Below are 144,179 nucleotides of genomic sequence, written 5' to 3'. Positions count from 1 at the left end.
CCGCACTGACGTGAAGTCAAGCAGAAAGAGCTCAGCTTTTCCCATGTTTATGTTACAAGTATTTATTTAGCTGCAGATTAATCTTTTGCAACAAATGGCCAAGCGAATTCTAAAGGAATGTTATTACATTTTAGGCAAAATATGTTTTAATTAAAAAGGAATTTATTCGTTTATTTGCGCCTTTTAACATTGCACAAAAAAGATGGAAGTAGTTAAATGAAAAATTTGCAGAATGTGCCACAAATCGATTACTAAAATAATCAATTTAGCTTCAGCCCTAATAAAAATAGATGTAGAAATAAGTTATGTAATGGAAATCAAGAGGGAAAATGTGCATACAACAGTGCTAATTAGTATGTCAAGTGAAAAAAACAAAAACAAAGAAAAACTAAAACTCAATTCCAGTAGTGTACCTGCCAACAAACACCTTTTCATCCTTCTAAAGTCTGCCAGTAAATCCTTACAAAACCAACAATCTGATGTCCTTCATTCAATCCCAGGTGCACCTGAAAACAAAGTCTTTTGTTTTATCAGCTGCCATTTAACACAAACTCTACAAAATTCTCCCAGACTTCCTAGTAGTCCAAGAAAGGGTCTGTATTGTGGTAATCTAAAGGCCAAACAGTCATTATTGCTCAATTTAACTCATCTCGTTGTTTGCTTTACATACAAATTGAGCCAATTGAGGCTTTAAGTTGAAAAAATAATCACTGAAACATTGCTGCTTTTCCTGTAAATCAACTCGCTGGGACAGAACAGGAAGTGAAAGCAGCAAAGTGTGAATATAATCTCTGAAGAGGAAAAAGCATTTACTTCCACCGAACTGAAGGCTGCTTAGAGAAAATATAGATCTTCTGCTTCTGTCCAGCCAATACTTTCTAACAGCACCTTCTGGGTGTTCATATTTTCTCATATACTGAGAGGAACAGAAATTACCTTTTCTGCCTGGTTCCAGATCTCTGGCTCTCCCAGAAACTTCTCTGGTCTTGTAGAAAGGTTGAGTTTGAAAGTGAAGCCAAACACTTCATAAACTGTACGCAGGAAGTCCAGGCAGCCTTTAATCTCCTCTTCAATCTGGGGTCCACAATAACAGAACATTAATATTTGAAAACATAAATTTAGTAAAACATCATGTTTATACAAGCGTTAACAGTTTAATGTTTATATTCTTAGCTTTATTCTTTTTTACTTGCATGTCTTTTATGGTTACTAAGTTTTTATCTCTGTTTTTGTGTTTTGATCCCAATTTAGTGCAAACATGACAATGTTACTGTATACCAAGAACTACATAAATTTAAATTATTATCTAATTATGTAGGAAGCATAGATTCATCCTGTCTTTGTCGGTAATATATCTACGATACAAAGTCCAGTGCATTTTAATAGGTGCACATCCGGTATACCGGTTAAGCCATTAAGATACAACAGTTACATTTTTCTCAGTATCAAAGCAAAAAGAAGTTGGCTAAAATTCCCATTTTCAATAAAATTTGGTGTCCTAGATGGAAAAATTAAATTTTATTTTTTTTCCACTCATTATCTAGGGTCTGTTTGCAATGAACCCAAAGCAGAAACACATGTACACTTTTTAATGACTTGTTATATTATCACATATTTTCCTAAAATTGAGCACCCTGGGCCTAAAGGCTTTACGATCTTTGTGTCTTTTCCAGCCCTCTTTCACAATACACAATCACGACCAAACTGGCTGTGTATTGCTGCATCTTCATATATGAATCTGCTAATGAATAAAATTGCTTCACTTTTTGAACTTTTGGTCTCTTTAATTGATACTCGAATTGATTCGGGGCAATAACCTTGTTTCCAAACTGTTAACCATGGAGCAGAAGAATTTTGAGTTTTTCTATGTGAATATGACAAACAATTCATCATTAATAACACGTTTGCTGTGCCAGAAAGTGTTGTAATAAAAGTTTGACATCCTGCAAACAAACACTGTGTGCTTTTACACCCAGCGTTTTTATTGTGTTCCCCTGGAAAGCTGACTCATGTTGTAGTTTTACCAACTTAAAAACTAAATCTTTACCCACAAGAAGCAAATAAGATCTGAAATGCAGCAGTGTTGTGATGAAAGTACAACACTTAACACAACTGCAACACACTTGGCATCGCAGTTTTACTTCTGACAATTAAAACCAGGTTAAATATGAAGCAGCAGAACCAGGAATAAATTCATATTCCTTGTCCAAACGCTGCACATTCATTATTAACACAGCACAACCCGACACATGAGCTGTAGAAATTTAAAATTATTTCAGAACAGCATCATTTATTTTCCAACTTGTACTCTTTAACCTCAACAGACAGTGCCTCAGGTAACGTCACTCTGTCAAATTATTAGCCACAGACAGCTTTTCTTCCTCCAGAAATGAGTGTTTTTGTAAGAGAGTCCTAACCTGGTCTATTGAGCAGAAGATATGCGCGTCGTCCTGCTGGAAGCGGCGGACTCGCGTGAGGCCAGTCAGGGCTCCAGACAACTCGTTTCTGTGCAGGACGCCAAAGTCGGCCATGCGGAGAGGAAGCTCTCTCCAGGAGCGAGGACGGTGATCAAACATCAGGCTGGGTCCAAACAGAGACGGGGAAAAAAACATGTGAAAACACAATGCGACTTCAATCTAAAGTTACGACAAAAACACTGATTCAAAACAACATTGAGAGTAAATGCAAGATTTGATGCAACTGATAAAACAATGTAAAAGTTATTTTGGATGATGATGTGATTTACTAAGAAGCGATAAGAGACTGGAGCAGTAAATAAACATATGAAAGATATTAAAACAGAGATCCAAATTGTTACTTCTATTTATCCTGCAACTCAGCATTCAGCAAGAAACAGAAATGGGACATTTTCCATCTGAAAACACTACAAGGCCTTAAAGCCATTCCAATTTTAGTCGTGCTGGTTGAAAATCTGCTGCAGCGACAGTTTGTCACAATAAGATGCAGAGCTAAACATTGTATCACAGCTATTTTGCATGATGAAGGTACTTCATTTCATGCAGGAGGAAAACAAGATCATTTGTCTCATTTACAGGGTGTTTTCATTTACCATTAATGTTCATTTTTCCCCTGGCTGCCAGACAAAATTATACAATTTCTTGTAAGAAAATGCCTAGGTCTCACCAGTGCCCAGGGCAGTTCATTGGTTTGAGTGCAAAGGTCTCCTTCTCTGCCTCAAAAGAGAACATGTTCTCGCTGTAGTGCTGCCAGTGGCCCGAAGTCATCCACAGTTTGCTGTTGTAGATGTTGGGAGTCACTACTTCCTGGAAACCCCTCTTCCTATATTCGCTCTGCAAAGGACAAGTCAAAGTATTCCTTATAAGATACATGGCGCCTTTGAAGGACATTCAAAGGTGCAGATAGTGCAGAAAAAAATCTGCACTATAAATAAAGTCCTGAACAGTCTTCTGTCACAGGGAAGGACTTCTGCTAACAAATAGCACCTTCCACACCTGATAACAACAGATAGTGTAAAAAAATCAATAAACTCAACTCATATTTTATATTAGTTAGTAACATTATAGAAAATCTAATTTCTGTGGAAAAAAAGAGAAAATAGAGATTGTGAAAAAGGAAGAACAGGTCACTCCTGTAAATGAGACATCATCTCTCACTGAGATTTACCTGTACTAATAAAGGTGAAATAAAAAAAAACTCCAGTTTTACAGGAAAAAGTTAAAATAAGTACATTTAAATAAATTTTATAACATGCAAAAGATAAGGGTGGAACATTTCCTTAATTAAATTATATTTACTGCCCCAGTGTAAGTAAAAACCATTCTTATAAAACAAAAAACATTTTCCACAATATTTGTGACTCCTAAAAGATAAATGCTACGGGCTTTTTGTGCTTTATTTGGACTTTTCTTTTGATAGGAACCTCAAAATCTATAATCAGTAATCATTGACATCCTGTTTCCCTGGTGTGTAATTATGAGGTTAATTACACACCAGTTGGCCTTTCGTTTTCAAGATGGGAGAGCCAAGAGGACATATCATATAAATTAAGAAATGGTTACAATAAATGAGCTAAAACTGCACAGATCTACAATCATATCAGCATTTAGTCAAACTCTGACTAAATGCTTAAAAACAGTTTTTCTAGCATCTCACTAGAAAAACACAAGCTAAGAGCGGCATCTTGAATTAATCATAACACTACCTTAGGTTTTAGCAGAGTTGTAAATCATTGTGGAAGGAACTATACCTTCAATTTTGTTTATAAAGGAAATTAGAAACAATAAATTAAAAGTGCAATTGCTTTTTTGTTGCTTTAAAACTGCTTAACTCCTTGAAATCTGATCTGCCAAATTTACATGGGAGGATTTAAACTGATTATTGCATCTCATTTTTGTGTTAATACATCTTGGCTTGCTTTGTCTACTTGGGTGTTACACTTCAAAATCTAGCCATGAAAGAGCTTTCACAATAAAATCTTGGGCAACTGATGGGATTTTTTTCACCATTAAAGTATTTGACTGACTGATTACTATATTTGACAGAGGTGGAGTTTAAGCTTGTGCAGACAGGGCTTCTTTATGAAACCCAATTTCGTTTCTCGAAATCGCCTCTGTCAGAAATCCATTTTGTTACATTAAGGTGAAATTGCTTAAAGTGTTTTTTTCTTAGTGCGTGCACACTCTGAGAATCAAGATGTGAAAAGCAATTTCTCACCCTTTACAATATAGAGAAATAACTTTTCTTCAATGCCATCAAATGAATCTGATTTACATGTTTTGATTTATTTTACAAAGGGTTAGTTCACTTCTGGCAAGGGTATCTGACTTACAAACTTTAGTTTGATTTGCGGTTGTCTAACAAAGTCAAAAGCAGGAATTACTGTATATTTGGACTGAAACAGGAAGTTTGAAATGCACAATAGGAAAAAGCAAAATGTTTAATTTGAGGATTTTACAACTGTGCTTGTTATCTGAACAGAAGGTAATGTAAAACAGTTCAAGTAAAACTGCATGTTGATGATAAGGATGGCGGGGAAATGTCTTGACTTTATATTGAAGAATTAAGTCTTCAGGAGCTGTTCTAGTAGATGGTCCTGAGTTTTAAAACAGACATTTAAAACTTTTCACTACCAAATTAAAGAGTGTTTATGTAAAATTCTGAAGAATCCAACATTAGACTAATTAGCAGGCTAATCAATTTCCAGAGAGGTAGAAATAATTAAACCTGTTGTTCAAGAAAATTCATGAAATTAAAAAGTATACATGTATATAACTTTTTTTGTGTATTACCCGTACAACTTTGAGTGAAGCTGTTTTTGGTTATTTCATTTATTTCTGTTTTTGAATAGCATAACTTTTGCTATAATATCTGTATTACCTGAAAAATGTTGTACTCAAACAATGCACCGTTGTGTTTATTTCTGATTTCAACTTGTGTATTTTAACACTAAGAGTAATAACAAATGTATTTTCGAACAGAAAAGTTACACTCGACATAATCCGTTTGACAGTTTTCCAGCAGACAGTGGCTGCTGGAAAAGCAGCTTTTTACTTTTTACTGAATACTTTTTCAGCCACTAATTGCTGAAAAAGTATTGATGCACATTCATTGAATCTTGAGTGGGGAAAAAAATGTGTGGTTGGGTTGAAAAAAGGTGTACAAGTGACTGAGATAACCAGACCCTTGATTGAGAAGCAAAGCCTATTCATGAGTTTTGGGGACATTTACAAGGTATGGACTCCAGTTGAACACAGAGCTCCACGAGTAAACACACAACATATCAAGGCTGCACTACGTTCCTGTGTTAAGTAACTCGGCACAAATACAATATTTGGAGAGTTTTACTTGAGCTAAGAAAAAAAGGACTGAAAGGTTGTTTAGTTGTTAAAAGTCTCTTTTTGAAATTAAAGTGAATTTTGAATTACAGGTCCCAGAGTCTGGAAGAAAAGTGAAGAGGATGAAAATAAGTGTTAAGTTTCTACAGCCTGTGACAATTTAGGATGCCATCAGTTCATGTTGGTTCACTGTGAAAATGAAATATAGCATTTTGTGTTTAATTAACCAGCATAATATACAAGTCTATTTCTGAACCAAGTTTAATAATGTAATTTGTGAGGATGCATATTTATGTGAACAGCTGCACAATTAAAAGAGAAAAATATATTAGCATGGAAAAAACACTTGCCATATAGTAATGTATCAATTATTTAGAGAAATCAAAATTTATTAATTAGCCATCTATGACAAAAAAGAATGTCTTAAGTTACATATTTTTTTATGTTGCTTTTTATGTTGTTCTAAAAGAACAGCTTTGTAAACTGCATGTTTATTATCAAAGCATGTGTATGCAATATAAATAAGGCAGAAAATAGAGAAAATAATGTGTGTGTTAAATATTGAATCCTATTGTACTTCTGCGTTTTCTACTTTTGTAAAGAACAAGTGGAGCTTACTCTGATCATTTCATTCTCTTCAGGTTTTCCTGCGAAACTAAACTTTCTGCCTCAAACCTTGGACTTTTCCTCTCAAAGCTTGGAGCAAGATCAAAGCAATTATCCACTGTGGGCCTGTCGGCTCGAACTCACTCTGATGAACTCAATCAGCGCGTTGTAGATGAAGGCCCCTTTAGGCAGAAAGAAGCAGCTCCCTGGACTCAGTTCATGGAAGAAGAACAGTTCCTGCTCCTGAATTAAAAAAAAGAAAAGGTCTGTTAAAGTGATGGGAAATTTAAGTGGGTAATACCAAGGTCAAACTAGTTTTTCTTTCACATAATGCAACACCTCATTATATACCAATCCTGGTCGGCATTTGTGTTCCTGTTTGACTTGTTTTTCCATAAGCATGATTACATGGAGCAGACAGACATAAGAACACACGCCCTGTAGCTACAATTGCTTAAGAGATCTAAATATAACTCCTTTATTTCTTCTAGCATCAACATTGTCTCATCGGAAAAGTTACATCATAAATTTAGCAATTCATAGTCTGATACATAAATAAAAAATATGAAATCAGTTGTACTACCAGCAACAGCATAATCAACGCTATTTTTTTAAGCATTCACAAATACAACGAGGAAAATTGGATAATAATAACAAACAATTTCACAGTCATTTTTAAAGAAGGTTTGCCCAGTCAAATAAATTATTTTGTTAAAAAATGTTATTCAAGTAGACTGAATAGCAGTAGACCCATAAATAACCGTTTTTAACATATTCAACCCTTCAGAATACACAATGATTTTACTCTCTTTCTAGCCAAAACTGCTTTTGTATTTCAGCTCCTACCCGGCCCAGTTTGCGGTGATCTCTGTTCTTGGCTTCCTCCTGAAACTTCTCCCACTCTTTCAGCATTTTGGGGTCAGGAAAGGAGATACCGTAGATCCTCTGGAGGGTTTCCATGTCTGCTTTTCCCTCCCAGTAGGTAGAAGAATTCTAGCACAACAAAAAAACAGGGAGAGGATATAAAACTTCACCGTTCTCCAGAGTCCACCAAATCCCATGAGTGGTTCTGTTCCAGCAGTTGGAACAAACTAAATATAGTTGGTAGCAACAAATAGAGGCACACATAGTTTTTTATTCTTCTTTAAAAAAAATAAATAAAAAAAAGTAGACTAACTTTGTGGATTTTAAGGGCTTTGATCTTTCCAGTGTGTCTCACATGAGGACCCCGGCACAAATCAATTAGTGGACCACATCTGAAATGACAAGATATTTGTTAAAAAAAATACATATGAACATATCTTTTTCCTTTAAAATAAAAAAATTGCACGTATAAAAATGTCTAAAGTATCAGATATAAAGTATTGTATATATTACATGGGAAACCCATGAAGATTTCTTGTCTAATCTACAGAACCCAATATTCCCAATTCAGATGACAGATATCACCGGTTTAGGTCATGTAGGTCAACATTGTGTATGTTAAGTTCTGGTGCAAAAAAATGTTTACAACAATTAAAATTTGGCTAACAAAATTCATGCATTTGCAAAACAAATTTGCAAAAAATCTGAAAAAAAAAGAATATTTACGTCATCCAGCTTTGGACTCACCTGTAAACGGTGGTGGTGGGAGTGGTGACTTTCTCGTTCAGAATGCGGCACTTAAACTTGTTGTACTTTAAAAGAACATTATAGGGTTAATAATTATTTAGAATTTTTTTTGTATTTACATGTGTATCCATTGCCTTACCTTAAACATGTCCAGAAGAGTTTCTTTCTTTATCTCCAGCCTTTCAAACGGCTGCTTCTCCTTGATGATTTTCTTGCAAAGGCTCTCCAGACAGGGAAAGTCATTACTTGATACACCTCTGTTAAAAAACAATATCATTATAAATAAAGAAATGTTATATTCTACTTAGTTTTCCTAATTAAAAGTAATCTACCATGTAATCCAGTAAAATCTAATTAACTTTATGAGTATTTCCATGCACAACTTTTCAAATTTCCTAATTTTTATACCATTTTCAAGTTTGTAGCACACATTTCTAGACTGCACAGGCTTTAAATATATAAATAATAATTAGATAATGATTAATTGTTTTGTTTAAAAAGGAATAATGTTGGAAAATATAACCAGTTTGTAAGCTAAAAGCCCCAGACTCTATAAGAAGGTCAATGTCTCCACCAACAAAGTCATAACTTAGACAAAGCAAAAACAAACACTACAAGTCCTTGGCTTTAGCCCTTCAGCAATGTCAAAATATCCTTAGACCAACTGTCTCCAGTAGGGCCATTAGCATAAACTGACTTCATTATGCGGGTTGCAGAATTATTTGGAAAACATCATTGAAGCAGGAAGAAAAGCAGTTGTAACAAAAAATAAATAAATAAATAAATAAATAAAATAAAGTCAATGAAAAGATTATTCACCAGTAAACTGTTAACACATTAAAGCTAAACTGAAACACACCCAAGAAAATCCGGCTCAACTACCTGAACCATTCAGCAAACTACCTGTATTCTGAGGTATGTTAGTCACCAACCTCATCGAACCTGCTAGACACACGTTACACCCAAAAGACTCTCACTAAGACCAAAACTACTTGACAAAATTGAACCCAAAACCTGAGCAACTCACTCATTGTTATCCAGAAACATGTCGTAGTAGAAGCCGTTCTCAATCGGAGGTCCGTAGCAGAGGCAGCCTCCGTACACACGCTCCATGGCTTCTCCAAGGATGTGGGCACTGGAATGCCAGTAAACCTAAAATGTCATCATAAAATGTCAGCCAGTTAAATACTAAATGCAAAAAATATATATTTCTTATATTATTGATGAACATATGAAGGCAAATCAAACTGATGTGATAAAGAATGTGTATTTTTCTAATTTAATTTCTCAACATTATAAAATATGTTTTACAAACAGTTTATTGTAGGAAAAAATTCCTAAAGTTTTAAAAGTAGCTTTTGAATGATGTCGTTAATCTGACTGGATTGCCAAACTTCATGTTTGAACAATGTTATTCTGGTGCTTATTAAGATTGCAGTAAAGACATGTTGGATTATTAAAACTCTGAAAGAGCACAACTTCTTGCCAACAATTACAATACAAATATTTTTCAACAATGATCTGCATTGTTGCACCATTATGCAATTTTAGGGGAAATCACTGATCAAACAGTTTTGTTTGACATTAATGGACACTGTTAAAATTTAAATTCAATCATTAGCAAAGTAATTCATTTGAAAAATATTAAAATATTTACTTATTGTTACAACTATGATTTTATCCTTAGATACATCTAGCAAAGTAATTGCCAGAGAAGTCTTACTACATGTACAAGAAAAAAGAAAAAAAGAGTTTAGAAGATACCAACAAATAAGACTGTAAATATGTCCAAATTACTCCCACATAAATAATTCTGATTCAGACAGAATCAAGAAAACTGATGGGATTGTTGTACTCATAACCATATGCAGAAATTTGAAAGGCATCAGTTTCTACCAGTTCTCCAAAAACAGGACCATGGAAGATTTAAACTTACAGCTTGAGCTTCTTCATCATCAAACTTGAGCAACTGAAGGCTGCAGTCACCCTCCAAAGGTCTGTCAAGGTCCCACACACTGTTGTTTACTTTGGCAATCACTGTGTTGTCAGCAAGGCCTTGGCTGCACCGTAAAACATAAAATATTCCACATCAAAGTAAAGAACAGGAACATATCAACTGGGGAATGGCTCCTATAGAAATCCCTTTTAAACTCTGCTGATAATGGCAGGTAAAAAATGAAAGCTCCAGCTCCCTTGGTCACAGGGTGTTACTAATTACATTTTCTACTTAGAAATATCTACTGCAAGCAATTAAACTAATTAAACCATGAATTTTTTAATACACAAAATTATACTTAGAGACAATTTATGCACCATAAGCATTATAAATGATATTGTCAAGTTGGTGAGCTTTTGTTTTACAAAGCTATATTTTGGGGTATATTAACAAGCAGCTAGAGAAAACAAGCTTTCCCTTAGAGTCCATTGTGTGCTTCTTAATTTCCTATAAAAATACTGAATTTTAAAGTGTACCGTATATAAATACATCAGAGACACAATGTTTGGTTTGTGGAGATTTTTTGATATCTAGGAATATACTCTCTATCGAATTATTGATTAAGATAACCAAAGAATACCAAACACACAATATTTTTTTATCTAGTTTTTTTTTTTTTTTACTTTCTTGTGGCCAGATGATTTAAATAACTTATTAATAAAACAACCACAAGACTGGCTGGTGGCAACTTCTGCTTTTAATAATACAAGTGATGTGGATTACTTAAAGGAGAGCAACAATAATCACATGTTAAATAACACATCACAGTTCAGCTTTAGGCAATCAAATTTTGGCAGCCCCCTTTTTTATTTGCTTCATTTCAATTAACTGTAATACCACTATCATTACAGCAGAGCCATCATTACGCTGACCTGATTCCACATGCCACTTGGTACGGCGTGGTCTTCCAGGACTCCGCCTCCACCACCTTCCCATCAGGCAGGGTCACCTTGATAGGCTTGCTATCCGTCGCAGCTCTCTCTGCAATCAGAGCGTCGTGCTCGGCTTTCAGTTTTGCATACAAAGTGAGACGCTCGTCGATGTACTGGGGCGGTGGTGACAACTGTGGGGGAAACACAGGCTGTAAATACAAGGACTGGCAACAGTTAATAGGCTAGCAGTGTTTAATATATGCACTAGGTTAAACGGAACAGCCGACCTGCTTCCCTTCAAAACAAAAACTGGTGACCGTTTGGGTAAAGCACCACATAATAATAAATGAGGCTTTAAGGGATTTTACCAACAAAAAAAGGGGAAATTTTTTTTTTTTTTAAATCACAGAAATTAAAAATAGTCAATACTTAAAAGCTAAGTGTGGAAAATCTTTGACTTGCCATATATATATATATATATATATATATATATATATATATATATATATATATATATATATATATCTACCTATATACATTTCGCAATAAAGCCCTATGTAAAAAAAAAAATACAATATTGTATGATCTTTGCCAAGGAAGGTAGTTTTGTCTAGTAGACACACATATGGTTGTACATGAGGAATGTAAGGTTGTACATTTGTGAGTTATTATTTCACATTTGTGAAATAATATATGACATTTGAACAACAGTTGAGACCCATTCATTAAAATAATTTACTACTAATTTTCAAAACTGGTTTTAAACATGTTGCATATGATGTCCAATCCTGAAACAAGCAAAATTAAGAATCATTCTAAATTATTTCAACTGCATTTATCTAAACTGAAAGTTTTTGTAGAATAATTGTGAATGTATAGGTTTAAGAAAAATTTAAATAAATAAATAAATGTGTGGTTGTGTGGGATGGTTATGGGTACCATATTCTTTAGCACAGCCAGAACCAAAGCAAAACAATTATTGATTGAGCTAAAAGATAATCAGATAGGGGCTCAGGAGAAATTTTGTACTATCAACAATAATTTAAGACTTAAACTTCAACAAATTCAAATAAATGCTGAACTTTAGATTTCTTAAAATGAATCACTTTTCTATCAGGTAGTTATTTCCATCGAAGCTTGTTCATGTTGGGAGCCCGTTTTACAGTCTAGTCCAACCTGTTTTGTATTCAATGATTGTTTTGCAGATAGATCATCTTAAGCAAACCCAGGCCAAGATCCTGTTCAGATCTGGAGTTAAACATCCAGGCAGATTCCGATACAAGATGACAACTTTAAGCATAACTGTTCACACCCAGTATTAAAATTCTCTAACCTGAATGACCAGATCCCAGTTTGTAATTCCTCTGTGAAAATGCCAATCACCTAAGTTAGAGTACTATTCAGGGCAAAATGAATTTATTAGAGAAATCAACTGCTTTTCCACACAACGCTGGGCATATAACTTAAAGAAGTTGAATAATCCAGGTGAATATACAACACACTACTGCACAGTTAGAGATTTTCAAAAACAAATATTACATAGCCTAGAAAACCTACTCACACATCCTGCAACCTGTAATCCACCCACAAATATAATTCCCCAAAAAATCTCTCTCAGAAAACAGGATTTCAACAAAGAACTTATCTTATACATAATGGAAATCAATATTTCATTTCAATAACAGTGCTCATAAAATACAGTTTTTAACAAGAAGTCAATTTCGCTTCTTGAGAAGAGCAACATTGATTAGTGGTTATTCGTTGAACCTCAGCAGGTTCAACAAATCAGTGACTCAGTGATGTTAAGTGTCACCTTAAAACAATGAGTATTTCAAATAAATAAATACTTGTTAATCAACATTGTCTTATGCTGTCAGGTCAAGAAACCCATATGATGTTTAACTCACCTCAGTCTTGCCTTCGGAGTCCCCAGAAACATTTTTGTTTATTTTCTTCCCTCCATTCTTACTGGCTGTACTTGACTCCTGTCCAAATACCACAAGGATGAAAGTGATAATAATGACATGTGGTCACAACTGGGACAATATCTATTCTGTTTTTCTATCTATATTTAAAATGCATATGGAGGCCATAGACAAGTGCAATGTTAATATCGTAACAAATTCTATCTTTTGGTAGTTATTGACAACTGTGATATCTTCACGTCCAAGAAGTAGAGTCACTCTTAGCAGTTGTCTTTAACTTGTTTATTCCGTCTTGAACACAACTTAAGACACTACAGGCACTCACTTCTTCTACCCTAGTCTTGCTTGCTCAAAACTCTCCTTCAGGCTTTCCACTACTCCCTCTAGTGGTCTGGGGGTAATCCAACTAAACATAAATGAGGAACTAACTCAGTATACTACAACAACCATACGGAAATCAAACAAAAAAGTGTCAAATTAATTACAGAACACAATAATGCTCGGTTGTTTGTTATCCACAGGTCACCAAATCCTTGACGCGTATCAGTCTATAGTGAAACCTTTGTTAAATGAAATAAACATTTAGGTATTGGATGCAAACCGATTTATACTGTGAACCCAGAACAATCTCCACAAAACATTGAAAATTTATTACACACTAAATAATGTTTCAAATGACAGTGAAATAAACAATTATTCACATTTTTAACAGAGTTTGCCTGCTTTACGAAACCATGCAAACAGACGACCCACGAGTCCCCGAAAGTTACTTCTAGCAACTCACCATGAAACATTTAAACACAAACTAAACGTTTGTTAAAAAGTTAGTAGAAGACATTACCTTCTAGACATTATTCCAATGACATTATCACAAAGAATTCACTTACAAGTCAGCTAGCCGAAGCGTTAGCGCCACATTGCAAAGAGCTAAATGACAGCATGCATCTTACCACACGCTAGGCTAGCTTCTAGTTGGCTTTCAACAGTATATTTATCCCGATATAAAAATAAAATGATCACCTTTATGCTCCCGTCCACTTGCAATTCATTCATTTCCTCTACCAAAGTCTGCTCAGCCATAACAAATCAAGAACGAGCCCACATTCAGAGCTAAGTTATGCTATATGTGCAGCAGGAAAACCGGGTGATGACATTTCCGGGATATTCTGATGCAACATTACAGATTGGGCGGAGCTTATTTGACATGAAAATAAATTTGTCAGCCTCCTAAACAATTTTTGTCACGTTAAAGTCTCACGAAAACAATTAGATTTAAAATTAAACTAAAGTTTAAAGTGTGGCTGAAACAGATGGTTTACTGTGTCTCAGTAGTACACAACATAAAACTGGCTGTGGAGCTCCTTAGTGACATCTTCCATCTAGCACTAAAAGTCTGGGGTCAGGAAAAAGTCATCTAACATCGTTGCAAACCCCATAGACTCTACCAAAACTATTACCTTCAGAATGATGTTTCCTGGTGCTCTTTCCTACGGCTGTCTCACAATGAACAAATCCAGAATTCTAACTCTAATGTGAAGACACAAGCATTTTGTTTCTTTCACATCAACCTTCTTTATTTTCTAATCTATAAAAACGTGGCAGCAACATTTACATGTTCTTTTATCCTTATTTTACTCTGCCTAAAATGTATCTATTTGTACTGAATGTCTGTACAATGGAAGTACTTATAATCCAAAGTCAAATTTCTTGTTTGTGCACATTGTATTGGCCAATAGAGAAATGTGTATTGATTATATTATATTATATTATATTATATTATATTATATTATATTATATTATATTATATTATATTATATTATATTATATTATATTATATTATCAATCTTAATCACTGGAATTAGTTGGGCTTTGGGAAGCCCGCCCCATGGGAATTTGGTCACTTATCATCATAAAGCTTAAAACTTGTCAAGAGCTTGTTAAGAATTCCTTCAAGCAACAAATATACAAGCTGCCTTAAAAAAGCAGTTTTCTTCTTCAAAGTGAGTTTAAATCACTTATATAAATATATATACTTCATAATTGACATGAGAAGACCATCAAAAATGTAATAGTATTTCATGTTTTATAATTTTCAAAGGTGCATTGTGTTTAAAATTTCAACCACCTGAGCCAAACTGTCCTCTTCAGTAGAAAGCAATTGAGCTGAATGTTCAGGAATAACACATCAATTGCCAAGACTAAAGTCTATTATTTACTGGAAGATGCTGGGAAACCTGTTTTGATATTGAAGGTGTAGTCAGTTTAACATCAAAATGTATTGAGCAGATGCCAGAAATCTATAGAAGCCCTTATGAACAAGTAAATATTCCCTACTGAAAAGTTTGAGGGTGTGACAAGACAACAATTGGGGTACTTAACCAAAATTGGAAAATGTGTGTTTGTCTCAAGGTGGTACCAGGAAACCTAAAGAACAGCTGTACCAGATGTTAAGCATAGTTACACCAGGGGCGTTTCATGGCCAATAACACTGGAGTTTTACACAAAGTTGGTGAAATTATAAAGATGGAGGTGAATGTGGAAATAGTTAAAACTAACCTTAGATCAAGAATTAGAAAGTTACAACCCAGACACAATAACCACAAACACATATAAAATTGGTTTGGAGTAAGTAAAGCAGGGAAAGATTAAGTTTGTGGAATGAACCTGACCTGAACACTTATGAAAATCAATTCACTAGTCTTAAAAGCCAAATATATGCAAAGAAAGCCAATCAATAACTTGTAACTATTCTGCTAGAATATGGTGGTCTACTGAGATAGAAGCTTATCGATGGTATTAAAATCAAGCTTTCTCTACTCACTGCTGAGTTTCATTTAACCAAAAATTAATGTACAAATCAAATGTGTGTCTGTTTGTGGAAGAGTGTCTCTGTATGTGTAATTTTGATGTGATATGGACTGTGAAAATCAACAATATTCAAATTCAGGAGCATTTAAGGGAGGCAGGAGGTGTAAGGCACCCAAGTGTCACATCAGACCATATCAGAAACTGCCACTGCTCATAGAATACCTTTTAAGAAAAGTGGAATGCCTTGCTTCAGCAGACAATAGCTTGACTTGTGACTATCAAGGGACATTGTTAAGTTTTATTTGATGCTCAAAGCTGCAGCATTTAACTAAAAAAAATATATATTTTTTACATATTTGTTGAAACTGTCACTACATCATTACAGTTTGGCACGAGATAGGCAATCTGTGAAAAAATTGAACTGGAGAAGATTGATCTTATCATAGATTATTTGTTCCACAAGATAGTGTCACAAGATGGTGACACTATCTTGTGACAATATGTAAAGAAACATATTTTTTATTAAAGTTATAATCTGCACTGTCAAGCCTACAAGGCACGTTATTGAGACATTGACTTTTATAGCTGAGTTGTTTAATATATTAGGTGAGGAAATCACTATTGCATGCTTCAACTTATATGTGCTGTAAGTCCATGATAAAATCATTACAGCATGAACATTTTCCATTTTCCATAGAAGAGAGAAAACAATATTTATTATTAATGTCAATGTCAACAAATGACAAAAAACTCTTTTTTAAAAAGCCAATTTTCCTGTTAAATTGCACTAAATATTGACCTACATAAGATTTCTGCTGCCAACAAAACCCTTGAAGACATGACAATAGGAGCAGCATTATATCATTCTAAAATTAGACACAGAGTAAAGTCTGCTGCTGGTTCATTCTTTAGGGCAGCTGTTTTCCAAGTAGAATGTTGTTCAATCGATTCTCCCTGTAGCTATTTTTCATCTTACAAAATGAGTGGGTGTAACCTGGTGTAAACATGACCTGAAATATGGGAAATATGACATCTCACTGTGTGCAAATTGAGTCTCTGTCCTATTTTGAACTGAAAGTCTTTCTATACTGACATATGTTAAGTCCTTTTCACATACAAGCAAAAAGGCAGTGAAGAGAGCATATTTCATTTTTTTGACTGTTTTTTATTTATCGTGTGATTTGACATGAAAATGAAGATATTCATTCTGTAATTAGTCGAAAAACTCTAAAAGTAGGGAGAATTTAGGAGAGGTCAAAGAAGAACATTCACTGCATATTTTCTCTGCTAATGATGGAAAATGAAAAACATGTTATCATTGCAAAAATGGATTTGCCTTAATAGACTATTAAACAAATGTTTGCATTGTCTTCTATAGGTCATCTCTATATCCAGTTATTATGCTATGTTGTTATGTTATGTAAAAGCATTTCTTTCCAGCCAATTTGTGTTTTTAATTGCTTTTTAATATGATAGATACCTAATTATGTAAAACTTTAATTATACCAACATGCATTCATGTGTTGCTCATTTATTGTGGAGAGCAAGAGCACATTTTTAATCATTAAACAGATGTAGCAGTAAATAGTTCACACTCACAATTCATCATTATGAGACATTATTATTCTTTTTGCTGGATCAAATCATATCGTTGATTGCTTCACTGAGTATACAGAATAACTGAGGTCATGTCTGTCCTACATTTCCTTCTGCCGTGCTCGAAGGCGCCAGACTCCAGACAATATGTGCATCTCAATTAAAACAGAACGCTGGGTTTAAACTTGTGGCACTCTCCGAGGGAATAAAGAAGAAGCTCCTGCTGCTTGCCACGTTATCCTGCTGTTTCTTGGCTTGTTGTGAGGCGAGAAAAGTCTTGAATAATTAACCTTCAAGCGCTCAAAAAGTCATGCACCATATTTTATTTCTTGGCTGTGCTTAAAAGACTCCTGCTGTTGATATAGCTGATTTACACTGCTGAGTGCCTGTTTCTTCGGATAAACAAAACAAACACTAAATTACAAACAATATATAATAAATAAATGAATAATGAAGGGGTATGTATTTTTAAATGCTAAATACAGACTTAATAGTAGCTATATAAAATATACTAAAATTCTTCTTTACAAAGTTCCCAGCATCTGAACTTTTTCATATTTTTCACTGTGACAAACATCTGCATTTTGCCTTGACACTTTATACAAAAGACCAACATAAAGTTACATATAGCTCTGAGGTGAAAGACAGTGGATGAGTAAATAATTTCTAGTTAAGCCCTTTTAATCTTAAAATCCAGAGCAACCAGTATGTGCAGATCTTAAAATGCATAAAATCTATCTAAATATTAAAAAGGAATCGATCATAAATAAATAAAAAGTCAGAAAACAATTATGCCTAGTCAAAAGAAATCAAACATACCTTGCAAAACAAAATGTGTGGAAGATATCTTGCACAGTACATCACCTTGAATACAACATGGTGGTAGCAGTATCATGCTGTGGGGATGCAGCATGATACCAGGACAGGTGGTCAGATTTCAAACAGGGTTGAGGTTTACCTTCCATCAAAACAACAACCCTAAACATTATACCAAATCTGCAATGGAGTGATTTAGATCATCATATCAGCATATTTCTGTGTTACAAGGGCCTAATCAAAATCCTGATCTACATCAACTGAGAATCTGTGGCATAATTAAAATTGATTTTCACCAATGCCCTTTAACCCAACTGACTGAGCTTAAGGTATTTTGCAAGAAAAACTAGACAACAATCACCCTGACATAGAGAATAAATGTTAAAGTATACAGACATACTTCAAACACTTTCTGCTGAAATGGTACAAAATGTGGCAGTTTAGAACTATAACATTGGAGGAGAACATCTTCAACATACATATGAAAACTCTTTCGGAATTTTGCTTGTATAAAAAGATATAAAAGTGAACACAGTCCATTTCACAATAATGGACAATGCTAATAAAATACAGAGGTTTGTAACACAACATGACAAATTTAAAAGTTCAAAATATACAGTATCAGTAGTTGTCAAAGCACCAACACTGATACCAAGAATCAGGTCACATTTACAATGCTTTTGAAATTAATTAAAACAAAAAACTAAAGGAAATAAGACCTACTCAATAGAAAATAGGTCTCTGGCTTAAAGATATATATCATATATAACAGGTAAAATACCTTGAGTAGATAAATAAAGCAGCACTCAGAGAGGATAAAAGGCTGTGAGGAAATCTAAAATTGTTTATTCACACTGATAAAGCAGGAGTAGAAATAAGTAAATAACCAACTCAATAAAAGACTCCACAAAAGTGAATGTATTCCCACCCTTTGAGAATAAGTTTTATGTGCCTTGTCTTGCACAGTCCTTTCTGCTTTCTGTAGATATTTTTCTATATATTTGTGGCCATTAGGTGTCAGTAGTATAGCCTTAAAAAGCTGCAGACCAAACAACAGCAGGTCTCGAATAGTGTCCTCAGCCTTCAGTTTTCACTCCCCCACAATGCAGCACCTGACATTGTCACCTCCCTCACAGAAGTTTTGATAGCAGCAGAATTTGTCAACAGGCATCTCTGGAGACAACAGCCACCAGCTCCAGCTCTTCTCTCCTCGCTCAACAGTCAGAGGAAATTACAGAAGCAAATATATGATGGGATTTGGTCCAAATGCATCATGAATATTTTATGCAATGATCACATCCTTTTTCAAGTGCAGTCTGTGAAGCCATTGTTTGCAGTTATTGTGTGTATTACATGAAACAGTATTTCAAATGAAAGGGATTTGTAGATGTTAGGGAATTCCTTGTGCAACAACCTTTCTCATTTTTCACTCAAGGGTAGTCCGATCTGCAAAACAATGGATGGATGATGCAAGAAAGATGTAAAATCTGGAGATGAAGAGAATAAAAGGAAGTGATGAGATTGGCTGCTGGAGGAAGGAGCAGAGAGTGAAGGATATCTTGTTAGGATCACCAAATGCCTCAAAGCAATTTTGAAAGTAACAGAAGTCAGAAAATAATAGCATTCTTGCAGCCAAGACCAAAGAAGTAACTGTGTCTGTCTTCCTAGGGCAAACTACATTATGAAGAATCCCTGGCACTCAACTGGCCTCTGTGATGGGAAATGATGACACCAGGTCAAAGACAAGGGCGCATAGTTCACCCCAAACAGGCAGACAACCATCTGCTCCAAAATCCATGAGGAGATCTTGCTCCAAGCTTCTTGTCAGAGCTGCTATGTTTCTTTCAATGACTATCTAAACACTGTTGACTGTGTACACATTGGTGTTTACCCAGAACTTAAATTAAGTTGGTTCACCCTGTCCATAAGGTTCTGTTCACTTTGGATTAAAGAAACTGGATGCAAAGATTTCAAGGGCTGTAGGGGAATAGACAAGGGTTTTTAGAGAGTGGTATGCTGCTGTGTATTAGCCCTTACATATGAATTGTAGTCAATCCTATTAGTTTGGAAAATGTAATTTTTAATAATTCCAAAAAACATAAACTGCTTCTATGTTATCATATCATATTTAAACATTTTGATTAGAATGTCAACCATTTCTTAGTCATTGTGTGTATGAATAAATATTTGAACTAAAAACCAAATAACTATCAGAAGACTTTTGCTTAAAAAAGTGTATTTGAGCAAGGATTACAGTTTTGATCTGCTTTAGCTAGTTTAGCCAAATCAATAATGTTAATGTCAAACTTGCTAGCAGTGTGAGCTTCTTAATGAACACCAAAGGTTAACCTGTGTTGCCAGGGGAAATGCTTAAAGGGTGGTTAGAATGAATTGAATCCAATTTAGTGGTGGTTTGCGTCTTTTTCATAAACCCATTCCTTTTTTAGTTTCTTTTAAACATTATAAAATAAACCAGATGCTTTTATGAAAGATAAAGCTAAGGTGCTTTTCTTTCATGATTCTCTTGACTAGGAAGATGTGTTTGTTATGACAGAAGGGATCTGCAGGGTGTTTCTTATTTAGCTTTCTTTGCTATTTCTTGGTTTTTTAGTTTTGAACGGCTTCATTTTGTACCTAGTTTTTAGGGTAATCAAAGGAGCTGGGAAATGTAGTACACAATGGATTATTTGATTTGACAATCAAAAAATGAAAGTAATTTACAATAGAGAAATCATAATGTGCTTTGTAACAGGGCCAAGAAAAGGTCACATACAGTGCTGTGAAGAACTACTTTACCCCTGAGAACTTCTGTCGATTTTTTAAATGCATTTTAGTGTTTCAGATCATCAAACACATTTTAATATATAGGTATATATAGCAGCATCTTAAAAATTATAGCAGTTTCTTCCAGCTCATTGATCTGCATTTAACAAACTTAAATGTGCCTTAAGTGTCTTTAAGATATTTAATGTGTTGTGGAAAGTTTTTAACCTTGTTTTCCCTCTGTCTGGTCGTTTTCTCCGCACCCAGTGAGTCACCTACTTTGTGGTCTTAATAAAAATTGAAATGCTGTCCATGAAGGTATGAAATAATGTATTCTACAATGTTGCTCCTTGCTAAATTCAGAGAAGCATAATAAACAGTGCTGCAGAGCACAGTCTTGCCTTGCTTTGAATTTCAGAATCCCTTTAAGTCTGACATAAGTTAAAATGTTTTCTGCACACTTACAAGAAAATGTAAAACATTTAAACTGTGCTTTCCTTTTCATTTAAAACTGTCTATTGAGTGGCAAGTAATCTAAAGTTTCTGTACTTGGCAACCTCATGCTACTCAGAAATCTGGAAGTGGGAGTAAAACGTATGTGCATTCATGTGAACCTTATTTTTCTTCTTAAATCAAAGACATGCCATAACACAGAAAGAAAATTGAATTTGAAATATAAAAACAGATGCTTATAAGCTGACAAAAATGCATTTCATATTTAGCTATAGATCAATTAATTCAAGGTGACAGCTGTACATTATTATAAGAAAGTACTCTCATCTGTTCACTGTTTTAATTTCCTTCTGGATAATTATTGGGAGTTCTTCATTCGAGTATGAATGCAAGTAACACACTTAAAGACGGTTCATCTGATCTCCATCAACTTTATGTTGCTTACACATCAACACCAAGTGCATTGGATCCGCATTCACACATAGAGGTTTGTTTCTGGGTCGTCAGCCTCCCTGAGCTGAGCTTCCTGCGGAGCCTCTGGTTCACACAGAGGTTCTCGCTTTGAGTTGAAATTCAAATGCTGATGCACATGAAAGAGGTGTGACAGCAGTCAAATAAAGCACAATAAACAGGGGAAAAAATATTTTTTTCTCGGTAAGAAAAAAGAAAGAAATACTCTCATCTAGGTTCAAGTACTGAGCTCTATATTTTTTTTATTCAAATCATTTCCTGCTTTACGGTGATGTGAAATGAAGATATAAAATTGCTGGTGTAAAGCCAACCAAATCATTTGGATCTAAAGACTTGAAATGGTACCTGGTAATGTTGAACTAAAGTGCCTTGCAAGAAGGTTCATACTGCTTGAATAAATTTTTTTTGTTGCAACATTGTTCTGCTGGGGGACTTCAACGCTCACGTGGGCAATGACAGTGAGACCTGGAGGCGCGTGGTTGGGAGGAACGGCCCGCCCGACCTGAACTCGAGCGGTGTTCTGTTGCTGGACTTCTGTGCTCGCCATGGATTGTCCATAACGAACACCATGTTCAAGCATAAGGGTGTCCATATGTGCACTTGGCACCAGGACACCCTAGGCCGCAGTTCGATGATCGACTTTGTCATCGTTTCATCGGATCTGCGGCCGTATGTCTTGGACACTCGGGTGAAGAGAGGTGCGGAGCTGTCCACTGACCACTACCTGGTGGTGAGTTGGCTCCGGTGGTGGGGGCGAAAGCCGGTCAGACCTGGCAGGCCCAAACGTGTTGTGAGGGTCTGCTGGGAACGTCTGGCGGAATCCCCTGTGAGACGGAGCTTTAACTCCCATCTCCGGCAAAACTTCGAACACGTCCCGGGGGAGGTGGGGGACATGGAGTCTGAGTGGACCGTGTTCCGTGCCTCCATTGTCGAGGCGGCCGATCGGAGCTGTGGCCGCAAGGTTGTCGGTGCCTGTCGCGGCGGCAACCCTCGAACCCGCTGGTGGACACCTTCGGTGAGGGATGCCGTCAGGCTGAAGAAGGAGTCCTATCGGGCCTTTTTGGCCTGTGGGACTCCGGAAGCAGCTGATGGGTACCGGCGGGCGAAGCGGCATGCGGCTCGGGCGGTTGCTGAGGCAAAAACCCGGGCGTGGGAGGAGTTTGGAGAGGCCATGGAGAAAGACTTCCGTACGGCTTCGAGGCGATTCTGGTCCACCATCCGGCGTCTCAGGGGGGGGAAGCGGTGCAGCACCAACACTGTTTATAGTGGGGATGGTGTGCTGCTGACCTCTACTCGGGACGTTGTGGGCCGGTGGGCAGAGTACTTCGAAGACCTCCTCAATCCCACCAACATGCCTTCCACTGAGGAAGCGGAGCCTGGGGACTCTGGGTTGGGCTCTCCAATCTCTGGGGACGAGGTCGCCGAGGTGGTTAAAAAGCTCCTCGGTGGCAGGGCCCCGGGGGTGGATGAGATCCGCCCGGAGTTCCTTAAGGCTCTGGATGTTGTAGGGTTGTGTTGGTTGACGCGACTCTGCAATGTCGCATGGACATCGGGGGCAGTTCCCCTGGATTGGCAGACTGGGGTGGTGGTCCCCCTGTTCAAAAAGGGGGACCGGAGGGTGTGCTCCAATTATAGAGGGGTCACACTCTTAAGCCTCCCTGGCAAGGTCTATTCAGGGGTCCTGGAGAGGAGGGTCCGTCGGATAGTCGAACCTCGGATTCAGGAAGAGCAGTGTGGTTTTCGTCCTGGTCGTGGAACGCTGGACCAGCTCTACACCCTCGGCAGGGTCCTGGAGGGTGCATGGGAGTTCGCCCAACCAGTCTACATGTGTTTTGTGGACCTGGAGAAGGCGTTCGACCGTGTCCCTCGGGGAGCCCTGTGGGGGGTTCTCCGGGAGTATGGGGTACCGGGCCCTTTGATACGGGCTGTCAGGTCCCTGTATGACCGGTGTCAGAGTCTGGTCCGCATTGCCGGCAGTAAGTCGGGCTCGTTTCCGGTGAGAGTTGGACTCCGCCAGGGCTGCCCTTTGTCACCGATTCTGTTCATCACTTTCATGGACAGAATTTCTAGGCGCAGCCAAGGTGTTGAGGGGATCCGATTTGGTGGCCTTAGGATCTCATCTCTGCTTTTTGCAGACGATGTGGTCCTTTTGGCTTCATCAGATCGTGATCTGCAGCTCTCGCTGGAGCGGTTCGCAGCCGAGTGTGACGCGGCCGGGATGAGGATCAGTGCCTCCAAATCCGAGGCCATGGTCTTGAGCCGGAAAAGGGTAGAGTGCCTTCTCCGGGTCAGGGGGGGTGTCCTGCCCCAAGTGGAGGAGTTTAAGTATCTCGGGATCTTGTTCACGAATGGGGGAAGAAGGGAGCGGGAGATCGACAGGCGGATTGGCGCAGCGTCTGCTGTCAAGCGGGCGCTGTACCGGTCCGTCGTGGTGAAGAGAGAGCTGAGCCAAAAAGCGAAGCTCTCGATTTACCGGTCGATCTACGTTCCCACCCTCATCTATGGTCATGAGCTTTGGGTCATGACCGAAAGAACGAGATCGCGGATACAAGCGGCCGAAATGGGTTTTCTCCGTAGGGTGGCTGGGCTCTCCCTTAGAGATAGGGTGAGAAGCTCAGTCATCCGGGAGGGACTCAGAGTAGAGCCGCTGCTCCTTCACATCGAGAGGAGCCAGTTGAGGTGGCTCGGGCATCTGGTCAGGATGCCTCCTAGACGCCTCCCTGGTGAGGTGTTCCGGGCACGTCCCACCGGGAGGAGGCCCCGGGGAAGACCCAGGACACGCTGGAGGGACTATGTCTCTCGGCTGGCCTGGGAACGCCTCGGGATTCCCCCGGAGGAGCTAGAAGAAGTGGCTGGGGAGAGGGAAGTCTGGGCCTCCCTTCTGAAGCTGCTACCCCCGCGACCCGACCTCGGATAAGCGGAAGAAGATGGATGGATGGATGGATGGATGTTGCAACATTACATCAGTACAATGTATTTCATTAGGATTTTATGTGATAGATGCGATCTTAACATTCTGTTTACTCCCTTTGTCCTACGGGTCAAAAATGACCCGCCCTAACAAAAGCCCCAAAATAAAGCAAATTAATTCAATTTTGAATTCAAAATCTATTTGGCATGATGAAACAATCTGTTATTTATCAATTCAACTCAATTTAATAAAATTTGTAACATGTATTTTTGTTATACAATACAAAAAGACGATCAACAGTATTTTTTTTTAACCACAAACCAAGTGTAGCAGTTTTCCTTTACACAGTAAAGGTTTATTATTGTAATTATATAAATGTGAAGTTATTACTTCTGAATTAATTATACTAGAAGGGAACAAACAGTCAACAATTTGAAACATTTTTGTCAATGGTTCATTCTTTCATATTTTCTTAGGAAGTGAATTATAAAGATACCTCTCATAACACAAGAAAACAAAATGTTGCTTGATTTTGTGAACAATTTAACATCAGCTCTTATGTTGTGTCTCATAATTATATGAGATATTCAACACAAGATGAATAACATCTTCTGCTCTATATAAGGTACTGAACATAAGAACATCTTTATGAGATGATGCTCATCACAGGAAGATGTTCTTATGCTGAACATCCTCAACGCAAGATGAAGAACATCTTCTGTTCAACATATAAGATGCTTTCATGATGAACATCTTCAACATAAGACGAAGATCATCCTATCCTTCCTACCCTGTGTTGAACATAAGATGAAGAAAATCCCACATTGAACACAAAATGTTCAACACAAGACGTTCAAGAAAATCTTCATAACATGAAGATTTTCTTCACCATATGAAGATGCTGCTACTTTGAACATCTCCAGCACAAGAATTTGTTCAACATAAGATGTTCAACTTCTTATGCTCAAGATCCCATGTAGGACAGTATGTGCAAACATACAATGTAGCACCTGTTGGGCAGTGAAACATCTACTCATGGCTTCAACAAGGAACCATCTAGGGGTACTCAGATTCAGCATACCTTCATATCCTCTATAACTGATTTGTTTTTATTATGTTTTAGACTGTTTTTTTGCTGTGTTTGGGAGCTTGATGAGAGGGGTTAGCTGCAGATTGAGAGTGCAGGTACAGGTCAAATACAAGTTCAATTCATACATCAATCCAGTTTCTTTGATATGTGTGTGTGTAGGCATGTGTGTTGGGGTGGGGGCTGGGGGAGTGCAGGTGTGTGTGTGGGGTGGTGTGTGTATGTATTAGAGAGAGTCTGTGTGTGGTCTTTGAACTCTTTTTCTGGTGTTTAAATGCTTTTATCATTCACGGGTCCAAAATGACCCATAAGACAATCCTTAGTGGTGTACAGCCCACATGGAAATATAAACAAAAACAAAGTGTCACTTTTTCTAATGACGGGGTCAATTTACATGCTAGTGGGTCACTTTTGACCCGCAAGACAACACAAGGGTTAATCGCAAAAGCAACTATAAATGTTATTGAGAAAGTCTCTGAAAGTTTTGCACACTTAGACTCTTAAATGTCATCCATTTGCAAATTAATTCAAGTTCAGTCAGACTGGATGGAGATAACCGTTTTCAGACAACATAATCTAAACTGACTTCAGGTCTGCACTTCTAACATGTACATGTTCTTGGGCCTAACCAGCTGTCACCAAATGTTTATGGTCGCTGACCTGGACAGTAAACCTCCCGCTAAGGTTTACTGCATAAGTTATTCAATAGCTTACGCATAAGTTATTGAATAATTAGGAGATTTCAGAAAGCAATTGATTACACTGGATTTTATTTAGCTTTGTCAGAGTAAAGGGGGCTGAATAAAACTACACGCGTTTCAGATTTTCATTTCTAAACAAATTATAAAAACAATGTATAATTTTCCTTACGCTTCATTACAATGCACTGCTTTGTGTTGTTTTATCATATACAATTTCAATAAAATACATTGAACTTTGTGGCTATAAAAGGATGAAATGTGGAACAATTTAAATTGGTATTAATACTTCTGTGTGAAGCACTCTAATCAGACACTTTGGCATTTAAAATATACATTATGCATACCATTTCTTAAAAGCATAAAGATAAGTCCTATCTTAGCAAGACAGTTGTGGTGGTGGTGGGGGAACAGATTTTAAAGCTTAGACTGTCATCACTGCATTGCTACAAAAATGTCAATTTTGAAGAAAGACTGTTTTCTCTAATACCTCTCTGGTGCCAAGGAAACAAGTGAAAGCAGGAAACACAGAGGACACTAGAAAAAAAAACCACTAAGCTTTTTTTTCTCCTGATTGCATTTTAGTAAGAAAAGAGAATGAGTTGATGTGGAAAACAACAAAATGTACATCCCATTACACCTCGGAGGAACATTTACTGGCTCCTTTCCACAGCCAGGGGCAATGGCAAATCAACCGGTAGTGCTTCGTTTGAGACGGGTGCGGGCGGCGGAGAACAGAGACGGAACGTGATAGAAGGATTAGGCTGGAATCTGGTCCCTTATCATTCAGTTCAGTCTGCTGGCTCAGCAGCAGTGAGCAAATTGAAGTTAACAGGATATGTGTAGCTACCTTCACAGCAATATGTGAGCCAAGCCAACCCTGTCTGTCATTAGAGGATTACATTTTATGTCCCCCGCTTCTTCAAAAAGAAGCCTGATGCATCCACAGCCACTGCTCTCCCTAAAGCAAGAACCTCTTCAAACATTTGTTAACATGAGAACAACTATCCCGAGATGCAAAAAGAACATATATTTTTGTCTTTTAATAGCTGAGGTGTCAATACATCATTAAAGTGATATTTGTTATTTGAAAAATACATCATTTATATAGAAAGGAGGACATATGATTTGCAAAAATATTTGTAACCCTGGAACTTTTCCATATTTGTCACACTGCAAATAAAGTGTTGAAAAGAGTGGTGTGCTTATATATTCACCCTGAAAATTACGTCCTGCTGCACCAAAGCTGAAAGTTCATAACAAGTCAAATCTGCACATCTCTAATCCAAACGAAATGGTTATAATAACAAAAGTGTACCTCAATCACTAAAAATAAATCAAAATCAGAATTGGGTTCATTTGTCAAGTTGTCAAACAAGCAATTTAGCTTTGGTTCCTCTTTTCTCTTAATGAAGACATTTTAAATACAAATATATAAAAAATTATTGTTGGGAAAGAAAGATTGTTTTTGAAAATATGTATGGCATGTTGTTGGTCTGGGCACTCTGACTGTTAAGTGTTCATCAGTGTGACCGCCTGGACGAAGAAACTGTGTCATTGAGTGATCTCTGGTTTTTGCAAATAGCGCTCTATAGCACTAATCTAATGGTAAAAGTCTAAGCAGTCTGTGACTTCTCCAGAGGTCCATTGTCATCTCCACAGCCTTGAGCTGGATAAGCTCCAGGTGGTTCTGCCTGCCCCAGTGTGAAGGTATTTTTGTCCCCCTCCATCCGACAAAAGGTTAAAAAGCATCAGGTTAGGATCAGATTGATTCCCAATAGGATATATCCTCAGGCAGTGAAAGCCCTCTGCTTTATAAGCCCTTATCTGCTTTGTCTAGTGAGCTTGGTCCCCCTCAGGGTCTTTTTCATACACATCCCTACTTATAAGTATTTATTTATATAGGTCATTATCTACTTTTTCTAACCTTCTTTTTACATTTATGTATTATGCATAGTCTTGTCTGCTTTGAGTGCAATATTAAACTAATTCCAGGTGATTTTTATAACAATGAAAATAAATCTGGCTTGAACGTATGCAGTACAGACCAAAGGTTTGGACACACCTTTCTAATTCAATGGATTTTCTTTATTTTCATGACAATTTATAAGGCAAGAAATCCCACTTATTAACCTGACAGGGCACATCTATGAAGTGAAAACCATTTCAGGTGACTACCTGTTGAAGCTCATCAAGAAAATGCAGAGTGTGTGCAAAGCAGTAATCACAGCAGAAAGTTGCTACTTTGAAGAAACTAGAATATAAGGGGTATTTTCAGTTGTTTTACACTTTTTTGTTTATTGCATATTTCCACATGTGTTATTCATAGTTTTGATGCCTTCAGTGTGAATCTACAATGTCAATAGTCATGAAAATAAAGGAAACTCATTGAATTAAAAGGTGTGTCCAAACGTTTGGTCTGTACTGTACATGTTTAAAGGAAATGTGCAGCTGACATTTTTTCCTAATGTTATTTGAAAAATATGTCAATCTCAGTTAGACGGAATAGAAACTGTCTGTATTTTCAAGTCACACAGTCAAAGTTGCATTTACATCTGGAGTCTGACTGACAGACTGGGCTCTTTACATAAGTATGCTTTGATCCAAGCCATTACATCTGCAGCATCTACTGAGTTTAATTTCAGTATTTCTCTGTATTTAGCTTGAGCTTCTTATCATGTTAAGTACCATGTTGAAAAAAAAAAAAACATTCCCACACTACAACACTGCACTCAAATTTGGATGCTTCAACATAGAGATGCTGTAAGAAGGTTTGTTGTAGGTACCTTGTTCCATGAGTTGGCTGTGTCTTCTGTGACTTGCAGTAAACATTTCGTCATTCCTCCATACAAGACATTTTTGCACGGATCCCTGCAGCTGCTCCAAAGTTACCAAGTAGCTCTTGATTGCTTGGCTGGCCTGTTGGTTTAGGGACAGATAAATTACACACAGATGAACTCTATATGTGAATGCTGAAGGTGGATGGTTGCACTAGATTTTATTAGGGGACATTAGAGTAAATGCAGTGAATACAAATAGACATCACATTTCACTGTGTATAATTTTTCTTCCATTTCAAAACTGATTCAGCTTATCTCATTAAAAAAAAACAAGACTTTATCATTTTTGGTTGTAGCGTGGCAAAATGTTAAAAAGGTCATGCAGTATGGTTTTGTTTGTAAGATACTTATAATCACACTACATTACACAACCTCATGCAGAAGGTAGACTCATTTTGAATACAAACATATATTACGCCAGGTTTATTCACTTCAGCAACAGGATAAGCCCCCTGAGATCAACCTGCTCATTAGTAGCAAAATAACAACTTAATCGACCCAGGTCTTAATATGACTTTCCTCTTCCGAGTCTTTCCCTCATCATCATGGTGAAAGCTGCACCACAGAGCCTTGGTGATCCACACAGGTAAGCTGCATTAATCTCACAAGTTCCCATTTCATATTACAAATTGAAAAGCATCTAACGAATTCCAGAAAGAGCACACATTTGTATCAGGAGCGTGAAATTGAATATTTTATTTTCTAGCTGACAGGAGCAGGAAAACAAAACAACGCACAATTTAAGCCATGTCTGAGGGTGATTTAAATAACAAAATTTGTTTTCACATTTCTCTGACTTCTACCAGTATGAAAATAAAAATAAGGAGCATTATTTGCTTTGTTCAACATGTTTAAAGAATATCAAAATGTGACATTTGCTTAAATATCCATGTAAAGGTGTTGCTCCCAGACATGTAGAATCATTATTTCAACAGATTAAAGCTCAACAGGAGATCAAAAACATATAATTGTGCAGCAGGTTTATAAAATTTGAATGTTGACTTGACATGTAAAATACATGTCAAGCTTAAGCATAATATATATATATATATATATATATATATATATATATATATATATATATATATATATATATATATATATATTATATTTTATAACACCCTTGTCCCTAGTGGAGTCATGAGGGGTGCTGGTGCCTATCTCCAGTTAACATTCCGGGCGAGAAGCGGGGTACACCCTGGACAGGTCGCCAGTCTGTCGCAGGCCAAGTGGAGCTCCATTGCCATAATTCGCCACACATCAATTTGACATGTGCCCATTAGAAAGGTCGTTGTCCAGTTACCAATCACATCATTAGATCATCTCTCTTTATGGTTTCCGACACCATGTTATCATGCACAACAAAGCTAATAGTTGGACTCTTGTTTGTGCTAAACTTGGGCTCGCAATTACATGTCTGCTTTGAAAAATAATGGAGAAGAAAAGGAAATTTATCTAGGTTTTCTTATTTTAAGATTTTATGTTTTAAGTTAATACTTGCCTTTTAAATTATTTGCCTTTCTGATTTCAGTGTTCCTTCATTAATAAAAGAAAAATTGAATGAAAAAGAATCTAACAAATGAAAAAAAAATCTGCATTCATTTAGGAGCTATCACTTATCTCCTCAGTGCCACAACCTTCTAACAAAAAGTAGAGTAATTGATATTTCTATCATGTCTTCTAGAGGTTTGACAATGTGATGTCTTTCAAAAATAAATCAAATAATACAAATGTGAGGCTTTTTCCACAGCAGCAAAGAAAAAAATAACTTTTGACTTTTCTTCTTTTCTGGCAGCGCTAAAATTGGGTGAAAATGTACTTTTAAATCTTTTTAATTCCAAGACTTTAATTGGTTGCAGTAATTATTGGTAAAATAATAAAATTTGCAACACCATAAGATTGTCATCGAAAAATACCTTGTATTATTACATTTTAACCAGTAGATTCTGTCCTTTGTATCATGCCTTTGCTTAAACATAATGTGGCCTTAAAACGACAAAAGCTTTCACCTTGGAACAAATCCCAACTTTAAAGGTTATGATGTAAGAGTTTCTGTTGAGTCTATGTGAAAGAAATACGATTTTTTTAAACCATCCAACGGAGTGTCAGTTTGCAGTATCCTTGGCTCAGTATATCTTTCAAAACTGCAGACTGTCAGTCACAAATGTGACTAAATTCACTGTGTACTTCCAGTTGACTAGCTGTGAGACAATGTATCAATGTGAAAGGCTGTCTATCATGTCTGCCAACAGCTCATGGCAGTAATGGTAAGCCTCGGCCAGAGTCCCACCTCCAGACTCTCAGAGCACAGTTGCTTTTCATTTTGTGCCATCATCTACAAAAAAAAAATAAAAATTCTTCAGACCATGCTTTGCATTTATCATTGACAAATATTACCTTGTTCAAACTTTCCTCAGGTAGCTAGTGGTCTGAGATCATTTTTTATCATAGGTGTGTAAAATTGAGCTACAGTATATGTGTGTCTGAACATGAAGGATACAGTGAGTGATGCAGTGAGTCACCTGAAGGTACTGTTTTTATTTCTTTCTTACTAGTTTTATCATGCTGCATATTCAACATGTTGTTTTGTGAGTATTCTTCTCTGCAAACAAAGTGTCTGAATAGCTAGAAGTAACATTATTATTTATAAATGTTGCAGAAATATTTGAACAGAACGTACGCAAATGCTGAAGCAGAGGTGAGTTGATGTTTTATTGTGTTTCCTGGTACAATGCCAATGTCATTTAATTTTTCGTCATCTTCATTTTGGTTTACCTGAAATAGATGCCTGGAATTGTTATGCTGCAACTTTATTAGGTGCAGCATCTTCATACACTATTGAGAGGCAGAGCAGATATGCTATAGAGTGACAGGAGTATTATTATTTGCCATTTCCAGGGGATGAATCTGAAAAAAATAAATATATTGTTTCTTAGTTGTCACAACAGCAGGTGTAGGAGTGTTATTTCAGAGTTTTAAAAAATATATAATTTTAATTTTGGCATTCAATTGTTTTGTTTCATCTTGAAAATGCAAATTCTGTGAACAGATGATCGCAAATTATTTCTCCAAGCACATTTATTCACACACAAAGGGAAAGAGAGGAAGACATTGTGGAACACATAATGAGACATACACAATTCAGCAGCACCTGCTGTACAATGCAACTTATGGACAGGGATCCCGATGCAGAAGCCAGTGAACCAGATAGCACATGAATAAAGCAGTAGGGAGATGGATGGAAAGGGGGCTCTGGAGTCCTCCCTCTGCGCTCATTTCCTTCAGAGCAGGTCGAGAGGCATCCTTGGCTTTAATCAGGCTCACCTAAGCATACCTCAGCACTGCTGCGCCATAATGATGGATAGCCAGGAGCAACACCTGGAAAAGAAAGGAAAAAACACTCTCTTTCTCGAAGGTACAGAATCAAAGACAGCTCAGGAATGTATACTACATTTTTTTTGTAATTGTTATGCTCTGTCATTGTGCTTTATTTATGTCTGGGAATTCTAGTCATCTTCAGCATCCCGACCTTTTGGATTTAAGCAGAATTAGTACTTTCAAGACATTTCTGGCATTTCTGGGAGACATATCACACATAACTAATGTGTGTGTTATTCCTTTATGCCTGTGGAAGGACATCATGTAGAGCTGATTTAAAGATGTCTTCTAACTCAGCACTGTACAATACATTGTGCTGAGAAGTGCCACAGGGCCAGTTTAATCTGTTCACACAGTCTTTTTCATGCTTCATGTCTTCAAGGGCTATTGCCTTGGAGAGCTGCTTTTGTAATTGTAATAAATAATGTATGATTAATATGCCTGATTAAACAGTCTGGGAATCCTCTCCCTGTGGGCAACACTACTTCTAGCAGAATAACAAAGATTACCCTGGAGTTTTCCGCTCTTGTCACACCATTGTCTGATAAAGAGTTCGACAGTCACTCCAGATCAAAGCACACCTTTATGTAATCCATCTTTGCAGGTTCACTTTCATTCAGTTTGAAAGTCTCAGCAGAGTCAGAGGGGGTGAGGTTTTAGTATGTGAAAGTTTTCAGGTGGGCTCTTCCTCTGCTGCTGCATGGTTCTGCTTTTCAACTCAGACAAAACCAATTCTCCAAATTGGAAAATGATGTTTAGAACTTATGAATTATGTGTATAAAAAAAGTACAGTAACATGACGCCCTTTTTTAAATAAATTAAATCAGTATTACACTTTATGGACTCGCCGGTGACCAGTTTGTATAATCACTCATATTGATCCTTTTATTAAAGGGGACAGATGTTTTGTCCTAACTGGAGTTTCTGCAGGACAGCTCTAAAATTCTGCTAAAAAACAACTTATTGTGGTTAAGAAAGATAGAAAGTATTCTGACAACAAATCTGTCAATTTTTACATCTGCAGCTCTTATTGAAGTGCAGGTTTAGCAGGTTTACTCTCTGCTTTGAAATGTTATTTAAGGACACATAAAAAGTGCTACGAAGTCATTTTTTATTTGTGTATAGTACATTTAACAGGAAAGAACAGTCTTGTTGGGAAAATTTGCTCTCTTTACTGTGTTCAGGATCTAATCTTTAAAACAACTGCATAAGGGATGCTTAATATACAAAAATAACCTTTTACTATAATTAATCATTCACAAGTGTTCATCAGACCAAAGCAACTATGAATAAGAACTCCTTTGGTTGATGGAGACACAACCCACAACATGAATCCAGATGGGTGATGGATTCTCTGTTTGAGTTGATGAGAAGCATGCAGTAGATAGTTGAGTGGGGTTTTACCTGTATCATCATTTTTTGTAAATGGGTTTGTACTGACTTGAAAATATAGAAAAAGTGCATCCTGTATCGATTATATTTTATACACCTCTTAGAATTTAAAATACTGGACAACTTTGTATTTCAAGGCTCAGTTGGCAACCCTGTTGACACTGGCTGTCAATACATAGCCTACGGCACATTGGCTTTTAACTTTCTGATTACAAAATAGGTAATTGTGTTTGTTTTAGAAAGTGTTCATGAAACACTTTATTTTTATTGCAATTACATTTAGCCAGAGGGAGGTAGCAACTTCAAAATAAAGGAAACATAATCTACAACTCAGAGGCCATTGGATTTGCAGAGCACCACAGCAAAGGCTAACTAAAGTTACTTTATTAATACAATTTTAAATATTAAACATTTAAACTGTAAGTGAAACCTTTAACATAATTTTTCTGACATTAGGTGTCGGTTGTCTTTTTTAATCTACTATGTTACTAAGCTCATAAGCTCTCACTGCCACTTGTGGCTCAGTAATAGTGAAAACCTTTTTTACACTCCTAATTTACTAAAATTACCTCCATTTACAAAATCACCTGTTGGAAAATTACATTTAGCCACTGTACACCAAAGCTCCCTGCTTCAAATCAGTCTCATCGTCCTTTTTACCCTCTACCTCAGCAATTTCCTGTACCAGGTCATTATTACCTGCTCTTATAGAAAATCGGAAGCTCCATTTCTCTATCTGAGACATTTTTTCTTTAACGGGGTTTTGTCCTGTGCTCTATAGACCTTCGGTGTCAGATGCTAAGCATGAAAAATTACATTTCCTGCCTGCTGTAACTGATGCTGACAACACCAAAACTTTCTTGTTATAAATTCCTCTTATATGTCAGGCTTCCTTGGACTTCAAGGTCAGAATCTTTGTCCACAATGGGCCCCTGATGTATGAAGAGCAGAATGCTATTAGGAACTCATCTACTTTTGAGGGACATGCTCTGTCCCTGCACTTCAACTAATGTATCTGATGGGACCACCACCACAGGCGGTCAAGCGAATGAAAGAATGGCGTCTTTCTAATTTAACAGCCATTGTCTTTGACAGGCACTGACCTCTGGCAGACAGAGGTCCTTGAACATGATTACAGGGTTTGGGGAGAAATAAAAGTTATTTAGTCTGATGCGCTGCAAAGCCACTCTTATAGTCCAACAATGTAGAAGGCTGCAGCCTGTTTAACTCTGCAGATTAACTGTTTAACTACCCCAGCTGCTCTGCTCATATTGGGCATTTTTAGGGTTCTTACCACCTTCTCCGTATTGAAGGAGATCTGTTGTTTGTCTCTTTGGCCTGCCAACCTAGACTGTGAGTGGGAGTAGTATTTGAAGAGGCCTTGTGCTTAATCCTCTGCCAAACTGAGCAGAAACTTTTCTTGGTAAACTCCTCTTCCACTTTATTCTTCAACTCAATTGGAAAGTTATTCAACCTTCCAGTGAAGAATATCCTTTCTATCTTTCAGCTTTTTTGTCATCCTGTTTTTTGTTTTGTTTTGTTTGTTTTCTTTTGGGGGGAGGGAGGGGGGTGACCATTTGAGTTAGAATGAGTTAGAAATGAAGTTGTCCACACAGAACATGATGCAAGACGAAAAATGGAGGTGGAATAGAGGTTTCCCCAGTATGTTATGCTTTACTGGTTTAAGGCATGATAAAGACATGAGATCTGGATCCTCACAAAATGCATGTTCAATGGAAAACGTAAAAGAAAATGTACAGAACTTGACAGGCAGCAAAATAGCCAGCACAAATAGAGATAAATATTTAGTATATAGTGGAAAGTAATAGAAGAAGTCAGTGAGGAACAATGTAGAATGAAGGGCTTAAATATTGAGGAAGAGCTGAATGTAGCAGAGGAACCAGAAGAGCCAATCATAGGTAAGTAGGGGCAGGTGTGCTAAAGAATAAGCAGAGGGACATTATGGGATACAGAACAGCTATAATATACTAGAAAGCTGAGGAAAAGAGAAAAAAACAAAGATGAGAGCAGAAAAAGGGAGAACATAGAATTTAAAGAAAAAATCTGTAGCTAACATAAACCGTAAACAAAGAAACTTTCATGTAAAGAGCCTCAATCTAAATTTACAAATGAAAAAGCAAAAAAGATCTCATCCATCCATCCATCCATCCATCCATCCATCCATCCATTTTCTAACACCCTTGTCCCTGGTGGGGTCGTGAGGTGCTTGTGCCTATGTCCATCTAACATTCAGGGTAAGAGCTGGGGTCACCCTGGACAGGTCGCCAGTCTGTTGCAGCAAAAAAGAACTGGCACAGAGAAATAAATAAACAAGAAAGGATGAAAACCAGAAACATAGATGAAACTGAAAGTCCAAATGGCGACAAAATCGGGATACTAGTCCAAAAATGTATAAATGTTTTAGTATCATACTGAGGTAGATAAAAACCCAGGTGCTTCAAGGAGTAAAGTTCCCTAAGAACAGTAAGCCAGCAGTGTAGACAAAAACAGTGGTGGAGCTAAGTTCGCACTACTGGGCATGGATAAGGCAAGTGGCACTCCAGCAGTTCAAAGGTCAGAAATATGGCCAGAGGTGTCACCAAACTGACATAAAACACCTCTACAAGAGAAAAGACAGGTAGCATCCTAACTGATCAAACATTGCAATTTTAGTTTCATTTCTTCACAAGACGTCTCGAAAAAGAAAAAAATCTTCCTCAGATTATTTGCAGATTATTTTGTGACTTTTATGCAAGTTTTTGAGTAATGACTCCTTCGCATGCAACTTTTCAGAGCACTACAGGGTTTTGTTTAAGTAATCCTAGCTGACCTAAAACTGGAAATTATTCAGTCAGGAAGGTTTTTCAGACAGTGAGAATAAAGTTAGCACTTCTGATATTGTGTTTTTGAATATGCTGTAAATAATTGAAGAATAATATTAATCATACTGGGACTGAAGCTCCAGCTTTGGAAAAAACTCCTTTTTTAATTTTGGTCAGATTCACATGTGCCATACCTATTTATTTAACAACATCAATTTTCCATCAATCAATTTAGCTGTTTCTCCTCTGCTCCAATTTTCTCTGGAGAAAAGATTCACCACAGCTTTTATCCTCTACATTTTTTGCAATGCTGTGATGAAGACATAGAAAATATGGTATATATGCTGATATATGCCTAAACCAGTTTTGTGACAGCAATCACATGTCATCCAGCTGTAATTGTTCTCCTTAGACTCTTTTTCCACCAGTATTTTCCCCTAAAACAACCCTCACTGCAATAAAATATGTGGTTTTGGTCAATAAAACAGGGAGAGGGAGGTATTCTGAATTTATCTGTGTTTCAAGACTGAGGGAGTGTGAAAATAAATGCAAAAGCGCTGCAGACGCTTTTTCCATTTCATTCCAATAGAAAATGACAAGTGAATCAGACAGTAAAAATGAAGGATGGCTGTGATGCTCTGACTGTGGTAAATCTTTCTATACTGTAAATTATTCATGGTCCTCCTTGTTTGTGATGGTTTGAAGTATATCCTAAAATACACTGGGCAGAGTTCCAGATTATAATAGGGTTGGCACAGACTGACAGTCACTCAACTCTCACTTTTGGACCAAATGATGTTTCCAGTACAGACAGCCTGTGTTTGTTTGGACTGCATCCAAAAGATATGCACATAAAAACAGTACAAATATGTAAATGTGTTGAAAAACTTGAGCCACTATTTTCTCCTTCAGCCACTTAAAGTTTTGAAGAGAGCCGTTTTACCAACATTGACTCTTAAAAATGGGCTTTTTTTTTTTTTTAAAGGGACAGTTACATTAATGACCTGACTTACTTTATGACTTGGAAGGATGATTACTTTTCGTGGTAATTTGCTGTTTGTATGGATAGAAAAGCCAATAAATAGGACAACCCTGCAGAGTGACAATGTGATTATAGCTGTGGCAACTCGAGATAAGCAAATCGTCTCGCTCCAGGTAAAAGCTTTTCTGGGATTCACTTTCCTTGACCTAGAAAGTCCCGTCACTCCTACTCATCCACACTGTTATGCTTAAGATGGTTTAAGTCACTTGCACTCCAAGGTACTGTAAGCTGTTAACAAGTAACCTGGCGTAGTCTTAACTCCAGATTCCACCTTACGTCCCCCAGGAGTCGGATTTATGCTTAAGTGTTGCTACTGGAAACTGAGCTCTGTTTAGAGCTACAGAAGACTGTAGGTCAAACCTCTGGATGGGGTTGAGTGAACTAAGAGTCCGAAACAATCATCAGTCAGGTTTTTAATTAACAGGAAAGCCTTTAAACTGATTTAATGACCAAAAATGGCAACAAAACATCAAACATTTTCTGATGGGCTTTCATAACAAATAACTTAGAGGATTTGAAAGCTGTTATTCACACAAGGAACAGCACAACATTTCAAAACTAGAGTAGTCTATGATATTGCTGTTATCCAATTTGTTTAACTGAATGCTTGAAATTTTCTCTTAAGTAAGACTCAAGAAAGAGCTTTATTGCCGTTCAAGATCTTATCTTTCATTTAGAAACATAGAAAGCTTGAAAATAATTGAGAAATAATCTCAGGATAAAGTTAATTTAAATGCTGTCTAATTTTGACTTCTTCTGTATTTATATTATCTCTTCAACTTTAGTGAAATATAAACGTTGAGTCTTTGCCAATAAACCAACAATTTTAATTCAGCCAAGTACATTTTAATGTCCAGGCATCTTTTTAATAGTTGCAGAATGCATGTGATCAAGATCCAACTGCTGAAGTTCATTTATTAACCACATATTTATGGGGGTGTGTGTACATATTTTTCTAAGTGTGTTTAATTGTGTATACCTGAGAAATAAGATAGAAATCCAAAATTAATAAATTAATTCCAATTTGTGTCCCTATTTGTCATTTTTACAATTCATTGAGGGTACTGTAGGTGTTGTATACCCTAAAACAAGATTTAAATAAATCCTTCAAAGAAAAAAAAAAAATTCATGTCCATGATGAGTGTATAAAGACGTGAACTTTGCTGATGATTTAAAAAGTAGACCTAAATAGTAAACTCATTCCACAATGCTTTTACTACCCGCATTCAGGAACAAAGTCCATCTACATGTTAGAAGCATTACTAACCAGAGTCCTGAAGTTTAACTGCCTCCCTTTTCTTCACAAAAGCACAAGGTGAAGTTGAAAAATAAAAATATTATTATTCTCATACAGCTTGATACAAGAAAAACTTTTTTTTCAGAACCATATGAACTATGCTATACACATTTTCTGTTTTATCTACATACAGTTTTAAAAGGGTGTGCAACAGTTTGAGCGTATATATGGGAATAAAGCACAAGGTCATAAACGGTCATTGAACAATTTGTGATTGGTTCTGTACTACTGAATGGAAATATGTCATAATGTTTTCACCAATAAAACTTTTCTTTTTTTATGCTCAAGCTGTTTTGTGAAGTAATTTAAAGGGCTGGTTTCCAAGAAGGAGATGATTGGCTTTCACCCATTTATTTCTGACAGGCTGCAGAAAAAACCGCTAACTGGATTTGACTCAGTCTCCCTTCATCTGATGCAGTCTCTTATGAAGTATGTAATATTTCTCATTTCATAAAAGCAATATATGTCGCTCCAAAAAAATGTGAGCTTGATTTGGTTAGTTAACAAACAAGGGATTAATGTGCTTCATCATTCACACCCTGAATCTGTCTTTTAGTGGTTGCATCAATTTAATGCCTCTTGGCACAAGCTCAGACCTCTCGTTTATTGATCGTAGGAGATCTCTTATTGGTAATTGTAAATTTGGTTCGGCGAACTGATTCTCATTTTGGGATTTGCCTGTTATCTGTCTTTGCTTATTCCGCCAAGAGTTGCCTGAGCAGTGGAGTCGATCGGAGCTCATTACCGAGCTGACTACATGGAGTGTTACATGAAAGAGGGTGAACATGGCTCAGGTTTTACATTCAGATCAGCACCCTGGGTGAGAAACGTGTCAAACCGGCTCACAGTGGAGCAAACTTATTCACTCAGCAGAAGTGAGCTCTAATGAGCCGAGTAATAACGTCACCTTTTTTTAATATACGAGTGTGGCTCTATTTTTTATTTTATTCTCAAAATTACATTGCTTCCATCAACAATAGAGGCAGTTCTTGATGCTTTTAATTCAAGTTGCAAAATGAATTAGTATTTTCTCCTTTTCTTAAAAAATGTTAATTAGAAATTCTTCACCCTAAGTTGAGGTTGTCAGCTGTGTTATACAAACAATTGTCAATTAAAACTTGCAGATAAACAATGATTTGATCTTTTATTGATTCTATCAATGTATTTCAGTCACCATATGAACTGTCTTCAAAATCCTCACAGTCTGAGGACCAAAAGTTACTTCTGCAGCAAAAGCAAGCAAAAAAACAAAATAAATAAATAAAAAATCATTCAAATTTTAATCTTTATCAGGAAACAACTCATCTCCAGATTTTTAACTACAGCAGTCAACTTGGAAGTTTCAATTAGACTGCCATAAACCTACTTGAGCTCAAGTAAAATAAACAAATGTACTCAATAAAAATCTGGACTTTACTTTGTAGAGTTCACATTTACTTATTTATTGCTCAGAAAAAAGAAAGTTGTGAATAAGAAGGTGAGATTTATCCTCCAATCCTCCAAGATTACCTCTACACTGAGAAACGTGATTTTACATTTGCTTATCAGAGCTTTGTGTGAACATCATTTATTTTTCAACCAGACTCTGGACCAAGCACTTCCCCATGATGTTATAGAGAGAAATTAAACAAATACCAGAGCTGAAGTAAAAGGCCTGTATGAAAACTATGCTTAACCTCATACTTTTTTAGACGCTACACAGTACACTCTGCATTTATTGGCATTCCTATTACAGATGTAATAGCTGAGATTAATTGAAGCCAAATGTTTTGAATAACCCTTCATGATGACATGTTTATCAGTGGGAGGGCAGGTTATAGTTAATAGTTTATTCACATAATCACCACTGCTGCAGTTATTATGAGCCAGGCCGTTTACCAATTGGACAGCATTTAGTCTTCTGTAACTTTCAAAAAGTTTAAGGATAAGGTATAGAATGTAAAAGTTCACTCACTTGTTATCAGTAAATGAAGTGCTGCAGCAAATCCAAAAGCAGCTCGGTGTGGGTGTTGAAGTGTTTGCATGTGTTTCAAACTACTTGTATCCCAATACACGTGACGCTCCCAGTAATGGCACACCCTGATGAGAGAGAGGTGATCAGCCTGTTGTCGTGTTGGTTTTGCATCTGCGATAGCCTCACTATCACTGCGCCTAAATGGCATCCACAGATGGCAGCTGAGTTTCACAGCTGGTAAATGGGCTGTTCTTACAAAGCATTGGTCCTCATCAGCACAGTTTACTGACAATAAACAAAGACATTTAAATCTGAAATGTTAACCCTCACTTCGACTTTAACTTTGGCTACACTGTGAGAACATTTGAGTTTCTTGCATATCGGAGCCAAGTGTGGAAAAAAAAAAGTAGATTTTTATATCTGCTTCACTGGCACCAATCTGCCGTTCTTATTTAAGCCAGGATATAGTGGCTTCATCACTACTGCATGAAATCAGCTTCACTTTTTCTTGACCACTTTTCAATTCACACACACACACACACCCACGCACACACGCCCACACTCCTCTCTCTGACTTCTATTTATTCTAAATCTCCTCTGGCTGCTTTCTTGTTTTCAAATTTAATGAAGCAGTCCCTATCATATTTTGCAATGCAGTCATGAGTGAAATGTGGATGTTGTAAAGTGAACCAAGGATGCACCTCTGGGTCCCACCTTCATTAATTACGTGAAATTATCTATACTCACAGCTTGCTTTTTCTTAGTATAAAAAGGTAACTGAATGTCTGCATGTTATGTACTGTACTGCTTAAAGCAAGCTCTGGTCAGACAATGTTTTTTAGAGAAATTCTTCAGTAGGACTGACATTTTCAATTTTAGTTTGCAGCTGACTTGTCCATTGTTTAAACAAAGCAAGCTCAAGAGATTTATTTTTCAGTTCCTAATCAAGACAGGATTTTTGTAAATCTTTCATGTATTAGAACAGAAAACGTGCCGACCCAATGTCAAATGAACACATTTTTACGTCATCACTGACGTTTGTTATTGGGAATTTTTACGGTCAATTTTAAAAATTACTCTGATTTGTGTGCATAGCTTGCCAGAATGGATTTAAATTGGTTCACATTATTTTGCTACTCTAATTGTTAACAGAATAATCCATAAGATTATGGATGTTTTTTATCTATGGGTGAAAAACACAGAATAAGGTAAAGAGAGAGCCTGTGGCCTACTATGTGAGCCAAGCTTTGACTGCTGTCAGTGAGGCAGATACAGTATACAGAGAGCAGCTGAAACACGAGTTAATCAATGTCACAACATTGAAAGCACAGAGTTTTTGATTGAGTTGAGCAACAACATAAACCTGAGTAATAGAAACTCCTCTTGGGACAAAATATCAGTCATTTTCAAGAAAACGACAGTCTGAACAATCACAATACCATTGCTGACCATAATGTTATTGGTATGCATATGCATATGCATATGCACTTAAAATCCACAACTTGTTTAAGCACATACATGGGACTATTTTTTTAATAAATCCACCAGAAGAAGGGTTGGTATCATCAAATGAATTTTTTAAATATTTCAGATGAGTGCCAAGCAGTTAAAAATCCAGATTGATAAATGCACCAATAATATAACTGTTTCTGCACCTGAGACAAGATATGCCAGTTTTGTAAAGTAAAAGACAACTATTTGTCTGCAGTTTTTACCTCTTGTTTAAGAAGCATATTCAGCTTTCATGTGAAAGCATTCTTAAACTTAAGTTAGTAGAAGGCTCATGAGGCTCATGTTGTTAATTCTAGGCTACCCAAACAACAAGCAGTATTGCATTTTTGAAGAATGATTATTTTTAATTTCTGAACTATACATAGATCTTCATAATTTGACATAAAGTCAGACAATTATGTCATTTACATGATGACAGAGTGTTAAATCTGTTCACTAAACAAAAGTGAAGCATTGAACATGTGCAATGGCAGAACTTCAGTTTGTATGTTTGAATAGGGCTGGATATGAAGGACACACTGGATAATCCTACATTGACCATGTATATTTAATTTCTAAGCTCAGCCTTTTATACCTAACCATGTATATTTAATGCAAAAAACCATTTGCTGCTACCAATGAATTTGACAAAAAGTGGAAAAATGCAGAAAAGTCATAACAGATGGAGCTCAAGCTCTTTTGCATTACTGGTAGTCTGTAAATTGATTCTCCTCATAACTTTATACGAGTTTAAAATTTCTGTAACATCATAAAACTGAATTTGGGATATTCTGATAAAATCAAAATATTTATTACTATGATTTTTTTTATCTAACAACAATTAGGCAATTGCATTAGTTCTGGCTTGTTCTGCAAAAAAATTGGAAGTCCTACAATTTCAAAAACACTTCAAAGATAAAATGTCATTCTAAGGTAAGTGCCCAATGTGAGATACAAAATAAATTACTGTTAAAAACGATTTTAATTTTTAAAATTAAACAGCATAAACAAAACACTTTTTGCAACATAAAGCAGACAAACCATAAGACAGAATATGTTTTCTTAATTTATCTTTTATTTTGGGGTTTAAAATTTGAAGTTAATTAGCACTAGACATCAGTAGAGATATCATTACAAAACTCAGATGTGAAGCATTAAATGATCCACTGAATCCCAAAGTGGAAAAAAGCAATCCAAATCTGGGGGGACAGTTTAACAGTTGCTCATAATTACTAGGTAAATGTATTGAAACCCAAAGAAGATCTGATGAAATATGGTAGGACCCAATATTTGCAGAAAGTAGCCAACACAATGAATTCAACTTGGGAAGCACAAAGAACATGGGAAGAAGAACAAAAAAAATTCTTAACAACTAATGTTAGAAGCTGATATAGTCATGGAGAAACTATCTTCTTTAAGTCATTGGTACTAAAAGTGGTTCTATAAGTTACCAAATCATTGGTTGCACTCAGGGTTTTACACAGCTTTCTAACATATCTCTTCTTCAGTATCAGTAAAATGCAGAAAGGAAACAGGCAGAGGGACACATTGATGCCTATTTTAAGATAAACCCCGTAAGTGAAGTTGAAAGCAAACAAAGAAAAAATGTTGACGTTGTGCTGCTTCACCTGTGCATCCTGCTTGTTTAGGATCGGTAGTTGCTTGAGGCATCAATTTCAGAGGCAGCACAGGAAGTCGGGGCTAAGTAATTAAATACATTCAGATATGAAACAATAACATGCAGTTTTTCTTGTTTGTGTGTGTCTTGGAATATATGTAAGTCTATGTACAATTCCTAGTTTCATTTGACCCTTGATTCTCTTGCCAAAAGTTTTGTTTCCTACCTAGTCAAAACACATAGCGTTTAATTTGAAAATCGAATTAAACACTACTGGTGTGAGAACTACACTCTGAGATGAAAATCTGCAGATCAAAGGTAAAGCTCAAAACATGAACATAAAAATTTGATTTAAACAGTCTCAGAACTTGATAAAGGCTGGAATATTTTTATTAGTACATTATCCCCAGAATTAAAAAAAAAAAGAGGATGTACTTTATTTTTAACGGTGTTACTAAAATAATCCTCTAATCTCCTGTATGCACTTATGTAGTTTCTGCTTGCAGAGAACTGTTATCCTGATGACTGCAAGTGTTCATGAGTACACCACCAAGTAATTTATATTTTAATCAAGGTGGCAAGGGTTTTCTATTTTAATGGAGTTGCAACTTTAACCCAACTTTTGATCTTTTCTTGACATTAATCAAAATGTATCTGACTGTTTCTTAATCGAGGAAACTTAATCTATATTGCTGTTACATTAAAATAACAAAAAAAGCTATGTAAATTATATTGAAGGGAGAAATATAATTTCTCCCTTTAATAGAATGTACAGTACATCAGACTAGTAAGTGGATATCTATACTTAATTGTCTTGAACTTATAATGCAATACTATCCTTATCAGTCTGAAGCAGAGACAACTTTGGAAAAGTGAGTAATTACATTTCAAAAGAGGTTCAATGGATTTATTAGGTTAAAAAAAGAAACTCGTACCATCTGTGTATCTATGAAAGTAACATTTTTTTCACAGTTTTTCTGTCACCTGCAACGGTGTCATGTCAGGGCTTACATCATCTCCCAAAGCATAAAAACATGCTTTGGCCTCCTTTTTTATCTTTCCCTCCTACTTAACTTTTTTCTTATTTTGTTGGCTCACTCTTTGCATAATTATCACCTGCTCCTCCTAAGCAGATGTCACACCCTGTGCAGACAACCTACCTGCAAACCGTCCTCAGAGAGCTAATTTCAGGTGAATGTCCCGATCAAGACCTGTCTGTTGTGAAACTGAGCCAAATTTGTATTTCTATTTTAAAGCCAAAAAAGGAAGGAACAATTTGCAGTTTGAGAAAATGTTGCTTCAGGCTAAGAATTGGCACACTGTCAGTGAGAGAAGTTTTCTGATTCATGATTAAAAACATCTCCCGAGCTGTCAAAAACCAGGCAAAAATTTGCTTCACAAAACACTACACTTTTCCAGTGTAAAAACACACACCTGCTCCATTCAAGGGCCCCACAGCAACAAGCTGCACTGAGCTGGCCAGACTAAACCCGGTGATTGACCCAGCCTCCTGGGCTCCCTTGTCCCTGACCTCCCACAGCAATATTCTGAGCCCCTAATTGGGAAGTCTGCAGGCCCACAGCAAAGAATGAGCCAATCAGGAGGTCTTCCTCTCTACGGGAGTGGAACTGTGCACTGGCTGTGGAGCTTGTTAAAGCGCAGTTACTGGTGGCAGCAGTGCACAAACATGCACACAAATACACATACCAGATTCATGCCGCATTTACTGAAATTCCCAACAGTCTGTGTGGCATTAAATAGAACTGAATGAGAATTTGACGTGGTGCATTTTAAGAAAGAAGACAAAATCATGTCGAAATTATCAAGAGTTAATTTTATTTTCTTTGAACCATTCTGTTAGACAGGCAAGTTCAAACTTTTCCCTTGAAGCACTATAGGAGAAAAATACAGTGCTCAGAATTTAAAAGCACAGTCAACAGTTCAATCATCAAGACTGATGACAACCCAGAGCCACAACAAAATGGATCATAGTTACTGTGAGTTGTACTGCTGGCTGGAAATGCATTCGTCTCAAAAAAATTTTGAGGCAGAAGCACAAATACACAAGGGAAGTTTTTTTTTTCCTCCTTTTCGATTAACTATCAATTTTTCCCTCTTTTTGGAGGTCAAACACACCAGCACATTCAAACCCTGAGCGATTGTCAATGGATAATGGACCTTTAACTGAGAAGGTTTTTCTGGAAAATATACAGCAGTATTACCATGAGTTGCTATTATGTGAAAACTAAACTGTGGCCAAGCATTTCTAATGCATGAACACAAGAAAACAACTATTATTTGGACAATCCTGCCTGACTGTTAATGAAGCATGCAAATAGGCATTAGTCATTGTCCACATAAAGAATTTAAACAATCATGATTCCAATTGTTCAAAAAACAAATCAAAAGAAATTTCAAGTGGCTTCATAGGGTTAGGGTTATGCAGGACTTACTTTTATATTTAACATTATGAGCATAGAAAGTTGTTTGAATGCAATTGATTTCGGTGTTTTCAGTTGTTAAAGAGTCTAAATGTTAAAAACAATGACATTTAATATTTCTGTAAAATAAACCCGGTGATTGGCCCGGTAGTGGTCACCGTTTTCTTGAACAGTGGGCAAAATTTGTCATACATACTTTACTGTAGTTTAGGAGAATTATGCTATGAGCTATAAGCTATTTTACATATTATTCTGTAAATTGTTGCATTTCTGGCTTAAATAAAAACAAGTAAATCATGTTACATTCTTTGTGTTGCATTTCTTGCACTAATACAATTTACCGTTATATTTTGTTTTTAAGTTATCGTGCAGGAAGCTTTTATACTGGCGTACATCTAAATGCCATAGTATCATATTTTCCCAAATGTTACTAGCATTCCTTTATACATAGTCTTTCTAATTTTTTTGTCACCGTGTATTAAATAAAATTAAATCTCCTTAGAACAAGTTCAGAGAAAACCTCAAACATATTATCGTCTGAAGGTCACCAGCTTAAAATGCAGCTTCAGTGACAGCTGGCTAGAGATAAGAGTCGCCTGATATGAGCGGCAGACACTTTTTGAAAAGATCACAGCACAGGTGACATCAGAAGTCTCTGCTGAAAAGAAGACGGCTAACGTTGACAGCTTGAAAAAAAAAAAAATGTTTGTCACATTAACTGGAATCTTCAGTGACATGAGTTTTGCTCCTGTATGAGGCACCTTCATCATTTGCAAAAGGAATCAATTAAAATTATGGTAGGTATATAAGTCTGTATTGCTTAAAACTTATTTGTCTGTTAATAACAAGTGCAGAAGTTAAAGGGAAGTGCAATCTGTGTGATTACATATTGATTCATACCTGCCTAAGGAAGATACAATTTGGCTGCAAAGTTTGTTAAAACTAAATAACTTTGATTATATAATAAGAAATGATTTCCATAATTTCATAATACACAGCAGCTGGCAGAAGTCTACATGTGGTGTGCTGATGGTTTTGACTGTTTAGCATGATTCATAACACTCCTAATAGCAACAGGGAGGCCAGATGCCTCTCATCGTGTGAAATAACCACCAAAAAACCCGGGAGGGTGGGAGTTCTGATGGGCTATTATGAAGTGGGAGAGCATCTGACACTGCTACAGTCTAACAGCAACATGCCTTGAAAAATGAAAGTAATGGAGGCTTTAAAGTACAGCACAAAAGCACATTATCACAGAGACACAGATACTAAAGTTATGGAATGCATGAAAAATGTCCATGTTTATTTGCAATAGAAACACATCAGCAAACTTAAAAAATAAGAACATTGTCTTCTTTTTAACATAAGCAGGGATGCCAATTAAAACATTGTAAGCTACAACACATTTATAGGTGAGACTACCTAATTAATAAAATACTAATATCTGAAACGTAATCTCTTCCACTTCTTGTTTATGTATGCCAGCTGCAACATTAAACTAGAGAGGGAGAGGTTACAGCACCCATTGACCAGCTCTTCAAAACCTATGATGTGATCTGAAAAGTTTTTTGATTGATTGTTTTGTTGTATTCTTTCTGACAAAGTTCGTATTTTACTGTACAAACTACAAACAGTTTGTATTGAGACTGTTCATCATTCTTCAATATTGGTTTTGCTGAAGATATTGCTCATATATTAACAGTTAAAATCCATTATAAGTAGTTACTTCATGATCATAAGAACTGCCAAGGATGTGTACACCTGTGTGGCTGGATGCTCCATGTTACACTAAGCATCCGCTAGCTGTGTGCTACTGATTGCTACAAGCTACTGATCTAAGGCAGGAGTTTGTTCACCTAGCCAACGTTCTGCATCCTGTGGGTAGCGCAGGTTGCTACAATCAACAGTAGACACACATGCACACAAGCTAGAAGGAAACAAACACACCAAGTACAACACTTTCATTCTATTGGCTGAGAAGTTGCCAGGTGACAATGCATTTTTGTTCCAGAAGCAAGCAGAAAATGTTTTGTAAGCGAGCAGAGAGTCCAAGCAGAGACTATGTCTGAGCACAAGGAGAAGTTTTGAGTACAAGCATTACAAGTTTTGAGAAGAAAGACATGAAATCCTGTTTTCAAAATTAAAATGTAATCAGAAGTATTAAAAGTTTTGAGAACAAAAGAAATTAAATCCTGCTTTCAGAATGAAAATGTGTGCTCTCAAATTATGGCAGAAAAATTCCCCCACAATTCCTGTTAAAACCACTTCAGTTTTCTACAACTGACTATAACATAACATTGGCACTTTTACATTGAGATTATATTTTTAAAACCAATTAAACATTTTAATTCAAAGTTAGATTTATCTTCCATTTAATTCTACAGAAAATCCAGTGGAAGATCTCTTTCATAAGACTGAAAGACTGAAAATAGTCTGATAAAAGCGAAAAGTTATGTGGATCTTACTAAACTCCTCCACTGGTGATATGTAATCTGATACCAAAATGCTAGCAGGAGATGATTGAAGTTCTTTAAGCTTTGAGGTCAAGTTTCCATGGTTTGTGTTGGTTTTTCAGTTTAGAGAATTTGGATGCCAGGTCAGGGCATCAAAATCATTCATCTCAAATCCTTTTTTTTTTTTTTGCCTTGTGACAGGGCACATGGCACTAGGGAATTCTGCTTCCACTGTTACTGGTCTGCAGCTACCCCCATATGCAGCACTATTATACACTGTGCATTCTGCAACATATCTGTTAGAAACAGCAGTTTTCATGTTTTGTGGATTAGCAGAACCCACATGCAACCAGGACAGAGAGACACAGAGTAGAAGGAAGATTTAATAATAAATAAACTAAATAAATTACATCACCAGATAAAAACAATAACAGGAATGAGGGCAAGAGCAACAGTTGAATCCAGCAATTAAGCAAAGAAAGCAGAGAATTTAAATTATGTGGAGAAATGATGAGTGATATGGAAACCAGGTGAGAGGTAAAGCCCATGGAGTCATGGCGGCATTATCTTTCTCAGCGGTGTGAGCTTATCTGTTGGGTTAGGTTAGACCACATGAGCATGTCTTTATTTTTCCAAGTCCATCAATAACCTTTGTGAGTCACCTTGATATTCACAAAGGCCAAAAACACCCCACAAGAGCAGCAGTTTTGGAGATTCTTTGATCCAGTGAAACAGCCATCATAATTTTACCCCTAAAGTTCTTACGTTTGCTAATTTTTTCCTGCTCTAACATCAACTTTCTTAAGGCCAATGTTTTTGTGAGCAGTCAAAGAAAATTGTAACCAATACTTAATTTAATTAGCAATAAATTCAGTAGGAAAGTTACTTTTGTTCTAGGGTCACACAGGAGGATGATAAGCATACAAGTTTTAACAACTCAAGTTTATTTTTCTTTCCCCACAAAAAAATAATAATCCAGGTAACACTAATTACCTTAATAAAATTAAGGTATAAAACTTAAATTGTCCACCCTTACATAAAAATATCAAATTAATATATAGAAAATTGAGGGTAGTTTTTTTTTTTTTAAACAGTAGCTTTAAAGCTTATTTCAACAAAAGAAATTACATATTCCAGTTAGTCCTTCAATATAACAGTTCAGTCAGTCAGTTCAGTCAGTGTGCACATAAGTTGTCCGTTATGAAAATGTTCATAAACAAATAGTTTGTGGAATAAAAAAAAAAAGATTTGGGGGCCCCCTTTTTGTTCAATAAGCTTATCTGTTGTCCACGCAAAACATCCAGCTCCAGCAGCACCAGGCCCTCCAGTCCCTTTCCAGGCTTCAGTCCGAGCCACAAAGATGGCGGCGGAACCCTCCTGCTTCTGGACCTCCACTGGCTCGTTCAGGTATCGGTCGTCCAAAAAAAAACAACAACCTGCATGCAGAGCGTTAACCGATTATGAAGGTATACGGAAATCATAGAAATCTTTCAATTACTTCTCAGTGAAAATCAAAGTAGCGTTTAAAATAACCCAAAAACGCCCAGTAATAAAGAAATTACTTAATAAACATCACTTCATCATAAACGGTCTCATTTCACAGAGCTATGCTACTTACAGAGCGACACTTTATACTCCGGTTGGTTTTTTTTCCAGTTCGAAAAAAACTGAGCAACGTTAGCTCCAGCTAGGTAGCCATTCTGCGTAAGTAAGCAGCTGAAAATAAAACAACAGACTCACCGGAGAACTCTCAGAACAGAATGTACATTATCCAGTTCAAAATAAACAGATTTCTCTCATATCACAGCAGCACTTATGTGCAGTAACTTCTCTACTTCTGCTTAGTCTGCATTTCTTCTTCCCTTGTCTTTACTCTTCTTCTCGTACCGACACAGGAGAAATGTGGGTCTAGTGCCCTCTACAGGACATTCTAAGAACTAACAAACACATTAAACATACAGACAGATCAGCATAGTTTATGGGGGTTACAAAATAAAATATGACATTGTGAATATTTCAAGAAATAAAGTATTTGTCTGCCATAATTTAGACTGAAAACGTGTGCTCTATTATCATAGCAGAAAAATTCCCCCATAATTCCCCTTTACTGCTAAAAAATCTTTCTTCTGGGCCATATGCACACATGTTTTAGATCCTTTGATTTTGCCAGTCAGTAAGCTAAAATTGCAGGATGAGTTTTAATTTCATTATGGTTCAGCGTTGTTTCAGAACTGGTTAAACATATTAATACCCTGAATACTAATACCCGTTTGATAATTAAGCTAACTTGTGACAGAGATAATTCCTCAAGAAATTCTATGTAATAAAGAACGTAATGCTGCAGTATGACCACCAGTTTCAGTACTACCTGTCTTCTGAGGACGCACTTGATTTTTACAGTGGAGAAACTCACCCTTATCTTTAGTGTTTCTTTAGAGTTAGTGGCCTCTGAAGAAAACAGAAGAAAATTTATGGACACTTGTTTCCAAGGCAACTAACAACTGGTTTGTCTGACCAAACTTGAAGCAGTCCAGCTTTAAATTGTGCGAATGCCTTTTTTTTTTCCAGAGATAAAGCTCAATATATACACAGATATAAAATGAGTGGAGTAAAAGCCAGCTTACATGACATCTAAAACACAGCAGTAGAAAACACTTGCAACTGACCCACATCAGCCATTGAAGAGTGATTTTTTTTCATTTGGTCCAATGATTCTCAGCAACCTCCTGCTGTTATATTTAATGTATTAGAGTCATATAACTATGCTTTCCTGTGAAAGCATAGTTTCGCAGGAAACTATGAAACTATGCTTCATAGTTTCCTAAAAAACTTATAGAAAATTATTTTACAGCCAGACTGCCTAAATATCTTGAAAGACAGATTTATCAAAAGTGACTTTCCTTTCAGTTTTCAAACAGCCTGTTCTTAAATCTTGTACTTAAGGGGGGGGGGGGGGGGGGGGGGGGGAAGAACAGCACAGTTTATACAGATCACCCAGGCCCCTGAGACAAAAATTGTTTGTGAACCTAAAGTTTATATTTCAAGAAGATGTCTTCTTTACAGCGGTTTTCACTTCCTATGTGTTCTGCGTAACCACAGAATTTCTGCAGATGTGAGTGGATCACAATAAATCAATAACTCAAAGCTTTAGTCCTGCATGGTAGGCCAGAATTATTAGCTCCAGCTCTGAAAGAGTTTTTTTCTGACACAGTCACATACTTGCATGCTCACATGTGTGTTTATCAGATTAGTTGCTCTATTGCTCTCTTTGTTTCAGAGTTTGTACTTACCTTTCCCTTATCTGTTTCTTGACAGTGCTGCTCTGATGTCTCGTTTTGAGTTGCAAATGTTGCCTTCTCCCTCTTTGCTGCCCCAAAACTCATTCTCAGGATCCTCTTTGTGAGTTTCCCTGCTGCCCCTCTGGTTGGTGTCTTGGAACAGCTCAGCTGGATCACACATCACTCACTCCAACATTTACTGCTCCGCTGCGTTGTTCTGGAATACCAAACAGACATAATCAGAACCTAACTTCATGATTTGTTAGAGCTCAGAGCAACTGCTCTCAGAACATTTCTCCTGCATAGTCACTATACAAATTGTCACTTTATGAACTCAAATTGGCTGTCACTAATTTGTCTTGGTTCAACTTTGCATCATGCACTGATGTCCAAGTTTTCCATCCCAAATGTATTTACACACAACAGAAACTTTCAGATGAGTTCTCAGCTGCCTTTTGCTCAACCTTTATTCTTTTATGCATGTTTTAAATATATGTTCCTTGATTTTAGCCATGGAAATGTACTCAGAAAGTGTAAGCTACAAGCTTAAATGCAATTTACAAGGAGAAGCATGAGAAATACTGATACATGCCCTTTGAAATGAACATTTTCAAAGATGGTGCAAAACATGTCCCGGTCGGATCCAAATTGATTAAGGGTGTAGTGACACACAAAGATTACAGGATGGTACTTTGACTTTAAAGTCACTGTTGGGTTTGTTATGAGTTTACTGGAATAAAGAGAATAAAAAGTGGCCAGAATAGAACTAGTTCAAGTGGATGACCAGATTTTACAAAAATAAATCATCTTGTAAATGTCCAATGCTGTTTACGTTTTTCATAAGGCTCTACAGACATAAAAAAAAAAAAAAAGGCTGAAATCACTTTGGACATTTCTGTTTTATATTTAGAAAATCTAGTATATTTAAATGTATAATACAAGCTGCAAAATCTCTTCTTTGAAATCTCCTCTGGTCAAAGGTATTCATCGCGACAGTACCGGTTTGTTGCCACATCACATGCCGTGCATCGTTTCAAATGGTCGAATGCTCCAGGAAGGTTGGTTTGGACATTAGCTAATTTTTTCTGTGCCAGTGGTGTTTACATTCAACTTCATGTTATTTCAAATGAGATATTTAGGTTTACTTTTGGTCCACCTTTCTTTCTCCACTGTAACTGCAAGAGAAACCTTAATATTTCAAATTAGCAGACATTGGTGATTGCTGTGATTCCTCTCTGTTATTGTGTCATTTTTTAAAGTTACGGTACAGAATATTGTATTGCATTCTTAGTTCTGCACATATATTTTCAGGATAAAACAACTCTGCATTTGGTGCATGCGAGTACCAAACCGACCAGGCTACTTCAGACATTTTCTGTACAAATACCTTTACTGTTACAGTCCTAGAATCAATGCATTGTTAGAAAGCAGAAGCTCCATTTTATAATAGAAAGTGTCTCGTACAAAGTTTCCCAAACCACCAAGAAAATTATAATGGAGCAAAATCACCAGCAAGTCTTATGGTTGAACTTACTTTTTTGTGTGCTTGCAAAATCACTACTGCGCACATCAACTAATAACTATGGGAATAAACAAACTGCCCATAAACAATATTTTACTGACAGTTTCAATAAAAGATCCAAGCTACAGGCTGAACAGATGTACAAAGTGATAATGGATAAATCTGTGTAGTTACAACATAATCCCCTGTCAATTTTCTGTAGGTTAATCTCAACTTTTTAGTGTCTTTCACGTCATTGTTAACTGTAGTCACTTCAATTAACTTAAAAAATAACCGCTGAAAAATAAGAACATTTTCTTTTTCACCTTTATGAACTAAAACTCTTAAGTTTCAATTGTTATTCCTCTGTTGATGCTCAGCAGTGATAATTAAAGCCAGGGTCCTTCGGCAGCAGCTGTCAAATCTGAGATCGGAGTACAAGGACAACTGCCTTCAGTTCGCAAGTTGCAGCATCTATTCATTTTAAACTCCTAGCATCATCAGCATAGCATCAACCCCCTCAGCTTTTTACTGTGTCAGAAGCCCCTCATCATTTCGTTGATTGTGACAGATGTCTGTGTGGGGGCTACACGTTGCATAAAACCGCGACAGACTTTATTAAATCTCGCAGCTCTGACACTCAGCCGATCCCTCTCAACACGGCATCTGAAATGTAGCATGACCTTTCTGGTCTCATCAGACAGCCTTGGCTGTCTGCCTGATGTGTTTGGGTCCACTGTGTACTGACAGGATTCTGTAGGAGGGATAGAGCAAACCCTGAGAGGAGAAATGAAGCCAAACATTCAAGCCTATCCATTTTTAACAATGTTCTTGCTTCTCAAAACCTTTCAATACATTCTTGCAAAAAATGTAAAGTGACATTGAACCATTGATTTGTATGTAATAAATTGACTTCAGTCAAAAGAAAAGCTATATAAAAAGCCAGACATCTAGGACACCACATAAAACCTTGTGTGCGTTCCAGCACAGCTTAACATAAGGATATTTAACATGAATTTTAAAAGTACTGGAACATCCAAGTGAAAAACATCAAACAACCAAAACCAAAGAAAAGGCTGAAGAAAACCCAACTGAAATTGCATCAAAATATGGCTCAAAACATTGATGAATACATGAGGTGGCCAAAGTTTTCTTTTTTCACTTCTGATTCAAAATCATGCCTTGCTTTGTGTTGGTGTCATATAAAATTATAACATATGTGACATTTATAAATATAATCCAATCAAATATGAATATTTTCAAAGGGTATTTAACCATTTGTAAGATGCTGTATATATACAATACATACAATGTAGTTCTCCTATCATAAATTTTAAACATTATTTATAGATACCAGACATGAATTTGGTCAAATGTAAGATTTATGAAATTAAGTTTCTCCTTGGATTAAAAATTACTTTTTTGTCTGATTGTAGTTTTTATTTAATTGCTTCCACATGTCCATTGGGAGTTTTTACTTAGATTCCTTTTGCTAAATGCTGTGTATCTGAAATGGCTTTTTTTTCTAGATATATGAAAGGCAATCAAAAGCCTCTGTTAGAGGTGTAAAAAAACGTTTTTGCTTCACCTATTTTATACAAACCAATTGCTATTAGTATGAGTCATTTCTGAGAGGAAAGGGAATTAATCAGCTAGTAAGTGAATCAGGCTCATTGCCAGTATGTTCTTTTAAGGTTTAAGACATTATTTCCCAGCAGGTGGGCTTGCTTTTTGCCTGCTTAACTTTTATGGGGCAACTTTTTGATTACCTAAAAACATCTTGTATCTAAAGCATGAGAAAAATCATTAAGAGATCAGAACAGATTTTGCAAAGAAATCCATGAAATAGTAAATAGTAAATATCTATTGTTGAATCTTAGTAAATGCTTAAGGAAAAAAATAATCACAGCCTTTATATAAGCCAGCTGCCATACTGCTGCTAATGATGTGCATCCACCACAGAAAAACAAGCACAAACCAATTTAGTCCTGTGAATGGGGTTAATACTCTGCTTGCAGTTTCATAAATAGAATACAGAACATATGAATTCTTGAAGATGTAAAAATATTGTTTTTGGTAGGGTGTATTGCTAAAATTTGTTTGTATTAGTTTATTTTTTTCTTACTTGAACACACAAGTGTTTCCCCAATGAGGTCTTTCTGGGTTATTTTTTGCTACAGCCAAATGTATTTCAATTACCTAGTTCTGGTTAATTATCTGGTTGTTAAAGGACTTTTACAGAACTTATGTATAAGCAAATTAGTGAAATGCTTATCTTTTAAATCAGGTTTGTTGATTTTGGCACATATTTGCCGTCACGTTGTTTTAATCACACTTTGCAAAGTCACAAGATTTATTTCTATCCAGTGTTGTATTCATTTTTCATATAGATCTTGAAAAATGATCTGTGCAAAAGTGCAAAGCCTTCTCCAGGACATCCACAAGATTCTTAATGGGGTTAAAGTCTGGAAGAAATCCATGTGGCTCCCAATGCATGTGTGAAAATTATGTCTAATGCTCCCTGAACCACTCATTCTTGACCCTCATGAATCCTAGCATTGACATCTTGGATTATTGCTGCGACAGCAAAGAAAAAACATCTATTAATGGAATAACCTGGTCATTCTGTCACATTTGGTAAGTGGTTGTTGGTGGCAGGCCCAAATGCAGAACAGCAGAGGCGTGGAGTGAATGGAGATGTTTAATGAAAAATAAAGAATAAAACTTACTTAAATCACCATGGAGCCGGTGCAGAACACAACTCATAAAAAAAAAACAGCTAGGAGAACATAGGATGGAGTGAGGAAGGAACCAGTGAGGAGTGACTGAGAAACAGGTGCTTAAGTACTGGAAGGTTGAATGCTGAAAACAATGGACCAGGGCTGATTAGCTAACTGATTGCAGGTGTGAGGGCAGTGAGCAGAAGGTAGAATATGATTTCAAAACTTTTAAGTGCGACTATCATTTGGGGGCGGTGGAGGTTTCTGATCCCATTTCTGCCTAGAAGTCAATAATTCCACACTTTCTGCTTCCATTTTTTTAATAACGTGTTGAGCAGTTCTCAACCACATTTTAGTGGTCTCTGATTTTTCTTTATCTCCTTGGTGTATGTCAATGATTTAACCCTTCTGAAACAGACTAACATCCTTGCCAGAACCATGGGATATGTACAAGCTGAAAGACAATCATCCAAGCATTACTGTAGGAGGCTCATACTTATTAGGCTCATACCTGTTAACTCATACTTGAGTAGAGCATTTCTACACTACTTGAGTGGTAATGCATGAATGAATGATTAAAAGGTTCATAAAGTAGTTTCTACATTGACCACACCCAAAAGATTAAGTAAAAGCAAGTAATATGGAAGCATCAACTAATAAGGGGACATTAGCATTAAACACTACGTAGTTAGGGCACCATAAACATTTGACATTTTTATTCCTAAAAGGATTTCAGCAAACAATGTCACTTTCTCCATTGTTTTAAAGCATCCATAGCTGACTGCTGTAAATAACAAAGCAGAATTTGCCAGCAGGCTCAAAATATGTAATCCCTCGAGCTGTGCTGTTATTATGGCTAAAGGCTACAAATGAAGCAAAGGCTCTGAAGATCACCATGGTAGAATGATAATAATTGAGCATTTGATACAGGTGAAAAAAGAACTTGAAAAGTACAAGAACGAGTTAGGATTTGTGCAAATATTACTATTGAGGGGGAACGGGATGCTATAAGACTGAAGACTGTAAGAATAAACAGATTAATGTTCTTTTAAGAAATGCAAATCTCAGGAAACAGGTTTAATCCCTGTTCCTTGTAGTTTTTCAAGTTGAGCTTTTTTTGCTCCTCCATCAAGAAAAGCATCTGCTTTTCATTACAGAAAATTGTTCACTGGTGTTGTGTTTTCCCCTAATCCTTCATAAATGCTGAATAATCACTCATTTATATTTGACACACAAGTTCAAACTTTCACAAGACCAACGGGCAAGTTGTTGGTTAAAGATCACATATATCGTGTAATGCATTGATTAGAAACTTTAGTGTCTTTCCCCTTGACTGTTGAACTGGAATTGCAGTAGAAAATCTAGAGATTGGCAAAACAGTAAAGAAAATCTTTGGTACCTTTACTTGTAATTACACCAATCTTCTCAGCATGTCATTTATTCTTGGTTAACATTTTCCATAATTATGGACAAACATTTGCACCCTGGTGTGCATCTGGTCAGCCAAAATGAGCCTATATTTCCTGGTTGCTATGCAATCATGCAGAACAAACACTGGACTTGATGACTTTCACCAGATGGTTGCCTAAACCATTACAGATTGACCAGCATGTTTAATAATGAGAAACAGACATTGAGAATCAAATATGTTCTTTGGCTTAAAACTCATCACAGCCTGGGTAAAATTATTGGGTGAAAACTTCCATTTGCTCTCAATAGAGTAGATTTTTCTGCAGTTTATTTTTGCTACACCTATCTTTGGATGGGTCATGGATATCTTGAATATGTGGGTTACACAGATGGTTTACAAGTGATAAATTGTGAACTTTCATTTGATCTTTACTTGCAGAGATCCCTATAACCTCAAATTGTGAAATGGCAGCCAAATGATTGAAGGAAAAATACAGACTGAAGAAGAGGGACATATGGTCTCTGCCTTATGGGAATCATGTCCCAAATGAATGGTGTTGCCCAATCCTTTCATAAAAATGCTTTAAAAAAGAAAAGTAAAGAAAAGTTCTGAGCCCAGTTTGAAAAGAACAAACAATCCTTGTATCCTGTGGGAGTTGATTCCACAGGAGTGGATCCTGACAACTAAAGGTCCAGTCTACTCAGAACCACATCTCAAAAGGCAGTCTGAGAATAAAGCACTCTATTGGATAAAATGTGCTGCTAAATCTTTAGAGTGCCATGTACTGTGCCGTGAAAAATTACTTGCTCTCTTAGCAGAACTCTTCTCTTACCCAATTTTAACAAAAAAAAAAATGTAAACACTTAAATGCTGAAGATCGTTAAATTACTTTCAGTATGAGACAAAAAAAAAAAAAACCTGAGCGGATGGCTAAAATTGTTTTCGAATGATGACTTAATTTATTAAAGGGAAAACAACATTCGAATTACATTAACTACGGTAAGCTACATTTTGTGGAAAGCTTAGTTCAATTTCATTAACCACACACTATTAGCCTGATTATGGTCAGACCTGTAGAAGAAATCACTGAGCAGGAATCTGTTTGATAAAAGGAAGTAGGTTTACACACAAGATAATGTTTTCAAGCATATTTTTCTGTGAATTATGATGATTTTTCACATACAACCTGAATTAAGGACAAGCTGTTGTTTACTAAAATAAATAATCTCAACAATTTGTGATATGAAATAAGTTTGGTGATTCTGTCTGGAGAAAGTTGCTCTTAAACTCACTGAAGCTATGTTCACTCAGTTTCTCATGTAAAGTAATTAATTTGTTTAGTAAATTATTCACTTTTTTATATCTACCAACATATCTACTCACTCATGTTTGTTTTCCCTTTTCCGTTATAACTAACTCTGACCTATAAATTACTCAGGCCAATCAGATACATCCACAAAAAGATGAACTGAATGATGTTTAAAGCTTCTCATGTTCTCTTTCAGGTTCTGTTTTGCTGGGTTTTTCTCCTGTTTTCTAGATTTCTAAGCTCAACTCCTGTTTGGTTCTTCACTTTCTGCAATACTCATAATTAAAGCAAACACTTAGATGAGGGAGTTTTTATTACTTACTACTAAATGTACACTGACAATAGAAAGAAAGCAGGTCTCCAATTTGATGTGAGTTTAGGCACAAAACAATAATTTACGGCATTTTATGAATGAAAAAAATGGCTCCAGTTAAGGGGGGGAAATATGGTACTAGGACTGTCACTGGACAAAAATGACTGTAGAAGAAGCTAAATACAAATAAAATGATTTTTACAAACAAATTGAAAGCCTAGAATGTCTGAAGGAGGTGAAAATTGATTTTACGATGCTTTAAATTTCTGCATATTTTCTCTTGAATGTCTATATCTTCATTTATTTTCTCTTGATCTTTTGTTATTCGTATGCTCTCATAAGAGAAATTGCTGTAAATATTCCATGACTGTACAGTCTCTTATTCTTATTTTATATTTTTACTTTCGGTTGAATCAGCATGTTTCGACATGTCTGTCACTTTGCTCCTGGTACAGCTACATTTTCCCACTGAGAGAAAATAAAGATTATTTCTATTTCTACACCACTGTGTTCATAAAGAATGACAGAAACGTTTGAGTCCACCTTTAATAAGTCAAGGTGAATAAAATCTATTCAATCTTATTCCATAGAGGAAGCAGTTCACTTCTGCTGTTACTGAACAGGAGAAGCCTTTTACCTCCACCACCAGTTTCAACCACACTCTAACTGAGTGAAGAAAAAAAAAATCTAATAAAAGCTCGACTACAGATCTGCAACACTTTGAGAACAATCACCTGCCATGTACAGTAGTCACCCTGCTGCGATGTCCCACGTTATTTGCTTGTTTTTTTGTAAGCCCATAGTGGCAGATTTTGTGCAGTAGATCGATCATATCAAGCAGAAAGCAAATAAAAAAATGCTTGTTTGGAAGCAGAGTCATAGTTTACAAGCTTCTCTATAGCTTCTGTATTATTACCCACCCATTACCCTATTGAGACAATGTCTTCCTCAAGGCCAAAGTCAAATCGATTAAACATCCCATAAGAATAAATACTAGTCTGACCAAATAGAAAGTTGAATTAATTAAATATGGTTTATTGAATATAAAGTCTTTCTCTTCAAATAAATTATTAGTTAATGACTTAAGGATAATCAGATTGGTGTATTTAGTCTTAAAGACACCTGGCTGCAGCAAGAGGATTATGTTTATCTAAATTAGTCAACTTCTTATAATTAATTTGAATTTTCACATTCCTGGGAAAGGAGGAGTAGCAACCATCTTTCAGTCAGATTTATTGATTAGTCCCAGGCCAATTAATAGCTACAATTCTTTTGGATTGTTTTTCTCATTCAGATTGCAAGCGCTCAAACCACTTCTGCTTATTTTTTTGTTTTATTCACCAGGCACACACTCTCAATTTTTAGATCAGTTTTCTGCTTTCCTATTCAAATTAGTGTTAAAAAGAGAAAAAGTAATTACAGTGGGGGATTTTAACATTCATGTTGACACTGGAAGTGATTGCCTAAATGCAGTCTTTAATGCTATCTTAGACTCAACTGGCTTTATTCAAAACATCCACCAACCTACCAACTTTAGTCTTCATACTCTAAACCTTATGCCGACATTTGGTATCACTAACTCTGTTCTGCCTGACCATTGCTTGATATCCTTTGAGTTTAATCTAACAAACTACGCCACCCTGAGATAAATTATAGTAGATCTAACAACTTTAAAGATTATGTTCCATTCTTAATGTCCTTTCTGTCTCTTTTATGAAGTGATTCAAAGCAATATGATGGATTTCCTTATGTGGAAAACGTTTGGACTACTTTAAACTAAATCAGTTTGTATCATTTAATTGAACAGACATTTTGTTCTGTAAAATGACTTAACATAAAATGCTGTGAATTTAAAACATGTTCAATATATAAATAAACTAAATTGATTTGAATTCTTTTTTTTTATTAACATAAAATTTGAATACTTTTCTTTAGGCCTGTGGTCTCAAACGTTCCACCAAGAGACAACCTTTAGATGTCTCAGCTTCAGCACACAAAATCTGAAGTCTGATTTTCCTCAAAATCAGATTTTGAATCAGAAAGTGAGAGTGTTTTTCCAAAAACATGGTTACACTGATTTTTTTGCAATAATAGACAGTCCCACCAGGCAGTTCCCACTGATATGGCATCATCCATGTACATATCTTAGTGTTCCTGGCCTAAAGAGTGGCTTTCCTCCAGATACTCAAATTATATGTAGTCAATAGAAATGTATTTGTTTCATCCTTTAAAGATGTTTTCTGACTCTATAATTTCTTTGTCCTCTAAAGCTGGTTTTGTCCAGGAATTTAATCCATGTATATTAAGCATGCTATTTTGGAGCATTGTTACTGCAATAATAAAAAAATCAGATGACCATGTGGTATTATAAAGTATCATAAAGTATCATGAAACAAATCATTACACAAACTTGTATTTTGGCACAGTGTATTGTATCGTATATCAGCTCTGAAGCCCATCTGTTCACACTAAAATCAGCAGAAAATATTGAAATTTCCAGCTGAAAATGCTCTTGTGATGTCAGGTATGCTGTTTTTGAGTAATATTGTATGTTTGAGAAGAACCCATGAATACAAACAAGATGTTTGCTTGGATTTTATGTGATGTTTAACTAAATAAATATTCACTGTTTGAAATTTTAATATGTGAAATCTTGTCATCTGGGTCTGATTTGTCTCATTAGGCACAGCTACAGGCCTTTTATTTGTACCAAGGGGTGCACTCTGCATTCAAGATACTGAGTTTTGTATTACAGGAATTCCCATTACTTTGCTTTTTATGGACATCACTGAGAAAAATAAAGTAAAATATAAATTATTCATTTTTTATATTTTGAGCAGGTAGAGAGATCTGAATTTCTTTTCAGGATTTCCCTTCCCTCCTCTCCTTTGTTATTGACATAATCATTTCAGAGACACATCTTCAATTATTTGCTTGCATTGAAAAAAAATAGCAAGGAGGGCTAATTTGCATTTCTTTTTGATGAAAATATGAAAGCAAAATTGTGTGGGATGTTACTTGTGGTTAATAAATAATCCTCTGTAAATTAAAATATTACAAATGATACCAAGGTATGATTCATCTAAATTTTATGAAAAGCATAAGGCATTTAGCATTGCTCATATGGCCTCTTTCTTGTTTAGGGCTAAAGCCATACACTGCTTAAAGATTTGTCAAGGGGAGAAAATATCTGCGGATAGAGAAAAACAGTAAATATAAGGACTTTGTTTGGCCTCGTGTGACCTGATTCTGTCATGTTTTCAAAGCTGAATAGGCAAACACAGGGCAAAAATCTGGTGTAATTAGCTGCAGTGGTGGTGGAGTAATCCTGCATCTTATTCCGGGAAGAACTTCTTTGCTTACAAAAGCGAAAAGAAAAGGGATGCTATTTATTCTGGCCGATTAGTATGCATGTGTGTGACTTATTCATAGCTTTGGATTTAAATAGTTGCTAAATTATTAAAAAAGAACCCTAACATTGATTTCTTTTTTCTTTTTATAAATTTTATTATTCTAATAGAAATAGACTGACATTTTTGGCAAATGTGCTCATCTACTTTATTGCTGAGGGAAATCGATACCACTCCAGCATTTGCTTGTTTGTTAAATTTGAAACTATGGCAACCATACCTCTAAAGATTTTTATTTGTTCTGTCTAACCAGCTCAAACCAAGCTGAGCTGTTTCCCCTCGTTTCCAATCTTTTGTTCTCAGCTAAAAGATCTTTTAAAAAAAGCTGTAGCTGTTAACATCGTGAGAGCAATGACAGTCCATCCATAACATAAGAGAGGGTGAGTACAATTTCCCAAATGTCAAACTATACCTTTAACAGCAATTGTTTCCTCCATGTGTGACATCAAGTCCAAGTACAGTCACCGCTTACCTTGGACCAGGATTTGCATTGCTAAAATAATAAATCCTTTCAGCCTTCCTGAAATACTCTCGTAACTATCTGGTGCGCACAGGAAATGATGGATCACACCGAGGGGGAACATAGCAGAGACTCATAAAAGTCTCACAACTCTGCTTTTTCTTCCAAAAGGAAGGAAAAAAAGCCACATATCGACAGCATTCTCTGGAACGGCCTTCAGTCTGCTGCTTGTATAGAAGAATTATTTATCTCCACTCCTGCTCTATTCCTGAGAGGATGCTGTTGACAGCATTTCATCCCACTGTCTGAGAACCACTGGCTTCCATTAGGGCCAAGAATGGCAATATGATGTCTTAGTGAGAGATTTCACCAGTTGTGCAGTGTTTAAAAGCTTTGAGAGCAGCAAAGTGATACCAAGGCAAAGAAAGAAAACATTTATTGTTCATGAATGTGGTGTCACAGAGGTCCTGTCAGAAAAAGAGTGGCCAGGAAAGGTCTATGTCTGAGGTCTCTTAAAAGAATAGTCTGTTGTTTTTGAAGCATTGCTTTGAGGAGTAGGTAAGAGTAATCATCATCTTACGTGGTCAAAAAACAAATCATTATCAGTTTGGAGAATCAACTTAAAATTCTCATGAGGGAGCTGGGCTGAAAGATTTCCAGAGAATATTTCCACTATGAATACAAATGCAAATTCTTACATTTTTAAAATAGTTTCTTGAGAATGCATGTTTCACCCCTGTGTGTAAGTGTTTGTGGCATAAAGTTTTGCAAAGAAACAGCAGCGTCTGCAAAGGATTGTTCACAATGTCTGACAGGATGATAAGAAAATAAAAATAAAAATGCTGGATAAACTGATTAGAATTATATTTGGAATATACCAAGGGATATATTTCTCTGCTTGAATGAGTAAAAAAACAATGCAAATTTTAAGAAACACAATTTTAACAAATTTCCAGAAAAGTAGTATTTTGACTTGAATATTTGGACTTTTTCTTTTTGATAACATTTTTGTAATCCGGTATTTTTTTATTCTAATATGCCTTTTATACTGTTAATGCATGTTTGAACTCCTTGGAAAACAAAACCTTATATTGTGATACAACTGTATCATAAATTTACTAAACTATTTATCAAACATTAAATTGTGATCAGAATTGTACAAACTTAAAAGTCACCGATTATACGGATTCTTGTTGATTACAAAACTGTTTAAAAAGTTAATTATTCTCCAATAAATAAATGTGCAGGACACCAGACTTATGTGGTAATTAGAGTTCTGGAAACATGAAAAAGCAGTAACAAAATTGTTTGACTGCTTTAGCATTTTTATGTGGTGCCAGATATTCCCTCTGGAAACATTCATGGCCAAAAGTGCCCCATGAGACTCCAATGGACTCACATATTTAATTTCCTAGCCTTTATAGAAAAAAAAAATGCTTTCTGTATTGTTAACATTTCATTTGAAATGTTAACAATATAGTTTTCAATTCTACCAAATTCCATCAAATTCATGTGTAGCCACATGAGTCTCAACGGGATAATAAGAGGAGGGCCTATAGGTTGTTGTGCTGCTGCGCTGTTTCTCATTTCGAAATGAATTTTGACAAATTTTTATTTGGATTGAAATGTGAAGTAATAAAATGCATTCTGTGAAATGTAAAGTCTGGTGTAATATATAAGTCATGTATCACTTGTGTAATGGCCCATTACAAATATTCCATGTGTATTGATGAAATGTGCCAAATCAATTTCCGAGTTAGGGTAGAGTAAGTTATATTGTGTTATAGGATTTTTCCCCATACTAAATGCCATGACTATCTTGGTGAAAATGTAATGCTTTACTGCTGATCAAAGATTTAATGCATTCATTAGAACATTGGTCCAAGTTCCCTGCTGTGTCCGTAACCGTAAGTATTCAACATGACAAAGTTAAACCATCAGTGCAGACAGAGTGTCTGCATCATGTAACATTTAGTAATGTTATCTTGCCATTGCTGTATCACTGGTGTACAATATACAGTACAGACCAAAAGTTTGGACACACCTTCTCATTGAATTCAATGAGAAAGTGTGTCCAAACTTTTGGTCTGTACTGTATATCAATTCCTTTGCAGTGGTGAAAATATGCTGTATACATTGAGTTGTGACACTTGTGGCATGTCCAAACAATAATTATGGCATTATGTCTACAGATGCTGCAGTATCACATGATTACAAATCTGAATCCTAGGTAAATATGTAAGTGTGACAGTGTGAAAAAAAATATTTTTCACTCTTTGTCAGAATCAGAACTGATGAAAAAATTACCATAAAGGCTCTTCCTCTTCTAAGAAAATTTTTCAGTAATTCTCCAACTGAGGTGACTCAGAATGCATTTAGCTGTTGGTAAGATGCTGACAAATACACCTTACAACCTCATTTAAAAAAAAAATAAATAAATAAAAATCTATCATTTTAGGTATTCCTGCCTTTTCTCTTCTCTTTCAGGAGGTTTGGTTTTTTTTTTTCCTCTAAGAACACTCAGCACATTCGTGTAAAAGTGATACATTGCATTTGCAAAAGACAGTCTAACATTCCACATGACAGCTAGGTTTTACATTTGTGATGCCCATTGTTGTTATAAAAATTTACAGACTAACATTTTTGTGTCTCAGTGCAAAAGATATATCTTAAAAGAATTTCAGAAAAGCCGTGCCCTTGGTAAACGTCCATCTTTGTCCACCGTTAACAGCAACCCGTACCTTCCCACACTATAGTTCTTGGCCTGCTTACAAGACCAGCAATAAATAACCAACAGAAGCAGATTTACAGTCACCGTCAGATAGCAGCAGTGTTTCAGCTTTGACTTTAAATACATATCCACAAGCAACACTGTGTCACTATACACCCACAAATCATCAGAACTTCAACTATAGATAATAATTACATACTGATCATAATTACCATGACCATTACAACAGAAAAAGAAATTTCAGTGTCACATTAGGATTTAAGTATTTACATTTTTTTCTTCTTCCTTTTTTAAAGTTCTGTGGCTTCATTTCCATGTGTGAATTTCTGCAGTAAAAGAAGGCAATGAAGTGTCTCTAAGGTAAAAAGTAGTGAATGTGGAGTTTATCAGCTGGTACAGATGCTATTGATGGTTATGATGCCTGGGTCCACCAGGCCCAGTTCCTCGTGTTCGTTCACGCACAGCTGATATCCGCAGCCCCGCTTGCGCTTCAGCGGGGTCACCTTGGCGTCTGGCTTGGCGCGAGGTGGCAAAAGGAAGCCCACGCTCCCTGCGATCAGCATGTGCCAAATGCTGTGGATGTAGAAGTAGTTCTCCTCCGTCTCCACGAAGGCGTACAGAGCCACAGCAGATGTGGCGATCATGGTGCCGGGGAACAGGAAGAAGACCCAGCGCTTCCACGTGGGAGGGTAGCAGCGCCGGCGGCGGATGGTGCGCACAGTCTGATAGGATCACCAAACAAATCATGTTAATGCTGCTGTAAGCTTTACCCAGAATTATGTTCAGAATATACTGAGCGATGTTTGGTGTCTTTTTATTTTAAATATAATACTGGCATGAATCTACAAAAACCCACAAATAGTAATTCAAATTACTAAAATTAAATCTCTCTAAAAAAAAAAAAAAAAAAAGCATTTTCACAATAAAACTAAAACACAGAAAAATCTTGTCCGTCTTCCGTTCTATGCGAGTTTCAATTATACAGAAAATATTAGATTATTTCACATAATTTGGGAAAAAAAGGTCTGCAGATTAAGCTATGCTATAAATAAGAGAGCCATGAAGAAAAAAACATGAAGGCTGAAAGATGGAACACAAGACTTTTGGAATAATGATCATTAGACAGATGAATCAGAATTATTTGGACCTCAAAACTAAGAACATGTCTGTCAAGAACCTCATGACAGTTGTGAAGCATAGAGCTGCAGCAGAACCTGGTCAGGTAACTATTGTGGAAAATGCCTAAGCACGGCACAAAAAGGCATAAATGGACTTGTTAATATCCATATCTATTTCTTTTCATGTAGAGTGGTCAATTCAGAGACAGGTCATTGGAGTTGGAGCTTGCACATAATTAAAGTAGGACTTTAGATAAAGGACCTGTTCTAACTTGAGGAGTAGAGGGACAGTGATTTTTTAAAATAATCTCCACTTGTGTTATTCTGAGGGGTTTGTATTCCTCACCACGTGCATCAGACTGATCAGCAGATGAATTTGACTTGTTAGTCAGTCTCTTATCTATCCTGTCATGTATGCTCATGTTCTGTTTCGCAGATACTGGATATGGTGTCTCTGTTTGTTTTAATCAACAGATTGTGCTCATTTGTTCCCAGAAGCGCCACAATCACAGCAGAAAAACACTTCAACATTTCATTTCACTCTATCTCTATTTTCATCAGCTCCTGAGCACTGATTACTTGCACTTCTTAAAGATCTTCCAGAAAATATTACCATGAAGAACTGCAATGCCATCAAGGGAAATGCGCGCTCTACATTAGATGCAAAAATAATTACAAATACTCTTACAGGAAATGGCTGTGATTAAGTTATTGTGCAGAATACAGTTTAGAGTGAAGACTAATAATCTGTGCGAAGTGAAGTGAAAAACAAAATGTATTTTGGCTGTTCAGTTCCCTTCTGCGCTGCATGTTTTTTTTGTTAAAGCAAACAATTCTAAACTGGGAGAGTCTTTTCACGCTCCAGTCAGAGACTTCATTTAGTTTGGAGAAATAGGGATATTTTGGAACCGACTGATCGGAACCGCTCCCCTTCCTCTTACTGCTAATGACACCCCTACGCAGCGGCAGCAGCAGACGCTCTGTGCCCTCCGCTTCACTGATCTAATTTGGTGGTGTCTGGGAGCATTCAGAATGCCAAGCTTTGCAGAAACATGACAAGCTGAAATGAAAGGGCTCTTGTAGAGATCGTGTGGCGCTCAATCCAAGAGGCGCAGCGCGGAGGGAAGACTGTTGAAATGCAGACAATCTCAGCCGAACAGCCTATAAATTATTAACTGTCAAGTAATCAAAGCAGTTGCCCAGGTTTATCTTTAAATTCTGCAACATTAGCAGTAGATCCAAGTAAGTTTCTTTTTTTTTTCCTTCTTCTTTTTTTAAAGAAGTTGCTGTGAGGAGTTCAGTTTTGTAGCTAGTTTTCATTTGTCAGGGAAAGATTAGAAATGCCGTCTCAGAGTTTAGACTTGTATTATGTAGAGCTTGTCATAATACACAAAAAGCTAATGCTTGGAGTTTGTATTTGTTAAATTGCACATGACAACATGACATTTATAATTAAATTACAAATCTGCCAGTGCCTACAGAAAATCGACTGAAAAGAGGAATCTGCTAGTGTTTGGTAAACCAGTAAATCAACCTTTTAAGAAAGATTTTAAAGCACAGGATTCTTTGCAGTATGCAGTTTTTTATGGCATATTATATAAATGATCACCTACTTTTGTTGGCTTTATTGTCCATTTAACTTAGTTGATAAGTTTAATCTTGGAGGGGCAGGTGTTCAGTGTCATATTTACAAATCTAAGGTGAGATGAAATTCTAGCCTCAATTAGTATTTTTGTCACAACAATAAAACTATATTAATACGTGTTAAATAAATAGATTTAAAAAGTAACATACTCCACAACCATTCATGATGGTAGAACTGGTCCTTACTTCAGTTTCATCTAAAAAAAAGATTCTCCTCTGTGTTTAGCTTTAATTCATCTACACATGCATTATGTACACCTGCAGGTAGAGCAAAGCTGTGCTTTTGTTTTTGACTGGCTCCACAGGGACCTCTCTGGTTTTGTCATTCAAACAGAGACACTGGAGATGCAGGATGCAAACAGCCAATGTTGCCAAATCATTAAGCTTGTTGCTATATACAGCAACTACTCAGACACCTCTGGCAACCAATTTGCAAAACAGCAACTAGTGACCTGGTGTATTTTTGGAGTCTGGTATGAACGCTTAGTCTCTTATCAAGAAGAAACAGCTGCTGCCATCGGTTGCTACCTCATTTCAAAGCACTCACAGGTGGCCCAGTCTTCATGCAGCTGCTCTGCTTTAGCGCCACCAACAATAAAGAAAACCTTTGGATTTTAAGTCAGGCTGCAGTCGAGCAGCAAAATCAAAAGCAGTATGTTTCTGTGCTTTCCGTGTCTCTTAGATTTTTGAAAATGATTCCAGTGGGTTCATAATCAGCTGATGAGTTGGACTGATACAACTGGAACGCTCATCAGTGTACCTTCACACTGAAACAGACGATGTTCAGCCGAACAAAGCAGTATCAAATGTAGCAACAGCTGCTGTGAAACTGTGGACTCTGGCCGAAATTCAACATCAAATTTGAACTGCCAGAGTGATCCAAGTTTATGTCAATAACTGCTGACAACATTAATGTGCAGTAATAAAATGTATAGCAGAGATCATACACATACAGTCATCAACAATGTAAGATGTTGCACACTTACAGTGCTCATTGTAGGTTTCTATGTGGACTAAAATAATGTTAATTTAAAAATCTACAAATTAATATATTTTTAGTCTCTTTTGCTGGCCATGTGCTGGGAAAAGGGGAGGAGGCTTGGAATTTTATTTAAAGAAGCATTTTCTCAAGAATCAACAAAGGAACATTTATTTGTAACTCTATGCATATTACCAACCACTGTTGGTTCCATGAGACCACCAGATAGTAATATATTTAAAAATATGACTGAATTATTGTTTGATGTAGTCAAGTAGAATACATGATAATGGATCAGTTTTAGTTTTAGATCAGGGTTTATTGGACTTTTTTAGAAACAGATAATTGCTAAAATATATGGAGAGAGGTATGAATGTTAAGGAACAATCTACACTAAATCTCAAATAGATGTATTAACTTTCAATGTTTTTGGTAATTTGTTTTGAAAAATAATGTCAAATTTTGTTTTTATTATAATAATGCTTTGTCCTCTTTGTGCTCAAACACAAGCCTTTGCAGGGAGGATTTAAAGCTCTTCTAGCTTTCAAGGGATCCTTCAGGAAACCGTAAACCAACTCTCATAAACGAAACTCCTACATTTTATTCAACACTTGTTTGTTTCTCCAAGGAAACAACAAACTTGTTTTCAGACTCACATCTAGAGGGGTTGGTGTTAAAGGCTCTATTTTTTTCAAGAATCCTCCCTAAAAGACTATTATTTTTATCTTCTCAGTTCAGGGAGCACATTATGACTCGAAGAGTCAGTGAAAGTACATGCAGAGTTATAATGGAACTACAAGCCATGACTAATACCCCACAGGCAGAAAAACTTTTAAAGCCTCTTCCATGCTAATATAAACTAGCTATGTTGGTCAGAAACTCTAGTTTTTATCCACACACACACACACACACGTGTTCTAGCCCTCAATTGGCTTACATGATAGATTAAATGCTTTAACACCTTCTAGCACGTAGAACATGGACAGCACAGAAAACACATTTCTTCTGCATGTTTGAACCAGCGTGGCTTTGAACGTTAAGCACAGATGCGTTGAAATAATTGTCTTTCATCCTGTGGGAAAACCTCTTTGTAATTCATTCAGAGCTGTGTAGATTACTGTGAATATGAAAGACAGGATTCAAACTGTGCAGCTTTCAGAAATTCTTTTGAACAAATAATTTTATTTAAAGCATTACTTGAAGTAGTTTAAGGCAGCTTTTATAATCCCTTAAAAAAAGACACCTTCACCCATCTGATCACATCTATTTTAGAATTTTCCCTCAAGTACAGTAAAACCTAATAGGAAAATTAACTTGATTTAATGAGAAATGGTCTAAACCTGAGCATAGGAAATCCCCTTACCCATGCTACAGCCATTATGCCCAGCGCGAACAGGCTAGGTCCCAGCAGGTTCCACAGACCGTGACGGTCCAGCTGCAGAGCCATGGACAGAGACATCGCCCCCAGCAGATACAGCACCTTCACAGGATAACAACACACACACACTGATCAATAACTGTCCCCCATAAACACTGTTCAAATCATCTCATCACCAGTAAATACAAGGAAGATTGTGTAGTGAGGCAAAAGCATGTCTCTTCTATTATCGATTATCGATAATAGAAGAGACGTGCTTGTAATTTTTTGTAATTTGTGCAAGAAAATTACTTTACTGAATTTGTTTTTCTGCAGATTGTGAAAATATATAAAACAGACTAGAACTCCACTGTCCTACAATACATTGTGACAACTGAAACAGCATGATATTTATTTTAGATTTTATAATGCTAATGAAACATTTGTTCAACATTTCCTGTCGTGTTTCTGTGAAATTCGTAAAAATTTTCAAAACAATCAGCAATAAAGAGATTTGCTTCCATCTCTGCTGTGGTTGCACAGAGTATCCTTTGAGGTTTGGAGGACAATTTGCTGAACCTTGTTTTAGTAATTTAATCTCTGGAGTAATGTGGTGACTCTCGTAATTTTTTATATCTTTCTTTTAAGTTATCTTCTGTATTTATCCAGTTTTAATTAAATAAAAAAAAATCTGGTATAAATTACCTCATCATGCATAAATGTCAAATTGTGGGCTCTGAATAATGCCCTCAAACATTTCTTTTCAAAAGTGGGATTAAAATAAATCACATAATTTAAGTACTGTTTAGAGGCAAGAATTAGATTTGAGGTACAGAAGTCACACAGTTTTCATAGCCATCAAAGACCTGACCTAATTCTAGATGGAGATCTGAATTCTCTTTTTGTCAAACATTTTAGGCTCACTTAAAATTGTTTCCTGGCCCTGACTTTTAAACATAGCCTACAATTTTAACCGCCAATTCAATACCCTTAACGTTAATCTGCTTCGGCCAAACCAAAAACCGTTCTGATGGGGAATTGTTGTTTTGTTTGGTAGCCAATTCTTTCTAATTTTAATCTGCCAGACCCAATCTATCACCATAAGACAACAGGAAAGTGGTTAGGATGATAAAAAAACAAGCTGCAAAACTCTAAGGTCCAAACCTATGATAAACTACTGCCAGTATTTACAGAGAAGTGAGTGTAGCGTCGCCATGGACATTCTCCATGGCGAATGTGACATCTCCATGATACCTATACCTTTCCCATAGGTGTCCGCATGGGAAAGCTAAATGTTTCTGGAGAAAAGTTTTATAGTAGTTTTATGTTATGGAGAGAAAGACTGAGGTGTTGGGTAAGATTAAACCTCAGATATGGCACCAACCTCAACCCAATTGAAAATGTACCAACTATGATTAAATGTCAGGTTTGTAAGACAGAGTAAACCAGATACTCTACCTTATCTGATTAGAAAAGAGGCTACAAAAACTATGTTTCTGTCAAATTTGGTAAGGCAAATTTAGTTAGATAATTATTTGTAAACTGTATTGAAGTATGTTGGTTAGATTACAATTTCAAACTTTGGCACTTAATGTTTGTTTTTGAAATATCATTAAAGTTAGTGATGGTATCATCAGTTAACTCTGGGATAAAAAAAAATGTCAAAATTAATATGAAATTTATGGAGTTGATGCATCTGGTCATTTTTTGTGTTGATGTGGTACTTTTTATATTTTTAAAATTGTTAATTACCTACAAACAATAACCAATTTTCACAGACATAAAGAAAATGATTAAATGTCTTATCAGTTTGATTCATCAGAGAGGCATTGAGTTCTACTAAGTTGAGGCCAAACCCCAAAGCTCCTTTTAAAGAATCTAAAAAATAAATGTACATGGCTATGAGAGTGGAAGGCACAAAATAACAGTAGAAATAAAATATGAACACTAAGCCCCATGCAATAGATAGTAAAAGTAGATTTTTTATTCTTATTTTCCCCAATTCACAATTCAAGATAAAGCCACAAGATAACAAAGAGATAAAATGAGCGTAGGGGGGAAAAAATCAATATGTTGTACACACAGGCTTCAGGAAGACTTTCGCCTGCATTCTTGTGTCTGGTGGACAATGTGAGGAGAAACCAGGGAGTTTGGAGCTGGGAGGGGATGACCTGCCTGCAGGAGAATACGACTAATTGACACAGACCAAGGAGAAAAGGAGCTTTGCGGTGCAGCCTGAGGACTCTGTGCAGCCCGATCATCAGTCATACCGCGCTGCTGGATCATACGGAGGTGCCCAAAAATGCATGCATTGTATACAGGCATGAATGCTCTGATGCTCATAGGCAAGGCTTTTTTTACTGTAATGAATCATTATCAGACACTGTGACAGACGAGCTAAAGCAAACTCTTGTCCTCTGGTGTTAGTCTATTTTTATCAGCAACCCATATTTTCATGCCTAGCAATGTACAGTAATATGTTCTGATGTGCGTATGTGTGAATGTGTGAATTAAATGCCAGTGCAAGAATACACTGCCTTACTGGGCAAAACATGTTCCAAAGTCAGTTAAAATTTAATAAGTGGGAACATGGACAGCACAGGTTTCAAGCTAATCACATTATTTATTAAATGTAGGGTCATGGAGCTAATTAAGAATTTAATAATGTTAGACACCTTGTGTGTAACCTTTGGTAGGTCGTTGCTCTGATTTTATTGGTTTTGCATGCTCTTTTGAACTGCTTCCATTATTGGGTGCTACTATGACTTAACAGAGCTGATTTGTTGAGCTCTTTAAGAATAATCACACCGTGTCTGTATGAAATGTATTGTAGCATTTCTTTTTGGCTTCAACTCAAAGATATTTGTATCAGAAATTACAGTAAATTTATATCATTTGCATGTTCTTGCACAGCAGTGAGCCTGGAGTTTCTGGTATTGCTACTTCCAAGAAGAAGTCAATCTTTCTTCTAAGATTTTAATGGTCTTGAGAGATATTTTAATGTTTAGCTAAGGTCTTTTGTTTGGACTTCAGTTGCTTTTTAATATTTAATCATTAGCCCAGGCTTTTCTGTAGGAATAATTACCAGTTTGATCAAATGAGTTAATTGCTTTGAAGTTTTGTCTTTTCCAACCCTTATAATTTTGTTATTTGAGTACATAAGACAAGTCATCTGCCTTGGGGCATTTTGGATGAACTTTGTTGTGCACTTAGGTTAATAAATGATACATTAATTTAATCTGGTAATTTTCTGCACAGTTTTCTGACTCCCAAAATATCTACCAGTAGGGGGTGATTATCTCTTATATTTTTACCCAGTATATCCTTGAAGAAAATTGTAAACAACCAAATCTTAAGCTTAAGCTTTTTTCTTGTTATCTATGTTCATAATTCATCAAGAATAACTTAGTATGACGATCACAAATAAAAAATACTTGCACATAAATTTAGAACAAAATGTATAACATGATCAAGATGTTTTTATGTAAATAGAAAAGTTAGAATTATTCCTCCTGCTGCTGAAATGACATATCAGAACATTTTTATTAATAACATGATTTTAATCATTGTCATATTAGGGTAAGGTTTACATCTTTTATACTCTAATAAGATATCAACAAAGATCTTAAAGACGTGCTGGAGGTAGAGGTTTTTTGAAATAAACACTTATTTCAAGGAATCTGTTTTGTGATGCAAAATATTTGCACAGTACTGTATTATCAATAATAGACTTGATAGGTGGACAAAGAAACACAAGATGCAAAGACTGATAAAAATGAGATCATCTGGATAATTTTCTCTAATTATTAATTATTCATGCACTGTTGTAACAAAAGGTCACCAAATAATGTAGTCACAACCATCTTTTTATTACTCCAGCAAAGATAACTATTATTTTCCTTCATATTAATAATACTGACTAGTAACCTTTAGCAAACTGAGATTAACAAATGACCCAGAGCGCTTTCTGTTTGCAGACTTGTAATATATTCTGCTGACAAATTTGTAGGAATTTTTAAGGCTTTGTGAATCTCGTATGAGCTGCACACACACATAGACGCAATCAGAAAATGAAAGGTCCTTTACCCTCTACTGCTGCGGCAGTCCTAGACATTGATAAACACACACACACAAACACACACATTGTCTCTTTTCAAGTACACAAGCGTGCACGGTTCCTCTTGCCAGTCCTGACGTGCGATTTGATTAGTGGCTGCATACTGCAGAACTAAGCAAAAATAAAAACCCGAGAGGACAGCAGATGTTCATACTTTCCCCCGCTCACACCTCCCTGTCTCACCACCTCCACCCTCCGCCCCCACCGCCCTGCGCTTCTCTGTCTCATTTATAGACAGGGACACACATTTACACTGCTCCATATTGGTGTGCAGCCAGGGGGTGACCCAGGGAGAAGGTGCACCTGTTAGTGTTTATTCTCTACAATATGTCAACAAGCCGAGAATTTAGTGCCACACTACGCAGATTCTGATCTTTTAATTTATAACTAAGAACGGAGGCATATGTGAGATTTGTTCATACATAGCTCTGGAGAACTCTAATCTCTCTTTGTTCTGGCTTTTATTCGACTCATCACCCAATGACACTACAAGACAACAGAAGTGGAATCTATTGCTATCCAAGGTCTGATTACAGATAGCTGGCCATTTCTAACTATCTGTCCAAAAATAATTGTCATTTTAAGGAAGGACTGCTTGCTTCAGTAAATATCTGAGCCAATTAGAGCATCTAAAGCTAATGAAATTTGGAAATGCTCTATGATGTATGTAAAGATTTTCGTTTAAAATCATATAATGCAGGATATTTGAAAAATATAATTAGTAAGAAGCATCAAAATAGAGAAGAAGGGCATGGACTTGTTACCAGTGTCAAGATACACAGCATTTTTCAACCAAAATGTATTTAAATTAAACTTTAAATTAAATGTTAGACAAAGGGCCATGGTGGCTGCAGCTTCCTCTGCTTGCGTAGAACATACTGTAGAGTAATGTAGCATTGCTCCTCCTCCCCCCTGCCTATTGCTACAAATAGCCTGGCAGCAAGCTATAACAAGGGTGATTACACATTTATCTTCCTTAAAGAAAAAACAATTCCTTCATTATTTTTTTAAATAAATTAATTTTAATAACTTAATAACTTAAAACCAAATGTGTTTTCAAGCTGGCTTGAAAACTTCGTTTCAGAGTTACTGGTCAGGTGTGACAAGTGTAGAGCCCACAGGTTATCTGAGACCAGTTCTCTTGATGTTCCCTCAAGGAAAACTAAACAATATGAAGGAACATTCAGTTTCTAGGCTCCACAGCTAAACAACTCCCTGAAGTCCTGAGATGTGTAGAAACTTTTGCCTCCATTAAATCAGGACTAAAAATGTTACCATTTACCTCAAGTTAACATTCAGTGAGTAAGTATTTTTATTGGATCATTTTTAATCATGTCTAAGCTATTTATGGCCTCAAAATATGCAATTTTATACATTTTTATATGATGTATATTTTGGTTTTCAATATACTTTGTGTTTAAAGTGCGACTCTTATCTATGTTTCTTTATTTTTTAATTTACCTTGAGTATGAATAGTAGTATACAAATGAACCTACTTTTCTGCTTTGACTTTCCATGTTATTCACACAGAACTAGGCTGAAGGTAGACTGATGCATATACTGAAGTGATGTCAAAGAATCCTTATTACAAGATTTCACATTGTTACAGCAATTCATATCAGGCTGACAGATATGCTGTGGGGGTGTAAAAAATACATCTGATCAATGGGAGAGGTTAAAGTGATGTTTTTCTCCATTTTTTAGCTTGCTGATTGCATGGTGTGATAAATGACCTGCTTTTGGCTTCTCACTCATAAAGGTTTTACTGCACTTTTAGTAACTAGAGTCATTTTTTTTTCTTCATTAATGGTGTCAGTAGTCATTTTTATAAATGTGTGATGTGTGTGATAATGACACTCAAAACCCATTTAATGGACTATCCTGTTGAGTCTCCTTTTATTTGTCTAATTACAGAAGTAGCAGAAAAGCTGGTCCCCGTATACACCTCTGCGTTTATAGACACATATCTTTCAATATTTTTTTTTTTGCATAAATGTCCCTGCAGCAAATTAACAGTGAAAAACATTCTGCCCCTAATTTGGCAAAAAAAAGTAAAATCAGTCATTTAGGTCTGAGAAAATGTCCTGTACCAAACAAAAAATCTATTTTTTTGTAAGTATCAAAAAAAAAATGGCAAAACCCATTTTCATAATTAGCATAAAAACCTCATTGGTTAATTTAGGGAGTACCAATATTTTATAGATGGTTTCACTTTCAGCAGTTTGATCAGATTATTCTAAAAAAATATTTCAATAACATTTTATACACCGAGCAGTTCCCTTCATTTTATTGCAAACATTTGGTAGTGTTCTTGACATAACATTTAAAACACAAAAGTTTTAAAATAGCATTTTCTTTCTTTTATGACAAGAAAGAAAAATATGTATTGACTGTTACGAGAAGCTAAGTTTCCATAAAATTACTTATCTGTTGAGAACTTAAAAACACAGTTAAAACATACCTGTTTGATGATGGATTTTAGCCTTGCCATAGCAATAACTGTGACCCACACTGACATAAGGGACCCAAGGAAGTCACAGAACTGCAGAACATCATACTCCATGATGCAAAAGACCACGATACCAGGCTGGTCACATGCATGGTAAAACTGTGGGAAGAGACAAAGAAGACAGCTGTTACACCATCAAATTTCTAGTTCTTGCTTTCCTTCTTTTTAAGTTTGAATTATAGATTTATTTTTACTCTGTAGTTTTTAAAAGTATAATATACAGAAATTGACTTCATCTCTCTTGATAGACCTAACGTCTAATAGACACACTCCACTTTCACAAAAGAAAAATCCAGGATGAACTGCTTTTCTGAAGCTCGACTTAAGTTCCTTGCCACACTTAAAGAAACATTTGTAAGGGAAATTGGACTGTAATTTATCAGCTTTTGTCAGCTTTTTTAAAAGGAATTTCTCCAGAGCATAGAAAAGAAAGATCTGAAATGGAAGCTCCATCTAACCATATGGTTTCAGTTTCTTAAAATAAATCTTTCTGTTGGGAAACTAACAGCCTTTTGAAAGTATTCGTGCCTCAAACATTTTTTCACATTTCGCCATGTTACAACCATAACCTCTAAGAGTATATATAGCATTGTGAATCAAAAGTTATAAATGATTTTCAATTATATTAAATGCTTTTTTTAAAAAATAAAAATCAGAAAAATGTCAGATTTCAGATACTTTAACCTTTCGAGGGGTATTTCTCTACCACTATTGTATACATAAAGGTTTACATTTTTGAGAAATCTTTGTTCCAAAATATTCCAGGCTGAATCAGATTAAATTCCAGGGTCAATATTATTTTTCAAGTCTCACCTCAGATTCTAATTAGGATTTAAAATTTGACTAGGATTACTTTGGATTTCAACTTTGACTAGGAAATTCTAATGCATTACAGATGCTTTGATCTAACCATTTTGTTGCAGCTGTGTAAAATGATAATTTAGCATCATGAATCAGTTCCGACCAGCTCACGTCTCACTGCTGAATAACACCTTCTTTCACCTCTTTGAACTATTGTTACAAACCAGGACAAATCAAAGATGTGAACTTTAAACTTCACTTTCTTTCTTATTAATGCTGTTTGTTTCATAAACTCCAAATGAGTCAATCTGTTGACCAGACAACTGTTAGTCATGCATTATGACTAACAGTTGTCTGGTCAACAGATTTCCTCATCTGAGCTGTGAATCTCTGAAAAATGTTCTGCAAGCCTCATGGCTACTAAGATTTGAGTTTCTTTTCTATAATCTTACAGTTCTTTAGATTTTTTCACAACCTTCTCCCTGACCTGCCTGCTGTGTTCCTTGGTCTTCATGATGCTGTTTGTTCACCAACATGTTCCCTAGCAAACTTGAAGCCTTCACAGAAAAGCATCATTTATACTTCATTTGTTTATACAGGTGTTATGACTATTTACTTATGAATTGACTTTCAAAGCTGATTGATTGCATTGCATTTTCTTTATGAGCACCACATTGAGGTCAGTTGAAAGTAAATCATAGGCACACTCTTAACATTTTTATTTGCAGGTTCACTGAAAACTATTATATTTTCACTTATTTTTTGCATATGTTCTTTCATACTGTTTTGTTACCATTTTAGAGATGCCTGTCTTATTTCCTATCAGAAACAAACTTCTTGGGTGAATAAAAATATTTTTAGATTTAAATCTGACAGAGGTATAAATAATTTTGTGCTCAACAGTATTAATTTCCTGTGCAAACAAAGACTAGAGGGCCGATGTTCTTTCAGCTTTGTACTATATACTCTGAATGGCCACTCTACTAGCCTGTGAAGGACTCATCTGCTTGTATCGTCCACATGTCACAGTTAGAAATTATGTTGTTTTTTTTTCAAAAAAAAAGTAATTCAATCTCATAACTATGGAAAGCCCCCTCTTTCACTTAAATTGTGCAACATTTTAAAGGAAGTGCATTTGTAAGTTTATAAATGATACTGATCAAGTTCCAGTTGTAGCCTGATTGCATTGGTGTTGGCAGACGGCAAAGGGTAGTCATGGCAGACCTCCTAGCAGTCCTCAGAGACTGGGAATGCACTGTGTGTTTTGGATTCTCAGGGTAGAGAGCTGTCAGACACCCAGTACACTGTAATCTGTACAAGACTGCCTATCGTTCCTGAATGCTGACAGGTTGAGGAATTGGTCTTCATGTGGTGTTGTTTGTTTGGGCTGCTGGTTGTCACTGATCTTCCTCGCCATTTGAAACTCGTGCTTAAAATAATACTGCAACACTCGCTTAAGGTTGGCCTACAGCAAAGGGGTTGTATGAAGCCTTAAGGAGAATGTGAGGAGGGGCCGATCTTCCTATTGACAGCATCACCACCACTAACAGTGTTTCGACAGATTTGGTAGAATCTGAGAGACTGAGTCATTTAACTGGCTAAATGACTAAGTCTAAAAGCAATCATGATGATTGGCTATTATTTGCAGTTGATATGTATTAGTGAGCAAACCAAGCTTCAACACAAAGAAAAGGTTAAGCTTTCAGATTGTCACTAGGCAGATTGTTATCTATGCTGAAATTATGAAATCAAATTTAATAATTTTCTTACTGAACAAATTGAAAATTTCAGATCTATGGTTCATGTTGAATTTCAAGCATTTATGGGAGGCCTCTGAAAGTTTGGGGTCCTAAGTAGCAGGAATCACATTGGCTTTGTGCTGGCTCTGGCAGGGGTCTTGTCAAGATCAGTCAAACCTGGCATGCTTGCAGCAAATGACAACTCATGTCTTTTAACAGGGTCCATGCTCACAGGAGCTGTTATCCAGGCTCTGATCAGGTACCTGACTGTCAGCACCTGTAGTAGCAGGACCCCAAGACAAGAGTCAACAGCAGAATGAGCAGTTTTACATTGACATAGGAGATTTTGTATTTTTTATGGGTGCAACCTACATATTCAGCTCTGCTGCTCAATAGGAACATGAAAGAGAAAGTCATGTGTGAACTTCAAGGCGTGTAAGCCTGGCCATAAATTCCACCATATCTTTTGGATATTATAAAGAAATCCTTTGAGCTTAAATGAATTTAGCTCAACAAAGTTTGAAGGATATTGATTCAAAAAAGTAGCAGAGAAAGAAAGACCATTTTAATAATTGCAAGAAAGACTTGGAAGTAAATCTACTTCTGGATATGCAACATGTGAGCATAAACTGTATTGCATTATTAAGTGATTTGCAAATAATAAAATTCTATGTTGTGTAATTTGTTTTGCCCACTGAACCTAATTTCTGAAACACATTTCCTGTTCTGGATGCTTTCCTGTTTGTAACATTTATCACATATATATAATTGGTCCTGATTTTCAAACAACCCTCTTTTTGACTGTAATTCATTTTCAGTTTGCCACCGTAAGCACTTTCATAATGTAGTCATCAGCACTGCTTTTGTGCCAGACTATCATTAGGTGTCAATCAGTAGAACAGCATGAGTCCATTGTTAGGAACTGTGTGAAATTACCTGCATGCATCACTTATGTTTATATGCATCCAAATACAAAGAACACATTCTATGATGATGATTTTAATCTTCAGAACACCACTAAATTATTTTGTTTTTTATGTCTTCTCTAAAAGTGTCTGAATATGAATCAGCAATAAAGTTTCAGAGTTTCAGAGAGATGCAAAAATACAGACCTCAAACCAAATGTTTGAAGTGAAAACATAACCATTTTTTTACTGTCTGACTTTAAATTAGACTAAATGTTTAATATTTTAGGTCAATTAAGAATATTAAACTAGGCTTTTAAATTGTATGCCTTGGGTTAAACCTTTTGAATGACTCATCCTTCCTGACAGGAGTAAACGGAGTTCAGTTTGAAGAATGCATTACTCACACAAACTTTTTTTTAGCTCTCCCTTCAATTTTTCTATAGGATTGACATCAGGGTTGAGGGAGGGTCACTGAAAAACATTCATCATTTTGTGTCAAGGCTACTTTATAACAAATTATGTGGTATATTTAGTCTTATTTTCCATTTGCAAGACTAATTTTTACCCCAGCTTCAACTTCCTGGCTGACGTCTTAAGATGTTGCCTCAAAATGCTCACATAATGTTCTTTCCATCTGTTGTGAGAAGTGCACCAGTCCCTCCTGAAGCAAAACACCAACACACTATGATGCTGCCACCCATACTTCACAGTACAGGTGATGGTCTCAGCATTTTTCTCCTTAGGCAATATAGTCAAACACTTCAGTTTTAGTTTCATCAAACTACAGGATATGTTTTTTCGGGGGTGTTTTTTCAAAAAGGTATACATTTGTCCCTGTGTGGATTTACAAATGGTATAAAGGCTTTTAAAATTACTTTTGGAGTAATGGCTTCTTCCTCTCTGAGTGGGCTTTCAGTCATCATGGGTACAGGACACACTTCACTGTAGATAATAATCACTTCTTAGCTTTAGTCAAGATCTTCACAAGATCTTCTGCTTTTTCTATGTAGCTGATGCATTTTGCTCCACATCTATCTCTACACTACAGAATACATTTCCTTCTTTAACAGTATGATGGCTGGATACTGTCATGCTGATTATGCTTGCATAAAATTGATTGAAAAATTCAGTGTGCCACCTTCAGGCATCTTGAAATTGTTCCCAAAGATGAACCAGATTAGTGGAGGTCCACAATTCTCTTTCTGATAACTTGCTTGATTTGTTTTGATCTTTTCACAACATTGCAGAGGGAAGAAAAAATTGTGAGAGCATTTTAAAGCATGCGACTTCTGAATCAAAAGAAGTCATATGGAAAAAAAAATGTTAAAACAAAATAAAAATCCCTCTCAATATTTTCATGTTTAACAAATATAAATAATGTTGGTAATGCTCACTAACCTAAAATCAGTAAAAGATTGGTTGGATTTTATGTCATACAACAAGCACAGAAAAAAAGATATGCTTCTTTATATTTATTGCATATGGCTTCAACTGCACTTTCAGTCATCAGTTGAATCATTTAGAAGTGACTCACAGTGGAGAAAAACATGGTGAAGATGTAGACTGAAGCCTCCAGCAGGTAGTGGCTTCGAATGGCAATGGCCACAGGCGGGACGAACATCAGGTTGCTGAGACAGAGCAGGAGGGTGGAGAGGAGCTGGAAGCTGTAAGAATAGGCTTCGGAGTTGTCGGTGCAGCCCCAACCATTCCAGCCTATTAGACAAACACACTGTCAGAGCTGTAGCCTGACGGAAGAAAGGAGAGATCTAAAGGAGCTTCTGTGTCGCTAAGTTTTGTTCAACTCTACATGAACTTTGGGAAAGTCTTGTTAAATATTTTTTGTGGATGTAAGATGGAAGAAATTTGAATGAGAGATGAAACAGACCATTCAAAATCTTTTCCTTTGAATTTTGTGCATTTCATAAAGCGTATGAAAAATTTATGACTTGATAAGAGTCTCATCAGCAGCAGCTCTTTTTCAGGAACATCAGAGTTGTGTGAAGTTGTTTATCTTGAACAATAGAGCCTCCTGGAGTGAACGATCTCCTATTCTCAACTATCTCTGCTTTGTTACAATACATAATCATCAAGGGGCCAAATGAATAAGACAGTTTGGAAAATTATCTTTGTTTGGTTGTTTTTCTGGCTGATTTCAGGCCAAGACATAACGATTCAAATTATTACAAACTAAGCTCTGAATATACACAGTATTGACCAATGCTGTGCCTAGCAAAAACATTCACATTCCTCAAACTCTTTCACTTTGTCACATTACAGTCACAGAGTTTGATGTTACTGAGATAAATCAACTGGCTGAATTTAGAAAAATGATACATGGTTTTCAAGTTTGTTTTTGCAAATACAAAATTCTAAGACTATGCTGTGAATTTATATGCAAGTTCCCTTTGTCTACATTTCAGTCACATTTCATGGTCTTTTTATTTCCACATGATGGATTGAACAGTGCTTTGTGATACAAGAACCAAGCTTGGAAGGCAGTTTTATAACTTCCACCATGCTGCTGCTTGTGTTCTCACTAAAACCAGAGTTCATCACCCCAGCTGTAAAGTCCTTACACCAGTCCCTTTAGCTAAGAGAACAGACTTTAAAATACTTTTGTTTGTTTAATAATTACTGAACAGCTTAGCACCAAAATCCATTACAGACTTATTGTTTATGTAACAACCTTCTAGACCACTCAGGTCTTCTAGTTCTGGTCAGCTCTGCATCCCCAGAACTCAGTTTCGATGCACCACAAATCTGGAACAAACTTCCAGAAAACTACAAAACAGCTGAAACATCGAGTTCCTTTGAATCAAGGCTAAAAACACATTTGTTTAGAGTTGCCTTTGATTAATGCTAAATGGAACATTGATCAACATACTTGATGTTTATTAATGGTTTTGATGATGGCATTTGACAAAATGTAATGTTTATTGCTTGTTTCACCATTGGTGACTGTGTGATGTTTTAATAATGCAAAGCACTTTTAATTACCTTCTAGCTAAAATGTGCTTTACAAATAAACTTGACTTGATTTGACATTGGTTACTGTTTTCAAATTCCGTTCACAAACAAATATTGTGATAATTATTCTGTGCATTTTGCCCAGTTCTAAGGTGCAACATGAAAAAAGTTCAAGGTGTATAACACTTTTACAAGGCACTGTATTAGTGAGGTTTTGCTGAGTTAAGACAGGCCAAGGGCAAGTGTTGATTGCTGTAGTTCCGCCAGGAAGTAGAGGCACACATGAAGTATGACAATGGATTCAATGGAAGAGAAACGGGCTCGGATAAAACAAGATCAAAGGCAGGATTTAAAAAAAGCCTCTGAGGACAGGCTTTGTTTGGCTTCATAAGCTCATCTTTTATTGAAAAGCTGTTTGTAATTAAGAGTGTTTTATTGTCTCATCAACAGCTTATAGAAAGAGATTAATACTAGGCTTCTTGGACAGTGGTACCTACCATTTAATTGCCGTATTGTTAGTTCAGTTCTGGAAAACGGCTTGCCCAATCCCATGTGGCTGACTTTTCCATTTTCCATCATATATTTTACAATTAATCTGAAATTATTAGCAGCAGATATGACCTCTTTCTTTTTCTTTTATCTAAAATTGAATATCATTAATGGTCATGCATTTCCTTCTTATGTACTGTTAAATAATAAACAATGAGGGATTCTTGAAGATAGGCATTAATTATTTTCAGCTGCTGACTGAGTCTGGCATTAATATCAAATCAAAAAAAGACATTAGTAGATGACTTCATCTGAATTTAGCTCATAGTGGGAACAAAATCAAAGCAAGTAAAAAAAAAATAAGAGTTGTTCTAGTAAGTGACAAATACACAGAGCTCTGCAGCGGCTCCTGCACATAAATTGTTACCTGCTTTGCATTCACATGCAGCATAAAGGTAGTTGTTGGTTCGCAGGAGCTTGCACTGTCCATATGTCCCGCAATCATTGATGCATGGAGTAAGGTATGCACGCATATAAACCTCTGCCGTTACATTGGTGCATGCTTCAAACCTGAGAAAAAAGCACAAGCAGGCAAAGGAGAAATAGAACTGAAATTTGAAGTGGCAATAATTTTTAAAAATCTTTTTCAATAAGTACCATTAAGAGTCTTTTATTTTGTATGTGCTTTATTTTATTAGCAGTTATCTTGCAAGGCTAAATAAAATCCATGTCATTAATTTTTTTTCTTAAAAGTACTCCAGAACATGTGTGTGATTTCCTGATACTCTTCAAATGCCAAGTAACTGCTTACAGGTACTGTATGTTCCTGTCTGTTCATAGCAGCTTTAACTGATCCCTTTTTGATTTGTGCTTTCAACATATAAAAATCATTATGAGTATGAGCCAAACACACTGCCACTTTTCAGCTGAAGCAAGCCTGGACTAATTTAGCGTGTGAAATGTATCACACCGTTATGTGAATGCCATCACCATTTCCAAACCTCAGTTAGGCTCTCAAATGAAGATAAGTACAAGTCCCACACCATCTGTTATCTGTAATGCAAATTCAACTGGAACTCCCAAGAGAACCTGCAAAACCTAATATTTAATTCAATTCCTTTCAGATTTTTGAATCGTTAAAGATTTGGCAAAATTGCTCAATCTGCTCAACAATGAAAAACTTGGGAAAATTATTTTGTTGAATAACTTTATAGCATTATTTTTTTTCCATCTTCTTTCCGCAATGTCTCTCACGCACACTTAAAATAAACCTTTAGCGGAAAAATGTGTGTACTTATTGAATTCATCTGCAGAGTAAACAGTTGGAGAGAACATTTGATATCACAAGATATAATCTAGTCCACAAACGATAAGAGCTGTGCCCTTTACAGAAAGCACAACATGCTGACAGTTTGGTCTGCCTGATGTGATATTGCTGGTAAAGATCCAGTCTGCACCTTTTGTACCGTAATGGCATTAAAATAATCACAGCTCACCTTTTAGAGATGATACAAAATTTATATATGACTGAATCATCATACTTGCCATACAATTCTTAATGTACAAGACAGAAATGCTCTTCCATGTCATATACATCTAAAGGCCAAATTGTGCTGCCAGATGACAGATGGGAGAAAAGCATGTTCCCCAAATCACTGGGCTAAATTAATTATTAAATTGGTAAACAAAGTAGCGACTGTTTGAAGATCTGCTATAAAAATACTTTATATCCTGTGTTGTGATTGTCTTCCTGCAGAACAGAGCAAACATTGTCTCACCGAGGTTGCTGTGGGGCGTTGGGACCAAGACTGTGAACTGATTATGAGAACATCAAAAATTTATGAGCAACAGTCAACCAGCTCATTTCAGTGAATTTTTGCTTGTAAATCTATTTTTTTTTCTTTCTGGGTAAATACTCCTGAGAGTACACTTTATAGACTTTTTTTCCCACTTTAAAGGCCCAGTTAGATATTTTGGGAAATGTGTTTATTCACCTTCTTGCTGAGAGCTGGAACAGATGACAGATACCTTGCTCCTGTGTTGTCAGAGGGATTCTGATATATACAGAGCAGTTCAGGCCTGTTATTCTTGTTTTTTGCTAAGTTCAACTGGAATAGTTGTCAAAAATCTTTAGACCATAAATATAAAAATGCCGTTATATGTCTTATATTATGTTTGTGTCAAGAAAGCAAATATGCATATAAATTTGTAAGGATGTAATTTCTGAATTAGCTGAATTAAATTTCGCTGTGAGACACCATAGTAATCTTACCCGTGTTCAGTGGCACATAAGGAGCGCAGACTGAGGTACCAGGTTCCTGTTTGTGGGTAGGGAATTCTCAGTTTGGTAATATTAGAGGACACGTTGACAGAGAGGAAAAACCCAGCAACTGATTCTGATTGAAAAAAGAGAACACCAATAAAGCTTTATAAAATTGTTCAGTTACAAAAATACAGAAAATTAAAACAAATAACTTGCTGTTTCAATTTAAATCAAAAATTCAGATGTTTTTGCTTAAATTTCCAGGTATTTGAGTTTTGTTGATCTTTGATGATGGATGAATAAATGTTCAGAATGGTGAAAAAATAATAAATGTACAAATTGACAGATGAATCATTTGAAGATATGAAAGATGAATGCACAGTCTCACAACTTTGAAGCTGAATTGCACCCCTACTTATGTAAAACCAAATGTCTAAAGGCAACTTGTCACAGAAGCTATTCTCATAAAATGCTGGACTTTTGCTGCAGACAGATGACTTTGATGGGGTTTTTAATATTGATCTGGATGTTGACTCAGTGCTCTGCTGCCACACTAAAGACTGGACTTACAAACTCCACTCCAGTCAAAGTTTTTAAATCAGGGAAAATTTCTCCAATTGAAGTGATCATAAATCGACAAGACTCTGCATGAGGGGTTTCCTGATCCTTCATGCACTCACTTCAGCAGGTGGAAATCCCACAGCTTGTGCTCCTTCTGCACCAGTGGTTCAGTTGGTCAACCACTGGTGCTTAAGATGCTCTTACTAGAATCTATTTTGATAGTTGCCTCTGCAATCTACTCTGTGTGTACAATTTAAATGTCTGCATGTCTAAACATGGTGGTCAGAAGGGTGAATTGCAATCTGACAGATGGTGTTTAGATTTTTCCACTGTTTCAAAAATCCAGTCACAGATAGAAAATATTTGGTTAATGCAACTTCTGGTAGGAACCCAAAATATTCCAAATTAATTTTGTCACACGGTAATCCAACATACCTGAGTCACATTTTAGCGATGAATTTTCTCTCAAGAAGAGAGGCATTCCGTGATTAAGGCAGCCAAACACAGTCAGATTAGCTCCTTTCAGCGTAGACTGCAGGGAGAAGAAACAGAAGAAAATGCCAATCATCCATACAACCATCAACCATCTGCTGTCTTCTTGGCGGTGAGCTCATACTATTCATGATTACCTTAGGCCTCTGTTCCCCTCAGCCATGAAAGAATATACTTTAAAACTAACAAATCAAGTGAAACCGCTCTACGTTTTTCTGCCGGAGGAACCTAGATGAAGATGTTGGCAGTTTATCTCCTCGCAGCATCAATTATACAATAACATGCTCATGCATTTAAAGGAAATTCAGAAGAATTATTCAGGCATTGGAAGTTGCATATGCCAATATAAAATAGCTCATGCGGTAGAAACAGAAATTGAGGCAATCAGATTTAGTGTCAGCATAGAAACAACAGGACAAAAAGCAGTAATAAAATAAATGTATTCATAAATTATCAGAGGGTATTCAAGCACTTTATCTGACACTTTTCAGGTTGTCTTGTCCTATCCTGTGAATAAAGTAATGAAGTGGTTTATAATCAATATAAAATCTGTCCAACTAAATTATTGTATTGGTAAGCACCCACAAAAACAGTAAATGTCATTTTATCTGAGCCAAAAAAAGGAAATCATAGAACAATTCTCCAGTTATTAAATGCATTTACTTGTATCCAAGGGGAGTAGGGACATCTTAAGGCAATTATTTCTAGGAATTATAAGATTTCTCTCACCTCCACATAATGTATATGGAAGGAGCTGGAAATGTTCTTGATTAATGCAATGACAAACACTTTGCCAGGTGCTGAGATTTCAGGCTTCCTAAACTCACCATCTGGCCTGTACTCTCTTGATGGTTAAACTAAATCAAGTCCACTGGCATTTTAAGATGATTCCTCCCTCTATGCTTCATTGCAGCTCTACCCTAAAATCTGAAGATGAAGTATTAAGTAAGAAACACTCAAGTGAAAACTGAAAGAGTCTGCCAGACACTGGTCAAGAGGAAGCAAAGGGTTAATGGTTTCTTGACTTTTGATACAAGCATAAATATCTTTGGTTTTTGCCGCTGTGAATTTCTGCAAGCCACTCAGAAATTCTTTACAGCAGAAAGAATTAGAGTCAATTCCTTGAAGTCAAATGTCATATCTCTCAACCCATGCTACAGGCATGGGGCCAATCAGTACCTGAGGAGGAGTAATTTGAAATATCCCCTATGTTGTTCATGAGTAGTGATATAGTGAAGCAGGGATTGGGGCCTCAACTGCATTGATGTATGTGCTGCTCTGATTTATTACAGTGAAGAAGGAGTTGAGATGATAAGCAAAGTTCTTGATTTACTGGTTAATCTACATTCTGACCTATGGTTGTGATAAATGGACAAATGACTGAAAGAACAGGATTCCAGATACAAGCAGTCGACAGCCCCTCTCCTTATCTCTAAGGGTGAACCCAGCCAGGAAGTGTCCAGCTACTCATCAGCAGGTTTTCATTCTTGTTGTCTTTTGGAGTTTTTTCAGGCAAGTCCCTTTGAGGGGTGGGGAGGGACCCAGGGGAAAACCAAAAACTCATTGGAGGCACTATAAATCTTTTCTGGAACGCTCATGGCTCCATTGCTGTAGCAATTCTCAGATATAGGGTTGGATGGATTTTACATGGTAGACATGAACTGTCATGGTCTCTTGTAGATCAATTCTGCTTATGCTGTCTCAGCCAGAAAAACCCCGATAAAGGCCCTGTACAAATTAAAATGGGTATTCTGCTTTTTATTCCCCCTTTCTCTTTTCTTTTAAACTGACTGATTAAAAAAAAAAAGCACTGGACTGATGGAAGTATGGACAGACCAAGCATCAGATTGACAGGTGGAGAGATAGGTAGACAAAAAGATATATGGATGAAAAACAGATTGGTGGGTAAACAGATGGATAGATGGATGAATGGATGGGTGGACAAACAGATGGATGAATAGATGAATGGACAAACACATGATGATTTACTGAGGATTCAGATGTATAATATCTCCCACTGAATAAAGCCTATCCAAATGAAGATGCGACACCAAATATGGAATTTCACAGATGCAAGGAAGCTACAGTCAAGGATAAAAATAAAGTCTGTTGATTTTATTTCATTTTTCAAGAAACTGCACCTACATCCATCCCCCTCATACCTCACAGAAAGCATTCTGCTTAAGGAGTCAGAATTTCTCAGGGTTGATCTACTGTTGAATCCTATCTTTACAGGAGATCATGTGTTGGGCAATCCCTTCTCTTCACTTGTCGTAAACATCCTGGTTCACCGGTAAACACCGGGAATTAAGGAAGCGAGATTATCTCAAGATACACATGATTATTTTGCGCATTTCATCTTTCTCAGATTTATTATCTGAACTCCCTTGGCGCGGGTGAAACCAGGAAACTGTTTTGTTCTGAAACTCTGCTCTGCAGATCTGTGTGGTGCCTAAATTAAGATTTCTACGATAACTTCCGAGGCTCCGTTTGTCTTCCAGGTTTATCTACCTTCGGCACTCCATATCTATCCAGATACAAAGGCCAGCTCTTTTAAGAGGATTTAATACATCTCATAAAATAGCTTTGCTTCTAGGCCATTATGTGATTTGCTTTTAATTAACCATAATTTCTGGTTCTGGTTTAAACCCCATTATAAATTCATGTTTGTAATTTTACTGCTACTTGTATATTTATTTTTTTGCTTATCCTATTATTTTTGGCCAGTGCATGTAAAGCACTTTGTAGCATTGTTGTAAAACATAGCCACATCAATCATATTTAACAGTGTGATTTATATGCCGGATCCATTATGCATCAGTTAGTTATGATGGCTGAATGTGAGTGGCAGAAGCATAATTCAGTTTGGAGTGCCATCTACCAACAAATTACTAATCAAGGTTTCAGGACGAGGGGGAAAAAACGAAAAGAATTTCATGAATAAAGCAAGAGAAGAATAACTTTTCAATGCATAAATAGGTGAAGGAAGTCATGCAGTTTTGCTATTAAAAATTTCAGCCTACCACAACCACAAAGTTGAAATGCATTATTTGTTCATCATATTGTGGTACTTAAGATAACCTAGTCACACTATCCCTGTTTATGTCAACAACTAAACAAAAAAGCCAGCCCTCTTGACTTTCACCTAAATAAAATCCAATTCTCGTAAGAAGTCAGCTAATTAATAGAGTCAACATGCTTTAAAAACTATACTCTGAATGTGTAAAGAGTATGGGCAAAACTCCAAACCAAGGAAAATATGTTAATATTGCTAAAGACTTGAGAGTGAGGTGGATGTTCACTTTCCAGCAGAACAATCACTCCAAACACAGAGTTGAAAATGGAATAGTTTAGGTCAAACCATATTTGAGTTAGGGTGTGTTAGTTAAAGTACCAACCAATATCCAAGACTGTGCACAGAAAAGTATCAAATCTAAGTTGTTTTTTTGTTGTTGTTTCTGCAAAAAAGATTGAGTGAAATGTTTATCTCTATTAGCAGCAAAAAGTGTTTGTGCCCCCTTTATTTGCTGAATGTAAAAGCATGCCACTTCAGTTTTTAATTTAAGCAAAAAATATTTAAAAGCCTGTAGTAATCTCCATCTGCTTCAAAATTATTTGCCATTTCATTTCTGTTTATCACATGACATCCAATTAAAATACAAGGACAATGTTGAAATATTTTAAGGATATGAATATTTTTGTAAGGCATTGCACGTGATTAAAAACTGAGCATTTCAATGTTGCTTAGAAACAGGCTTTCGATTGTACATTTCTATCTGAAAAAAGAATAAATTAATAGATGGAAATCTTTCTAATTTTTACTTGTTTTTTTTAATTTATTTTAAATCACATATTAATGAAAGAAAGTTATCAAACCAAAGCCAAAACAAGATTTGCAAAGCAATTTTTAATCAAATAAAACTAAAAAACATATTTGAAACCGTTTAGGCATATGACTTCCACCTCTGACGCGCACCGCATCTGTTCTTATGCAGCTTTTACACTTGACTGCAATCACTTGTGAATTCTTTTATTCACTGGACATAATTAAGAAAGCGTATGACAGCCTGTCTAAGGTCTCACTGGGGATAGTGTGTGTGAGAGAGATAAAATCAAGTTAATATGGTTAGAAAAAAACTCCAACAAGTTGTTTAATAGGATTTTGTCAAAGCACTGACTATGCCAGAGCAACCTAACCTCAAACATCCTTGACTAAAACATTATTAGAAGTATTTGCTGATCTGATTCCCACACTTGAGTGACACTGCTCCTTTAGTTCATATGTTTAATTTATTGGAAGCCCAACCTTTGCAGCTAAGACAGTTTCTGAAATTTCCTCAAGGTTTAGGAGTCTAATTATGGGACTGTTTGATCATACTTCCAGAAGTGTATTTGTAAGGTCAGACACTGATGTTGGACTAGAAAGCCTGGCTTCAAGTCTCTACTCTAATCCATCCCAAAGTTCTTCAGGACTGTTGAGGGTTGAGGTCTGGACTGTGCAGGCCAGTCAAGTTCCTCCACAGACCAGATTCATTCATGTCTTTATGGACTTTATTTTGTTCACTGGTACAACTTCATTATCATAGAGAGAGGGATTCCCACAAAGCTGGGAAAATAAAATCATACCATATGTCCTGATGTGCTGACCCTAATTTCCTAAAACCTTCTCCATGCCTTAGTCTCCTCTGAGTCAAACTTTAGACTTGATACGATGTAATCAGGTAAGTTTTGTTCTCCTGCCAAACCCAGTTTCATCAACTGAACTGTCAGAAAGTGAGGCATGATTCATCATATCACAGGTGTCTACTCTGCTGCAGTGGAGGTATGCTTTCCACCACTGTATCTGCAGCTTTGTACTACACTTGGTGATGTGAGCCTTGGATGCAGCTCATCAGGCATAAAAACTCATTTCATGAAGCTCACACACTCTTCAGCTAATCTGAAGGCCATGAAGTTTTAAGATCTTTATCTATAGACTCTGCAGACAGTAGGCAACCTCTCCACACTCTGCACCTCAGCATCCACTGACCCCACTCTGTGATTAAATGTGGCCCATCACTTGGTGGTTGGGTTTCTTCTGCTTCAACTTCCTTCCACTTTGTTTTAATAACAATTGACTCAGGAATATTTAGTAGTGTGAAAAATTTATACGTGAGCTTATCACATGTCCTTTAACTATATGTTGTTAAAATTCACCTAACTACTAGAAACAACCCAGTCTTTCACACTTCCTAAAGTTTGGTCTAAAAGGTAAACTTTTGATGAGATCCAAGAAAAGGAGACGTGATTTTCTTTATAGAGATGGGTGACCCTCATAGAAGGACAATCATCAATGCTTCCTCTCCCTCAGTCACGCTTTTACTGTTGAGAGGCCAAAGAGAAGCTATTACTCACTATAAGGTACATGTCAGTCCCCTGGGAAAAATTCACTGTTCGAATAATAAAGTGTAGATAAATTATATTTTATTGTGCCATAAGGAAAACTGTCAGGAAACTTGATAAAACAGAGATTAAACTATCAGGCTACAATTTCCATTAGGGTGTGAGCAGATGAAACCATGCAGAACAGTTCACCTCACTGTACTGAAAAAGATTTTAAAAATTGCATCATTTTAGATTTTACTGTTATTCTCACAGGAAACTGCCATCCAACCAGGATACAAAAGTTACTGACGGCTAGGGATGTCAGGATGATCATCATATATAACGTTCAATAACGTTGAAGTCCACAATTTGAAAGACCCATTGTTTTTTATTTTTCAGCAATTCAGGAAGCCTTAATTTGCTGCTTGACCTTTGATTATCTTGTTAATGATCCAATTTAAACCAAGCATACTTGGTTTAACCTCAAATTTGACTCTGGAAATTTGATGATTCATTTTATGGCACTTTAGTTTATGTGTGATTTCTTGCATTTTTAGAACTTTTCTTTGAATCTCTTGTGCTATACTTCATTTGCCAATTCGTTTTAAGATAATTGTTGTGGCCTCCAGAAGCACAGCTTGGGAAAAACCTATAAAGGACAATAATATATTCTAAAATAAATGATCTCATTATGCTGCCTTTAATTTTCCCCTCTTCATTGCCCTACCAAAAGAGTCATTTTAAAAATGCATCAAAAGAGATTAAATCAATAACCTGACACCCGAGGAATCAGTGGAAATAAGAGTCATACATATCCCTTAGGCTTTCTGGGACAGAGGTGAATTTAAATTACACAAAAGCTTCAGCTCTTGCCCTCAAAAATCTTGCAAATCTGCTAAAGTCCCCCACCAGCAGCTGCTGACAAACTCTGAATTTGTGACAAGCAAGAGACAGATCATCGCCAATGGGGAGAAATCTGTTCATAGAATATATATGATGACACCACCTCTGAAAAATACATCTTACAGTCTGGAAAACTATCACACCAAACAGGTTGCATGACAATACTCCATCCCTGTGACTTCTGCAAAAGCAAAATCTGTCTACCAACTCAGACCTGCACATCATAAAGTCAAAGTGTGCACTATTCCTTTGTTCTTTGCGTGAAAGGAATGCACCAAAACTGCTTACCCAAAGTCAAAATAGCACACAAAATGCTCTCCAGACAGGCAAGTATAATTAAGGTTCTGTACAAAAATATTAATCCCTTGTTTTTGTATATTCTGCTTCTAAAGAAATACTGTAGATTTTGCTTATATCTTTTTACTTTTAAAGGTGACCTATCATGCTTCCTTGAACAGGTTTGGATACGTCCATGGGCTATGGGCCATGTTCATTGCATTTGTTTTTTTGCACAAAATCAATCTTAGATAATAGGATTTTAGTCCTATTAAAATGAGACATTTTAGGTCCTCTTGTCTCTCAATAATCTGCTGCTGGCCACGCCCCCAACTCAACATTTACACTCCCACATAAAAATGGCTACAAACTGACACACAATTATACAACCATGCAAGTTTGAAAAGCAGAAGTAGAGCCTCCAGTATAACCAACAACAATGCAGCAAGTTAAGTGTTTGAATATGCTAAATAAACTAGCAGTCTGAAACACAAGAAATACTTTTAGCATTAGGAAAGTCAATCTCAAAGAGTCATTAGCTGAAAATGAATAATAATAATAATAATAATAATAATAATAATAATAATAATAATAATAATAATAATAAAAGATAAACTGAAACATGTTGCATCATTCAGGTGCTGTCAGTTTTTCACAGTGGAGTTTGAAGAAAAATGTGCCATAACAACTTTTGATGAAGTTAAATATGAAAAATGAATAATGAATCCAATAAATTTTATCGTATATTAATAAATAAATCATGTATAACCATAGAGACTAGATTGATTTAACATGAAAAACAAAAAGCCTAGTCTACAAGATGATCTCCCAGGAAATGACAAAATCAACCTCAGTCTCTGAAGAAACAATTTAATATTATTTTCAATTATTTTCTATTTCCTCATAAGTTTTCTGTTTGTGTTTGTATCCGACATATTGGGAAATAGTCCTGTTTACCTTCTTGGCAGGGGTTAGACTAAAAGATCGATTATCAATTTCATCTCTGTGTGTGTAGTGAAGAGGAAGGATGTGTTTAGCCTTGCCTATCGCAAATTCTGACAGCAGAGAGGAGCAGCATGGAGGCTGCAGTGGCATTTCAACAACTTCAAACCTGCCATGTACACAGGCAAAACTATGTGGAATTATTTTCAATGAACAAAATTATTCTTTTCACTTCTGATTTTGTTTTTAAGCTGATGGTCATTATGTCTAACAGATCTTCAGGTGACAAGTTATTGTATGCTTTTTAGAGCTGAAAAATGTCCTTGAACAATACATGTTCTGAATGCACAGATGTGAATCTGATAGCAGTCAAACTCCTGGGAGGGAAGCAAAAAGAAGGATATTTTCTGAAATGTCAGGACATTCCTTTGAACCAAACAATCTAAAAGATTTCCGTTTCATGCCTAATCCTCTGCGTATTTCAATACTTGCTGGCTTGATCTCTATTATGAATGAAAAGTTTAAAACTATCTGGCAGCTTTTTTGATTCCCTGCAGATCTTCAAAGGCACTGCAGGTGCATCCTAATGCCTTCCCTATCTGACAGATGGATTTTTGCATTTTGTTTGGTTTCATTTAGAGACATATGTCACATCTCTGACACTGGGGCAATTTTTGTTGTGACCTTTTTCTATTCCCACACCAAGTCTGTCCTTACAAGTGCATCCAGGCATCTCAAGTGCAAAGATGTCAACTCATAGAAATGTGGCTCACTTCCTTTTGGCTTGTATTTGTATAGCACTTTATCAAGTCAAAAGTCTCCAAAGTGCTTTACACTGCAATTAGTCATTCACCGATTAATAGTGGCATTCATCCGTGTGTGAATGCCACTGACACATTCACACATGGATGGTGGTAAGCTACATGGTAGCCACAGCTGCCCTGAGGCAGACTTACAGAAGTGTTGACTGATTGTGTCTGCAGTCTCACACCAACTTCACAGCTGCGGTACATATGGTTCTAGAGTTACTCAACACCAACAGAGTTTGCAGGGAAACTGCTAATTATGTACAAATAATTAATGTATGCATCAGAAACATGATAATATTAATGTATCCACATACATGCAATTAATACTTGAACATGTATACAATTGCAATTGTATATATAGAAGTGTCAAGCATGCAAACCGCAGTGGAAAACACCTTGAGCAACACTAACGTCCGCTTCGTGTATGTCGCATGGCTTGTTGCAAAAAGAACACATATGTTGATACTTTCTGGTGCAAGATGACAATTAGTTAATCAACAATTTTAGGTTTTATAGGTTGTTGGAACTGACTGAACTGCAGTTAGTCTAAGAGAGGAGACTGAGTACAATCAGTATCCAATGCAATGCTCTGTTGCTGAGATCACCAAACTATTTGCTGATTAAACTACAGTTTCAGAACATTCTAGCAAGCCCCTAAAAACGCTTCTGCATCTAACCCTGGAACACTTTTGGAAATGTTCTTTCCCCATCACATATTTGCATTTATTCACTATAAGAGTGTTTTATTTACAACAATGACACTTTTTATTCTTAATATTATTTATGTAAAAGCAACCCAGTTTATATTTCATGAAGTCCCACTTCCGTCATCTAAACATGATTTTTTTATTAGGCAAAAAGGAGAATCACAGTTCATACTTCTTTTTCTGAATATTTAAATGAGGTGTGCCAAAGAAGGTGGCTGGCATGTCTCCATGTGTGCTCAATTTCTCTGTTGATTGGAATGGAAGAAGAAAATGTGCTTGAATCCATTAGTACACACAATTTCATACATCAACACTTATTTGGCAGCACATTGTTTTCTTGTTTTAGTATTTCAGCAGGAAATCCACACCCCTTTTTGTACATGTGGCCCCTGATTATAATCTGATCTTGTGTAAAAGAAAATAGATTAATGGGCAGATGCACAAAACTATTAGTGAGGGCTAATTGTTCACAAATCTGATTTAGCATGTGCTCCAAATTCTGAAAATTGATGCCACTCTCTTGTAATCCAGATTGTACTACTCACTTATGTGAAAATGCCAATGCATTGGCAGAAATTGCTCAGAGTTTTGAGGAATTTCTCATCAGGTTAAGGACTGAAGCTCTTGTCGAATCTTTGAGGTCTAGGACTTCATCTATGTCCCTTGGACACAAAAAAGGTTGTCATAGATTGCTACATACTGTATTTTCCCTAAATTAAAATGAACAGATGGCATTTACAATATCCCTTTCTAAAGAAAAAAAAAGATTTACTTTTCCATTTATCCATCCATTCAGTTTAAACATTCCAGTCACAGTCATGCAGAAATTTAAAAAATGGCAAGGCACCCAGGGGCATACTTTACCATTGGTAATTATGAAGTGAAAAAGTGAAACATTTTTCTGTATCTCTAAGCATTGTTTTTATACAGTATGTGCTCATATAAAAACAAGTGCCAGTTGCACCCATCTGCTGGAATTGGAGGGTGGGAGGCTCCTCTATTTAGGGTAAACTGCTTTGCAAATATTTTACAAAAATAAAGCAAATGGTAGAAGCAAATCAGTTGCAAAATGGAGAAGATTGTAGTGCTTTGTCAATTTGTCTGTCAGAGCATTACAAAACTCCTGGGAGGGAAGCAAAAAAAAGGCGGCAATGGAGCGCAGACCAAAATCTTAGATTAGTTTCTACAGACAAGAAGTAATATAGGAACATATCAATTTGAAAATTGAACAATATAAAATATATTATTCTGGAACTTACCAAGTTTAATTTGAGCTCCATATTGAGGACCCCTCCGCTGTCTAAAACAGGCATCAAGTTGATGGCGAACACAGCGGCCCGGTCAGGTGGAATGGATATGTTTGGACCAAAGAAGACATAGAAGTGCACAGAGAAGGTATCCAGCTCGTTACGCAGGGTGGGGCGAATGGGCCAGCATTTGTTCGTGTCTGCTGTGGGGGCGAGGTAAATGATGCTGTCCTCGGAGGTGTGCAGGTGACTAGCATTCTGAGACAAGCCAGGCAGTGATGCCATCAGCAGCGTATCTGACAGAGAGAAGCCCATCGCTGTTCCAAAAGACTGAGGCATGTTCATGGACGAGCTGTACTGTGCTCGGTCCTTCGATGAGCTGGGTTTGGAGCAATCTGATTGGGGAAAGATAACATTTCAAAGAGGATAAATTGTTGTCTTTTGCAAAAAAAAAAACTTTTTAAAATTTTTGTCAAATTTTAAACAAATTCCGTTTATTGGGGAATTATATGATAGAACAAAGCAAAGTTCAGCATAATTTAGTGGAAGGAAAGTGATATATAACTTTTAACAAATAGCACTCTGAAAGGTGTTTTGCTCCTCTTGGTATTCCACCTAAACAGACAAGCTGGGTAAGAAGGGAATTAATCTCAGGGTTTGGGTTAAAAAAAAAAAAACTCAGTGCAAAAGTTGGTAGAGACAAAGTTCAAAACCATTGTAACTGAAAAGTGAAATACAGTGAAGTATTTGGTTGTAATATACAAAATATGGAGGTTTTCAATCATTCCTACATAAGTTCAGCATTCAGGGACATTTTATTGGATTTAAAATCTTAAAGTTAAAGTTACATTTGTGTAATAAAATAATCAATAAAATGAAATGTCAAACAAAAATGGAAAGGAAAACAGTTGAAAAATGGCTTGAAGTAGCTAAGTACTACAAAATGTTTCAAATGACTGCCTTCAGCTGGTTTCCAGAGCCACAGACTGATTCTTAATGAGACATAGATTCACTGTAATTGCTAACAGTACGCTCTCTCTTTCAACACAAAGCAACTCACTGCAAAATGGTCATTGATGACAACTGGCTGGGAAGCATCAAATACCAGCAGTCCTCAAGGGAAAAGCATTTGTCAAAAGATTTTCTAGCTCACCCTCGTTTGCATACCGTTGTCTCTGAAGAAGCGTGAAGGATTCTGACATGTTAGAACAGCTGAAGCTCACCTAAAAATACCTAATAATGAGTGCTCCAGAAAATGATGAATACCAATATGCAGAATAAAGCCAATAGTTATGTTAGTGTACCGAAGGCTGGCTACACAAAGAACGGTTGTAACCACATGTTTTATGACATTAATAATTGAGAGAAATGCCTATGTCTTGAATACATAGCATAACACATGAACTTCCTTTGTCCGATCACCCGAGGTAAAAAGTGAAAAAGCTCTACACAACATGATAAATAATAAATTGTAACCTACTTTTTTCATGCACTGTCTAGCCATCAACTTTGCTTTTAAACTGGAACAAATTCAAATAAGGTTGCACATTTCCATTTCAGACGCTTGTAGCAACAAAAATTAATATTATCAAGCAAAGCATTAGGAGGCGAGAACTCCAGATGGTCTCCCTTCTGAACCTGAGGTGTTCCTCCATTCAAATCTGCAAAAGGTCAAGTAAGATCTGGCTGCCAGGCAGGAGGAGAGACAGAGTGTGAATAATTAGTGTCTGTGTTGCCATGGTCACAAAGTGCACGGCATGGCGTGGAACAGAGGGGGAGAATTGCTACATGGGAGTGGACTTCCCACAGATTTGTGAGCCATCCCTTGTAGGAAATGCATAAAAATATCCTAAACTCCATAACAGCATGTAGTAGATTATTCATCCTTTTTCCCAGTCCCTGCTAAACTATCCTGCACTGTTCTTGAACAAGCTTCTTTTGTGGAACTGATGGAATCTTTCTTCAGTTTCCCAAGTGGAACATGCCTAATATCAGTTCCTCCCTACAACCTCCTCAGTACATTTCTCATGATTCATTGCAGGAGGAGTATTTTAATGTAAAAACAAAACGATACTTTTTTTAAAAATTATGGCCAGCAATCTGAGATGCTAAATGTAAAATGGTAAAGAATAAAAACAAGTTTTTCTTGAACAGTAAGGGTTTGTTTTCATTAAAAATTGTTCAAATACAACACATCTAATAAATACTTGAGGAATTTTTGTTTTGCTTATTTCATATCAAGAGACAGAATAATGACAAAGATTTTCCACTTACAGTTTTTTAGTGGACATAGACACAAACTATTTTGATTAAATTTAGTTTTAATTCAGAAAACAGCGACTATGAACAAAACCAGGGCATTAAATAGTAGTCTGCAAATGTCTTTAAAGAGGTAGCAGATTTTTTCTTAACTACATTAACATAGTATTCCTGCTTTTCCACAAAAAAACAGCTGCAATAATTATGTCTTTACTTTTATTCTCGTTATCATTTTTTCTTATTCTATTATGGAATTAAGGTGTTTTAAAACTTTGAAACTCCACAAAAAACCTTGCTATACTAAGAAAGAGCTTTCTTGACAAATATGCTGCTTTGATGGTAGAATAGATCGTTTAACATTATTAGTTCATGTATATTTGTGACCATGCCATAAGTACAAATGCACTTCAGCCCACTACTGACTTGACATAAATTCATGTTTAGTCAAGAGTGCTTTGCATCAGTTTTTATCACTTTGAGAAACACTTTATCATCAATTTGTTATACACAGAGCACTAATCTACAGATACAGTGGCATATTACTGATAATCACTCAGGAGAGTTATGCACCAGCTCTGATACTGACTGCCAGCAGGAAGACGTTGTTCTATATTTCTGGGATCAACGAAAACACTTTATTACACTTTAGGATTAAACTTTAATGTCAAAAAAAAATTTTGACTTTTGGGAAAACATTAATGTTCACTTGGCATAAATGAATGTATAATCTTCCAGAAGAAGCTGTTTAATTAAAAACTTAACTTTTTCACCAGAAACAGAAAGAAGTTTCTGGTGAAAAATACTGTGCTATTTTACATGACATGGTTTGGAATGAACAGCAGGTTGAGTCTACATTAGCCTAGAGACATGCAGATCAGGATTTTTTCAGACTAGTGCTGACTTCTTATTTTCTCTGAGGTGTTTTCTGCTGCTTCCAATTTCGAGAAATTACACTTTTTCTTTCTTAAGTATTCAATACATAAGTGAGAAAAGCTGTTCTGTAGGTTGTTTTTTCACATATTCCTTTATAGTCTGTATATAATCATTGTATAGGTGATAAACCTTATTTACTATTTACTGGAGATACTACCTGATATAGCCAAGAAAATGGTCAAACAAATCCCTTCAATTGTTCAAACAGCTTAATCACATTCTCCTTCAAACATCTTAAAAGAATCAGAGGTGCTAAACGAAGAGGTGGAAAAAACACAGCTTATTCATTTTTATTCAGTCTCACCTGTGACTTGCACACCGATGCGAAAGTAGACGTCTGAGTTACTCAGATACCTCTCAACGAGGATGTAGTACCATTGCTCCCAGGCAGGTACGAGGGTAACTAATTCACACGGGTTCCACTCCCTGCAGTCAAGGGCACTCGAGTTGTGCACCGGCGGCGCCCGCGCTCTCATCTTCAGCACCACGGGACAGGTGTCGCTGCTTTTGTTTTTGGTGCTGCAGTTTACCAGCTGAACCTTCACCTTTGATATATAATTGGGAATGAAAACCCTGCACAAACACAAACAGACACAAATAACCACATCCTCTGTATGAGCAGAATATTGTACACATTAGGATATTTAAGACAAATACAAAAGCTATTTCAGTGTTGCCAGGAAATGTATATAGTAATGGTTGAATATATATGAATAAAAGTCAGTTTAATCAGAATTAATCCTGAAACAGATTCTAAATTTTGCTAAAATGGTACTCTAAAAATAAAAAAAACCTGGATGTGTGATTTATGTTGAAACAACATGCCTCAAAAAATTAATTCATTTATGTTACCACTGGATGTTCAAGGATCTAGATTGTGCTGAAATCAATTTTTGATTTTAATTTTGATGCAAATGACCTTCAAAATAATGTAATAAAAAAATGGGTTAATTTTCTATTATTTGCTCAATTCATTGCTTATACATTCCAATTTCATGCAAGTTTTTTCAAGGCTTTAAAACATTATTTATGAACCTTCTTTATAAAATATAAACAGCACTGTTATATTCTTTGTTTCAGATAATCTGTGCAGACATGTTTCTCCTTATGCAAAAGGTTCTTATTTTAGTGTTCTTCTGTTGCTTCAGAGAAGTTTCTACAGGGACATCCACTATTTAACAGGAGGGTTGCAGTGAATGATGCATATTACTAATTATAAACAGTGACTCACTCACTCTATTAGCAATGCATAAAAATAATCTAGCAAGAACAGGTTAATTTTATGACCTGATCCAATGACTTAAAATGGTTTTCAGTAACAAAGTGCCTTTAAATTATGTCAGCAAATCAATAAAAACAAGTTTGGTTTTAGATGATTTTGGCTGGTTTTAGCAGAATTCAAAAGCAAATAAATTCAAAGCAAATAACCACAATCCATCCTCACACTTGCTTTTTAAGATCCCACAAAAAGAAAACACTCACTTGTAAAGTGCTGATCTGTTATGGATTGGGATCATCTGGTCAATGAAGTATCCAGGATAAAGCACCGAAATTCCAATCAACTTCTGGACAATGAGCTGTGGTTGGAACAAATACTGGCATTCCTCAGACAAACCCTGAAACAACATCACAGCAGCAGTTTCAGTCTGTATTTCATCGGTTTTCTCATTAATATTCCTCTAAACCTGGTAAAGAGAAGATTAGGTATCATTCAGAGGCCAAAAATTCTCTAATGGACTGTGTGCATTAAGCTTGTCAGCCTCCTGGATTAATATGACTCTGTCCTCCTCCTCTCCGCTACACAGCGTAGCATGCACACCCACCATTTCATTTGTGTTGCTCTGAACCATTAATGGTTCAGAGATGAGGCAAGCACCGAGAATGACTTAAAAGCCAGGAGCCCATGTGTTGCTTCCACACAAGATCGGCTTGAAAATGTGTTTGGAAAAGAATAGAACCTGAATTTGAAAGTACAGGTGTGAATGCAAAATGAGGTCTTACATCCCTATCATCTGATCACTAACCCCCTTGTGCATAAGCAACAATTACTGTGGCGTGTCATTACTCTAGGAGCTGCAAAGGTGACCTCTTGATTTATTACAGCCTGTCCTCCCGACCAGCAGCAAACGTCTTCTAGAGCAAGCTGGGTTTTAATTAAGACTCTTTCAAAATGGATTTTTCAAATCTGGTTGCTTTACTTTGTATTGGGTAGCAATAGTCTTAAATTTGACCATCTCGAACATAGAAAGTGAGTAGCTTACTTTTGGCAAGATTTCTGGGGTTTTCTTTTGTTCTTTCAAACTCCATTAGAGCCATGAAGCACCAAGATTCCCTAAAGAAATCCTGCCTAACTGCATTATTTGAATGCCTTTAATCAGACATGCCCACAGAGGCTGTGCGTTTTTCAGGGTCAACTCTGGGGTATACAGTTGGTTTAAATTCAGCGTTACCTGAGCAATCTCATGTAACAGTGCTGCAATGAATGCAACCTTAAAAGATTTATGTTAAACTCAGGGCTCATTTCTGAATCTTTTATTTGTAATGTACTTTTGTTGCTTACCTGACAGCACTGACTTCAGTGCAGGATGACTTAAATACCATTCCTATCTGTCAGCAGCTCTTTAGAGAAGATTCTTCCAATTGCTGGTGTGAACAGATTTTGCACATTATTCCACCAATTAAATTTTTATAACAGGATCTTCCTGTGCACAATTTATTAATGGGCCATTAATGTTTTAGGTTTTCACAGACTTGTTCATCTACTGGAACATGGGCAGCACATGTTTGATTCCAGTTGGAGGATTTATGATCAAGCCTGAGGCAATGCTACTCGTTTTCCTCCATTTGTGAAAGTCTACAAAGAGGCTTCAATCTTAAAGAAACATAAACATACCAACAGGTGGCGATAAAGTAGATATAACTGGCATCAAGATTCAGAAGAAGAGTATTGGCTAGTGAAAGGAGGTCCAGCTCTCTTGGAAGTGTCGATTGTTGTAGCTCTTCACATTTCGGGGACCTCTGTTTTGTTTTATCTATTATGAGTGATTGATTTTATTAATCCTCTTCGTAAGGCAACTTTCAATTATAAACAATTTTACTTTAAAAATACAAGATCTAATGTTGAATTCTGACTTTCTGCCATTCTATATGATTTACATCATTGCACTTACTGCCATTGGAGTGTAAGATCTTGTTCTGTCATTATAGATCACTCGGTGTGCCCTTCGAATTAAATTTTGCCCTTTTAACCGCTCCTATTTTTTTGTTTTACATCTTGCAGCATTCAGCTAAGACTGACTTACACAATCATACATAGTCTCTTGAGTCTTTGATTTACATGTGAAGGTAGTTATTAATGATGTTTTAAACCACAACTTTCCTAATTTAGTCAACCCAACACACTGGGCTGAAATGGGAATAAATCCATGAAGATAAACAGGAACAAGTACCAATAGTTTCATGAAAATATTTATAGATTCTTCTAACAGTTGTGAGGAGGAAGTTATTAGTAGAAGGCGATTTCTAACATATGAAGATCGACACATATCATTCTTACATCAACAGCATTTTCTACTGACTTTTCCAACACACATATTTGATCTTTAAAATATTTGGACAAATAAGTTGCTTTATTTAAAATAAAGCAACTTTATTTGTGAGGTCAGTACAAGCAAATCAAATAATTCACAGAAGCAGTCATCTGAACTCTAATTACCTACTGCAAGTAGAAAAAAATTTTGTAAGTCAAAGAACCAACAGCTAAAAGCTGCTTATTTGTTCCCTAAAATGCAGGCTGGATCCTGTTCTTTCTTTTCATCCTTTTCAAGTTGAAATCAACCCTTTTTCCTTTAAAATTGCTTCATAAAGCAGAATATTTGTATTTCTGTGTATACGCTGTAAAAGTAGAAGCTTTTCCCATTTTAAGCCACGGTGGCTTGCATCCCAAATGCCCCAAAAAGAAAACCAATTCCTTTGTGCATTTGATGTGATGGAAACTTCTGATGATATTTTTGATTGTTGTGTACTAGGTGCACTTTTGCCAGCCAGTGAAAACCACAGAGCAAGCACAACAGAGAACTGTGCTGGTCACAAATAAATCACCCAAAATGGAAATCAGCAGGCGTTTATGCAGCCAAATAGGAGAACAGGATGAGATAAAGTAAAACTCTCTGATACTGTTCTGCTTCTTTTGACTCTGCACCACGAGCTGGAAAACGAATCCTGGCACCTACTGACATTTTTCGTTTTTCATCCATAAAAGGGAGTTAAGCATGCATGAAAAAAATAGTAGTTGATCTCATTAAAATTATGTTACCAGTCACCACTGACAAGTAATGAGCAACATAAGAGTGACTCAAGCATCTAATTTGCTGCCTTAAAAAGCAAACGCTTGATGGGAGATTTCCACAATTCCGCCATGTTAACTGCAAGGCTGCAGCGATTGCAATATTGGCCTGCCAGGTCAATATCAAGGCAGATTTATTCACAGCATGTGTTTGTCAGTGGAGCTCTGGGAAGTCAGTTAGCTCTGATAAATGCCCGGGCTCACCTTGACTGAGATCTTGCCTTCATCCTTGGGTAAATGTGCGGCTAAGAACCAGTCTCCTGGGAGAGGGCTAGTCACATTGAACGCTCCGGTTGTTCGGTTTGGAAGAGTCCAGGTCAGGGTCACGGCGAAGGACCCCGGGACAACCGTATCCCGAGGGAAGCGGGTGTAAAGGGGGTTGATCACCGGAGGAGCTCCTGACCTGAAATACCTATTAATAGCAAAGCCACAATTCAAACTAAGGAACACTTTCATGAACAAAAAAGGGAGAAATTGATATGCAGTGTGGTGAAAAGTATTTGTCCCCTTTCAAGTTTGTTCTCACACAAAACAGTTTTATATCAGACAGAGATAACCTGAGGAATTACAAAATACAGTTTTCAAATAATTTCATTCTTTAAGGTGGGGAAAAAAATATCCAAAGTACTATGGCTGTATGTGAAAAAGTAATCAATCAGGCTTTGGGTAATCTTAACTAAACTGAAACAGCAGGGTTAAATCAGGCATTTAATGAATTAACAAAGGGGGCAATTATATTTTCATGTATGCATGTATGAATAGCTTTTGACCAATAAAATTTGTCTCATCTGTAGGGGCAAATACTTTCTAACATCTCTGGAGGCACTTCAGCTGTGTGAGCACAGATGGATGGCCTCTATAAATATGTATAATTAAAATTGAGCATCATTGTCTATCATTTTTATTAAAAGATCACTAGGACACATGAGAAATTTTGCAGCACTCACCATAAACTATGATAGAAATAGATATGCAATATTAAAAGCTAATGCTAATGCTTTTACAGCAGCTCCTTTATGATTCTGAGCTGCTGGTAACAGTTGACCTTGCTCAGATAACCAGCCCCCTCTCCAGAGGTAAAAGGTTTATGATTGTCCACTTATTCCCTTCAAAAGGAGACAACTCTGAAATCATTGTCTTACACTGTCACATTGCGGTTTGGGCAGCTGTCTCCAAACGTGCCCCCTTGCTCCTTGAAGGTGATGAGGTTCCAAACGGCCATCATTGTGTCTTCAGGCACATTGAAGTGGAACAGCTCCACACTGGCGAAGGAGTTGAAAGCATTTAGCTTACGAGGCGTACGGGTGAAGTAATCGGTCACAAAAAGGCAATCTAGGGAGAACAAAAACAAAAACATGAGTACTACATTGTTTCTGCTTGTTGTTCTAATGATTTTTTTTACCATTAATTTCTCAATATCAAAAATTCTGACTAACAGCACAATGCAACACCAGAAAAAAACACCTTATGTTGCATTTGTAGACTTTTCTTTTTCAGAACGACTATTGTTAGCATAATTTTCTCCACATGCTGTAAGAGTAATGGTGTATGCATTTCTTGTTCATATAACAAAGATGGAAGAACCTTATTCTAGCATTTTATCTAACAATAAACCATGAGTGGTTTAACGTTAGATACTGAGCAGAAGGACTTTCCTGATTTATAAACCAGAGATTGGAGGTTTGAACTTAGGATCTGGGCACCACATAAAGATTTAATAAAAAGAAAGAAACTCTGAAAAATTGTGAAAAATCTAACCATAACAACCGAGTAGAGAAAAGACAACCCAAGATGACAATAACTATTTCCAAAACCATTGCTGGTGTGATCATTACCACAACTAGAAATTCCTCTAAGATAAACATTTTTATTTTTAAAATTTCAAATACTAATCAATCACTTTATTTTATCTCCAGACTGGTAAAAGGCAAAACAGACATGCTGTTTAAGAAAGGCAGATACTCATAAGTCCTAGAATAAAACCGAAAAGGTTCAACAATTCAAACTGAGACAAGGAAGACTGAACAAGGTCACAAGTCCATCAAGTCACCACAAACAGTAAGGAGGATAGCAAAGGAGCCAAATGTATTCTTATATTGATCGCTTCACTCCCTGATTTTATTTATTTTATTATATTTATTTTTGTGGCACCCCTGACAGTTTCCAGTTAAAGAATGAAAAATATGTGAAATATTAATGAGTTAAAAGAAGCAATCAAAAAGTTTCAAAATTCCTAAATGTATTGTCATCTTATTCCTAAAGTTGAGCGTCTTTTTAATGAGATACCAGAGAAAGTGTTAAAGTGGCTGGATTTTTCTCTGCCAACCTAAAGCTCAATACGCAGTCATTGCCACAACTTATACTCCATATTGATTGTCAGCTGGCTGAAAGAAGGCAACTAGACTTTACCCTCACTTAATAAAAACACAAATTTAGTCCTTAGACATTTGTACAGTGAGAACTAAAAAAGTGCCATACACCCTGTTAGTCAAGACCAAAGCAAAACCACCATTTTTAAAATCATTGCTTTAATGGTAATACCATAATTATTGCTGCAAATATTTAAAGACAATCTGCCTGTAGCTTCTAATTAGCAAACTAATCTAATAATAGCACTCCAGACTAACTGATTGTACTTGTGAGCCTAAGTTTTCACTACAAACCCAGTCTTGTGTGCATGCAAGACCTTCAACTGCATGGCCCTTCTCCAGTAAATCTGACAATGTGATTCCAAGTTAAACAGACAAACCACACAACTATGGAAACTGCAGAGATCCATCTAAATGTTAACTGATATCAAGTTTGCAGGCAGGGTGAACGAAAGAGACAGATGGAGGCAAAGGACAAAACTCTGCGTTTTTTTTCCTCTACCCATTGTACAGACGGAAAAACATTCATATATTTGCACAGGAAAATGTTTCTTGTTTCCTGATGCCTCTCATTTTCTCATCTTTGGCACATTTAAACACAGGTGGCATTGTTGAAGCTTTCTAGAGTAAAAAACCTTTTGGGTTGAATCTAAATGTAGCCAGGAATTTTACAGTATGTTCTCTCAAGTAGGAGAGCACAATAATGAGGATGCAGTGTTTCAAAACTACAGCTGGAAAGCAACAAGAGCTAAGTAGCTGACTGCAGGCTCCACCTGTGCAGATAACCTGACTAATTAACCACCTGATATCAGCTTGTTATACTCCCACTGTGCTACTCTATAAAGTGCTGAAAGACAAAAAGTGCTAATATTTTACATGTTATGTCATATTGTGCAAAAGATATATTTATGGAGAGTTAATATTTATTTTTTGTTGTTTGTTTAGTTTTCTCATTTCCAACAAGAAAATTCCTTTTCATTTAAATGTATTTCTTCATAAAAAAAAAAAGACATAGCTTGAACATTCATATTGTGATCTGGTGCCTCCCTCTCTGCTGTGATTCAGCTCTGCCTCCAACACCCCTCCACACAGGAGAGGCTGTCAGGAATGTAGAGGAAGCTGTAGTAGATGAAGAGAATGACCCAATTAGGAAACTTCTCCTTTCTCTTTTATTTTCACTCTTTTAAGTTAAATTCTTGGAAACCTTGGTAGCTATAATTCCAGGAGCCATTGGAAACTAGTTTTAACATTATTATTATTATAAAACCATAATGACAATATAAACATTTTTTTTTGTTAGCATGCCTATGATCTCAGTTGACTTCAGTAAATGTAATTATAATGTAAGCCAAAAATGATTATTAGTGAGATTTCTTGAATCTTTCAGGGTTTTTTTTTTATTTTATTTTCTGCTTGTACGCAAGGTTGTAATCTAAAGATTTTGCTTTCGTTTGAAAAAGACTTAACTGATCTTGTGGCCTTTGTAGTAAAGTAAGTTGACCTGATTTACAGGCGACAGCAGATATTTAAAGGAAATTTATTGACAACTTATTCCGTCTTTTCCTCGAGGCTTAACCTTAATTTAAATGCACTTTTGTTGATATTCTATGTTCTACCACACAAGTCCACAACAGAAAGCTCCTCACTGAACCTAAAAATGCGCTTCAAAAGCTTAAATCAGCCAAATTTGTGATCATAGGCGTTGAACGGCCCTTAAAGCTGCAGATGAATATGCTTAATTAGCATCCTTCACAAGGGAAAATCCAGGATTACATCCACAGAAGTTTCTGCACATAAAAAGAACAACATCTGGCAGGTGTAATCTGCCACATTATTGACATGAGCTGGGCTGACACCAAGCACACCCTGCAGGTGGGCAAAAACTGCAGGTAACTACATGCGAGTCAGCTAATTGCCACACCAGTACATAAAGCATAGGTGTTATCATAAACATAAACAGCTGCACAGGTTGCAGATTTCCATGGGAACGACAAGGAGGCATCTTGATTTTTCATCTGCGGTGAATGTTTTCCATTTATAACACCTTTTCTCTTTGTGTTTGCGCATGACTCTCCTTACATCCTGTCCTTGCTGTAGCTGTGGTGACATCGCTCCACTTTTGAGAATTGCAAATTGCTTGCAAACCATAGAAAAATGAGATTTGACACAAATCTTTTGAGGAAGGAATAAAAAAGAAAACCCAATTTGTTTAACAGGCAAGACAATACACTAAGCTCATTGTACTAATGTGTCCATTTGTGGCTGCATATTTTTACAAGTGTTCATTTGTCCCCCTTTATTATTAGAAATTACAAAGAAAAGTGACTCTGTATGCTGAGCAGGAGCTGATGTGTTTATGCATAAAGTAAAAGGTTCCCCTGAATGTGTTGTGTTGTCTAATGTTTGTATATTTAAAAAAGGATAAAAATGGCCTCTGTCTGCTCTTCCCACCCCCTCGCTCTACAACCAATTCTCAATGTGTTCACTGATTCTCACCTACAATAACTGAAGGCAAACTTGAATACAAAAAAATACAGAAAAAAGAAGTGGAAACTGAGAGTGGTAGAGCAGACTTGGTTTCAAAGCTAAAGCCTAATCCCATACAAAGCTCCAAAATGTCTACTTTTCTCTTGTGTGAGCCTTTTCTGGACTTTCTGCATTATGTTTCAGCTTCTTCGCAGTGAAATTCCTTTTTGCTTTTTGATTTCACAGAAAAAATGCCTGAGGTCAAAGACAAAAGTGCAAAAGGATGAGTTTGAAATGAACACTTTTGGATTTTCAGCATATTTTCTGTATTTTCTTCCCATCCTATAAAAAAATACAGAAAACATCCAAAATTACACAAGATTCTATGAATGAGTGTTCATTAATTTGATAGAAATATGTTTTAGAGGAAAAAGTCACCAATCTTCATAAATGTTGAGCAAGCCTTCCAATTGATGGTGATTACACAACTAAAAAAAATCTTTAAATTACAACAATAAAAGCAAAGCAAGTCTCCCATCTATTACAAACTGTAAATTCACTGTAGTTTATTGTGAAAAGTGTAACAGGACTGTCCATGTAAATGGTTAGACTGGAAAAAGAACAGATTAACCAGGAAAGCAGCTAAAAGCCTGATGGTAATTCTGGAGGAGCTGGACATCTTCATAGTTCAGGAGGGAAATATGTCATTTTGTTAATCTGGCTTTAAAAAGTGGTACAAAAAGTCAAAGAAAACCACAATAAGTTCCATTTGCATTTTATCGCAAGCCATGAAGGAGATATGGCAAATGCAGAAAAAACTACTGCACTTCACCCTAAACACATATTCCTCTCATTGAGACATGGTGGTGGCAGTATCATGTGAAGGGGAAAGTTTTGTTTCAGCAAGGAAGGGAGAGCTGGTCAGAGACGATGAAAAGATTTCCGTCCAGAGTGAAGAATATGTGGCAAGACCTCAAAATTTATGTTCACTGACAAAGTGCATTCAATCTGACTGAGCTGGAGGCATTCTGCAATAACACAAGTAAAAAAGTATTTACAAAGCTCAGACATAATCCAAAACACTTCCAGCTGTAATAACACTGAAAGGTGATTCTACAAACAATCGATTAAGGGGAGCTGAACACAAATGCATGCCACACTTTTCAGATTTTATTTCTAATAAAGTTTGGAGAACCACGCACAATCTTTTTTTACTGTACAGTTATGGACCACTTTGAATTGATCGCATAAAAATCCCAATATATTGCATGAAAATTTATGGTTGTAATGTGATAAAAATGTACAAGACAGAAACAACATTTTTCAAGGCCCTCTACATTACTGCTTGTAGTAACTAAAATCCAACTTACAATCATACATTTTGCTTACTTTCCAGACTGCTACCTTTCCCTGTTTAATTGATGGTTTTGGGTAGCATGCAAAATTAATTGCAAAATTTCATCTCTTTGTGTGAAGACGTTTATTTTGGATGCCACAGTCAAATTAATTTCTGCAGTTTGGATGAGTGCCTATATGTCTAATTGCCAGCATTTTTGCAGTCTGTTTATAAGAAGTTATCACAAGGGAATTATACTCTGTAAATATTCAGAAATATGAGACGTTGCATTTGCAGGAAGCTGCAACCTTATGTTTACCCATAGCTATCAAAACATGGCAAAGTGAAAACACATCCACATTAAAATCCATTTTACAATAGCAAGCTGATATATTTTCTTGTATTTTGAATGCATTTCATTTAACAAAGATTTGAAATTTTACATCCAAGCAAACAGTGGAAGCCTCAGTGACACCGAGGATCCATTTAACGCTGAGCTGCAAATATGCCAAACACATCTCCATATGCTTGTTTTGTTTGTCAGCTTAATGAAGACATCTCATCAGAAGATAAAAGCATCCGAGCGCTTACAGGCTTTCTTGCAGCATGCTTCTGAATTTTGGTAATCTCTTCAAGGAGCACCTCCCTACCACAGATTTTTACTCTGGAAGAGAGGCTTAATACAGACATAATCCCGCTTTTTGTCATCTCAACGTGAGATTTATGCATAAACACCTCACACGGCTGTCTGGAAACTTTAATTTTTAACAGCAGGATTTAAGAAAGAGTATGCTTTTATAGATTTTCATGTCTGTGTGAGCGGGTTTGTGGGGGATAAGATGCTGGAGATGAGTGCCCACAACAACAATGAGGACTTCACCCTACTGCTCACACTCACCAAGTGCAATCTGCTTGAAGATAACTCAGTCGGAATCATTCCTAGACCTTCTGCTCTGACTGACATTCACACAGATCCACTGCAAATACAATGATTCTCCCTTATTTATTTCCAGGTTTATTACTTATAAACCTGGGAAAATAGGAATAAAAAGGCTGATTTCAGCTTTTTGTCTCCAGCAAAGTTACAATAAACATATGGAGCAAAACAGCAACAAGTCTGCAACATTCAGACAGATGTGCAGAAAAGTACAGTTTGTCCTGCATTTTGTTGTTGTCCCAGAATCCAGAACAGAAATTTTAATATGTTTAGCTATGACATGTTGGTGGCTGACATTCCAAAGCCCACTAAAGCATTTATACTTAGAAAAATAACTAGAAGTCATTATAGTATTGCAGTTTTTTTGCTTACATTAAGAGAAAAAGAGAAATACTAACATGAAAACTCTCAGATGGTTAAATTATATTTTTAAGTTTGAAGTCTGTGGGTAATTATGAAATTAGAAACAAAAAGTAACTACAGTTATGGTCATATTTACGTACATTGCACTTTATAATAAACAAATTAAACACACAACGAAAGTTAACAACATAAGCGTCCAGTCTGATGTGTTTTCCTCCCTGTCAGTTTCATAACCGATACATTCTTCAGTAGCGTTTATCTCAGTGAACCATAATTGGCAGCTATCTTTTCCTCATTCTTGTCATTTAAAATTATTATTATTATTTTTATTTTAATACGCTGGCAGCAGTGAAGGCAGCAGCGAAGGGTGGATGCTCAGGCGACTAAACCAGAACCGGGATGCGGTGCTCTCACCGCCGCTTGTCCTGCTGCTCCAGCTCGGAGGATTTCAGCACCACCAACAAAAGGAACAGCTCCGCGAATCAAAGCGGCGGCAGCAGCACACTCAAACACACGCCTCCACTCACCTCCAACAGCGCAGAAAAAGGTGTAAACAAGCAAGAGGAGCCTCGGAGGGCTACATCCCGAGCCCCGACGCTCCAGCTGCAACATCGTTAAAAGCCGTACGCGTTGTGAGGAGGGCTCCAGCCCGGCTGCAGGTCTCAGGCGCTCTGCTGGTCTACATTTTTTCTGATTATCTGCCAGCGACCAGCTGTTTGTGCATGACGTCATTCCGACGAAAACGTCGCCGGCGCCTCCTCTTTGGCTTTGATTTGGCAACCTCAATATGTCGAGCGATTTGATTGGACCAGCGGCCCTGTCTGTCCGCCGCACGCTGCGGACGTGGACTGCAGCACAGGGCCTCGTCACCGCCGGAGCCGGAGCGTCCGCCGGGCCACCGCACACAGGAGACTGGAGAGGACTACAGAGGCTGCAGCTGCCCCCCGAACCAGCGACGCAGCCTCCTCCTCAGGGAGCCGACACTGAAAGTTAGTAAAGACTTAGTGCTGCAAAGCCCCCTAAAATGTGTACACATTTCTGTATCAGTGATTGCGACTCAACTTTACTGTCTTTATTTTATTTTCTATCTTTATGGAAAGTTTATCTAAAGTCCTTGTTTCAGAGTGGATCTGTTTAAATGCAATGCTGTAAAATCTAACTTGGACTAAAGAAACTTGTTGATTTTTGGGAGAACTAAAAGAAAAAAACCAAAAAAGTTTAAGAACTAAAATTTGCTGATGCAAGTTTAATTTTTCTTGCAAGCAAGATCAAGAATCAAGAATATTTATTTGCAGTCTAAAAATGTGGTTAGTCATTTCCATTCACGTGTAGTAATACAAATACAATGATAATAATTACCCTAATTTTACAACATTTACACAGTATTAAACTTCAACTTCGTTAGCATCGAGAGCTGTTGCAGTGTTAGCGCTTAATTTTGCACAAACAGCACTTAGTGGAGATTCAATTTTAGCGGTGCTACAGTAGTTTTATTTTCATTTTTCTTTTTAATGTCACAGTTGACATTTTTTTCTCACCTCAGCTAATAGGATGCTATTTTATACTGATTGCTTCAAGTCTGTTGGATTAAGCTACATCCTTTAGCCACCACAGGGGAGACAGGGTTTGCTGCAGCCATGGCTACATCTTTCAGTAATGATCCAGATAAAAGCAAAAGTGATTATAGGGATCCATATTAAACTGACAGGAACTGATAAGAACCGTAAGTAAACTACACGAAGTGTTTAGTGTTTTTGAACCTACAGCTTCAGAAAGTTAAAGTAACTCTAGATTTTATCCATCCATATCGGGTTTCATCAGGTGATTTAAATTATTGTAGCAGATAATAGCCAATCTCTCTCTCCTGGAGCTGAACAGCGGAAATTACTCATATTCTGGCCTGAGGGTCGTCTCGCCATGAGTCATAGCAATCCAAGCAGATTTGTTGAAGAGAGAATGAGCTCCTGAATGAGGTCTGCCTGAAAGGCTTATTGAACAAATTATTGCAGCTGGACAAAAGAAAACATGATTTGTAGTTCATTTAGAGGATAAATGTGAGTTTGTGACACATAAAAGAAACAACAATGGAAAATTCAACCAAAGGACTTGAATATATTTGCCATTTTCTTAAAATATATTCACCAACAGACATAACATGTTGACCACCTGAGAAATAGTGCATCAGACTCTTGTAGATTTACTATCTAGTACTAAGATGGTAGCAGTATAACATTTAATCTGTAAGTTGTCAGATGGGGCTTACATGTATTGGACTTGTTTGGTCAGCAGGTCCAATATTTGCTTCATTAGATTGAGATATGGAGAATTTGGAGGCAAGATCGACACCTCAAACTAGTTCCTGCACTCTAATCTTTTGTTATCTCCTTTTGATTTATGTCAGGGTACATGATCCTGTTGAAACCACAAAGTGCAATGATACATTTCAAAGTAATACCCACATGCGTGGCAGGATTCAGAGTAAAGCATCACACACAGGTTACAACTAAAGCAAAAACTGCCACTGTGGGGGAGTTCTGACACCGTCATGCCAATTGTTGGTGCTTTTGGTGGTAGTATGGGGTCAGCATGAACTCCATGACTAGTTTGAAGCTTTTTATCCCACTACACAAAAGACTGCGAAACCTTTCTATTTGAAACAATATCCATGCCCTCAGCAATCAGAGGACTTGGACCCAGTCATCTACCTCAATCTTGCTTCATTCTTGCTTCACCTCAACTTTGAGTACAAGACCTTCACCTTCCTGTGCCATGTTGACGAAATAATGTTTTTTTTATTCTTATTAAAAACTAATATGGATATAACTAGAGAAAGTTATATCCTAGTCCTGTCAATACACTAACAACCACAATACAAACGCAAAAACCTCTACGTTTGAAAGTTTTTGAAGATAAATAAGTCATAGCTTGGTCTCCCCCACAGATGAATCAGAAGGTGGAATATGTTACACAATAAAGAGGCTGGAAAATACCTAAAACCTAATAATTAAAGACTGTGTTGTTTTCCTTCTCACTTTTTGTTTTGCAATTGGTAGAGAGGAGGACTGGTGTAGTATTGATTCCTGTAAAACAAGATGAGCAACACTTTGACTGTGGCTGCTTTTAAAACATAAAAAGATGTTAGATGTTTTGTATAGCTCTTCTGTGTATTGCTTTTTTGTTGCTAATTTATAAACTAGGCTTCAAGCTAACATTTTTAAAGTTCTTAAAATATGAACAGACCTTCTGAATGGCTGAAGCAAATGTTATTTAGAGAATAGGTTTCCTGATGGTAGTTTTGGTTCATTTTATGGACATAAAAGCTCCAACTTGAGAAAAAAATGAACATATTGATCAAATCCTTTCACCTAAACCAAGAGCAATCTTTTAAGTTTACATACTCAATGGATCTTTCCAGAATTTGTTCAGAACAACAGCATAGTTTGATTGTAGAAAACATATAAAGAAGTGCAGAATATGATAGATTGGCCAGTTAAACATTCTCTAATAATTCAAAGTGGAAATCAAAAGAAATACTATGAATAAATGATCATTCAAATCAATCAAAAACTACCCATGGTGGCAAAGCCAATGAATGATTACATTGTGTTCAAAACCTAATTGCACTTTGAGCATTATAACAACTTAATGATGCCTCTGTGAAGGCAAGCTAATGGCTAAGTCTCACAACAGTCCAAATGATGAAAAATGTCAAGCTAAATAGTTTTACATTTCGGCAAGCAGCAAATTGAGCTGCCTCTTCTAAGTAAGGAGTTGTCTATGGTGGCTGCCGCATAAAACTATCACATACAAAGACACATGGTCATGCTGCTTTATGCTGATGAAGAAATGTCCTTTAAATGACTGTTTTTAACTAAATCGAATAGAAAGGTTGTGGGGTGACATCATATGTGATGTCACCCCACAACCTTTTGCCTTGTTTTTGAGGCAAAATAAAGCAATGCAGAGGAAATGTGAAATGTGTGAAATCAGTATTTGTCAGGGGGCTGGAATATTTCTTCACAGGTGCCAGAAGTCTGTTGACTCCCTGCAACATAGATGTGAAGCTGTTCTCAGAAATAGTGGGCTTCACAAATAAAAAAATAGCTGAGGGATTTACAACCCTAAATCTTCAAGTATTATTTTTTATTTAAACAGAAAATATGTGTTTGCAAAAAAAAAATGTAGTCCACCTATTATTCCCATTCCTTTACTTTCTGTAGATTGATAAGAAATAAGAAACACATTCCTTCTGACACAATTCAAATCATTATGTGTCCTTGAAAATAATAAAACTTTGAACTTTAAAAATACATGCCTGGCATTTTGAACTCAGCTATGCATAGCAACGTGCAGGTTCACTCACTGTTTACACAATATTCAGCTCAGCTAGAAAACCCTTATCTGCATCTAGCTGAAACAAAATGTCAAATCCCACTTCAGCTGGAGGCTCAAAATACTTTGTTTTCAATCAGGCCTTTCAGATAAAATTGCTTCAGCTCTAGAAGGTGATCTATGTGAATCAAAATATGACAGAAAAGCTTATGCATTTCAGTTTAAAAAGCAAACCTTGCATGGAGTCTCAGTAATAAAAACAGTGATTCCTTTTTAGTATATGGCTGATTGCTTTATTAATGGCATTAGCCAAGTCCTAATGGAAAATTTAAATCCACATCTCCAAAAGGTTTGTCTGCTGCACTAATGAAACATAATGGACCAGCACTGGCAGATGACACTATAGAAGCTTCACTCTTCAATAACATGGATTCTGTGTCTCTCTACTCTTCCTCCAGATAAGATCTTGACTTACTTTAATCTGAATTGAAGATTTTCTACCACTGAGCAATTATTTTTCTTCTTAGCTCAGATAGGACAGCTGTGATGAAGTTTCTGGTTAAGGAGTGGTTTCACACATGGTACATGACAGCTGTAGCTCATTACCTGGGAACATGTGGTTCTTAAAGTACAGACTCCAGTTGCAGAACAAGACTTCATTTCCTTCAGACTCCAGTTGCAGAACAAGACTTCATTTCCTTCAGTCGTAGAGGTGGAGGAAGGTGCACAATAACACGGATAATCGAGCATTGAGAATTGTAAGGCAAAGCCCAATTTTTCCTCCTCAACTTTCTGTTCAAATGTTTGCACACAGAACTCTGTAAAACCTAATGTTCTTTTACAATGGCTTTTTGTTCTCTGTGGAGTGTCAATGTCTGTAGGACAACTATTAAGCAAGTAGTGTTATCCATGATTGAGTGGGTTATAGAATAAAATGTGATCTTATGTAATACTCTAATTTTAAGAGAAACAGACTTAGCCATCATCATCGAGACGATCAAATAGGTTATATCACCCCAGGAATAATGAATAGTTTTCCTTTTTGATTTGACATAGTGATATAACTCGTCTTTTTGATGACAGTCTAATGTATTGAGATGCCACTCACAGCTGTGCTGTTGCCTTCGATGAGCCTCACTTGACTTTCATCTTTGTTCAATTGCCCAAAGACATTTTATTTTCTCTTAGATAAACCATCTAACACATCACTGTTATTCAGTGTGCTTGTCTACGTGTCTGGCCATTTGTCTTGACTGCTTTTTAATCCAATATAAGCAAAGAAAGGCTGTGAACCTTGGAGGCAGAGCACTCTGAAGCAGATCGAAAGCTTGCCAGATTATTCTGAACAGACTGAAAGCCAAACTCTGCTCTGTTAGAGACCTGGTAGATGCGCATTAAATGATCGTTTTGCAGACAGGGGCAGAAACTATTTCCAACAAAGACAGTACGGATTCAAAATTGCCATAATTTCCTATAGCAAATCAATGTTTCTCACAGCTCCAGTCCGTTTCTTTTGTGATGCTGAAGACTTTTCTGAAATATCTGCTCTGTCTGTATCTGCTGAACATCCACAATTTGAGAAACCATGATGTGAAATTTGGAATGCCTCCTACGGTGACATTTGGAGCAGGAAGATGAAGGTCTAGTGGGAGGTGTGGGCAACACACAGATAAACTCATGCCCACATGATGCCCTCAGTTATTTCTACTTTCTCTCTCCAAGGTGAACCTCTCCACAGCCCTAGTGCACCAACTACCGTCATTCACAGAAAGCGTGAAGGGCTTCTGGTTAAGCACTTTAACCAGCTGAATCCATACAAACATGTAAATCCAATGATGCACCAAATCCCTGATGCAAAACTGAGAGTGAGGGTGAACTGGTTCACATGGGAGTGAAACTGCTCAGTAAAATAATAAATACCTAACTAAATGTAAAAAGGCAGTATTTAATAATCGCATAAACTGCACCACAATATATGATACCATATACATATATATCTTGATGACTTTACCCTCATTTCCTCAATCGAAAGCTTTAAATAAGGAGTTCAAAAAGCCAGAAAAAAAAAAACCTTTGGGTCTCACTAAACAAGGTATAGTGTATTATTTTTGGCTAAATAGTGCCCCCTAATGAGGAAATGTCTCCTTGCACTATTAAGAGGTCAAAACAATTAAAACTTTACGTTTTCAGCTCTTTAATGTTCATTTAAAGTATGTGATAAAAACATAATTCAACCAAGAAAAATGTTTCCAAGAAGAGTTGTTTGTACAGTGGAATAGTAACACTTAAGGCACAACTTCATTGTGGAAATGATCCACAATGAGAACTACTTACATCCTCAATTCCTCCAAAGTCTGATCCCTCTTGAAATCTGTTTTCCACACTTTACAATCTATGCTACAAAGAGATGTCTATTTACATCATAAACTACATGAAAGTTACATCCTGAACACTCCAAAGTGGGTCTTCTTTATTGGTGCATTTAGCGCTGCGCTGAGGCTCAGTCCCAGAACCAGACGAGTGTCTGCAGGGTCAATGATCCCATCATCCCACAATCTGTAAAAAATAAAGAATCTTACATTGTTGGCCATTTCTCATATGCAGAGGGGTTACTGATTTTCTAATTCAGTCAAACTCATTACCATTTTAATTCCTCGAAATAATTTCCTCAAAAATTGAGTGGTCCCCCCACCTATTACTTTTGATCAAAATCACTAGTTTTAAAGATAGTTGCCCTAAGCAATTATAGTTATTCATAGCCAAAACTTGGATCTTACAGAACAACAAAGTCCAGGCTTTCCCTCAGGCTGAGCCAATACCAACCAATCAGTCTAAACCAAATGTTCTTAATCCTATTGATCTCAACATAGTGCTTACTGCAAACTGATTTATGTGTTGTTGGTTTTTTTTACTGGGGCTTTGTTAGCATCAGACAGCCTCAGATTGAAACAAAGGGCGTAAAATACAAGGCTTGTTCACCTTCATTAAAAAAACATTCAAAGAACAGACATGTTCAAAAGTTATATTAAATCTGCCCATTTCATAACATATGTATTGATTCAAATAACAAAAACTTCTTTTGATAAGCTCCAGTCTCACATGCACACTGATCAATACCCACAGGACTAAATAAAAAGTAATTGGAAAAAAAGCAACAGGAGCCTTAATGGAAATAAAACAAATCCTTGCGTCACTTCTCATGTATTAACAGACTGTCTTGCTTGGGTCCAGGATAAAACAGAATTCCAAGTACTGAAAACATTTAAAAATAAATAAATAAATAAAAGCAAGGCAGTTCTGTCGAATATCATCATAGCTTCAACAACACCTGTCTCGCCAACATTATATGAATGCTTCAATTTCCAAACGAAAAGAAATAAATGGAGACATAGTGGAGTACATGGTTCTTTTTCAGTACATTCCTGCCTTATAAATGTGATGTGCCCTGACCAAATCTCACCTGGCACTGGAGTAATATGGACTGCCTTCCTCTTCAAACCGACGGACAATTGGTTCCTTCATGGCAGCCTCTTGTTCAGCTGTGAACTGTGAATAAATTGTGAGAACAGAACAGGGCAATGAAGGCCCCGGCTGGAGGCATTTTAAAGGTTGGTCTGAATTATTGAAGGTGAAGATGAAATGTAAAGCTGAAAGCACACAGCCTTTCATTTGTCATGAACGATGGTCTTGTCTGCTTGGAAATACTGAGCCAATTCTTCTAGAGAAAAAAAAATAAAATAATGAAAAACACTGAGTATACGCAACAGCTTCCCACTGCTTTTAGTTTAGCTTCAAGGATGAGAGGGGCAAGCTGTGGATCTGACAAACTTTCTAGCAAAACATTCAACTAGACTTAAAGCTAAACTTTGTAAAACATAAAAAAAAATCTTCCACATATTTGGTGTTTTGCTGCACCATCACCTTATAAATTCGCAGTAGGGCTGTTGTAAACGGGGAAACAATACGGGATATTTATTGCACCTTCGTTCGTCACCCTCACTGGTAGATGAGTCAGGAATTCATCTACCAGTCATGTACCGCCACAATTATTTCTGCCACCTGTTTGTTGAGACCGGGATGATATGAAATTTATTGTGCGGTTGGTCCGTAAAGTTGCACTTTCACTGTAACCATCAACTTCTCAGCCGCCCGCCGTGTTCAGTCTAACTGCTTGCCTGTATTAATACTCCCGCAGCGCTCTTCCCACCATTTGCTTTGAACCAGCAACTCCCGGAGGAGAAAGGCTGCCGTACTCCTGGCATCGCGCCAGTCATTTTAAGGATGCTTACTGGTCTCCCAAAAACGATGAAAACCCGAACTTGAACCCCCACGGGTTGAACTTGAAAACTGTACGTTATGCCGCTAACACTTAACATTCGTCAACAACTCAGAGGCGGAAGTCAGAACTACGCGTAACGCAAATAATGTCCCGGTCAGAACACGGCGCGCTAAATAATAAAACATAAATTTCCTCGAGGAATTTTAATAATCGAGGTACTCGAATCATTCGAGTAATCGTTTCAGCCCTAATTCCCAGTCTTCAGCAATTTGAGATTTCCATCAAAGGTGAATTTCATAACCTTGAATATGTGCTGATAATTATGAATTAACACCATTAAACAATAAAAGAAATTGACATTGACACCATTTAATTTGACACTAATTAATAACTACGGGAAGAAATGTGTTTTATAAAAACTCTAAAAATATCTAGAACACTTTTCAGGCTGTTATTCAGATGGCAGTGAAACATTTGGACTTATAGTAGAGTGCTTTGCAACATTATTCAGAGTCCTTGAGTTTTATCACGGGGATTTTGAGTGATATATATATACACTGCTCAAAAAAATAAAGGGAACACTTAAACAACACAATATAACTCCAAGTAAATCAAACTTCTGTGAAATCAAACTGTCCACTTAGGAAGCAACACTGATTGACAATCAATTTCACCTGCTGTTGTGCAAATGGAATAGACAACAGGTGGAAATTATTGGCAATTAGCAAGACACACTCAATAAGGAGTGGTTCTGCAGTTGGGACCACAGACCACTTCTCAGTACCTATGCTGTCTGGCTGATGTTTTGGTCAGTTTTGAATGTTGGTGGTGCTTTCACACTCGTGGTAGCATGAGACGGACTCCACAACCCACACAAGTGGCTCAGGTAGTGCAGCTCATCCAGGATGGCACATCAATGCGAGCTGTGGCAAGAAGGTTTGCTGTGTCTGTCAGCGTAGTGTCCAGAGGCTGGAGGCGCTACCAGGAGACAGGCCAGTACACCAGGAGACGTGGAGGAGGCCGTAGGAGGGCAACAACCCAGCAGCAGGACCGCTACCTCCGCCTTTGTGCAAGAAGGAACAGGAGGAGCACTGCCAGAGCCCTGCAAAATGACCTCCAGCAGGCCACAAATGTGCATGTGTCTGCACAAACGGTTAGAAACCGACTCCATGAGGATGGTATGAGGGCCCGACGTCCACAGATGGGGGTTGTGCTCACAGCCCAACACCGTGTAGGACGCTTGGCATTTGCCAGAGAACACCAGGATTGGCAAATTCGCCACTGGCGCCTTGTGCTCTTCACAGATGAAAGCAGGTTCACACTGAGCACATGTGACAGACGTGACAGAGTCTGGAGACGCCGTGGAGAGCGGTCTGCTGCCTGCAACATCCTTCAGCATGACCGGTTTGGCAGTGGGTCAGTAATGGTGTGGGGTGGCATTTCTTTGGAGGGCCGCACAGCCCTCCATGTGCTCACCAGAGGTAGCCTGACTACCATTAGGTACCGAGATGAGATCCTCAGACCCCTTGTGAGACCATATGCTGGTGCGGTTGGCCCTGGGTTCCTCCTAATGCAGGACAATGCTAGACCTCATGTGGCTGGAGTGTGTCAGCAGTTCCTGCAAGATGACGGCATTGAAGCTATGGACTGGCCAGCCCGTTCCCCAGACCTGAATCCGATTGAGCACATTTGGGACATCATGTCTCGCTCCATCCACCAACGTCACGTTGCACCACAGACTGTCCAGGAGTTGGCGGATGCTTTAGTCCAGGTCTGGGAGGAGATCCCTCAGGAGACCATCCGCCACCTCATCAGGAGCATGCCCAGGCGTTGTAGGGAGGTCATACAGGCACGTGGAGGCCACACACAATACTGAGCCTCATTTTGACTTGTTTTAAGGACATTACATTAAAGTTGGATCAGCGTGTAGTGTTATTTCACTTTAATTTTGTGTGTGGCTCCAAATCCAGGCCTCCATTGGTTAATAAATTTGATTTCCATTGATGATTTTTGTGTGATTTTGTTGTCAGCACATTCAACTTTGTACAGAACAAAGTATTCAATGAGAATATTTCTTTCATTCAGATCTAGGATGTGTTATTTGAGTGTTCCCTTTATTTTTTTGAGCAGTGTATATAAACACAGAGTACTGCACTGCTGCTAATTAGAAGGAAAATGATTCATGGTTTAACACTTTTAAAAAATTGCCCATGTATTTAGCACTTTCTATAGTGGCCCCTTCTTATTTGTGGTTAAGTAATCACATATGCACTGACGTTTCTGTGGAAAATCACTTGAAATTTTTGGCAGAAAATCCATTTATTCCAGAAAAAGGTTCAAGTATGGAGCTAGTAGTTTTGGATAGGGTTTTGTGATATAAAAGGGCCAACAATTTCAATCTGATTACATTTGTATAACATTAACTTTGTAATATCCTTTTAAAATAGTCTAATCTACATCATTTTGGTAAAGTTTAGCTGCAAATTTACACCATTTGTATTGAGAGGCACTAATAAAAACAACCATAAACCCTGTGGATGCCTGACAGATTTTAAAGAAATTATGCTCCATTGGGACAAATCTCTCTTGCTTTTTTATTAAATATCTGTGAATGTTACAGACATTCACTTACTTTAAAGACACTGCAAACACATAGAAATACCTTTTTTTTAATGCATTTATTTTTTGAAACATGACTGCAGATGTTTCTTCTCTTCTTTCTTATCGAAGTTTCTTGTAACGTGACAAAATGCAGATAACTTCAAAGTATATGAATACTTTAGTGAGTTTAGTCAGTTTCAACAAAACTTCTGACATGCATTTTTTCTTCACCCAGGTTCAACTAAGAGTCAGAGCTATAAAAGAACTTCACAAAATACACAACAGTTTAGTGTGCTATCTTTTTTTTCCATTCAGATGGCTTACACATCATTAAATTGCCAGTTTCCACCGCACAGCTGTGTCATTGTGAAGCAATTAATGCACTGTTAATGCACCTATAACAGCAAACCTGAGATAATTTAATTACAGCCACTTAATGTCTGCACTGTTCTGGATAAGGCATCACAGTTTCACTTAACGCTGATATAATTTTATTCTGCTGTGATTTACCGTCACTGGAAGAAATGTGCCTTTCATAATGTTTATTCTTTTGGCAGCAAATCAACCACAGGCAATTTATGGCTGCGTAGAGAAGGGCAGATTTATGACAAGGTTTTACCTCTTTTCCTTCACGCGTCCTCTGATCTTTAGTGATGGTGGCCAGGACTGTCGCCGCCTGCTCACCTCCCATTACAGAGATTCTTGAATTGGGCCACATGTAGAGGAATCGGGGGCTGTGAGGAAAAACAAACAATTATCAATTTAATTGGAGTCTTTTTAATAAAATAACACCCTGAGTCATCACCTAACAAAAATTGAAAATAGTTTATTTACAAATATGTGAAACATGTTAACACCTGATTAAAAGCACAAAAAAATAGGTTATCCTTAGTTACACTTTCTAATTGTTGTTGAATGGTGTATATAACTAGTTGCTAATCTGCAAGAACATGGTCTGTCCAGTTTTCCTGAATGAAACACATGAAAACAGACAGTGTTTGTGATTAGCACTGTGGCTAATGCTGCTAAATGTCACAACAAAAATGTAATTTGTGATGAAAACAAAACTTAACTTCATCCATAATAGTTACATAGCAATTACTTTGATAAAAAAATTATACTTCATTCCATACACAGACCCCCAAAAGAAAGAAATTGTTTGTAGTATCTTGATGACTTTACTAGAACATCTCAATGCCTTCCTAAATTATTTTTGCTGCATTAAACAACAAACATCATTAAACTAAATATTGGCTTAGAGAGCATAAACAAATGGTGCTTATATAACTCCATTTAAAGGAGAATCAAAAGACCTCATTGAGATTAAAAGTAGAAAATGTTCATATGTTTTGGACATATACTAAATCTAGATGGAGTTCTTATTGCATGAAATACAAGTTTAACAAACAGCTGATATTTTAAATGTTTTGTCTTAATTAAAACATTGCATTAAGTGTATTTTCTGGATTTTAGATTAAAATAGTATTTAATTCCCAAGAAGTTGTTTTTGTAATTCCTAAAAAAAAGAACTGGTGTTGTGAATTCAGCATCCCAAATCCAACATTATGTTGCAGTAAAAATGTATAAAAATGTCATAACAATTTCAGATTCAAAGAAAATGTCTTTAAGGATATGTTAGGCTGACCGGTTTTAGTCTGTTCTGTCATTCAGAAGCTGGAAACAGCTGCTGGCTGCCACAGTAATTACAGCTAGAGTGGTTGCTCCCTTGTTAAATTTTTTACGTTGCTACTGTGAGGCATTAGACGAGTGTTTTACAGTGCCACTACATTTTCAAAACCAAAAATCTTGAGTTCTAGAGTTGTGTCGGAGTTAATTTCCATGAAAACAGACTGCTGTGAGGAGGCACCAACCCATGCTGCACTGAGCTGCCTCTAGTCGGTGTGAAGTACCAAATGGGAAACACTGGCGGCTTAATGGAAACATATTTTCTGAGCTGATAAGGTGGAACAATGGTGCAAAGGAGTTTCTGAAAATAAGTATGTAACAACAAAAACAGCCTGTTTACTCAAATTTAGAGTATGTTGTTCTCATCCTACCAACTTGACATCAGAAATCAGCTGGTGTCAAATCAAATCCTCCTGCACTGACTTGCATTCATTAGTTAATTGAAATATCAACATATTGTACAATTACACTGAAATAACAACAGTCTTGGCAGTGGGCAATATTACTGAGTGAAGAGGAGTCATAATGAATTATTCTCAGCTTCAGTGATCTTTAGAAAGTGATAGCAGAGAAATGTAAGAAGGTACATCATGCTGAGACATGTCAGCAGTTCATTCATGCTGTTGTTTTGCCTTTGTAGTAAAATATTTGTAAAACCATGCTTAACACCAACTTCTCTCCACCAAGCCCAGGGTGATGTTGGTTTCTTTGTGGCTGTATTTTGTTAGCTGAAGATGCTTGGGCAGAGCAAAAAACTGGAAGTTCATCCATGAACATTTAGCAGTGTGAGACCTGTCAGATTTAGTTGGAAGAGTTGCTTCATGGTTCATTTTCTTTATGTGATGTTTGTGGTCCTCTTGGTAGCAAGGAACAAATTTCTTTAGTTTGTATACTTCATTTTAATAGATTTATAAAATTTGATTTGGTTTGATTTTGGTTTCTGATTCATAAAACTTTTTTTTTTAGATGACAATTTATTGCTTTCAAGATTTAGTTTTGATCTATTATTGAGTTTATTAAAAAATAAATTATTTTTGCATTACCTTTTTGTTTCTGGTCTTCATTAATCTTTGTATTGATTATATATATATATATATTTTAAATCTCAATCATCCAAGAATTGTACATGAAGGTCAACACTTCAAAAACAATGGATCTTTATGATACTAAAAATGTTACATAAAGTCCACTGTGTATGTAGAATGTCAATGATTGCTGATAAACTTATGATTTGTAGAAAAATCTACTTAGCAGATATGAAATTATATTACTATAATCTCCAGTTATCTTACTTTATTTCTTGATGGTTTTCTAAGATGAAATAATTAGCAGCTAGGTGCAACATTAACAAAAAAATTAATAAATAAAACCTGAAGGTCTTGTCAAATACAGAAAATAATAAAGCAAACCATAACTGTGGCGAAAACGTAGTTGACTGAAAATGTCTTTGGCCTTTAAGTGAAGAAGGTCTTTGTTCATAAGAAAGGAACATTTCCACTTATATGTAAATGAGGCATTGTGAATATGAAACTAGTACAAGAAAGGGAAAATTTTTTTAGGTTTTTTGCTACTGTATCAAATCACCCAACCCAACAGCAAGAGACTACTTTATACCTGTACGCTCTTCCACACATGCCGTAATTGCCTGCACCGTAGGAGCCTCCAATGATAACCGTTATCTTTGGCACCTTGGCACAGGCAACAGCAGTGACCATCTTAGCTCCATCTTTGGCAATACCTCCGGCTTCATACTCTCTTCCCACCATGAACCCTTAGGACAAAGATAAAAAAAAAAGAAAAATGGTTTGTCACTGCAAAACAGCACAATATTCCAAAAGAGGAGGAAAAATTTGCACCAACCTGTTATGTTTTGAAGGAAGATCAGAGGAATGTTTCTTTGGCAGCATAATTCGATGAAATGGGTTCCCTGAATGGAAATCAATTTTTTAGTTATTACTAACAGTAGAGCTGCCAAGAGGTAAAATCTCAGCAATGTATCTTCATTACATTAAGATAAAAGTCTTGGCATCTCAAGGGACAAATAAGTACATAGGTTTCAAATAAGATGCTGCTTCAAATATAACTGTACATCTCAAGCAATAAATAAAGTCCAAGGATGGATGGGTACACAAAAAAATTATTTTCAGGTATTATCTGAACAATAGCCCTTCTAAAACTGACCAGTCTGCATCACAACCCCCTTTACTAAGGTTTAAGATACATCTTTCTAGTCACAATTTCAGACATTTCCAGACTGAAAAGTCTGTTCTTTCCCCCTACTTATCATTTTTTTAACAATTATTACATATAGATGGACGTATAGATAATGAATGAAGGGATGGAGAGATGAATAAATAGGTGGATTAATTGAGGGATGGATAAACCAGACAGACAGATGGACACAAAGGCGGTGCATCTTGTCTTTACTTAGTAGTTTTCTTGAAATCATCCCTGAAAACTGAGCTACTAGGATCACTTTTAAGTTCATATTCTTCTATATTTGACATATAAATAGTTCAAACTGAAAAAAAGCTGCACTAGTAAGGAAGTATTTTGGTTGAGAATTTACTAGTATTTGGTCGGTTCAAATTAAGAATTAAAGGCTAATGCAAAACACAGAAGAACTAGAAGCTTCTTAAGAGCCAAACAAAATATAAGGCTGCGCTGTCATTATTTTAAACACTAATGCTTTATTTGGGGTAATGTTTTAAGAACTTATTTTTGTGAGGGAGATTTCTTTGCATTAAAAATTGCAAACAACTTGTAAAAAGGAATAAAAAGCAGACAATTAGAAGTAGTTATGTGGTAAGTCTTTGCCTAAGATCATCTTTCTATCGGCCTTACTTCTCTTTCTTTGCACAAATACCTGACAGACATGCTTTTCAATCACCCAACACCTTGTATAATTGAAGCCCAGGCCTGTTTAAAGCAATGACAGTGTGTCTCATAAATGAATCTTGAAAACCAGGTGATGTATTGATTTTTGTTGAATATGCTCTCCAAGCATGCCTTCTCCACACGAACCACTGTCGGCCCTTTTTTGACAGTAATTACTCCGATGAGACAGCCTGTCTCGAGGAGACCCGACAGAAAGAAATAGAATCAAGAAAATCTCTTTTTTCCCCAAGTTAAGCCTGTAATCTAATTTAAAACCTGTTTGAAAAAAAACACATTGGAGTATTATAACAGATTTGACTCATCTTTTTTTAATCCTGCCGTGAAGTTCAGCTCTGCTCAAAGCAAATTGGCTTGCAAGTTAACTGAATCATACAAAATGACAATTATGATTGTCCTGTGGTTTCAAACTCTAATGCTATTATAATAGCCTTTTTAGAGGACTTATTGGAAGACAAGTGGAATTTAAAAGGTTACTTTATGAGAGAAACTCTGCAGCTCGACTGTGAAGGGTCAATGCAAAGCACTTATGAATGCCAAAGCTTCTGCAATACAAGCGAAACATACAAGCATTCTTTGTGAGAAGCGAATCTCTGAGGTCAGCCTGAACCACTTCAGGATTGTGCTTTAAGACCTTGACATTTTCAGGGTGCATAAATGTTATATTGCTCTTTCTTCAAGGTGACACTCATATTATTTTTTAGTTCCAAAGGACAAGTACCTTTTTTGCAGACTCTGAAAACAGGACTCCATTGTTGCCAATAATTCCAACAGGGTATCCAAAGATTCTTGAGAAGCCTACAAAAGGCACAAATTAGATATTGAAAGGTGAGGCTGACAGCAAAACAAAGAAAAAAAAATTTGTACTGTAGAAATTGAAAACAATACCAGCCTGTATACCTGTAACAAGTGTGTCTCCATAAAATGCCTTGAACTCATCAAATTTACTGCCATCCACAATTCTGGCAATAACCTGCAAACGAATGAATGTGTCAGCTCATAGAGGTGTGTAACAAAATGTCAGAAAACAAGGCCCTGGGGCAGAAAACCGAGCTGCATTGGGCAATAATGTCACAAATTTTATGTAACCTGCTTTATTAAAGTGATTTGGCTGCATGCTGTGTTGGGCTGCCTGTTCCTGATAAAAAACAAGAGCCCTGTAAATAAAAAGGAGCAGCTGGTTGTTCCCGATATCTAAACAGACCGCCAATGCTGCTCTACACCACAGACGCTGTGGCATTGCTTGAGTTAACAATAATTTCTGCTCCTGCGTCTACATCAAGTATCAGAGCCTCAGGAGAAGCCAGAGAAGGAAAACAGCGTGACTGATACCAAGCAGCCATAATCAACTGAAAACCTGCACATGACATCTCAACACTGTTCACTCTGAGCCTTCATAAAGCCATGTCTTTGTGGCTTTATGAAGCTTAGGTTTAGTGCTGAAATGAGAAATCAGATTAATCATAATGAATCAATTTTTGAAATAATACAGTAATCAAATAATTAACTGCAGAATACAGACTAGTAATTAAGCCAAAACTGTACAAAAATTTATGCATTTTGCAGTTAAGATAAAAAGAAAATCTTCTTTGTCTATAAATATGTTCTACCCAGAACTCCTCAAGTGAAAGAAATAGTTTCACTTGGTTCAAGTTCTGTAAAAGAAAAAAACAAAAAAAGAAAAACAAAACCTTAAAATGTATTTCCAACATTGTATAAAAAGGCTTAAGTGGTAAACAAAAAATCTACAGAATGTGCCATGTTGTTTTCATCATATTAATTGTCAGAATAAAGAATAGAATAATTGATTTCTAAAATAATTGTTAAGTGCAGCAATATTTAAGTTTAAATACATACTAGTGTGTGGTGGTTATAATTTATTGTATTTCTTCCCTTTAATTAAATTGAAATCTATTCAGACTCAAGTAATATCTAATTAGCATTCGGAGAGGAGCTCTGGAATGATTTTTACTTCATTATGTATTCCCATGTAAGAACTCAAAAACAAAGAATACCTATCTCACAGTCAAACACATGAAAGATAAATCATCACATCAAAGATCATCTTTTCTGGAGTGCAGTCATTAAGCTCACCCCCCTTGATCAGGTTTGACAAGTAGCCGGGCAATTACCTCTCTGACATCAAAGTTGCGTTTCAAGTTATCTCCAACTATCCCATAAAGCTCATCTGAGGGATAAAGGGGGGGTTCGGTGGGTTCTACAGTAACCTGAAAAAACAAAGTAGACACAGATGTAATAGGCAGTTCAGGCACAATTAGGTGACCATAATTAGCTATTAAGACTAATCATTGGATTGACCTCAATGTTCTTCCTGTAGTTGAGACTTCGGACCGTCTTCCGAGCTAAATGGAGTGCGTGGTTGTCATCTAAAGCGTAGTGGTCTGTCACGCCTGATTTTCTATGAAATTGGAAACAAATCAATCACAATGGAGCTATTATAGAATATAAATCAGTGGTTAAGAAATGATCATGAAGATGAGAGAAGGTGAAATATATCGCCGTCGATGCAATCCCATTTGTTTTTGCCATCAAATAATTTCAATCAGGGAACAGAACACTAACACTAAGCTGAAATTAGAAATTGCATCTCTGGAATATGTGCAGTGGCTAAAACAATGTTAACTAATGTAACTGTAAATGCTGCATTCATACTTGCAGTGCAGATCAGCACCACCAAGATCTTCTGCAGATACTTCTTCCCCAGTGGCAGCTTTCACCTATAAAAGAAGGAAGTATTCAGAAAATTAAACAATCACAGAAATGCATTCCAACCTTCTATGCAGCCAATAGAAGGATTGCTAATTTTATAAATTAGCAATTTATAAAATTGCCAATTTCATAAATTAGCAATTTATAAAATGCTAATTTTATAAATTAAGAGATTTTAAGTTATCAAAAACACTTTGGATCGTCTTTTAGAGTTTTTCTGAATAATTTGCACAGATGCTAGTTATCCTCTCTCCCATCACCATTTGATACTTTTTCAGTATTTTGGGACAGGATCTTTTATCCATCTTGTCCATTTAAGTAAAATTACTTACAGTAATTGTACATAATCTACAAATAGTCTCAAAGAAAACATGGTTATGCAACTCTAATGTATAATATCCATTCACAAGAGGTTGCTCAGAGTTATTTTGGATAATAATCTGTCACATCTTATAATATTCAACTGAATCAAATGCAGATCAGAATAACAATTAATGGAAATTAATGGTTTAATATAAAAAGCATTCAACAAATAATATTCGATTAAATCTAACTTTTAGGACTCTCATGGTTATCTCATTACAAAGACAATACTTCACTCCCCAGGAAACCAGACTTACAGGTACAAAGTGAATAAGCCAGTAGGACATTGTGGTATAAAGGTTTGAACTACCCCAGAGCGCATTAGCAGCATTTATTTGGTCCATTCAATCTTCTAACTCAAAAAGCAAACAGTACCAAGGTCATGCTTGCAGAGGCATGCCCAACAGATGCAGAATATATGGGCAACTTGCACAACACTGCATTCATTATGACTCTTATAACACAGCAGGTGTTAAAGTTACTGAGAGAAATGAAAAACAATTTCCTCACAGCGTGCTTCAGGTCTTAACAGATGAAGTATCATTTTCCATAACTGCAAAACAACACCGCACTATCAGACTGGAAAATATTCGGGATGCTTTAAGGGCACAGGCACAGATAGGAAAGGACATTTTCTTAAAGGTTTCACTTAAAAGTTTTTGATAAACTTAGATGAATGTAGTAGAACACAGGTGTCAAACTCCAGTTCTCAAGGGCTGATGTCCTGCAGTTTTTAGATACACCACAAGTACAAAACACTGGAATGAAATGGCTTAATTACTTCCTCCTTGTGTAGATAAGTTCTCCAGAGCCTTGCTAATGACCTAATTATTCAATTCAGTTGTGGTGCAGGGGAGGCGCATCTAAAAGTTGCAGGACACCGGCCCTTGAGAACTGGAGTTTGCCACCCCTGTAGTAGAGTGCATCTTTACACTGTTCTATCAACTCCAACATACCCTCTAATTCTCTACATTCTGGAAAAAAGAAATGTGTTCCCAACCTTCTCTATCTCCTATAATTTTTGCTTTATAAGTCAGTTCAGCAACTCTCCAATGACGATGCCTCTTATGTACCTATGGTATTCATTTATAACAGAATTTTTTGGTTGCTGGACATTTCTCTCCTTCACCATTGCCTGCCTTTGCAATGTTGCTTATTTCATATCAGTCTGCTAAAATGGGACATTTTGTACGGAACATGCATCAATTTGTACCGGTGAGTCCAGAGCAGCAATGACACTGGATCTCTTGGAAGCAATAATTTAAAGGATATTTCATTTCAAATGTCATGCAGTCACACTCTGTATATTAATAATACATTTGATCCAATTGAATAGACTAACTGCAGTTAATAGGACCACCTAATGTATATTTCTGGTGCCTGAGATGCTAAAGCCCAAGAAATGTGGTGAAGTAAAATGTAAAAAAAAAAGGTAAGAAATGTGGGTGGTGATAAAAAATATCATCTTCAGCATCACAATTATATATTTTACTCCATCATTATCTGTTTATTGGTACAAAAAAAGAATGCAGGGATAAATTAGAAATCCATAGGAATGAGATGCTGATACAAATTCACCCAGAAATGATCTTATACACTATGTTTGGTTTTATAACAACAGTTTCCTTTTTTCACATAGGGTCTTAGGTTACCTAAGATTATTTTTGATTATTGATCATTTTTGCTCATATCCAACCCAAATCTGACTTCTTCATGGTTGTCTGTACAGCCCAAATACAATCTTTTCACCTCCAAAAAAAAAAAAACTGATTTGTATCACTTCCATGTAAGGTACATGCAAAAAATATCTGATTTAAGCAAAACATCAGAATTGAGCATAACAAGCTGCTTTTAGGAGATGGTAAATATTTCACATTAACTGCATGTATCAAGCAACTCATATCAGTGAGAATGGTGTAATCTATAAATTTGTTATTATGGGAATCTTATTCTAAATACATGCAATACATTTCACTAAAAATGGCCAACCAGCATGGCTATGGCGAAGGTTTTTGCTGCACAAATCTTTTTTTCTAGTAAATTAAACTGGTGCGCACACTCTCGCTAGTTCCAGTTTTGTGAATGCAAAAGCTGCTCAATCATTCTGTCCAGCTGGTGTGGGAATTACAAAATCAAATGTAATGCAATGAGAGGATGCAACAATTCACATAGTTCATCTCATGTTTGCAAAACGGAAAGGAAATGAAAAATTTTCCAACCAGAGGAGGTCCTCCGAGAAAAATTGTTCCTTGCTTTCGCACAATGATGCTCTCGTCTGCCATTGCTGGAACATATGCTCCGCCAGCCGTGCACGAGCCCATCACAACAGCAATCTAGAAAGAAATAGGAAGTTAAATCTTCACCGAAGCATTTCTAATACAGAAACATCCCTTCCAGCTTGTTTGAAGTACAATAATAAAAAAAAACCCTGAAAAATTGTCGACTCATTATTTTGATACTCTGCATCGATGGCATCATTTCTCTCTATGAAAGTGTCACTTAGTAGTGCTCTATTAAAATGTGATACATCACAAAAATAATTCACAACACATTGCTTTGGTTTTAAACTCTAAAACCAAAATAATGTCTTCCAAAAAAGTTCTGATTTCACAGCTTTGACTCAACTTTTTTGGGGATGCAACATCAAACTTTTAGTCTTCCAAAGTTTAACGACAAATGCGCATAATTTTTCACACACTTTTTAACTTTCAGCAGGCAAAAAATATAAAAAAAGAAAAAAAAGCTGATAATGTGTAACTGTGATTAATCTTTTTTTTCTCCACATTTTTCTCCTTTGAAAATATTTATAAGAAGCCAGTAAAGAAAGCAAAATCATTGCCTTACTATGCAAATCGAAAAAAAGACTTTATAAAAAAACGTTCCTAAGAGCATGAAAAAAATCTTGTGAGAACATATTTTAAACTTACATGACAGAAAAAGAGTCTTGAAAATATTATTAGGGGATGAAAAACAAAACTCCCAGAATGAAAAGTGAAATCTGAAATGGTTGTAGACACTGTTGACGAGTGACCATTCAGAACGGTGACTCAAACATTCAATGGTTCTCTTTAATGGATTCGGTGAAAAGAGCTGAATTCAATAACATGTCTCCTATTGCTGAGCTTAGTGCTGCTGTTTTGGGAAAAAAATGCTGCCTTGTTTGTTCCTCTGTTATTACATATATGTTTCATCCATCCATCCATCCATCCATCCATTTTCTTCCGCTTATCCAGGGTCAGGTCGCGGGGGTAGCAACTTAAGAAGGGAGGCCCAGACTTCACTCTCCCCAGCCAGTTGTTAAAGCTCCTCCGGGGGAACCCCGAGGCGTTCCCAGACCAGCCGGGAGACATAGTCCCTCCAGCGTGTCCTGGGTCACAGATGGACACCCTTATGCCCGAACATGGTGTTCGTTATGGACAGTCCATGATGAGAACAGAAGTCCAACAACAGAACACCGCTCGAGTTCAGATCGGGGGGGCGTTCCTCCCAACCACGCCCTTCCAGATCTCACTGTCATTGCCCACGTGAGCGTTGAAGTCCCCCAGCAGAACAAGGGAGTCCCCAAGAGGGGCACTCTCCAGTACTCCCTCCAAGGACTCCAGGAAGGGTGGGTAATCTGAACTGCTGTTCGGCCCGTAAGCACAAACAACAGTCAGATTCCCTCCCCCCACCCGTAGGTGGAGGGAGGCTACCCTCTCGTTCACCGGGGTAAACCCCAACATACAGGCACCGAGATGGGGGGCAACAAGTATGCCCACTCCTGCCAGGCGCCTCTCACCATGGGCAACTCCAGAGTGGAAGTATGTCCAGCCCCTCTCAAGGAGACTGGTTCCAGAACCAGAGCCATGTGTCGAGGTGAGACCAACTATTTCTAGCCAGAACCTCTCAACCTCACACACTAGCTTCCCCACCAGAGAGGTGACATTCCACGTCCCAAGAGCCAGCTTCTGCAACCGAGGATCGGACCACCAGGGCCCCCTCCCTCGGCCACCACCCATCATACACTGCACCCGATCCCTTTGGCCCCTCCCACATGTGGTGAGCCCATTGGAAGAGGGACCCATGTCTCCTCTTCGGGCTGAGCCAGGCCGGCCTTGGGTAAAAGCCCGGCCACCAGGCGCTCGCCAACGTGCCCCACCGCCAGGCCTGGCTCCAGAGTGGGGCCCAGGTGACCCGCGTCTGGGTGAGGGAGCACTAAGTCTATTGTTATAACTCATCATAAGGGGTCTTCAGACATACATCCATATATGTTACTTCAAAATTGTATTGCAAGACAAATTATGTTTCCTTCAGAACAACAAAAAGAAAAGTCACAATTTATCCATCTGTGCTCTAGATGCAGATACATAGACTTGTAGCAGACTGTAAACTATCATAAATGGCAACATAATGAATAGGTTTCCAACAGGATATGCAAATAAGGTAAACAAAGAGAGAAGAGTGATTTCAACATTGTTAATTTTTAGCTTGTCAAATACAATATTTAAAGCCTCACCTGTGCAATTCCTTCTGAAGACATCCTGGCCTGGTTATAGAAAATGCGTCCAAAGTGATCGCGGTCTGGAAAGACATCGGCCTGTCTGGGAAGATTGGCTCCTCCAGAATCCACTGAGGGGGAATTCAAACAATAAATATCTGAATATTTAGATCATCTATCAAATTTTGGAAAAACAGCACAGGTATGTCCACCTCTTGTTAGTCACCACCACCAGCAGAATTATTTTCAGAGTACAATATACAATTCTTAACCAAATAGTGGAAAAAAAGTGTTTTTGACATTTTTGTATAAGAAATTTTTATTGTTTAATTGCTATGACCCAAATCAAGAAAACATACCCAAATAGATGCATGGTAAATGGTTCTGCTGAGCAATTTCTTGTGCACGAAGGTGTTTTTTCACAGTAATTGGGTAGTATGTTCCCCCTTTCACGGTGGCATCATTTGCAACAACAACACATTCCACCCTTGGAAAAAAACAAAGCTGGTTAAATTAATCATTTGGAAACTGCACAATGTCTTGGGGCTTTTCTTATTTCATTAAACAGTCAATAAAACTATTGTGTTAATTATTTTTATTAAGAAAAATATCTACGTAAATGCTTCAGCACTCACCCTGAAACCCGTCCTATCCCAGTAATCATCCCCCCGGCAGGAACATCCTCTTTTCCATACAACTCATGTCCTGCAAACTGGGAAAATTCCAAAAAAGGAGTCCTGCAAAAACAAGAAACAGAAGCTGAACACTGAACATAGCTGATTTTTAAGTGTAGATGAGAAAATGAAACCAACATAACAAAATGAAATGGTTAACTGTGTGCAAATCACGTGTGAGCCAACAATGTTAAATTTAACTAGTAGGCAGATGATAATACCCTGGATCCAGTAGTCTATCTATGCGCTCTCTTGGCAACAGCTTCCCTCGAGATGTGTGAAGATTTCTTGCTTTTTCTCCTCCACCTTTAGTAATAACAACATATCAGATTAATAAACACTTTGTAGGTTTTTGAAATTTCTTTCTATTGTAATATAAAAGTGAAACAAATTTTTACAAATTTTAAAAAGTCAATTAATGTTGCTATTTTTTTGTACCTAAGACAAAATTGAAGTTATTATTAAACTCAAAGTAGTTTTAGTAGAAAACTAAACACAGTTCTGCACAAGAGGTTTGGGATCAGATGAAAATGTTCTTGTTTCCTAGGAAACGTACATTAAATTAGTCTGAATAGAAGATATAGCAAGGGACCAGGTCAGGGAAAGATCAGTGTTAGTCAGTTTACAACATTTTAATGGAAATGATGAAGGTCATCTCCAATCCTTGATTTTATATGAATAAATGAATGTTTATTTCAAACAACAAAACAAATATAAAATTAATGAGATGCTCACAAAGTTTTCTTTTTTTCTTTCATTAAAAAGGAAATTTGCAAGTGATTCCAAACTTTTTTGCTCTGTACTTTGCAATACATTGTGTGAAACAAAAGTCATGCACAAACACAGGACATCCGAAGGCCTAATTTTCACCACAATGTGTGCTCTTCCTTGTACTCACCCAACTTGATTTTCTCTGTCCGGTTCCTCAGTTGATCTACCAAAACTTTCATTCGCTCATAATTTTCCTGTGAATGCAAGGCAAGGTAATCATATTTATATAGTATTTTCAGCCAAAGGAAACTCGAAGTGCTTATCCATAGCAGTTAAGAGCAACATACATCCAAACAGATTTAGGTTAGAAAGATTTGAACGTAAAAAAAACAACAAAAAAAACAAAGCAAGAATATAGTAGGCAACAACAAATCAGAAAATAAAAAGGATCTTAGCCTTGTTTTAAAAGAGTTCAGGGTGGGAGCATTCCTGTAGTGAACAGGAAGCTTATTTCAGATTTTTGGTGCACAAAACCGAAGGTAGCTTCAGCATGTTTTGTTCTCATTCTATGAATGGTTAATAGGTTTGATTCAGACGATCTTAAAGGTCTTAATGGTGTTAGAATTAAAGAAGATCAGAGATGTAGTCCGGGCTTTTACTTGTAAGTGTTTTGTAAACCCTCACTGAGATTTTAAACTTTTCTTTGAGTAGCAAGTAGCCAGTGCAAGAACCTCAGAGCCATGCTTTTGTAAGGACTCTTGCAGTGCCATTGTGAAGCCATAAGATGTCATGATTGAGAGGTTACTTACACACTTGGTTATTAAAGAAAATTTGCCCAGAAAGTGCAAAGCATCAAAGATATTTAACAACTAAGCATCCATATTTTTAAAAATAAAAATATTGAATAATGTTATTCCACAATATGAATTTGGAGTTGTTTTAAGCAGTATACACGTCTGTACTTTTTTCCTGAATAAAACTGAAATAGCAAGGACATAGTATTACCTTCAGTAAGTCCAGAACAGGCTGGACTGTTCTGGACTGTTCAAGCTACTGTAGTAGATTCAAGAATAAAATGAGAGATTACTTGTTATACTGATACATCTCGAGCAATACTTTAATAGGAAAAAAGTGTCTTTTAGTGACATCTAGTGTCAGTGTTGTACCTCTACAACAAGCTGAATGTCATATTATATGAACATAAAAGAAATACTGTCATTGCAAACTAAAGAATTAATACGTGTACACATTTAAACCTCAACAATGTCTACAGATGGATTCAGCAGATTCTTTTTAAATGATAAAACACATTTTGCTTAATTTTCATCGAAACATTACATATAAAGTAATGTATGTAATTCATGTAAATCCGAGTCGTTTTCAATTTGGGGAATTATTTTAGTAACAATGATGTTTTTAAACATAGCTTGTAGGGTTTCTGACATAAAACATTCCGTCTCTGCTACACATTATAAACCATATAAAATACAGTTTAGCTAGTTATGCATGTTAGCAAACACTATTGCTATCTGACCACGGTGTCCAGTCTGAGTTTCATCCTCACCTGGTTTTACTCAAACATAACGTTATTTCTCCAGTTAAGCTAACAGGCTTTAGCAACAGGCTAACCTACCTGATATTCAGAGGAATGTTTATCAGGTTGGGAGCCGAGCCGAGCGACTCTGTCAGCATAGTAAGTCCGTGTACAAGGCAGCGGTAATACTCTGCATCGAAGCAACAACGGCCTCACGGACTGTAAAAGCATTTTAAAAACTCACAAAGGGGCAAAATGTTAACTAAGCTGCTAGCTTGTTAGCTGTAATGGAGACAATCTTCTTCTGTGGTTGATGATGTAGCACGGAACGTTCTACGTCGCCACCTGCTGATAATAAAACACATTTATTCAAGTTTTTATTCTGTTAAAATAAATCAATTATTTTAACAGGTATGCTAGCTACTAAATCATGTTTAGTAGCTACCATACCAAATATTTCTGGTACGACTGAAAATTAAATATTTACTTATTTCCTCCCTAAAAGTGCACATGATACTAAAGGTTAAAGAATATCCAGTTTATAGAAACACTCATGTCATCTTGAATGAAAACGTCTAGAAATGAATATCAAAGAAGAATACTTTATAAAATGATGAGGGACACATTTAGATTCGTTGTAAAGAAAAAAAGAAATCTATTAAGGGATTCTTCCAGGCTACACCTTTTTATCTCTTCTTTGTCTCTTTGAGGAAACTTATGTAAATAACTACAATATCAGATTTATCTTTGGTATTAATGAAATATGGAACTGAAGACTTTATGGCTTAATTTATTGAACTGTTCACTGGAGAGGAATGTGGCTTGACGCTCTTGGACTGCTGTGGAGAATAATACTCAGAGAATAACAGATCAAGGATGCCACCATGTGGGATAAAAAATGTACTTCAACTGAGCTGATCTTAACTCTCCTTACATCTATTGTCTATACCAGTAGTCTGGTGTCAAGTATCCTCTAACTGTTATATGTGTCTCTGCTTTAACACACCTGAATCAAATAACAAAGCTAATATTAGCATAACTCTAGTTGCTAATTCAGTCATTTGATTCAGGTATGTTGGATCAAGAACACATCTAAAAACTACATTACACTGGACCTCAAGGCCTGGATCTGAGAACCCCTGGTCTATACCCACTAATCCTCAGAGTCACAGTGGTGCTTATGCCTGTCTTCAGAAGTCTTTTGGCAAAGAAGGCTGGATATATCTTGTACAGATCAGTAGTCCATTACAGAGCACAAAAAAAAACAAAGAATACATTCATATCTCACCAGTTCTAGGATTTTTTGAACTGTGGAAGCAACCCAAATAACATGGAGAGAGTCCACACATGCATGGGGAGAACATGTAAACCCTCGACCTTCTAGCTGCAAGGCAACAGTTCTAATAGCCTTGACTTGTGATAATGAATCATAATTCATAATGTGATAAAGTGGACTTCAGTATGAAAATTTGGAGTTTGGAAAGGTTTGTTGTGGCATTTAATACTGTAACTCATTTTCCTGTCATTTGAAGCAATGAAGACAATATTGTTTTTCTTGGAAGTAAGGGTATGTACTTTATTGTCTTCTTTATGGCAGCACAATAACTTTTTTTTATCTTAATTTGTAGTTTAGGACAGAATTTTATGCTTTAAGAGGGTGGGAAAGAAGCTGAATCATCCTGAACTTTAAATGCATATTAAATTGTTTTTAATTGAAAAATATGGTCTATTATTTATTTGGTGTAACAGATAGTCTAAGGCAGGTTTAAATAATGTTTTGTTCACGTTACACTAATTTCATAATCGCTCTTTGGATCTCTCCACAATGTACACTAAAATTTTAAACATTTTACAATTTTATTTCATGCTTCAGCAGCTCTCTGTTCACACAAAAAGGCAATTTTCTTACTCAAAAAATGGGAACTAAAGTTGGATTTAAGTGGGAATCAGAGTTATCCTAAAAGCTTGGGGGGAAAAAAATCTAATCTCTTCTGACCCGAGTGCTTTATTTGAGCTGAAGTACATTCTGCAGAGTGCAGGCTGAAGAGCATTCAAACCAAGAGCTTTTAGTTCATTTGGTTTTAAGAGGCTTCTCTCCTCCAACACTCCCACCTATTCCACTGGCATGCATAGAAATGTCCGTGACCTCCACTCAAATGGCTGCTCCTGTTTTCTTACGGAATATCAAATCCTCCACTTCGTGTGCGAACTGTCACCCTCTCACTCATCTAGCTCTCTGTACTTTTTTATGACCTCTGGACCCTTCACAGCAGTGGCCGTGAAGTGACTGAATAGATGTGGTTTTACAAAAAGCCTCTCTATTTCGATAAAAATGGATATATTAAATACTTTAATAACTCAGAGGTGCAAGAAAATGACTGACAAATACAAATGGCATAGAGAAGACAGCATACCTTTGGTCATAAAATGCATATAAACTGTTTGGTCACAAGTGGCAGGTCCCTATGCAGAGGTGTTGGTAATTATTTTGTATGTTTAAATACAAAAGGTTTAATTTTTTTTTATTTGTACTTATTTTCTCATTATTTTACAGACACTGATATTGCTCAAGACCAAAAGATTATTAAAAGATGGCAAAATTTAACATTGATTTTGAGAGGGGTTGGGAATGCAGGTTAATTACTATCAATATCAGTTTATCATAGAGCGCATTATGTTAACATGCTGAAGATTAAGAGCATGTAAAACAAAACTTTACATAAAAAATAAAAAAAAATCATTTTGCACAGACTAACAGACTAAGTATAATCCATTAAAAATTGTAGCTTCAGAGAAGATTTTGGAAAAATCTGAAATTCTGACTCTTGTTGACTAATTTCAGATCATCAGTTAAAGTATCTATGTTAAAGCTAGTATCTAATTTTTTTTTGTTTGTTTTTTACTTTTAAATGTACTTTGTCAATAAAACACTTCTGTACAATATTTATACCTTACAGGATTATTAAAAATGTAAGGTTTTTACAAAGTCAACCCATGAAAAAAACCCCTAATTTTTCTGTGCATTTGAGTACATTTCACCACAAGAGACACAATTACTGATACAAATAATTGAAGCATTCAAGTTACATTAAAGTAGAAAGTGGTTCAGTCTGAGTTGCTTGGACCTTCTTTCCTGATTCTCACTGGTATTACCTGGAATGATGGTTGATGATGGTAAAGATTTTGGATGTATAACAGGGTTAACTGGTAGGAAGGATAGCATTTAAGTCTTTCTGCCTGATAATGATTTTTGGTTATGCAACTGTTCTGCAGCAAACATCAATGGAAAGGGAAAATCATTGTAGCTTCCAAACAATTTTTAAAATCATAACTTGTCTCAAATGATCGCTGACGTTTAATTATAAAATTTGATATTTCCAGTCTCCCTCACTCCTCTTCAATAATGAGTGTTTTATTGTTGCCAAGTTTCATTAAAGGTAATGTAATATTCTCATATACAACTGAAACATTTTGCTGAAGCTATGCAGAATAAAAGCAAACACTCTGAAATGAAGGGATTTCTTCTAACATTAAGTAAAAAGGCAGAAATGAGGAAAAATGAAACATTTTGTCCTTCAGAAAATCTGATCAGTTCCTGTGTGGTATATGATGCATATGTACTTTGAAGTTTCTTTAGAGAGAGAAAGGATTAAACACTTTAACAACTTACAAAAACTGCACAAGAGCTTTTCAGCTAATTCAATCCAATCAATGCAGTTTCAGTGAAAAATAGACGGTGTTAAAAATAAACACGGTAAAAGCAGCATGTTCCACCCTCTCTTCATATGCAGCTTGTAAAGCTCAAGAGTCACTCACTAATCACCCACTAATTAACACAAACACACAGATGCATTCTCGGTGTGAGTGAGTCCCTCCCCTGTCTTTTTGGAACAGGAAGCTCTTATCTGTCTCTTTTTGGAAAAAGATAATGATGCTTGTTCCACAGCTCAAAGCTCATTAATGTATGACACAGCCCTGAATGTTGGATATCAAAGAGATGTACAGAGTGTGCCTCCCCACCCACTAATGGCCACAAACTCATTAAGAAGCCAAAGCAATGAATTAATCATCAGATATCCTTAGAACAGATGAAAAGTGCTAGCAACGCCAGCCTTTGTGCAGGCTGTCCCTTTAAATTTCACAAAATTAGAAAGCTTCTCACCAGGCCACCCTCACATTACAGGATCACCCTCAAATCAGATAAGCTGAAGGACATGATATCTTCTGTCTGCAATGATCCCTCTCTTTTCAAAGATGCAGCGTGAAAATAGAAGCATAAGAAGGAAAATTAGTAAGTCAGATGTGAGAAGGACAAAAGTTGTCAGAAGTAATATACAGGATAAAGAATGACTCAAATACTGTATGTCCTTTAGCAAAAAATACAGCATTTGAAATGCTCCTTCAAAA

The 144,179-nt window shown here is 36.6% G+C and overlaps 3 protein-coding genes across 4 annotated transcripts in view; all 3 read right to left on the bottom strand.

The window, feature by feature from the left end:
- tars1 (threonyl-tRNA synthetase 1) overlaps window positions 1-13,985 on the bottom strand; it is a 19,023-nt gene extending 5,038 nt beyond the window's left edge. The window contains exons 1-13 of the mRNA XM_032579010.1: window positions 13,847-13,985; window positions 12,809-12,886; window positions 10,902-11,092; window positions 9,970-10,093; window positions 9,061-9,185; window positions 8,173-8,290; window positions 8,034-8,098; window positions 7,600-7,678; window positions 7,269-7,415; window positions 6,567-6,665; window positions 3,145-3,311; window positions 2,418-2,580; window positions 937-1,074 (exon numbers count right to left, since the gene is read on the bottom strand). Coding sequence (XP_032434901.1) covers window positions 937-1,074; window positions 2,418-2,580; window positions 3,145-3,311; window positions 6,567-6,665; window positions 7,269-7,415; window positions 7,600-7,678; window positions 8,034-8,098; window positions 8,173-8,290; window positions 9,061-9,185; window positions 9,970-10,093; window positions 10,902-11,092; window positions 12,809-12,886; window positions 13,847-13,906 — 1,554 coding nt within the window. The 5' untranslated portion in view covers window positions 13,907-13,985. The remainder of the gene's footprint in view (window positions 1-936; window positions 1,075-2,417; window positions 2,581-3,144; window positions 3,312-6,566; window positions 6,666-7,268; window positions 7,416-7,599; window positions 7,679-8,033; window positions 8,099-8,172; window positions 8,291-9,060; window positions 9,186-9,969; window positions 10,094-10,901; window positions 11,093-12,808; window positions 12,887-13,846) is intronic.
- Window positions 13,986-52,135: 38,150 nt separating this feature from the next.
- tmem8b (transmembrane protein 8B) lies at window positions 52,136-114,473 on the bottom strand. Of its 2 annotated transcripts, none has more exons than XM_032578357.1 (13): window positions 114,018-114,473; window positions 107,162-107,351; window positions 106,224-106,431; window positions 103,157-103,290; window positions 101,979-102,247; window positions 98,495-98,877; window positions 88,178-88,274; window positions 87,191-87,314; window positions 85,346-85,488; window positions 82,997-83,175; window positions 77,967-78,113; window positions 71,395-71,511; window positions 52,136-52,652 (listed from the first exon to the last, which is right to left on the bottom strand). In XM_032578357.1, exons 1-13 carry the CDS (start codon window positions 114,220-114,222, stop codon window positions 52,632-52,634), a joined length of 2,217 nt encoding a protein of 738 aa, XP_032434248.1. In that variant the 5' UTR covers window positions 114,223-114,473; the 3' UTR covers window positions 52,136-52,631. The 2 variants fall into 2 exon arrangements, with proteins under 2 accessions (XP_032434248.1, XP_032434249.1); XM_032578358.1 differs by lacking the exon at window positions 52,136-52,652 and adding an exon at window positions 65,878-67,012 and having other exon boundaries at window positions 114,018-114,457.
- A 5,274-nt stretch (window positions 114,474-119,747) lies between these two features.
- mccc2 (methylcrotonyl-CoA carboxylase subunit 2) lies at window positions 119,748-140,087 on the bottom strand. Its single transcript, XM_032578359.1, has 17 exons — window positions 139,872-140,087; window positions 138,426-138,492; window positions 137,749-137,833; window positions 137,489-137,590; window positions 137,213-137,340; window positions 136,872-136,984; window positions 134,596-134,709; window positions 131,957-132,021; window positions 131,603-131,702; window positions 131,416-131,511; window positions 130,184-130,256; window positions 130,005-130,081; window positions 128,249-128,315; window positions 128,003-128,159; window positions 125,322-125,436; window positions 121,283-121,368; window positions 119,748-120,378 (listed from the first exon to the last, which is right to left on the bottom strand). The coding sequence occupies exons 1-17, from the start codon at window positions 140,001-140,003 to the stop codon at window positions 120,261-120,263; spliced, it is 1,695 nt and encodes a 564-aa protein (XP_032434250.1). The 5' UTR covers window positions 140,004-140,087; the 3' UTR covers window positions 119,748-120,260.
- Window positions 140,088-144,179: the final 4,092 nt, after the last annotated feature.

The sequence above is a fragment of the Xiphophorus hellerii genome, chromosome 12, assembly GCF_003331165.1.
Source record: "Xiphophorus hellerii strain 12219 chromosome 12, Xiphophorus_hellerii-4.1, whole genome shotgun sequence".
Taxonomy (NCBI): Eukaryota; Metazoa; Chordata; class Actinopteri; order Cyprinodontiformes; family Poeciliidae; genus Xiphophorus; species Xiphophorus hellerii.
The sequence above is the reverse complement of the archived record's forward strand: the minus strand, read 5'-3'. Positions and strand labels throughout refer to the sequence as shown.

Coding starts and splice junctions, on each gene's coding strand:
- mccc2 (XM_032578359.1), bottom strand. CDS start 140,003: ATGCTTTTACAGTCCGTGAGGCCGTTGTTGCTTCGATGCAGAGTATTA. Junction 137,591..137,748: donor GATAGACTACTGGATCCAGG/GTATTATCATCT, acceptor TTGTTTTTGCAG/GACTCCTTTTTTGGAATTTT. Junction 128,160..128,248: donor CTTCCTTCAAAACATAACAG/GTTGGTGCAAAT, acceptor CTTTGTCCTAAG/GGTTCATGGTGGGAAGAGAG.
- tmem8b (XM_032578358.1), bottom strand. CDS start 114,222: ATGACGTCATGCACAAACAGCTGGTCGCTGGCAGATAATCAGAAAAAA. Junction 106,432..107,161: donor CCAAACCGCAATGTGACAGT/GTAAGACAATGA, acceptor TGCTATTAATAG/GTATTTCAGGTCAGGAGCTC. Junction 102,248..103,156: donor AACAGATCAGCACTTTACAA/GTGAGTGTTTTC, acceptor GTGTTTGTGCAG/GGTTTTCATTCCCAATTATA.